The sequence below is a fragment of the Cryptomeria japonica genome, chromosome 4 (assembly GCF_030272615.1).
Source record: "Cryptomeria japonica chromosome 4, Sugi_1.0, whole genome shotgun sequence".
NCBI classification, from domain to species: Eukaryota; Viridiplantae; Streptophyta; class Pinopsida; order Cupressales; family Cupressaceae; genus Cryptomeria; species Cryptomeria japonica.
In genome coordinates, this window is record NC_081408.1 from 678,619,541 (window position 1) to 678,763,719 (window position 144,179).

General features: G+C 39.7%; 1 protein-coding gene across 2 annotated transcripts; it reads left to right on the forward strand.

The window, feature by feature from the left end:
• The first annotated feature begins 1,656 nt into the window (after positions 1–1,656).
• Positions 1,657–120,192, forward strand: LOC131046862 (uncharacterized). Of its 2 annotated transcripts, XM_057980655.2 has the most exons (5): positions 1,657–1,990; positions 5,531–5,601; positions 89,744–90,364; positions 110,462–110,637; positions 119,365–120,192. In XM_057980655.2, the coding sequence occupies exons 1-5, from the start codon at positions 1,841–1,843 to the stop codon at positions 119,979–119,981; spliced, it is 1,635 nt and encodes a 544-aa protein (XP_057836638.2). In that variant the 5' UTR covers positions 1,657–1,840; the 3' UTR covers positions 119,982–120,192. The 2 variants fall into 2 exon arrangements, with proteins under 2 accessions (XP_057836638.2, XP_057836639.2); XM_057980656.2 differs by lacking the exon at positions 5,531–5,601 and having other exon boundaries at positions 1,854–1,990.
• The last annotated feature ends 23,987 nt before the right edge of the window (positions 120,193–144,179 follow it).

Sequence of the window (144,179 nt, forward strand, 5' to 3'; positions counted from 1 at the left end):
ATTCATCTTTAGAAGGAAGAGAATCACAAAAGGTGCTAATGATATCATCCTCCTGTTCCAAGGTATCCTCATGAGTAGGACAAACTTTGGGAGAGAGATTAGCAATATCCACCAATGGTTCATCTCTAGAAGAGATGTCATGTATGGAAGGTAAAATTACATTAAAGAAGGTGTTTATGATTTCACCCTACTGCACTAAAACATCATCATAGGGGAGGTACGTTTTAGGATAAGAATCAAAATCATTCCTCAAAGCTTCATCCCTAGGAGGGAGATTTTTGAAAGAAGTGTTAATAATATTTTCTTGCACTAAAATATCCTCATGGATAGGGGGATCTTTAAGAGAGGGATAAGGTGATACAAGGGAGGCTAGGCAACTATCACATCTATGAAATATATGCATCATGAAACTAACTAATTGAAAACACAATGAAAACAATTTGCTTTTTCAAATGATAACACATGTTAAATGCATGATATAAGTGACAAGAATGTGCAATTTTATGACTTTTTAGCCAATGCACACATATAAACAATAGATGAATTCATCTAAATATAAAATTTTCATGCCAAAATCAGATCTAAAATTGAAAATCAAAAGTTATGCAAATGTAAGAAGAGTCTAGTTCACCAAGATGTAATGTAGGAAAATGGGATCTAGCATAAGAATGCAAACTAGGAACCATTTCCAAACAGTTTTGTTGGAGAACAACCAATTAGGCCAAACTTGAGTCCCTTAAGAGAGAAGCCCTCAATGGCCTAAAAAACTGACACTTCACCATAATTGGTTAGAAAAACCCTAGCCTCACACATGGCTTAGTGCTAGGAAAGAATGCCTTTGCAATCCATTGCATCCTTGGGATGATGCAAGCTAGAAGATGTAACCTTGTAATCCATCACTGTTGTCTTGTCACATGAGACACACTCACCATTACAAGTTGCATAAAAGGGCTTGGAGAATTTTGACACTGAGAAGACCATTTCAGAGCTTTTTATTCTTTATTTCTTAAAATTTTGAACCTTGGTTGTTAGCTCTACAAACAAGAAGCCTCACTATTTCACCAAGGGTCAAGGTAAGCAACTCTCCATTGTTCACGGTAGAGAGCGACCCCATGAGGTTCTAACCTTAATTGTTGATTCTACAGATAAGAAGCCCCACCATTTCACCAAAAGGTCTCCCTTATTTTCACATAGAAAAATTGATTATAAGATTAAAAATAATATATCTCTTAGAGTTGTTCGACTTCCCTCACTTTCCTATTAAATTTTTTTTACTCCACTTTAAAACCCTTTTTACCTCTTGCAACACAAAAATACCCAAAACATACAAAAGCCAAATGACAAATATCCAAACGCTTCTTGAATCTTGACCATAAGGAAAAATATATAATTTAAGAAACATATATTCAAAGTCGCTTTACTTCTCCCTCACGTTTGAGCTAGGAAGTCCAAGTTGCAGTCTCGGTCCAAAATTTTTGGAATTCCCTTAAAATTATGATTATGATGAAACTAAAATAACTGCCAATATAATCTTGAGATTCACAAATTGAAGATTTTCCCACTAAATCCAAACTACTTTTTAAAAGAAAAACAAAGAATAAGATAAGCAAAGCCGTTTGGAAAAAAAAAAGCAAAAACCGTAGATAAGCGCACATGCTTTGAATTATTTAAAACTGCAAGCTGGGCTTAAATCAATATTTTATCTTTTGAAAAGTTCTGTACATTTGGATATTTACCTAGCAGACGGTTTTAAGAGAATATATTTCTATTTTAAAATGTAGTTGACTTGTTCAAGCAATACAAACAGCCCACAACACAACTTGCCCTGAATAAACGACCCATGGGAGGGAATTCTCGCTGTACAACTAGAGCCTCTATAGGCTATACAACTCCCAATCACCTAATTAGGAAAATTGGGAATGGTTTGAGCTGCTGCGTTCATCTTTGGTTTTTCCTCGTTTTGATTTTTGAAGTACCAAGAATTAGCCAGGTCAGTATTGATTTTCACTTGAAATTTGATGAAAACGCACTTGATTTTTGATTGATATTAGTCTATAAAGATTTTGATGAAATATTTTGATAACTTTTTTTTCCGGTCCTGAATCACATGCTGTAAATGAGTTTTATGTTGTCTTAGAGATACCAATTATAGCAGTAGGCTCATAAAGATCACAGGATTGAAGTTGGGTTATTTTTCAGGTCTTTGCCTATGTTCTTAATCAAAGTGCTGGTCTTATATGATATTGGATAGAAGCTAGATTTTAAACTTTAGAAAAGGATTTGATGTTTCTATTGGTTCAATGTTGTTGAACTTTGAACTTAAGAAATAGTAGGGTATATGATGAGAATGGATACATTTGGAATCTTTGCTCAGTGCTTTATAATGGAGTGCAGGTAGCTTTAAAAGTTTGACAGGCCAGGATTTGAACCCATGAACACCGTTTGGCTACTTGACTGCTCTACAACTGCCCTACTTGCTTCCCTTAGTTAACACAGTTCTATGTAGGACTGTATATTGGCACCTCCAACAGGCATAAAGCTCTTCTAGATATATTTTCAAGGTTTCAGTTCTTGCCGTAGAAACTTACAGGTTCCATGATTGGACCTCGGGGTAGTGCTCTGGAAGTTATTTTGCCCATTGCAGGATTTGAACTATTACATTAGGGTCATAAAATTTGAAATTCAGGATTCAAGTGACTAAATTTCAGAGTGGATTATATTCTTTGATTTGATTTTCAATCTGTTAAGTCTTTGTGTTTTAATGCTACTACATGCTTCTTAGGATGCCTGCGTTTGAGCTTGTTTGCAGAGAGATTCTCCATCATGCCGTGGGTACTTGTCACTAGAGGCAGGCAATATTGATGACCTAAGAAGTACTCCATCTATAATAATGATAAAAGTCCAGTGGTCTCACCTCTGCACACCTGGAAAGAGGGTTTTCCCTACCTGATTGAGTGTTGGATCAGACTATCACACAGGGCATAATAAAAATTTAAAATACAGATTAAGGTTCCATATGACTGAATTCCAGATTGAATTCCATCGCAATTATCTAGAAAATGAGACGAGAAAGGGTTCGGGGTAGATCTAGCAGCTGGTAATAATTAGATTTCAAGTGTCATGTGATCTCGGTGATTATTGTGTTTGTTGGATTTTTCTGGAGCCTCAACTTGCCATACTACACTTGGCTTCCTTTTGTTATGCTTAAATAGGAAGGCCATCTATCTATTCAAAACAATCTTAATAATTGCTTTTTGATTGTGTGCTAATTCTTTAATGTTGCATATTTTTCGTATGCCCATGTAACAGTGCTAGATGCAAACTTAAGCAATTGTCCGAGAGCGCCATTCCATGTTGATTTTGGCTTTATGCAAGAACCATTTAGGCAATTTTGAATACTTATCAATGCTCATCTAGCAGTGCCACGTCTACAGTATGTCTAAATTGTTTCCCTTCAAGGATTACTACTTGCTTAGACAGGGTAATGCTAGACAGAAATATTCGAGGATGTGGTTGTGTAGAAGAGCTTCTAGGAGTCCTGTGAGGATGCTTTTGTCATGGCACCTCTGTTGAACAGAAATTCATTTTTTCTTAAGGAATTTTCTTTAAAATGCTATGTATTAGGACTGAAAACATACTGTGTGGGCTTAGTCTTTTGGGGGCTTTTCAGCTTATAGTCCTTCAAAGTTCAAACAGTTTATCCAAATTAGGTTCATTATCATTATTATGATAAAATTTGGGCAGGACTGATGAAAAGATGATAGTAGGAACCTTTATCCCCAAAATTATGGACAGAAGGAAATTATGTGGAAGATACATTTTAAGGTAACAAAGCTGATGTGGTTTATTTGGAACATTTATCTGATATCCACATTTATATACCTTTAGTGGATGCTTAGTTTCATGGCTTGCTCTTCCTTGGTTCTTTCTTGTCTGCAGCAGACATCAATCTCACAGATATTGGAATATCATGTCCTTCCATACATGTGTCATAGTACACTTAACTTTTGGAAATAATCACCCCAAGAACTGGTTGGTTCCATCTCTAGGCTGGGCATCTACTTTTTAGTTTTGTGCTATCTACCTTTTACAGCTGTTCCAACTCTGTCTTCCTTTGCAGCAGTTGCAACTGTCAATTACTTTGTTTCTAGCTACCTATATAACTGCCTTACTTTTACTTCACTTCTGCCAATGCACTTGCATGTGGACTATAGTCAGCTTTTTGAATTTATGATATGTCCTTATCATTTCCTCCCTGTTTAAAGGAAACTGCACTGAATTTTGCTAGGTGAATCAGAACCACCTTAGAACCACCTTGCAGCTGCGAAAATGAGTTATGAAAAAATTGAATTGGATGGGGTGTGAAATGCATGTAAACCACAAATAGTGATAAAGGAGTTTCCAAATGTTGAATAAGAGGATTTGTAATCAAAATATCTAGGAGATCAGAATGCTTTGTTGATGCCAAGAAGGTCCTCATGTGAGGATCCAAGCTCCAGAAATTGAGGGTTTGCATGAAAGATCTTTGTATTAAGGAGGTGTTCTTGTACCAAGGATAGCATTGGATCAGGCAAATAACTTGATCATGATAGTTGCAAAAAACAAAGTCAGTGGGTGTACTCCCTGCATAAGAACAGAAGGTGTGAAGGCCAAGGCTGGTGGGTGTCCTTCCTGCTTAAGAGCATTACACACTATGTATTCAGAATGTTAACTATAATTTACATGCAGGCTGGCTGATAGAAATAAAGTTAAAATGTCGATCATATATGTACCTAAAAATTAAGTTGTTAACAGTTGGAATAGCTGTCAAGGGGAGATAGAAATAAATAAAAAAGTAGTAGATAGCTAGGAACACTAAATGGCATTGTAATTTTTTTTCCCTGTATACACAGGATTTTCTTATGTAATGAGAACATAGAGAATCAAATTCTAACAATAAAGTCATATCAATTGGTATTAGAGGCCTACCGATTAGGCCTTTCCTATGAGATTTATTACATGTTTTCAATTTTAGATTATTCAGCCTTTGGTATAGTCTTTGTTTATATCTGGCACACTGCCTAACAATTAAACCCTCCTGTATGCAAAATTTTTGGCATGTTTTCAAATTTCAGATTACTTAGCATTTGATATACTCCTTATGTATACCTGGTACACCAGCCTTTGCATATTTGAATTTTTTTGTTTGTTTCCAAACATTCAGATCTGTGCTAAGCAATGTGTGCTCTCTCACTACAGCTAAGATATATGTAGCTATTTACCAGATTTCAGATTACTAGTAGAGACATTCTTGGTTGCAGATTTGAGAGTTCAAGACTATTGTTGTTGTTTGAACTTTGAATGCACACAACATGACAACAGCAAATTTTAGTACTATATCTAGTTTGGGGTCCTTGCAAACTAAGCTTCTTATTCATGACTTTGTTTTTGTAATAGCTTATGAGCTTTTATTTGTATTGTATCATTGTGCTTTGCATCTTTTCATGTTGATTTGATTGATAAATCAAGTATTCCTTCATGCACTGTTCAGAACCTTGATTTGGTGCAGTTGCTCTCACCCAAGAGCTACACAATTGAAATCAACAACTGGAAGCATTTCAAGTAATAATAACCACCCCTATTTTTTTTTTCAACTTTTGCCAAAGAAAATTACAACATGAACATGCAAATAATGGTACTTTGCTGTCATTAAAGCTCTGATATAAATTTTTTAATGACCTTTAAACTGCTGTTACCAAAGTTTTGGAGGATAATTATTCACAAAATGTCAATACATGAAATAGACATAACAATAAGATACCCATTGATGAATACCTTGTATGTTGGGTGAAAAATAGGTTGGAACAGGTCTGCAATCACTGGAAATAGCTCCTGCAGGACTAATATAACAGAGGATTAATGTTGTAGGTCTGCTGTTTTGAACGCAAAGGTCAAGGCAGCCATGAAAGTCTTCAGAAACCACCTCTAATCACGCATAAGTCGCCTCCCAAGGGCACAGTTCAGCACCAAACTAACCCAGCAAACACCAAACAGCCTCCAATCACCAGAGAAGATTAGAAATAGACCTGTCAAGAATTTTCAGTCACACCTGGAACTGTACAAAACCCCTTTTTTGGCATCAAACCTTCCAAAAAACACCACCAAACTGTCACCAATAAGTGTTCAAGGTTAAATGGAAACCGCCCTTGAACAGCCTTGAATGAAGCTGAATTAGGCAACGCCTAGGCCAAATGAGTCTCATGGCTAGCTTCAAGCACTTGGAGAAATGGTACTGTTGTGACCTTTTTCACACATCGCCCCATTGCAAATGGGGACCCTCTCTTTTCCTGCTTTCTAGGGTTTTTGTTAGTGTCTTATGACCTTTTGCTGCAGTTTCACCAAGCCTTGTCCAGTTCAGAGCATTTCAGGCCCTGACGATTGAAAGTTAGTTTTTGCAAGTTATGTGATTCCGAAGTGTGAACACCACCAGAATGCTTAGAGAGGCCAAAGGACGAAGATCGCAATTGATTTGGACAAATTTGGACAACTTTCTATTTTTAGAAAGTTTCCTTTTTTGCTTTTTCCTATTTTTTAGGAAGTTTTGTTTTTGGCATTTTCAGCCCGATCTCCGGTATGGCTATTTTTAGAAAGTTTTTCCTATTTTTTAGGGATGTCTGCTTTTTGCTTTTTCGGGATGCAAACCTAGGGTTTACACTTGTACCATTGACCAGCGTCGACCGGAACTCGAAAATTCCAAGTTTTGACCTAAAAAGCTAAATCCCTAGATTTTAGGCTTTTTGCTTTTTCGGGATGTAAACCTAGGGTTTACACTTGTACCATTGACCAGCTTCAACCGGAACTCGAAAATTCCAAGTTTTGACTTAAAAAAGCTAAATCCCTAGATTTTAGGCTTTTTGCTTTTTCGGGATGCAAACCTAGGGTTTACACTTGTACCACTGACTAGCTTCGACTGGAACTCGAAAATTCCAAGTTTTGACCTAAAAAGCTAAATCCCTAGATTTTAGGCTTTTTGCTTTTTCGGGATGCAAACCTAGGCTTTACACTTGTACCACTGACCAGCTTCGACCGGAACTCGAAAATTCCAAGTTTTGACCTAAAAAGCTAAATCCTTAGATTTTAGGCTTTTTGCTTTTTCGGGATGCAAACGTAGGGTTTACACTTGTACCACTGACCAGCTTCAACCGGAACTCGAAAATTCCAAGTTTTGACCTAAAAAGCTAAATCCCTAGATTTTAGGCTTTTTGTTTTTTCGTGATGCAAACCTAGGGTTTACACTTGTACCACTGACCAGCTTCGACCAGAACTCGAAAATTCCAAGTTTTAACCTAAAAAAGCTAAATCCCTAGATTTTAGGCTTTTTGCTTTTTCGGGATGCAAACCTAGGGTTTACGCTTGTACCACTAACCAGCTTCGACCGGAACTCGAAAATTCCAAGTTTTGATCTAAAAAAGCTAAATCCCTAGATTTTAGGCTTTTTGCTTTTTCGGGATGCAAACCTAGGGTTTACATTTGTACCACTGACCTGCTTCGACTGCGATCCAAAATTTTCAAGTTTTGACCCAAAAAGCTAAGTTCCTATATTTTAGGGGGTCATGGCACCTTCAAAGGATAATCAGCTCGAAAAATCATCCTGATCCTCAAATGCCCTGAAATTTGGCTAAGTTTGGAATGTCATCTTGATCCTGAAATTTGACTAAGTCTGGAAAATTGGAGAATCCCCCAAAAACTAGATTTTGCATTATTAGTCCTAGAGGCCCGAAACCACTCTCAAACATCCTGACAATATATATGAAATATAACTTAAAGTATAAGTTCTCTTTCTTATACTTGAATGTTATATTTCATCTATAGTCCGCCCTCTTGAGAGCCTCCAAAAGTCCGCCTTGAAGAGCAAAGGTCTAGAAGTCCGCTCATGTTGGAGATGTCTAAAAGTCTGCCATGTTGGGAGGTAGACCAAAAGTCCGCCAAGATGGGAGAGATGCTTGAAGTCCGCCCAAGAGGAGGGATGCCTAAAGTCCGCCCTAGGAGGTGTCTCCAAAGTCTGCTCAAGGTGGGAGAGATGCCTAAAGTCCGCCTTAGGAGGTGTCTCCAAAGTCTGCTCAAGGTGGGAGTGTTGCCTAAAGTCCGCCTTGCATGGAGCAACTCCAAAGTCCGCCATAGGTTGAAGAGGCCATGGTGGCCAACACTCCAAAGTCCGCCATGTATGTGTAGGGTGCATAGGGGTGTAGCCTAAAGTCCGCCCAAGCATGCCAAGTGATGAGAAGCCAAGTCTAAACTCCGCCATAGGTTAGAGAGCCATGAGGAGGTGTCTCCAAAGTCCGCCCAAGGTGGGAGAGATGATAGAAGTCCGCCCAAGTTGGGGACACCACCAAAGTCAGCCCAAGATGAGAGACCACCAAAGTCCACCCAAGATGGGAGCCGCCACCAAAGTCCGCCCAAGATGGAGGTCATGTAGGAGCTCTCTCCCAAGTCCGCCAAGGGTAAAGAGAGCTATGAGGAGGGACCTTCAAAGTCCGCCCCATGCCTTAGCCAAAATTTCGCCTTGATGGAGAGCCATGAGGAGAGACCTTCAAAGTCCGCCCCATGCCTTAGCCAAAATTTCACCATGTAGGAGTCAACACTCAAGTCCGCCCCACCTAAGGAGGTCATGTGGGTGCTAAGGCCCAAGTCCGCCAAGGTTGAAGGGGGCCATTAAGGAGGCCATATAGGTGCCAAGCTCCAAGTCCGCCATGTTGATGGAGGTCACATGGGTGCTAAGGCCCAAGTCCGCCAAGGTTGAAGGGGGCCATTAAAGAGACCATGGTGGAGCTAAGCCTAAAGTCCGTCCCACTTTGATGGAGGTCATGTGGGAACAAGGGTCAAAGTCCGCCCCAATGCCTTAGCCAAATTTTCACCATAATGGAGGCCAAGGAGGAGCTCTAGCTAAAGTCCGCCATACCTTGGAGAAGATGGAGATAAATTTCAAAAGTCCACCTACGCATTGAAAAGTCAAACAAAATCAACAAGATGCCAGTGATGTCACAAAATCCACTGAGATTTCAAAATTAAATCCAAAATGAAGAAAATATCTAAGGATTATTAAAAATCCTCGAAATAAATCCAAAATAGAAAGTTTTCAAAAGGAGAATATTGGAAGATTGATAAGGATTTCGAACTTAAATCCAAAATGGAAAGTTTTTTTTAGAGAATATCGGAAGATTAATAAATATTTCAAACTTATAGCCAAATTGGAAACTTTGGGAGATATTTTCTTCGAATTTGGAAACATGACAACACTTTCCAAAAGAATGAAGTTAAAATTGGAAACATGATTTGGAAGATTTTAAGGGTTTCTGATTGAGGATTTAACTTTATTTACAAATACTTCGTTGTAAACTTCATTTCTACACCAAGAAGTTCGAAAATATTAAGGAGAGCATAGTAAAATACTTTCAGTTTGGAGTTCATCTGGAGAAAGTTTTGGATATTGCTGGAAGTTGGATAAACTTTTTTTGACAAAAGTTTCATAGATTTTTGGAGAAAGACAATGAATTATTGAATCTCTCCTGAATTGCTGAGGGTGAAATTAAATTCATGATGCAGATTTATGTATTTTTTGAGTTTGAGTTTTTCCAGAGTTCGAGAAATGATTTTTAGTGAATTTGTTCGAATTTCTAAGGGAGGAAAATCATTTTTTTGGCTAAGTATAAGAAATTTTCGGAGTTATAACACTTGGTGTTGATTCACGATCACAATCACCCTTGAAGACTGAAGGGTTTTGAGGATGAAATTTCAGTTTTTATGGCTAAGTATGAAAATGAAGTGAAATTTTCCAAACACTTAGCCGTTCGCAGCCTCGATTTTCTTTAATCCAAGATAGATTTCTAACTTATTTTCCTTTGGTTTTACAGGTCGCAAGAGGAAATAGAAGCGGGATCATCATAGAGATCATAGTTGGAGTTTACAGGCAAGGTTCATCCGGGCGTGAAGATAGCCAAAATTTGGCTAAGTATGGGAAATGTTGAAGGCATGTTAGGGTATCGAGAAGAAGGACATGATCACAACGAATGCCTGAACAGCTTGATCGCATCATTTCATATTTGCAAGGGGTTACCCAGAGCTTTTTTACCCTCCTCCCATGCAACATAAATTGGCAGCTGAAGGCAGGATCGTCACAGAAAACACAAATGGAGTTTCGAGCCAAATTCAGAATTGAAGACGGGACCACGAGCAAGGTTCGTCCGAGCATAGAGAGGGACAAAATTTGGCTAAGTATGAGAAATACTTCGCGAAGAGATTTCTTCTCCAAATTCGAGGCACTTGAAAGAATCTCAAGGCATCAAGAAAGAAAAGTTCTCAGACTTGGTGAAAATATGGAAAAGTTAGATAAACTTCCAACTTCTTGAAGAATTTCATCTCCTGAAGGAATTAAAAAAAGACAAGCTCCCAAGCAGAATCAAATGGCGACAAGAAGGAATCAAATTTCCATACTTAGACGATTTCTTGACACAAATTGGAGAATTCAAGAAAGACATCCAACACGTTGAGGTGGCGCCTCGTCATTTTCCAACCAATCAGATCGCTCCAAGTCAGCATGTCCAGGTTCGATGAACATGACTTATCAAGAAGCTTCTAGAAGGGCACACTTCACAATGCAACAACCTTCTATTTTCATTGATGGTTCATATTTAGCAAGAAGGACAAGTGTCCCAAATGTAATTGGTCGAGGGTAGTTAGTTTTGGGAAACCCTAATTAGGGTTTATAGCTTTCAATCTGGGCCCTTGATCACTGTTTGATCTCAGCCGTTCATTTATTCTTGAAAACTATATAAGGCTACCTCCTCTCATTTGGAGAGGGTGAGGTTTTTGATGTATTGTTGCTTAAGGTCATTTCCAGATAATATATTGCATGTGCGCTGCTTTGTAATCTCTATTATTTGAATGATTTGCATGGTTTCAATTGCCTCAACACTTAGTTAAAATTAACTTAGATTTGCTTTCATTGTTGTTAATTTGAATGAAGGATTTGATAAGTGTCAATTGATGGTGTATCTTGGCTCATACTTTTGGTGTATGGATGATTTCCATCTCACCGTGCAAAGTTAGTCTGAGCCCATCCCCTGTGCATCCCAACATCTCGATCATAAGCACAACCCATTGAAGATTGCACCGGCCTTGTGTAGTTGTCCCTAGTGTGGCGAAGCAAGGTTTGGTTTCTCGAGAGCACCCAGTTGATACCGTCTCTAGAATTCGTAGGATTAGATTAGCCTTCCTGAACCCTGTCTCTTTTTCCCTTTCTTTTGAAAGTCTAAATCCCAGAAAATCCCCAAAAAAGAAGAAGAGCCTAAACTTGCTAAATCCATCTAAGTCCAGCAGTGCAAGAATACTTGTCAAACGTAAGTCCCCCTTGAAAATTTCAGCATACACTACCCAAGAAGCTATTCCACTAAAGTTGCTTGTTCGCACATATAGACCTTGGAATCAGTAGTGATTTTTCAGGAGAGGATAGAATACCTTCGGGTATCCTATCCTAATGTTTGGTAGATGATAAAACAGACACCAACAGGTACGGCCTCCTCAATTAATTTATGTAACCTTGCAAAAAACCCAAAATCACTTCAAATAGGGTTTGCTAGGCATACGGAAATCAGTGGATGCAACTATAAAGAACTTCAAATCCTCCAACTACTTCTGCAAGCTGAATATGCATGGCATGACTAGCTAGGGCACGTGGGCAAAATTCCAAATGGTATGGCCAGCAAAACCGAATTTGAGAATGCATCAAACTCACCCAAATCTTTGAAAATCAATTTTAATCACTCCAAAAATCTGCAATCAAAACACTTCAAAAAATCCTCATTTTGAAACCCCAATCACAAAATAACAATGGTGATTCTTGTGTAGAATCACTGCAAACCAACTAGGGATTTGTTGCGAGGTATTCACATATCGCCCCATTGCAAATGGAAACCCCCTCTTTTTTCTGCTTCCTAGGTTGTGTTAGAGTCCTTAGCTATCAACCTTTGCATCAAAGAGGTATAAATGGTCAGGAGGCCGGGAGTCAGGAGGATAGCTCTTCTTTTGGGGATGAAATGAAGCCAAAATGAACATAAAGAGAAAGAGGTCTGATAGAGGGAAACATCAAGTGGGTCAAGTACGTAGGCACCAATGAGCCTAGTTTTAACAAGCTTGCATGAATGGAATGGAGGAGAGTGAGCAAGAAAACACTAAGTGTCAAGTTTCACTTCACTTCATGTGCATCCACTATGATTTGGACTTCACTTCATGTACCCCCCTTGTGAAGCAAACTTCATGTACCTCTCCCTCGAGCGAAATTTTTCCTAACACTTCAAGTTAAGCATGGCATGACGCATTAGAGTTGAGAAAGTGAGTGAAAGTGAGCAAAGGAGAGTTAGAATGTTGATTTTGAAATTCACTTCAAGTGCTCCTTCTTTGGAGCGAATTCCACTTCATGTGCTCTTTAATAGGAGTGAATTTCCCTTTTAGGCCTTCATGAGGTAAATTTGACATGTTTTTGTGAATGAAAGTTTGAGAAATCTAAGGATTGAATGGATGAAACAATGAAGTAATGGAGGGAGAGTTCATTTTGGTTTTCACTTCATGTTCAAGTCAGGAAGAGCGAACTTCATCTTCAAGCCCAGAGGAGCGAACTTCATGTTCAAGGCAAGGAGAGCAAACTTCATGTTCAAGCCAAGGGAGCGAACTTCATGTGCATGAGAGCAAGAGCGATTTCACAATATTGTTTATAAGAACATTACCTTGAGCCGGTTTGATCTTTAGAAAGAGTGATTTTGAGTTGAAAGCGAACTTCATGTTTGGGCATAGAAGAGCGAACTTCATGTTTGGGCATAGGAGAGCGAAATTCATGTGCAAAGGTAGTGCAGCGAATTTTACTTCATGAATTCCCAAGTGAGAGCGAATTTCTTTCATATGCCTAAGGAAAATGTGAAAGTATTTACCTTGAGCCGATCCGATTTTGAGCTGAAAGCAAACTTCATGTTTAAGCCCACAGGAGCGAACTTCATCTTCAAGGGGAGGGGAGCAAACTTCACCTTCAAGCACACAAGAGTGAACTTCATAAATTGAGATAGGGGAGCAAACTTCCTAAGTTGAGTTGGAGGACTGAATTTGTCTCATTTACCCAAAGTAACTTGCAATACTCCTAATAGATTATTTCCTTAAGCTGATTTGATGTCTTAATGTGCTTATAATAGAACAATTTTGGATTTGAGATGATGAAGGGTAAGTTATAGGGTTACTTCATGTGCTCACCTTGTGGAGCGAATTTCATGTGTTCCACTCCCAGAGCGAAATTCTTCTATAGGCCTTCCCTTAGGTTAGTTGACATGTTTTCATCAATGAATGGTAAAAAGCAAGTTCAAAGATCACTTCATGAGCAGCAAGGTAAGAGCGAACTTCATGTACATCAAGGTGAGAGCGAACTTCAAGTGCCCCTTCCTTAGAGCGACCTCAACTTCAAGTGCTTCTTCATGAAGGCTAATTCTCTCTAAATGCTCTTATTAAACCTGCAAACTGCATAAAATCACATAATTATATCAAATTAGGAGGTTATATAGAAGGTATATATCATGTGTGTTTGATGCTTGTTTGTTTGTTTTGCAAGAGATGAAGAAAGAAATCAAGGGGATCACTTTGGAGGAGGATTGAAACAAGTCTCTCAAGGATCAAATTTCAACATCAAGATTAAGATACAAGGAAGATATCCTCAAGGGAACTTCATAGACAAGCACAAGAAGTTGATTACACAAGAAGCATTCACTTACACAAAGGCATGATCCACAACACCAACAACATGAAAGGAGTCACAGAGAAGGAGTTCCAAAGTAGAGAAGCAATTGTGCCATCAAGAATTCGTTCCAAGGCAACATCAATACTCCAAAACTAAGAGGAAGACAAGATCTATACCTTGCACCTCCATGATTGAAGCCCTCAAGAGGATAGTTTCAGAATAGTTCATCAAAGTTAGAAGATCATCATCATCACCGCTGAAGCTGGATAATGTTGAGTATCAAGAAATATTCCTTCATGATGATCTATCAAGCCTACAAGTGCAAGTTAAAGGTGGAATCCTAGTGATCATCCCAGTCACCACTCGCCAATCAAAGAAGTTCCACATCAGCATGTCTAGATGCAATGTACCTGACTCGCCCGTGATGACACTAACTTCGAGGCACCTACCTATTGATGTGTTTTTCTTGCACATGCGAACATAGAATAAAATACCTAAGGGTACCTTATCCTCTCTTGAGTAAAGTTTCCCGACTGCTGAAGATTTCGCCGAAGGATCAATCGAGGCAACTCCAAGGTTCTTGTATGTAGGGTCTCTACGTGTGGATAAGCTTCTTGTGGTATGATGTGATTTTGCTGGAATCACAAGGGGACTTACATTCAACGACCTAAACGTCTAATTTGCTGGAATCACAAGATTTCACTAGCCTAGATTTTTGAAAAAAGGAAAAAAAGATGAGGGCGAGGGAAGGATCTAATTCTTACACTAAGAATGTAGGAGCAATGAATGACCTTTGATGAAATTCTAACTAAGTTTTGTTTTGACATCCCAGGACCATCTCCACAAGGTTAGTGCGATCTTCGGAGGAAAGCTTTATGATGTTCAGATCATCGCTACAGGCATAGACACCATCAAGCTGATGCATATCAGTGAAGAAGCGACAATTGAAGTTAGGCTTAAGCTGAATGATTCCAGTTGACTACACAAGGCAAGTCTGCAATCAACAAATTGCTAGTAGTATGGATATACAAATTTCACCATCAATCAAACACATTTCTTCCACTCATCTAATAACATGAAATCAAATCTGAGAAGTATAGAGACCATGCAAATTGTTGAATCGACCCATAGATTTCACCATTTCTTCAATGAAGTTTACAAGTCTTTTACAACAACATCTTGGCAACAATCTTTGCCTTCTCTTTCTATTCTACTCTAACTGCTATTCTATTTGCTATTAATCATTAGCTATTCTAACCTCTATGAACTAACTATTAACCTTCACAAATGAGGAGCCAGGGCTTATATAGCGCCCACAATACAATTCAATGGCTTAGATCAATTTGAGATCAATGGCAGAGATTTTACAATGAAACCCTAATTAGGGTTTGTTACAACAAACTCAATTCTAGCCAATGAAATAATTGCATTATTTGGACACATGTCTTCTCTGAAATATTCGACCAATGGATAACCGGGGTAGGTACATCGAAGTTAGTGTCATCTTTGATGAGTCAGGCACATTGAATCTGGACACGTTGAGGTGGACCAATCCAACTGGAGGAATGATGACTGGGACGCCACCTTGTCTGACACTTGGTTGATGTTCGATTTGGTGATGCTGAGAAGCTAACTTTAATTAACTCTTGCTTCAACCCCCTTAGTCTTTGATGTGCAGGATGGATGGTGTACCTTTCCTTGAAATGCTGGACTGGAAGAGGTCGTCCTTGATGATGCTAGACCGGAGAAGGTTGTCCTTGCCCTGGCTTGGTCTTCTTTCATCTGCACAACAAACCAAAAGATGATTAAGGTAATATAACATAGCATTTTCCACCTTAAATCATCAACAAGAAGATATAAAAAATAAAGCTTGTTCAAGATTCTCCCCAGGGCAGGCCCTATAAGAATTTCACCCTGGACCCTTTGGAACGGTCAAGAGCAAAATTTGCTATTTTGCCCAATTAAGACCTCTCTTCAACATTATCTCATAATTAGCTCCTCGCCTGGCCCCAACAAGGTGAAAAAATAGTAGTTTCAAAGGATTTCGCCCTAGACCCTCTGGAAGGGTTAGGAGCGAATTTTGCATTTTTGGACAAATTCCATCATGTCTCTACTCCAAAATGCCTTCCAAGGCAAGCATACGCTATCCTTCTCCTCACCAAGGCCAGGAATCCACAACTTGACCTTCCTCATGGGCAAACTAGGTGATTTTGGGAATTTCGCTATGGACTCTTTGGAAGGATCAGGAGCGAAATCCACTCTTTAGCTCAAAATCCTTACCTCTTGGACTCAAAACCTATCGAAACACATGCCTATGGCCATCTTTAGGTCCAATTTGCCTTGATCATCGTCTTGGCTTAGCTCAAACTTAAAGGAAAAAGGACATTTTGTGAATTTCGCCCTAGACCCTCTGGAAGGGTCAGGAGCGAATTTCTTCCTCTAGCCCAAAATCATCATTTTTGGAGACAACAATCAATTCAAGGGCAATCTCAAGGGCATCCCTCACCTTAGTCTAGGCATGGCTTGGCACAAATTTTGGAGAAAATGATGGGTTTTAGGATTTTCGCTCTGGACCCTTTGGAAGGGTCAGGAGCGAAAATCTTGTTTTAGGCTTATTCCTCCATCATTTCAACTTGAATCCACCTTAAAAGGCAAGAAAACACTTCTCCTCACCCATCCAAGCTACAAAAACCCAAGTTGGACTTGACTTTGCTAGGAAAATAAGGGATTTTAGGAATTTCGCTCTGGACCCTTTGGAAGGGTCAGGAGCGAATTTCCTATTTTGAGCTTGTTTTGACTACTCCATTACCTCAATCCAATATTCAAAGGCAAGAACACATCAAAGTCCTTCTAACCATGCCATAAAACTCAAGAATTTGACCATCTCCAAGAAGAAAATATGAGTTTCCAAGAATTTCGCTCTAGACCCTTTGGAAGGGTTAGGAGCGAAATTCACCCTCTTGGCTAAAATCCTTCATTTTTCAATGCTTTCAAACATTTCCAAAGGCCAACATGTCCACTCTTCCTTTCAATATACCTTGCAAGTCAAAATTTGGTCAAACAAGGAAGGGAATGAGGTCTAAGAAGATTTTCGCTCTGGACCCTTTGGAAGGGTCAAGAGTGAAAATCATGATTTGGGTTTGTTTGTTCAATTTTCAAACTTTCAATCTCATTTGGGAGCAAACATAGATCATTCTTCATCTAAGGAGCAAGGTTTCAAGCTAAAACAAGGGAGCAAATGAAGTATATAATGAATTTCGCTCTGGACACTTTGGAAGGGTCAGGAGCGAAATTCATCTTCTAGGCAAAAAATTGATTTTCTAAAGCATCCCACTCCCTCTCAGGGCAAGAACATACTAATTCCTCCTTCATCATGCCAACGCCTAGCTAAAACAAGGAAGAAAACAAGAGATATAAGGATTTTCGCTCCGGACCCTTTGGAAGGGTCAGGAGCGAAAATCATGTTTTGACCTTGATTCTTGGTTTTTCAAACTCTAATCTTCCTTGGGAGGCAAACATAGACTACTTTCCTTTCATTTCCACCTTGGTCCTGACTTTGGCTAAAGGAAAAATGAATGTTTTCAAGAATTTCGCTCTAGACCCTTTGGAAGGGTCAGGAGCGAAATTCCTAATCTTGGCCAAAATCCTTCACATTTTCACATCCCATCACCTCAAAACTAGAACATTGGTCTAAACAAGGGAGAAAATAAGGTTTTCAAGAATTTCGCTCTGGACGCTTTGGAAGGGTCAGGAGCGAAATTCCTACTTTAGGCTAATTTCCATCATTTTGTCACCTCAAATCTCCTCTCAAAGACAAATGTGCATCAAAACCTTTCCATCACGCCCCAAAAGTCAACAAACTTGGTCATGTCAAAGAGCAAAGTGGAGAAAAATGAATTTCGCTCTGGACCCTTTGGAAGGGTCAGGAGCGAATATCATCCTTGGGCTCAAATGCTGACTTCATTTTCAGATTTCCTCATTTAGACAAGCGTTTTTACCTTCATTCAAGCCTAGGAATGCGCTAGTTCTAGGTTTTGGTCAAAGTAGAATGTCTTATGGAGAATTTCGCTTTGGACCCTTTGGAAGGGTCAGGAGCGAAATCTGACATTTTGGTCTCTCCATCAGGATCATTTTATGGAATATAACATTTAAGTATAAGTTACTTTAAGTTATATTCCATATATACTGTCAGGATGTTTGAGAGTGGTTTTGGACCTCCAAGAGTTATATGGCAAAATCTAGTTTTTGGAGGATTCTTCAGTTTTCCAGACTTAGTCAAATTTCAGGATCAGGACATTCCAGACTTAGCCAAATTTCAGGGCATTTGAAGATCAGGATGACATTCCAGACTTCATCACTCACCAACTTGACCTAGCTCAGACCTTCAAGGATGATACTCACTCACCAAGCAAGACACAATTAGCAACAAGAGCAAAACCAGGCCCTAAGGAAGACTCTCAAAGAAACCCTAATTTCGGGGCCCCGCGGACTCACCTTGTCTCAAGCAGAGCTTGCCATCCTAGTGATCCCTCTGGCAACACTCAGCATGCAAAGGCTAACAGACAAACCCTAAAAACCCAAAAAGCAAACCCCAGAAAGCAAAAAAAGTAGGGGTCCCCATTTGGAATGGGGCGATGTGTGAATACATCACAACACTACCCTTATCATCTATTGGTCATGACAAAGTGTGTAATTATTTCATTGGCCCAAATTGAATTTGTTGTAACAAACCCTAATAATCTCGACCATTGATCTCGAATTGATCTGAGCCATTAAATTGTATTGAGAGCATTATAAAAGGCTCAAGCTCTTCATTTGTAAAGGTTAATAGTTAGCAAATAGAGTAGTGAATATTTAATAAAGCTAAGATGATAGCTAGATTAGAATAGAAGTTAGATTAGGAGAAGGCAAAGATTGTTGCGAAACCTAGTTGTAAAGAGCAATTGATTTCATTGAAGCTATGGTGAATTTGATTTGTTGCTTCAACAACTTGCATGATCTTTACTTCTCAATTTGCTTTCATGTTATTAGATTAAATGGAGGAATTTGTTGAATGTGTTTGTGTGGAATCCGTTTAATCCATACTGTTGTCATTGCCTTCTCCGGAGATTCAACCCCCCTTGCGCAAGGTCCCACACTTCGGGGTTGTTTCCATGTTTCACAAGGTTGTTGAGTTGATAGCTCAGCAAGGGTGCAAGATTTTGTGATAACACATACCACTAGCCTCTTGCTGATTGTAAGTGTGCCTTGCATGGTCAACTGGAATGATATGAGCTTAAGTTCGAATTGTTATACATCCATTGTTTATGCATTAACTTGAATGGTGATCAATGCTTGATGGTAATGCTTTGAACATCTTTGAATTATCCCTTAGAAGATTGCACTGAGCTTGTGTCAAATTGTTCAAGTTGATGGTGAGACCTTGCCTAGTAGGATTCCATTTGATCATTCACCTATCTTCTCACATTCTAGGTCTTAGAATAGAACTCCTCAACCCTTCATCTTTTGCCCTTTTTTTTCAATTCAAGCTAGTTTAGGACAAAAAACATCACAATATTGCAACATCAGATGATCGAGTTCTAGAGATTCAAGCATTCGACAAGTCAACGTAAGTCCCCTCGTGATTCTAGCATGATCACATCAAACCATTGAGCTTATCCGCACGTCGTGACCCGACATACTAGAACCTTGGAGTTTTCTCAAGTGATCCTTAAGCTAATCTTCAACATTTGAGAAGCTTTGTTCAAGAGAGGATAAGATACTTTTGGGTATTTTATTTTGTGTTCGCATGTGCGTAAAAAACACATCAACAGGATTGTATTCCAAATCCAAAACTAATTATATAATGAAGGTTTTCGTCCTCACAAGATCCAAGGAAGAACATGCAGGTTCAATCCGACAGTGTTTCGTTATGTGTACTCTTTTGCATAACCAAGGTGAGAGCACATCACTCCAAAACACATTACTCTTCACTATCTCCTTCACCCTACTCCCCTGCTCTGTCTTGGCGTCGACCCACCTATTCCAATCTGCTGTCATAACCATGAGTTGCAGTGCCTCTTGCAACTCAATCATTCTCTCCAAGAGAATGAAATAAGATGCATATTTGGTATCAACAGGTTTTAAGAACTCCTTCGCGAAGCTCCTAAAGAGTGCATTTTAAGTGTGGTGGTTGTAGACAAACATTTGCACATCTCTCAGTTTGCTAACCGCTCCTCTAATCCACTCAATCTTCCCCATGTCCTTGAGTGCATTATTTATGGCATGCATACAACATGGAGTCCACCAAATATGTCTGTAGGCTGCCTCAATAAATTTCCCTACAGCTTTGCACACGTGTGCATTTATCACTACTTGGACCACATTTTGTGGCCCAACCTCCTCAACAGCCTCCTCGAGGACCACAAATTGAAAATCAACATCTTTGTGATGCCTTGTACAATCAACTGCCCTTAGAAAGTATGGGGCCCATACTTTCTAAGGGCAGTTTTGTACTTGTGCAGAGGGCCCATAGTATGGGCCCTCTGCACATGTAACCATGATGTTGATGAGTGGATGATGGCTAATGTCCGTCCACCCATCCATAACTATGCTGCATCCAAACTCCACCCAACATGCCTTCATCTTCTCCATCAAAATTTTGATTTTGGAATAGTTCTTATCCAAGATCGTGGTCCTCAATTTGGTCTCACCTGGTGGCACATGTAATGGTTCTCCCCTCGCCACCATTGATATCATCTCCTTATAATAAGGAGATCGAGCTACATGAAATGGGATGCCATTGGCAAAGAAGAAATTGCTAATGGCATCATCTATCTCATCCCTTAACTGTACATTGAACAATTCAGCTCTGGGGTTATTTTGCAACTTGCGTTTCCCCTTACCTCTCGTGATTGGGCCACAAAACTGTAAGGGTATGAAGGTCTTGACATCACTCCTCTCATTTGCAATGTATGACTAGAAGCATATAGCTGGCTCCGTTGAATCTGTGCCCTACTAGACAAAGTTGTAGGCATTGCAACCGGCACTGTCATCAAGAACACCCCAAAGCTTGTTGATCTCAATTCTCCATGTAATGTTTTTGGAATCTTCCTAAAAAGGACATGGGTCCACACCTTTTCCTCGAACAAAAAGGAACTGTGCATTAACTCTAATAATGCTACCAAACCATTGTACACCACAAATCTTTTATTGCCACTTCCTTGTGCCACCACTTGTCTCCAATGTGCCTAGTATTTTTGATGCAAACTGTTTGAGAGGAGACTTAGGATCAAAAGGACCCGTAGCATAGCATGCCACTAATTCGAAAGGGCACTCTATACTAGCTACTACACTTGCCATGGAACTAGATTGGGCTCCAGGATCAGCCTCATGGTCACCCCCCTCAACCTCAGGTTCATATTCTGATTCATTTCCACTATGAGAATGAATTTCTATCTCATCTTCACTCATGTCATGAAAGTTCATTGTGACATTGCATTTCACAAAATCAAAATGAAAATAAATTCAATAAGCACCTAGTTTCAGCCTAGTTTAACAAATTTGAAAACAAAATTTAAAATTTGATTTTGAATCTTGAGGGCAAAATGAAAAATGATTCCATGTTACCCTTCTTGGCCTCATGTGGCAGGCTGCTAGCCATCCACCATGAGGTGGCATACTCAGAAGAGGATCTCATATCATTTCTCTCTCTCGCATTTTTTTCTCTTCTCTACATGATTGCTTGTTGGGTTATAAATAGATTAATAATATCGAGTATGCATTTCATATTATCACACAAACAAATATATGAGTTGAGTTATCGATTCTACTGTTTCAATTCATAACACTATACTTGTAGAATGTAAGATTACTGCAGGGCTTATGATTTCAGTCTGCTGTTGTAAATTAGGTTTCTCTGATCTGATGCGATTTTTCCTCTTGGATGCTGACTTTTGCTGTTTGGATGAGTGCTGATGCTGATTGGTTCGATTGCTTGATTATAGACAATTGTGAAGTCTTATTAATAAGACAATTTTCTGAATGTATACCTATATATATGCTTATCTGATCTCATTTGATGTCTTCCTTATATTTTTAGTTTCTTCTATTTACCCCTTATTGAGTTCAGATCATAAAAATGCTTCCATTTTCAGATTCAATACTTCTTTCCCCCTGTTCGATGCCTTTTCTCAAGTGGGAGACTTATCTATTATATCCCTCAAGGGACATGTAGGTTTATGACTCTTACCGAGGGTCTCTTGTTTCTGAAAGGAGGCATCTCTTCACTAAACAATTGTTGTTGTTAAACTAATGAAATCGCTACTCCTCCTTAATGATAACTAACACGCACGTACCTGGACTTATTAATTGCTGTGTATGCATTGGTGCTGACTTAGAAAACCTGTTGCCCTTTCCATCTTTGTTCTAATGAAGGTAATTGATGTCTGTCTTGGCTAATTAGAATTTTAATCATACGGGCTGCAATCTGATCCTTTAGTCTGAATCACAGGATATGGTGAAGACAAATCTCTGAGTATTGGCACCCTTGTATTTACTTAAGGATGGCGTCATGGCGGGAGCATAACAATCATCTTGGTGCAAGTAATAGTGAAGCCATTAGCTACCATAACCTTAAATCCATCCACCTCTTCCGTTTTGAGTCCTCTATGAGCCACTACTCTCTCATCAATAAAATTGTGTAGCTCTTGTGTCAATCAAAGCCACTACTCGCTGCCCTCCGAGGACTTCCACGAATATTGAAAGACCCATTTTTTTGAAAACTAGAAAGTTGAGCAAGAGTGCCTTCACTTTCCTTCTTTGATTCTTTTGATGAATTTTCCTCCTCTTTCTCTCCCAAATCTGATTGGTGCTCTGAATTTTCTGATGCTGACTCATCAATTGAATAGTACTGTATATGGTGAACCTTTCCTTTAATAGAGCTCTTATGACCTGGGGCCCAAGGTTCCTTGCATGTAAAACATAATTTCTTTCTTTCCAAGTCATTCTGGATGTCTTCATCCATCTTTGTTGAGGAACTTTTGGTCTGATTTGAATCTTTGTGATAATGCTTCTTATTCTTTTTTCTTTGGAAAGTCTTTGATGATAATTTATTCTTTGGTGTAGCAAGCTCCATGCTCTTGGCCTTCCTCATTACCTTCTGTAAAGATGGTGGATCAAAAGCCTTAACCCATCCTCTAATGGGCTCCATTAGTCCTTCACTGAAAAGGACTACAAGTGTCATCTCTGTGATACCTAGGACCATGACTGAAGTCTTTGAAACTTTGAAATGTAAGTATCAAGGGAACCATATTGTTTTAATTGGGCTAGCTCTCTGAAATGCAACTCTGGATGCTTCTTATCAAATCTTTTGATGGGCTTGTTCGTGAACTCATGGTAAGTGGTGATAAAATTGTGGCCTAGTGTGACCAAGCCATAGCATCACTCATGGGTTGCTCCATCAAGATGCAATGTAACAAATTTGATTGTGTCATCTTCTGACATAGATCGAAGAGACAAATAATTGTCCAATTTTTTCACCCAAGCTCTAGCAGTGCATTTGTCACTTCCATCAAAATGTGCCAATGTCACCTTACCTAGAGCATGCTGGAAATCTCTCTGCACTGTTGGACCTTTGTTCTCCACTCTACCACCCCTCTTTTCACTCTAATTCAGATGCTAATCTAAAGTCAAAAGATCCCAAATCTCAGCTGGTAATGAAGCATGCTCCACATAAGCTGCCCTCACCTCATTTGCTAAAGGTACTTGAACTTTAGGAACAATCTGTAACTCTTCTCTACAAGTAAATGTGGGCTGAAGTGGTTTAGGAACAAACCCTGATACTGGTGTAGCAGTATGTCCATCAGTATTAGGTTGGTTTGTGGAACTTGTTTCAACTCATAACCATATACGGTCTTGAAAGGTGTCATCCCAATGGGCATATGATACGTAGTGTTGTAACAATGTTCTCTCAAATAAGGCTATTTTATCCAAGCCATTGATCCCTGCCACATAATTTCTGAAATATTCGCCAATCCATTTGTTGACTATTTCTATATGTCCATCAATTTGGGAGTGATAATTGGTATTTGGAGACAATTTAGTTCCTAGTAGATGAAAGAGTTGCTAAAACAAGCCAAGGAACTTACTATCTTTATTGCTTACTATGTTTGTAGGCAACTCATGCTGTTAGAAAACCTCTTTGAAAATAAATCAGCCATTTGAGATGCTTTAAACTCTAGATATAGCAAAGAAATGACCATATTTAGTAAGTTTATCGACCACAACATATATGCAGTCTATACCTTGTGTCTTAGGGATGGGGTTAGTTCTCCAATCTCAACTAAATGTTGGGGGTGGGGGGTTATTTTTGTTTTGGTGCAAGGTAGTAGAGGCTGAAGCAATAGTGATGAGAAGGGGGTATAATAATAGACTTGGGTCATAAACAATGTTGCGAGTTTCTTTCACTTGCTTGCTAGGCTCATGGGGTAAATTTTTTTTTTCTTTAATAAAGGAACCTCATCATATTAGATTGAAATCAAAGTGTACATATTCAACTTTGCTAGGCCTGGAAACTATTAGTCCAAGCTAGGGCAAAATAGAGAGAAGGATACATATTAGAAATCATTGGGGCAAATCAATTTTTTATTTCTTATCTTCTCGAAGCTTGGTCGGTCACCAGTGAGGAGTTGAGCCATAACAATTGAGATTGTGGTTGTCAAGAGCCCAATTGGCTAGCCCAATTGCTACTTTATTGCGTTCTCTAGGAATATGGCTAGATTGAACCTCCTAGACCTGTAATGTCCCATTTTTGGCCCAAGTTTTCGAAGAAGAAATAAATTAATGAATTAAATTTGACAGTCTAAATTAATATTTCTAGGCAACTTGCATTTAATTAATTATGTTTATAAGTTGAATAAAACATAAAATAAAATATAGTATTATAAAGTCACTTTTATGAGCAGAAAAGAAATTAAAATTAAAAAAATGATTTATAATTAAATTTTCGGAAAGTTCGTCGAGGAGGGTTTTAAAAGGAGGAGTTTGCAAACTCATTTCTATTCTAAATTGTTCATTTTGAAGAAACCTTCCGTGGGAGTGTGAGCGTTGGTTCAACCGTTTAGCCTAGGGCGAAAACCCTATGACACATTGATTTTGTAGATGAAAACCCACTTTATCATGTTGGCAATATGTGTTGTCATTGATGTCAACTTGATGTTTGACAATATATGTTCTCGTTGTTGTGTTGTCATTGGTGATATGATGATTGGTTGGATAGAGAATTGTCGCAATTATTGAGGTAGTTATATGTTGTCATCGTATGAGGAGATTTTTGGCAGCTGATTATTAGTTGTTGTCATTGATATAGGCAACAAATGGATATTGGTTGTAGATACTCTATGCTATGGATATCCACCTTCTTGGTGTCTGATGTCTACAAAGTATGATGTTTTGATGCAGATAATGATGCTGATAATGAGTTTGATGGCAAAGATGGCAAGGTGAGGATTAGATGCATGGCAATCGAATGGAGTTGTTGATCCTATGGTGCTGAGTGAGAAAATCATGTTTCTAGGAAATTCTGGTCCTTGGAAGTTTGATGAAGTTGGTGCAGAAATATATATCGATGTCAGTCTGGAAGAATGATCCACATTCCTCTGCATTTGATGATATGGTCTTGTGGACTTGAATTTAATGTTATGCTCCATGGACATTGCACTCCTATCTTCTCAGGTCCTTGGTGTTGCAGCTAATGTGGTTGGTAATTGTAGTTTGTTGATAGTCTGGTGGTCTGTCAGAATTGGTCTGGAAAATGCTCTGCATTTCTTTGCGTTAATATTTTAGGTGTTGCGGCTTGGAGGACATGTACATGACGTTTGTGTTGTGTCTTAGTTCAATTTTCAAATGTTGGCATTGTCTACAAGAGGTGATAACAGTGTTCTGTGCATGATTAGTTTCTCTGGCTCTCTGAAATGAAGTATTTTATATCAATTGTGTTGTGCTAGTACGTTCTTGATGTGGCAAGGAGAAAGAAGAATTTGAGAATGTTGTTGGATGTTCAAGGAACGACCTTGCATGCTCCACATGATGTTAAAAGACTTGTTTGTTTGTGCATCGTGGTGGGCATGTGTGGTTCAAGGTAGCTGCTCTATTTCAGTCGACAAAAGTTGTTCTCTTCCTTGCGGTGTGCTATTGGGTGTTTCCGCTTGCATTGAAGGTTGTGTTACATTGTAGTTGGGTCCTACCTTGGCGTGTGAGGATCCGCATTGGGCTTGTTCATCTGGAAGATATGTTTTTGGGCCAACTAGTTATGTGCTAGTTGGGTCCTACCTTGGTGTGTGAGGATTCACATTGGGCTTGTTCATCTGGAAGATATGTTTTTGGGCCTACTAGTGATGTGCTACATGGACTATCTACACGTTATCTTGTTGCAGACTTTGGAGGATATTTGCTAGTGTGTGAATTATATGAGATAGCTTAGAGAGAAGTGATATGATGTCTTTAGGTCCTCTCTATCTCTTAGATCGGACTGCTTTCACCACAATTGTGTTTTGGTGGCGACTTGATAGGACCTATGTTTGTCCTTTGCTCTAGCCGACCTAATTGATGTTCACAATGAAGAAGATGGTATATATAGAAGATCAAATTGGTGCTAATGGTGTGGATGAGTGTGTGGATCAATATTTGTGCTGCACTTACATGATTACATCATTTGCAGACTCAGTGATGTGAAGTTGAGGCAGAAGAAGTGTGTGGTGAATGCTTTGAAGTTTGTTGCTTGAGATAGAGATTCAAGGACAACTTCAAACTTGGAGGTTGCTGGAGGTAGTGTTTCCGAAGGTCTAATCATCTCGATTCATATGTTCATGTACCTTGCTCGGAGATAGTGACTCTTCTTTGCAAGTTTTATATCTTGCCTTGAGGCAGTGCGTTTCAACCTACAAGTTCCTTGTACTTGCCCCAGGGTAGTGCACCTCAGCCTACAAGTCCTTTAGGGAGCAATGCACTTCCTTGGCAGTGAATCTAAAACATTATTGTAATCTTATTCATATATTGTGAGTTGACTCTCATTGTGGTTTCTCCCAATTTGGGTTTTCCACGTAAATCTAGTGTTCTCTTGTGCTTGGTGTTTCATTAGTTTATCTTTCATTATCACCGATAAGATTAAGGATGAGTTGAAATTGATTTGTGGAATAAAGTTAAGTGTTTGATCAAGACTGATTCACTCCCCCTCTCAGTCTTGGGGTGTGTTCAACAAATCAATCCTTGATGCATTTAAATGGGGATTGTAGGTGTACAGATTGATTCTGGTGGAGCAGATTGATTTATCTATAAAGATTTCAGAGTTTGCCAAGTTTGTGGATACTAGTTACAAATTTATAGAGTTTTGCTTTCAAATAATAAATTTGCGTGTGTGAAAAGTGGAGAAATCAAGATTTATTGTGCTGTGTGTTGTCCTCATTTTTGTTTTAAAAAATGATGGACCATTATTTAAAATTTTTGTCAAGAAATGAAAATTTTACTCTATGGCACGTTTCCCGAGGCATAATTTTGCCTTATCCTTGGATTGGACTAATCCTCAGTCCATCCTCAAACCACGTTTCAAATTTCATCGCATTCTGGGTCCGTTTGTTATGTTTTTCCTTCAATTTTAGGTTTTTTCTCTCTGTCTGCAAGTGGGAAATTTTCCTTAAGTTGCAAGTTTTAATGTTTTCCTTTGTTTTAGTCTTTGTAGGGAAATTTTAAGTTAATTACAAGTGCACTTTATGAAATTAGAACTTGTAACTTACTTTTTATTTCCCCTTGGTTGCTTTTTGGCTTTTTAAGTCATTATAGGAACTTTTTGGACATATTACAAGTTAATTTAAAATTATAAATTAAAAAGCTACTACTTAAGTGATTTTAGCTTGTAAAGGGAATTTTATTTCCGCATTACATGTTCTTTTTTGAAGTTAAGTTATTAGAACTTGTAAAGGGGATTTGATTTTTTCCTTATACAAGTTATTTTGACTTGTTGATCTCTCTCATAAACCCGATTTGCCTAAGGAATGAAAGTGAAGGCATTTTAAACTTGTTAAAGGGTTTCAAAAACCCGATTAGAAGACATTTTTAAACTTGTTTCTTGCTAAGAACCTGACCAAGCATTTTTCCTCTCCTAAATCGATTTTGCCACAATTTCTTCCCATTTTTTGTGGAGAAATTCATGGGACAAGGAGGCGATATGGTTTCATGGCAGATTTTATGAGCTTGGAAACACGTTGCAATCATTTTGGTGGCCGTTTCATGCTTCATTAACTGCGTTTGTACCTCTTCAAAACCGTTTTTCACATGCCACGTTTTGGGGTTTGGATGCCACGATTTCTCTCAATACTTGGGTGTTTTGGTTTGTGCCTCTCCTACGTGGTTTCTCCATGAAGATTTGACCTTTTCTACTTCCATTTTGAAACACATTTTTGCTCTTCATGCTTCAAAACCGAGTTTGCAAAAACGTGGCAAGAGTTTTGGTTTCATTTTCTATTTAAGAGATTGATTCTTCCTTTGAAAGATTGTTTCATCTCTTGAAGAGGCATCTTGGTTAAGCAACGTAAGAATTTCTTTTGGTTTTGCTTTCATTTTCTTGCATTGTTTATTTTCTCTTCTTGTTTGATCTTTCTAGTTGTATATATGTTTATTTTGATAGTTCTTGCCTAAAAACGGTTTTGTGAGAGATTTTCCCCTTAGCAAAGCAATTCGTGAATTGCATTGTCCTTCCCCATTTTCCCTCTTTACTTGCATTCGGGATTTTAAATCCCGATTGCAAGTAGGATGAAAATAATTGACCTTCCCTGATGGTTGGAATATTTTAATCATCTTTTGGTGAAATTCCAAGTTTCTAAGTTGGAAAATAACCATTCTTTCAAAATCGTGTTTTTAAAACTGGACTACAAGTTGAAAGTTCTTCCCGTTTTCTTGAAAATGATCTTCCCAAAATCTTTCCATTTTCGTCCAATACTCATTATCTTTATCCATACATTCTATTCCCGCCATTTCCCACATGTCATAATCTCATCTTTCACCCACTTCTTCATTTTCCTTTTTACAAGTATACTTGCATTCGGGTTTTAAAAGTCTGATTGCACATTTGTTCTTCCCCACTTGTATACTTGTAAAACATTCCCCAAGATCCGAAATTGGTCAAAAGCCAAGTTTTGAGCATCCCCATTTATTTCCCATCTTCCTCTCACAGAGTTGTGAAGTGCAAGGGTTAGAGTTTTTCCCATTTGAAGAAGGAAAGATGTTAGTTGCAGCTGATCTTGATGTTGCTTTGACACTTTTAAGTCTTCATCGCAGCGTGCCATATTGTTCTTCAATATCAGATTTACCATCATCTTCCGTTCCAAAGAAGATGAAATACAACTATGACAAATACTAGAATGAGGTCTCCCCTTCACAAGTTTCCTCTCCTTTGGATCATAGCAAGGATACGGAAATTGGGCATGTTGACATGTCATAATTCATCAAAAGGGTGGAGGATCCGCAGGATAGTAATATGCAGCGGTTGTTGGACAGCCACATTCATCATGCATCTTCCTTTCCAGTGGCTGCCCTAGAACTTGAATTTGTTCTTGCTTGCGCTCACCATTTCGACGAGGAGACAAGAACCATTAGAAATGATGATGGGGAGGCAATAATCCGCCTCGATGCGGATACTATTGAGAAAGTCTTCTAAATACCGTCAACACTTGTGTATATTGAGATTTCCAAAGATAGTGCAGCTGAATACTATGTCAAGAGAGAGAAGGATCGCAAATGCCACATTAACAGATGGATCCACGAGCCACGAGCCGCTTTCACAAGGTGGGCTAAGTTGTACCGTTGTGACTTCAAGTGGGAAATTGGAGACATCATTATTCTTCTCAGCAGGATGTTGGGTCTAGAACATTCTAATGTTTTTGAGCCCTGGATGTATCAGTTTATCATGTTCATAAGGTAGTCCCATCACATCTCATGGGGAGAAATTATCAGTGACACTTTGTGTGAACAACTTGTAGGAGTCCCTACTACCGTGACATTCTATATGAACTCATACTTGGTGTATCTAGCAACATGTTGTGCGTTGCACATGCCCCCTGTCGCCGACAGGGTCCCCCTTTCCAGTTTTGAGTTTTTTGATCGTCATCCCGAGAATCGAATCAGAGTTTCTCGTGTCTCCTCGAGCGAGTTCATGATCAGCCCGTAAGCTGATCAATGTTGGAGTAATGAACCAATGAGCCCTTTTGACTGATCTGGCTTTCGGGCGTAAATACCGAGAGTTTGTTCCAAAATTTCAAAACTTAACATAATGCATCTCCTTTTCGGACCCCAGGTCCGAACTTGGCGAAAGTCAAGTTGAGGTAAAAAAACGTTATGCGCTCCTCTTTTTGGATTTAAGTGTCCGAAAGTGAAAATTCAAAATTTAAAAGCGTAAGGTGAAATACCATTTTCGGACCCCAGGTCCGAAATGTCCAAAATCAAGTTAAAACGTAATGCTGCGCGACCATTTCGGACCTTAGGTCCGAACTTCAACAAAGTGTAAGTTTTAAAACATTGTGCAAACATCCACTTCGGACCTCAGGTCCGAACTCCAACAAAGTGAAGTTTTAAAACACTGTTCAAAAAACCGCGTTTTCGGACCCCCGCGTCCGAACGAAAAAGGCGAAGTGTAAGTTTTAAAACACATCGAAATGCATACTTCGGACCCCCGCGTCCGAATGAAAAGGGCGAAGTTAAAGTTTTTAAAAGCAACATCAAAAACAACACGAAATGCATACTTCGGACCCCCGCGTCCGAATAAAAAGGGCGAAGTTAAAGTTTTTAAAAGCAACATCAAAAACAACACGAAATGCATACTTCGGACCCCCGCGTCCGAATAAAAAGGGCGAAGTTAAAGTTTTTAAAAGCAACATCAAAAACAACGTTTCGGACCCCCGCGTCCGAATGACCAAGGGCGAAAGGTAAGTTTTAAAAAAAAAACGCATATCAAACATTCTTCGGACCCTAAGCTCCGAAAGGGAAAGTGTGGTGTTTCAAAAACAACACGAAATGCATACTTCGGACCCCCGCGTCCGAATGAAAAGGGCGAAGTTAAAGTTTTTAAAAGCAACATCGAGACGCACTTCGGACCCCGCGTCCGAATGACCAAGGGCGGAGTAAGTTTTAAAGGCATTTCTCCAGCATCGAAATGCATACTTCAGGCCCTAAGCTCCGAATGAAAAGGGCGAACTGAGGTTTTAAAAATGCAGCGCATGGCACACTTCGGACCCCCGCGTCCGAACGAAAAAAGGCGAAGTGTAAGTTTTAAAACATATCAAATAACATTCTTCGGACCCTAAGCTCCGAAAGGGAAAGTGTGGTGTTTCTAAAACAACATCGAAATGCATGCTTCGGACCCCCGCGTCCGAATGAAAAGGGAGTGTTAAGGCTTTAAAAGCACCCATATCAAACACGCATACTTCGGGCCCCTGCGTTCGAGCTTCAACAAGGTCGGGCAATCACCCATCATTCGCTCCGATCAGGTAAGTACGCCTTATCGCGTACGGTCATTTAAAACGTGTGAATCAAATACGCAAATACGCAAAATTTGAAATGCTTAGAGTCTGCATCTCCATCATTCGAGCATCCAAAATTTAGGACTTATTCCCGGAGTTTGGCCGAAAACTGCATCTCTTTTCAAAATTCTCATGTTCTGCCTTTGTTAAAATTAATCCAAAAAATTCGAGAGTAAGAATGCTTAGTCATAAATCTTCAGGAATATGATGCTGTAGAAGTTAATCAGATTGTTAGCCCAGAGTGACATTTAAGCTAATCTCGGTCTGTTGAAACACTTCTGTTATTATCTAACCCGCATCGTCATTCTCGTGTCACCTTGTAATCCATGTCTGGCTGTGCAGGATAAATGCCTAAATCAGCGGCAGAATCATCAAAAACACCCGCTGCAGCAGAAACCTCACGAGCATCCAAATCAGACATCCCACGGAAAGTTGAAAGAATGAAGTATCAGTATCAGAGGGGAGGGTTAAGAGAGTCAAAGGTCCAGAGTATTTGGGACAACATTGGTGACACCGACCTTGGCCACATTGATATTCAGGATTTCAGGGATCGGGTCTTCTCACCCAATGCATATGGCAGGCCTAGGCAAATGCTGGAAAGTGGCATCGCCCAAGCAGCAGGTTTTCCTCCAGCAATCCAGAACTATGAGTTAGTAGTGGAAGCTGCTCGGCATTACGAGCCAAAGTCCAGATTAGTGCTTCTGGAAGATATCACTATTGCCGACTTCTCCCCTGAGGCTATCGGCGATGCATTTGATATCCCCTTTCCAAATAATCCCATAGCTACAACAATGGACGAGGCACAGGGGGCGTATGATATGAACCCAGCTCGATGCAGGGCACTAATTAACGAAGAATGGTTCAAAGAAAAAAGGCCTTCAAGCACCAGGATTGTGAAAAAGACCCCCAGAAGTGACTTTCATAATGAACATGGTGATATGGTCACCTTACTTAGCCGAGTCATGGGACTCCCTAGGTCCAACTACTTCGAAGAATGGATGTTCTATTTTACAGAACAGGTCTTTGCCGGAAAGTCTAAGTTTGACTAGGCTCAGATCATAAGTGATAACATCCACGCTCAGCTGATTGATCTTGAGACAAAGAAGTATTTCACCATGACCTCCTATTTGGTCTATATGTTCGCAAAGAACCAGCCACTGCCAGGATTAATAATGAAAGGTGAGATCGGGAATGGGCCTGGTCAGGTAAAGGTTTATGATTGCTACCCGCAGCTGCACTACCAGGATATAGCTCAAAGGGAAAAGAGCAGCCCGGCTTACGCGGTTGGACAGTACGAACGTGTCAACGACGCCTTCACAATGCGCCTAGTCAGGCTAATGCAGGGAGGGTTACACATAAGGCTCTCGGAGCAAGCTACCATTTTAGTGCAGAGGTATGGGGCCTGGTTTATTCAGTTCCCAAGATTCTCCTACATCCGAATTGCTGGCTTCGAAGGTGCCCCCCTTCGACTTCCGCGGTACCCAACCGATAAAGTAGTCCTCATGGAAGTGGCAAGGCAATCACGCCCTGCCGGCATATTATTACGAGAAAGCAAGCAGGCTGGATTCGCATTTCCAATGATCATAGGCAACCATGATGTCCAATTGAGAACTCCCACCCTAGCAGAAGAGTCCCTTGCAGAGCTAGCCTCTTATGGCCTATAGGAACATTTCCCAAGAAAATGTTTCGATCATGACAATTTGGCAAAGAGAGCTTACGGTAGGCGCTACAGAGCAAAGGAGTCAATTGAAGATTACTGGAAAAATTGCTCCGATGACTACGAAGTCAGGCGACGGGAATATTCTAGGTTGAGTGTGCAGCAAATGCGACTCCTTGAGTACCGTCGGGTCCCGGATCAGCTCACAGACTCGGGGAATTGTCTCCAAGTCCGGGAATTCGAAGCAGTGAGGCATCTCTTGCCAGGCGTTGATTGGTCTCAAGACCCAATCACGGATTTCGAAGCAGTCATGGCAGCCCCGGCAAGATACACAGATCAATGGTTACAACTCCAGATCGAGAGGCTAGTCCATGAAGGGGTCCAGTTTACTTACCATCTGATGGGCAATTTCGACTCTCAGTCTTCCGAAGATGAAAGGACATCAGCTGAAAAACCAGAGAAAAGGAAGAAAACTAAGGCTTGCAGAGGGACTCGGACGTCCAAGAGAAGAAAAAGGGAGAAGATTCCCATAAGAAGGCCAGAGACCACTTCATCTTCAGACCCCAGTTCGCCCGATGGTGCCATAGATTTGGATTGCATACCTGCTCCGCCTTCCCAGAGCGACATAGAGGCATTCCAAGCCAATGATCCTCCTGCTCCAGATATGCCGGACACCGAGCAAAAGGGCCCCAATCCGACTAAGCCGGGTGACCAGATAGAGGAAGGAGAAATCCCATCCACCCAGGGGATCGAAGTGCACGAACCTACCCAGCAGAGCCGCCATGAATTACTACTCCTCCATGCAGCCAAGGACGACTCAACTGTCGAAGGGGAACAAAGAACAGACGAGATCCATGAGCTCGAGGGAACCAAGGAGCCACCATCACAGGAAGATATCAGACAATTATTCAGTGAGATAGGGGAGAACTCAGATGCAAACAAAGAGCTTCCTCCTTCTTCCACCCCTCCGATGACGGGACAGCTGTTAATTTGTGATCAGCCAGTTGAAAGTATGGGAGCACAAGGTGCTAACTTAACCCTATCCTCAACCCAGACGGTGCCTCAAGAGTGGCTGATCGCCAGAGCTCAGCGTAGGGCCGCCACCAAGGCGCCCATCGACCTTGAAGACATCTTCTCACGAATGGATCAAACAAAAGCAAAAGGGAAGAAGAAACCGAGAACATACTCTAAGATAACCAAGGATGGGCAAAGGAACCGCACTCTTAATATTGCTACCCCGCCCGTAAACAAGCTAGCAGATCAAATAACCCTGGCAGATTATAGCATTACGACTGTCCCCATCGGACGAGCTACAAAAGAGCAAGAAAAGGAGGAATTTAAGGATTCGGTGCAAAACATACTCAGACAGCTCGAGGAAATCACGGCTGAAAAGGACATGTATCGAGCCCGTGCTGAACAAGCCGAGGGATACATCGATAGGCTCCTACGGCCACTACACAACCCCTCTGAATCCCATATTCCCCCAATGGCATTGGCGCAGAGGACCACAACTGAATTTGAAGGAATCCGGGATACCGCAAAGGCCGTTAAGGAATGGGTGCAAGACATCAAGAAAAAGGGAGAACAGATCCTCAAAGAAGTAAAGGAAATGGCTCTCCATCGAGAGCTCACTCTCGTCAGGTTGTTAGAAGTAAAGAGAGAATCCCTCCACATGCATGAAGTAGCGGCCTCTACCCTTCCCCTCCTAAGAGCTCTTTTCTGGACACATACACAAATTCCCACACTGCCTGCCATCTTGAGTCCCCATAGCATCAGTGTTCTCAAGGAATGGTATTGGACCGTCACCATGAAGAACGATGCCCAGGAAATTATTGACAAAGAAAATGACGCGTGTGAGGCGATTCTGGGGAACATGCAAGAACTAGGCAAGACCATCCTCCGATCAATGGTTTCGGGGTGGATAAATGACCTGTCCGACAGTGTAATCCGGCCGGATTGGGAGGGAAGATTGGGAGCAGATAAGGCTTCTTATTCCATTGAAGACTTAAGTTTTGCTGGTCAGTTCCATTCAGACATATTATGCTTCGAGCGTAATCGCTCCAGCTGGAAGGACGGTTTAAGGCACGTGGACCAGTATCTCGAAGGCATGCAATACAAAATTCGCCACCCTCCCATGCCACCTTTTAATCCCCTCTTCCAATTATGCATCAAGTTTCAGGAATATGTCCGCGAGGAACGAGCAGCAGGTCGTGATTTATGGCGAGAATACCTGCATGGCGAAGACCAGTTTCTGCAAAAGGAATGTGAAACCAGAATAGAGAAAGCAGTTTCTCAAAAATGCTTTTTTCCCTCCAAGTCTTAAAAAGTGCACTTTTGTCCCAAAAGGGTGACAGTTGACTTTTGGTCAACATATTGTAAAGTTTTTTTGTGCACCTCCCCTTTTTGGATTATTTCAAAGTTGTAATTATCCTTTGGTAGTTATTGCTCCTTTTGAGTAGTTGTAGATATTTATCCCCCTATTTATGAGTGTGGGTCCCTCTTTTTGTAAGGATGAATCTGGGCCACTTGTTTAGATTAGATCTTGGCCATTCATCCATTTTTGGAAACCTATTTAAGGGGACTGGTTTTCCCTCATTTAGGAAGAAGTTCTGGAATTGTTGCGAAAGCTCTGAAGAAATTTTGCAGGAATTAATACAATGGATTGAAATTACCTTCAAATTTCCTTGTGAGTGCATGGTCTCCTTCTTCATTTAAATTAGAAAGCTTTTAATTATGTCTGTTCATTTTACACAGCAGTTCTTACCAAGCATCTGACAGAATCTCCACAGTCCATACCATTGGAGGATAGCTGATTGCTTTTTTCCTTTCTGCATGGTTAATCTGGGCTATTTTATGATTCAGTTCGATTATCAAAAGTACACATATCATGAATATAGAAGTTCTAATATTGTATTTGGTAATATGAAAATCTGGTTTCTCCTTTGAAGATTGCACTAAGTTTATGCAAACATTGTGTCTGAATGACTGATGATGCTTAACCTGGTTTCCTGGAGGTGTCTGTCTGCTTGGGTAAATCTGTTGTCCTAGTTAATATTTACTGTTCCCTCTCGCTACCCTTCCTTTCTTTCCTCCCAATTTTATCCTTTTTTTAGAAATCCAGTCTTGCTAAATCAGCTTCAAATAAATCAACATCACCTGAAAGAAAACCAAAAGAGGTCCCTGGGAATTCGCATATGAAATTACTAATCAAACGTAAGCCCCCTTGTGTTTCCAGCATAAACACATAAAGCCACTGAGAGATCCCGCAGTCAAGAACTGACAAAAGAAACCTTGAGGTAGTCTCCTTTGATCAAACTTAGAAAACAGCATTAGAGACTTCCTTATCTCAAGAGAGAGTAGGATAATCAGTCGGCTATTCTATTCTGCGTTGGCCGTATGGAGTTTGCAGCAATGCGATTTCAGACACGTCAACAGAATTGGCGCTAGAAGGAGGGCCCCGAGCAGTCTAGCTCAAAGATCATATTAGACAACTCACGCTGGAACGAATTGGGTCTTTTTCTCCTAAAAGGTTCGAAAGAGTCCAAAAATCAAGCCCAGAACGGGAGAGATTTACTGGTTTTCAGTGCTATAGACGCAAGGGTTATCGCCAACCTTCAGACCCCAGTGAGTCCAGCTCGGCGAATCAGCAGTCTGCCGTTCCAGGGAGTTCAGTTTTTACGGTTCCAGTGGTTACAAATCTAGTTCCCACTACAACACAGATAACTCAGCCACGGATGGCGCACAATCCACCTGCTCCAAATGGTGCCACATGGTTGGTAGACAACCCGTCACCGCTGATTTTCCCGGCTTATCATGATATGCCCAAGAGCCCAGACAGATTCTGTTCCGTTTTTCATCCAAATGACCCAAACAGGACAGCGGAAGAGCATATCAAAATATTCGAGGATGCGTTGCGCAATAGGCGAATTGAATACGCGGATGTTGCATGCAGGCTTTTTCCTTATTCATTGGGGGAAGACGCATTTTACTGGTTCATACATTTACCGGTATCCTCCATCGACTCTTGGGAAAAGTTGAAGGCAGCCTTTAGAGGAAAATATGGCATCCCTATAACCCCCACGGAGCTGTACAGGCAATTTGTGGAAGTCAAGAGACAGGAACACGAGCCTATAAGTTCTTTCAACAATAGGTTCCATAAGGCCTTCACCCGATTACAGGATCCATATGTGGTGAGTGACGCTTCGGCAAGGGAAATCTACTATTCAGCGCTGGATTATTTAACAACCATGTTCGTCCGACAATCACACCCTGCGCCAACTACACTGACTGAGGCCTATGCTAAGGCCATGGAAATTAGTAAGGGGCTAGGCCAAAATATCGCCGGGCCCTTGATGCAATTAGGCCCCCCTGCTGCATCCAGCCAACTCCAGGGAATTACTCAAGCTTTGACCCACCAAACGCCCATTTTAAACCCAATCCCACAACCGGCATATCAGCCTCAGCAGCCCACCAGCCAACTGGTACTTCATCCAGGACCACCTATAGCCCAAATCCTCCCTAAGCAGCCTATCTATCTGCAAAATACCACTGTGTCATCAAGAACCCAAGAGGAGAAGGATGAGATGCGGGAACTGACTGACCAAATGAAAAGGTTGTCCTCTGAAGTTACTCATCTACGAAATCAGAATAATCAGTTGCAAAGTAATCAGAGGAACCAACACCAGGGCCAATATCAGAATCAAGGATATCAAAGACCCGCAAGGACATGGAACACCCGTCCCAACAACGGAGGAGTGCCTACTCCGCTCGACAATCCGCCAGCATCGGAAAACAGGCCAACGGACATGGTATTTTTGGCAGAGGCAGCGCTTTCTAACTGGTGCAGGTTACACAACACTAATCAGCACTCAGAGTTACAATGCGACGAATTTCAGGTTGCTGCCAGCATATTCCAACGAGAGGTGGAAAACACAATGCCTCAACCAGTGCTCCCTCCCTCTGGATTTGAAATAGTGCCGTCACCAAGGTACGACACTGCACTTGTTCTAGAAACCTACATTCCCCCATTTTTCTTCCCCAATCAGGATGAAAACGAGGTGGCTGACCCGAATCAGCCCGTCGATGTAAATGCATTTCAGCAGTACCAGCGCGCAAATCGGGGGTATTATAACAATAACAACCAGAACAGCAACAGCAGCCCCTACACCACTTCCACACCTCCCAAAGACATCCAGGTCCCTCCAGATCAGAATGCTAGTAATAACCCAAGTTATCCAAAGGCATCGCAACAGTACGCGAGCCAAGGGCAGCCCCAGAAAACCCTACCCCAGCCAAGGATGCTCATTCCGCAGAACCAGCCAATTACTGTCACAAATCCAGGCTCTAGTGATAGGTCATCCAGCAACATAGAAATTGCTAAGCTTGGCCAGTTGGTGGCAGATGAGTTCAAAAAAATGAAAGTCAACTTACCCTTTTTTGAACTAATGAAAGTCTCCGAAGTCAGGGACATGGTCTTGAATAGTCTTAAGGAACCCACACCTACTCAGTCCAAAGGGATGGACGATCACCCTGGACAAAGGATAGTACAAGGACAACCCCAGAAGATCAGTGGTGAGGTAAGAGGACCAACAACTCCCAGGGATGCGACAGTGAATTATTCTGCACCACCTGAGTTCCAAAATGATCCACCTATGGAGGCTGGCTTTGGAGCACGTGCACGGGGAAGGACTCAGGATATCTCAATCATGAACAATGATACCATACCATCAGAGCCTACAATAAGCTTGTTCACCGAAAAGCTAGAACCCCCCCCTTTTTTAGTAACTCTCCGAATCTTTGGTAAGAACTTGCACAATTGCCTCATTGACTCGAGAGCTTCAGCAAATGTTATGCCCTTGTCAGTATGCAGTGCTTTAGGCTTGACCCCCACCAAGACTAACCGAAAGGTTACCCAGTTGGACAAATCTGAAGTAGCTGTAGTGGGCGAGCTAAACAACATACACATGCAACTAACAGCTGATCCACGTATTCAGATGTACATCGACATTCAAGTGGTGGACATCCCAGGGGCCTATGGCATGTTACTCAGCCGAGATTGGACCCGCGTCCTCAACGGCTGGCTGCATTCTAGTTTCACTCACATGTGGCTACCATGGAGAGGGGTAGCAAATCAGATCCGGATCGAGTCCGAACCTCGGCTCAAGCTGATGATTATGGAATATAATCAGGCTAATGAAACCCTATTCTTAGAATCAGACCTGGGCACATATAGGGCAGACGTCGGGTCGATGAACGAAGTCCTGTTGGTACAATGCTCAAACCCAGTCCAAAATTTCGGACAGATTGCGGAGAGTTATGATAAGGAGGCCCCATCGCCAGAAGAAGGGGAGTTATTTAGCAGCCTCAGGGAATTCTTCTGTAAATGTGAAAGACCAGCGTCCCAGCTTAACTATCAGGATTCTATTGCAAATCTGCTCCTAACCGGTTGGTGCAGAGTTCACAATGCTGCCCATTCAGAAACAACTTGTTCACTATGCAGGGCAGCGCTGAGTCAGGCATGCAAGAGGCATTCAGAGGTGCTACAAACTCATACTCTCAGACCGGAGGCCACCACACCCCCTGAGCGGCAAAAGTATGGAATTACGGGTTCGGCAACCGCGACCAGCAAGGTTACCAGCCCAAATCAGACTTGGACCTTAAGGTTCGATGGCTCTAAATCCAAGAGAGGGGCTGGAGCAGGGGTAGAACTGATAAGCCCCACTGGTGAAACCTATTTAGCTTCCTACAGACTACAGTTTCACTGCACCAACAATATAGCAGAATATGAGTCTTTAATTCACGGTTTGCTATTAGCCACTAAAAAGGGAGCCCAGATCCTGCATTGTTTCGGAGATTCCGAAGTAGTAGTCAGGCAAGTTCGAAGGCAATACACTTGCCACGACAAGAGACTCAGCCTTTACCGTAATCGTGTGTGGGACATAATGGAAAGCTTCGATGCTTTTAACATCAAGACCATATTCAGGTCACAAAACCAGGTCGCTGATTCGTTGGCCCAGGCCGCAAGCACGCTTGAGCCACTATCAATGCAAAGTTTGAAGAAATTTACAGTAGAGTTAGCCTCAGTTCCATCAGTCCCAGACAACATTACCAATTTTCAGGTGTTTAATGATGACAAACACATCATCGACTTCATTACAAGCTCAGATGTATTTGCAACTCAGATCATAGATGAGGAAGAACCCCAAGAAGCCGAGATTGACATAGAGGGGGTCTTAAATCTCAGAACAAATACGATTCCCAAAGGTATGGTGCAGTTAGAACGAATTTTCGACTGGGACCAGCTCAAGTCTCGCAAAGAGGGCACTGCAGAAGGAGGCGCCTGTGATAAAATCAATATCGGCACGCAAGAAAATCAAAAGAATGTGCTGATTGGCAAAGTGTGTACGCCCCAAGAAAGAGACGGAATCCTCAAAAATATGAGGGAATTCCCAGATATCATCGCTTGGGGGTATGAGGATCTCAAAATCTATGATACATCTGTAATAACTCATACCATACCCCTCAAGCCAGACTCAAAACCTTTCAGGCAGAAACAGCGTCCAGTGAATGCCCTCCTCGAACCATTAATATATCAAGAGGTAAAGAAGTTGCTGGCTGCTCGCATCGTCTTTCCAGTACGACATTCTACCTGGGTCGCTAATCTAGTCCCAGTAAGAAAGAAGAGCGGGGAAATCAGACTGTGTGTCGATTTCCGTAATCTAAACAGAGCATCAGAAAAGGATAACTACCCGCTGCCCTCCCTTGATGAAGTCCTGCAAACAGTCAACGGATCCCAGATGATGTCCTTCTTGGACGGTTACTCTGGGTACAACCAAGTAATGGTCGAATACGAGGACCGACTTAAGACTGCGTTTACCACTAAGTGGGGGATATTTGCTTATCGGAGAATGCCCTTTGGTTTGATCAACGCAGGGGCTACATTTCAACGCGCCATGGACATTGCATTCAAAGACCTTGTAGGTCGCTGCGTCATTGTCTATATGGACGACTTGACCGTTTTCTCCAAACAAAGGGCAGATCATGTGAATGATTTGCGAAAGGTTTTCCAACGCTGTCGTCGATTCGGGATATCCTTAAACCCAAGGAAATGTATGTTCGGAGTGACCGAAGGTAAGCTCCTCGGCCATGTTATCTCAGAAAAGGGCATAGCAATTGACCCTGATAGGATCAAGGCCATACTGCAAATCAACCTCCCTGCAAGTAAAAAGGAACTTAAGTCATATTTCGGAAAGATAAATTTTGTTCGGAAATTCATAACTGGGTTTGCTGAAATAGTTCGCCCTCTCAACGATATGTTGAAAAAGGACGCCAAGATAGAATGGACCCCAATAACCAAAAGGGCGTTCGAAGAGATCAAGCAAGCAATCGTCCAAGCGCCGGTTCTGGTAAGCCCTGACTACCTAAGGCCCTTTTACATTTATTCCTTCGCCTCCGAGCACACCTGTGCAGCAATCTTAACTCAGCGAAGGGAAGAAAAGGGTGAGCACCCGATAGCATTCATGAGTACTCCGTTGAAGGAGGCTGAACTAAGATACCCAAACATTGAAAAGCAGGCCTATGCGCTAGTCAAAGCCATCAGGAAGTTCCGGCATTATATACTTAGGAGTAAGATATATGCCATAGTACCAGATGTCGCAGTGAAGACATTATTGATGCAAAATGAGCTAGGCGAAAGGAGAGGCAAATGGGTGACCATCATCCAGGAATATGACGTTGAAATCCAGCCTATGAAGCTAGTGCGAGGTCAGGCCTTGACACAAACCCTCGCGTCTGAATGCTCAGGAATTGTACATCAACAGTATTTGATTGAACAGGTCTCCCCAGACAGGTGGTACGATGACATAATTTTCTACCTTCTTAATCAGAAATGCCCAGCACACCTCAACCCAGTGCAGAAAAGGGCACTAAGGATGAAGAGTAGCCGTTTCATGCTGCAAGGTGCCGTCTTATACCGTAGGAATCATGAGGGCATTTACCTGAGGTGCGTAAATGAGGATGAAGCACGCCAGATTATAGAGCAGTTCCATACCAAGTTCGGAACCGGCCACGGATCAGGCCTAGCAACGGCTCACCAAATCCTCAGGGCAGGCTATTATTGGCCTTCCTTATTTCGTGACACCCACGAACATGTAAAGAAATGTCATGTGTGCCAAGTATCCGCAGCAAGGGAGCGCACCCCAGCTATGCCACTCCAACCAGTCATAGAGGTAAGACCATTTGGCCAATGGGCGCTCGACTTCATAGGTACAATCAACCCACCCTCCTCTGCGCAACACAGGTACATTCTAACCGCTTCTGATTATTGTACAAGGTGGTCTGAAGCTCAATCGTTGAAACAATGCAATGCTGATGCTGTTATTAAATTTTTAGAGGAGAATATTATTACACGTTTTAGCTGTCCTCATGCTCTAGTCTGTGATAATGGTTCTGCTTTCACGTCATTAAAATTTTCAAATTGGGCCTTCAATTACGGGATCACTTTAAAATTTTCATCTAATTACTATCCCCAAGGTAATGGTTTGGCGGAATCCACAAACAAAAACCTCCTGAGTGTGATTAAGAGACTCTTAGACAAGAACCCGAGAGATTGGCATACCCAACTCCGATTTGCCCTTTGGGCAGACCGTACCCGATGCAAGGCTGCCATTGGAACTTCTCCATACCACTTAGTATATGGTCTTGACCCCATCTTCCCGATACAATTGAGAATACCAACTTTGCAGTTCATGAGCAAATACCTAGGAATCGATAACGCTGCGGAAGCCAGGTTATCCCAGCTGTTATACTTAGATGAAAAAAGAGACGACGCTATAAATAATTTTGCCAAACACCAAGAAGTAGTCAAGCGTTGGTTCGACAGACGGGCAAAAGTAAAGGCCTTTCGCATTTCCGATCTTGTTCTTTGTTGGGACAAAGCTCATGAAAGAAAGGGAGAGCACGACAAATTTGATAATCTGTGGCTCGGTCCTTTTCAAATTTCAGAAATTTTGGGAGAGAATGCATTCCGACTCAGGACCCTAACAGGCGAGAACGTTCCCTTGCCCGTGAATGGTCAATTCCTCAAGCATTATTTCCAGCCATAGGCTTCCCCAAGCCTTTTTCATTGTGAATAGCGGCTCCGTTTTCCTTCCTTGTCTTAGCTTAGTTTCCTGTTTTCCTGCTCCGTTTTAGGACCCCTGTCATTTTCTCGAAGGAGGCCTTCGCCATGTACAAACGCTGGTGCGACGCCAGATTACTGTTACCATCTGTTTTTGGAATCCGAGCTCGGGGAGACTTTTGATTAATGGAGCACCCCATGATCCGTCCGGTTAGATCTAGACGACCTTTCTCTACAAAATCTTGTCCTAGTCAAAACCTATCCACAATATCGCGATTACTGCACAGATACACATAAAAAACTGCATACAATCAGTTGCTAATCAAAGGGACGCTATATCGATGAAAGGTCCGTGGCTACACTTCAGCGACCACTGTTATGCTCAATCCCGCGTAGGCTTCATTGCCTACTATTCCAAAAAAAGAAAAAAGAGAAAAGAAAAAAAAAAAAAACTGATCAAGCGCTCTGAAATCAAGCGTTAAGCGTAAAATTGGCAAAAGGGAATGCAGGCATCTCTGCCGGTATAAAAAGAAAAAGGGGTAAAACCTTCTTGCCGGAAACAGAGCAATCTCTGTGAGCTAACAGGCGATAACTCCGCCGGGGCTATGGACGCTTGCTGGCAGCGGGGCTCTATCCAGGTTGCTTTTGGAGTATTAGCCCGTTGGACATCTCGACGCAGTGAAACATTGATGCCACAACTTTTTCTAGGCTGGAATGAACCCCATTTGCACACACTAGTTGATCCGACCTGCGTGTGATTTGATTTGACTATTCACATTATCTTATTTTGAAAGATTCTTCTCCTTCTCTCCTCTCAGTCGTGGTGGTTAACCAGAGGTTCTAGGTTCGATCCGAACTTGCGTTCCCGAAATGACTGGGAGCATTTCTCCAGCAGAGTCGCCATTTGTTGTGCGTTGCACACGCCCCCTGTCGCCGACAGGGTCCCCCTTTCCAGTTTTGAGTTTTTTGATCGTCATCCCGAGAATCGAATCAGAGTTTCTCGTGTCTCCTCGAGCGAGTTCATGATCAGCCCGTAAGCTGATCAACGTTGGAGTAATGAACCAATGAGCCCTTTTGACTGATCTGGCTTTCGGGCGTAAATACCGAGAGTTTGTTCCAAAATTTCAAAACTTAACATAATGCATCTCCTTTTCGGACCCCAGGTCCGAACTTGGCGAAAGTCAAGTTGAGGTAAAAAAACGTTATGCGCTCCTCTTTTTGGATTTAAGTGTCCGAAAGTGAAAATTCAAAATTTAAAAGCGTAAGGTGAAATACCATTTTCGGACCCCAGGTCCGAAATGTCCAAAATCAAGTTAAAACGTAATGCTGCGCGACCATTTCGGACCTTAGGTCCGAACTTCAACAAAGTGTAAGTTTTAAAACATTGTGCAAACATCCACTTCGGACCTCAGGTCCGAACTCCAACAAAGTGAAGTTTTAAAACACTGTTCAAAAAACCGCGTTTTCGGACCCCCGCGTCCGAACGAAAAAGGCGAAGTGTAAGTTTTAAAACACATCGAAATGCATACTTCGGACCCCCGCGTCCGAATGAAAAGGGCGAAGTTAAAGTTTTTAAAAGCAACATCAAAAACAACACGAAATGCATACTTCGGACCCCCGCGTCCGAATAAAAAGGGCGAAGTTAAAGTTTTTAAAAGCAACATCAAAAACAACACGAAATGCATACTTCGGACCCCCGCGTCCGAATAAAAAGGGCGAAGTTAAAGTTTTTAAAAGCAACATCAAAAACAACGTTTCGGACCCCCGCGTCCGAATGACCAAGGGCGAAAGGTAAGTTTTAAAAAAAAAACGCATATCAAACATTCTTCGGACCCTAAGCTCCGAAAGGGAAAGTGTGGTGTTTCAAAAACAACACGAAATGCATACTTCGGACCCCCGCGTCCGAATGAAAAGGGCGAAGTTAAAGTTTTTAAAAGCAACATCGAGACGCACTTCGGACCCCGCGTCCGAATGACCAAGGGCGGAGTAAGTTTTAAAGGCATTTCTCCAGCATCGAAATGCATACTTCAGGCCCTAAGCTCCGAATGAAAAGGGCGAACTGAGGTTTTAAAAATGCAGCGCATGGCACACTTCGGACCCCCGCGTCCGAACGAAAAAAGGCGAAGTGTAAGTTTTAAAACATATCAAATAACATTCTTCGGACCCTAAGCTCCGAAAGGGAAAGTGTGGTGTTTCTAAAACAACATCGAAATGCATGCTTCGGACCCCCGCGTCCGAATGAAAAGGGAGTGTTAAGGCTTTAAAAGCACCCATATCAAACACGCATACTTCGGGCCCCTGCGTTCGAGCTTCAACAAGGTCGGGCAATCACCCATCATTCGCTCCGATCAGGTAAGTACGCCTTATCGCGTACGGTCATTTAAAACGTGTGAATCAAATACGCAAATACGCAAAATTTGAAATGCTTAGAGTCTGCATCTCCATCATTCGAGCATCCAAAATTTAGGACTTATTCCCGGAGTTTGGCCGAAAACTGCATCTCTTTTCAAAATTCTCATGTTCTGCCTTTGTTAAAATTAATCCAAAAAATTCGAGAGTAAGAATGCTTAGTCATAAATCTTCAGGAATATGATGCTGTAGAAGTTAATCAGATTGTTAGCCCAGAGTGACATTTAAGCTAATCTCGGTCTGTTGAAACACTTCTGTTATTATCTAACCCGCATCGTCATTCTCGTGTCACCTTGTAATCCATGTCTGGCTGTGCAGGATAAATGCCTAAATCAGCGGCAGAATCATCAAAAACACCCGCTGCAGCAGAAACCTCACGAGCATCCAAATCAGACATCCCACGGAAAGTTGAAAGAATGAAGTATCAGTATCAGAGGGGAGGGTTAAGAGAGTCAAAGGTCCAGAGTATTTGGGACAACATTGGTGACACCGACCTTGGCCACATTGATATTCAGGATTTCAGGGATCGGGTCTTCTCACCCAATGCATATGGCAGGCCTAGGCAAATGCTGGAAAGTGGCATCGCCCAAGCAGCAGGTTTTCCTCCAGCAATCCAGAACTATGAGTTAGTAGTGGAAGCTGCTCGGCATTACGAGCCAAAGTCCAGATTAGTGCTTCTGGAAGATATCACTATTGCCGACTTCTCCCCTGAGGCTATCGGCGATGCATTTGATATCCCCTTTCCAAATAATCCCATAGCTACAACAATGGACGAGGCACAGGGGGCGTATGATATGAACCCAGCTCGATGCAGGGCACTAATTAACGAAGAATGGTTCAAAGAAAAAAGGCCTTCAAGCACCAGGATTGTGAAAAAGACCCCCAGAAGTGACTTTCATAATGAACATGGTGATATGGTCACCTTACTTAGCCGAGTCATGGGACTCCCTAGGTCCAACTACTTCGAAGAATGGATGTTCTATTTTACAGAACAGGTCTTTGCCGGAAAGTCTAAGTTTGACTAGGCTCAGATCATAAGTGATAACATCCACGCTCAGCTGATTGATCTTGAGACAAAGAAGTATTTCACCATGACCTCCTATTTGGTCTATATGTTCGCAAAGAACCAGCCACTGCCAGGATTAATAATGAAAGGTGAGATCGGGAATGGGCCTGGTCAGGTAAAGGTTTATGATTGCTACCCGCAGCTGCACTACCAGGATATAGCTCAAAGGGAAAAGAGCAGCCCGGCTTACGCGGTTGGACAGTACGAACGTGTCAACGACGCCTTCACAATGCGCCTAGTCAGGCTAATGCAGGGAGGGTTACACATAAGGCTCTCGGAGCAAGCTACCATTTTAGTGCAGAGGTATGGGGCCTGGTTTATTCAGTTCCCAAGATTCTCCTACATCCGAATTGCTGGCTTCGAAGGTGCCCCCCTTCGACTTCCGCGGTACCCAACCGATAAAGTAGTCCTCATGGAAGTGGCAAGGCAATCACGCCCTGCCGGCATATTATTACGAGAAAGCAAGCAGGCTGGATTCGCATTTCCAATGATCATAGGCAACCATGATGTCCAATTGAGAACTCCCACCCTAGCAGAAGAGTCCCTTGCAGAGCTAGCCTCTTATGGCCTATAGGAACATTTCCCAAGAAAATGTTTCGATCATGACAATTTGGCAAAGAGAGCTTACGGTAGGCGCTACAGAGCAAAGGAGTCAATTGAAGATTACTGGAAAAATTGCTCCGATGACTACGAAGTCAGGCGACGGGAATATTCTAGGTTGAGTGTGCAGCAAATGCGACTCCTTGAGTACCGTCGGGTCCCGGATCAGCTCACAGACTCGGGGAATTGTCTCCAAGTCCGGGAATTCGAAGCAGTGAGGCATCTCTTGCCAGGCGTTGATTGGTCTCAAGACCCAATCACGGATTTCGAAGCAGTCATGGCAGCCCCGGCAAGATACACAGATCAATGGTTACAACTCCAGATCGAGAGGCTAGTCCATGAAGGGGTCCAGTTTACTTACCATCTGATGGGCAATTTCGACTCTCAGTCTTCCGAAGATGAAAGGACATCAGCTGAAAAACCAGAGAAAAGGAAGAAAACTAAGGCTTGCAGAGGGACTCGGACGTCCAAGAGAAGAAAAAGGGAGAAGATTCCCATAAGAAGGCCAGAGACCACTTCATCTTCAGACCCCAGTTCGCCCGATGGTGCCATAGATTTGGATTGCATACCTGCTCCGCCTTCCCAGAGCGACATAGAGGCATTCCAAGCCAATGATCCTCCTGCTCCAGATATGCCGGACACCGAGCAAAAGGGCCCCAATCCGACTAAGCCGGGTGACCAGATAGAGGAAGGAGAAATCCCATCCACCCAGGGGATCGAAGTGCACGAACCTACCCAGCAGAGCCGCCATGAATTACTACTCCTCCATGCAGCCAAGGACGACTCAACTGTCGAAGGGGAACAAAGAACAGACGAGATCCATGAGCTCGAGGGAACCAAGGAGCCACCATCACAGGAAGATATCAGACAATTATTCAGTGAGATAGGGGAGAACTCAGATGCAAACAAAGAGCTTCCTCCTTCTTCCACCCCTCCGATGACGGGACAGCTGTTAATTTGTGATCAGCCAGTTGAAAGTATGGGAGCACAAGGTGCTAACTTAACCCTATCCTCAACCCAGACGGTGCCTCAAGAGTGGCTGATCGCCAGAGCTCAGCGTAGGGCCGCCACCAAGGCGCCCATCGACCTTGAAGACATCTTCTCACGAATGGATCAAACAAAAGCAAAAGGGAAGAAGAAACCGAGAACATACTCTAAGATAACCAAGGATGGGCAAAGGAACCGCACTCTTAATATTGCTACCCCGCCCGTAAACAAGCTAGCAGATCAAATAACCCTGGCAGATTATAGCATTACGACTGTCCCCATCGGACGAGCTACAAAAGAGCAAGAAAAGGAGGAATTTAAGGATTCGGTGCAAAACATACTCAGACAGCTCGAGGAAATCACGGCTGAAAAGGACATGTATCGAGCCCGTGCTGAACAAGCCGAGGGATACATCGATAGGCTCCTACGGCCACTACACAACCCCTCTGAATCCCATATTCCCCCAATGGCATTGGCGCAGAGGACCACAACTGAATTTGAAGGAATCCGGGATACCGCAAAGGCCGTTAAGGAATGGGTGCAAGACATCAAGAAAAAGGGAGAACAGATCCTCAAAGAAGTAAAGGAAATGGCTCTCCATCGAGAGCTCACTCTCGTCAGGTTGTTAGAAGTAAAGAGAGAATCCCTCCACATGCATGAAGTAGCGGCCTCTACCCTTCCCCTCCTAAGAGCTCTTTTCTGGACACATACACAAATTCCCACACTGCCTGCCATCTTGAGTCCCCATAGCATCAGTGTTCTCAAGGAATGGTATTGGACCGTCACCATGAAGAACGATGCCCAGGAAATTATTGACAAAGAAAATGACGCGTGTGAGGCGATTCTGGGGAACATGCAAGAACTAGGCAAGACCATCCTCCGATCAATGGTTTCGGGGTGGATAAATGACCTGTCCGACAGTGTAATCCGGCCGGATTGGGAGGGAAGATTGGGAGCAGATAAGGCTTCTTATTCCATTGAAGACTTAAGTTTTGCTGGTCAGTTCCATTCAGACATATTATGCTTCGAGCGTAATCGCTCCAGCTGGAAGGACGGTTTAAGGCACGTGGACCAGTATCTCGAAGGCATGCAATACAAAATTCGCCACCCTCCCATGCCACCTTTTAATCCCCTCTTCCAATTATGCATCAAGTTTCAGGAATATGTCCGCGAGGAACGAGCAGCAGGTCGTGATTTATGGCGAGAATACCTGCATGGCGAAGACCAGTTTCTGCAAAAGGAATGTGAAACCAGAATAGAGAAAGCAGTTTCTCAAAAATGCTTTTTTCCCTCCAAGTCTTAAAAAGTGCACTTTTGTCCCAAAAGGGTGACAGTTGACTTTTGGTCAACATATTGTAAAGTTTTTTTGTGCACCTCCCCTTTTTGGATTATTTCAAAGTTGTAATTATCCTTTGGTAGTTATTGCTCCTTTTGAGTAGTTGTAGATATTTATCCCCCTATTTATGAGTGTGGGTCCCTCTTTTTGTAAGGATGAATCTGGGCCACTTGTTTAGATTAGATCTTGGCCATTCATCCATTTTTGGAAACCTATTTAAGGGGACTGGTTTTCCCTCATTTAGGAAGAAGTTCTGGAATTGTTGCGAAAGCTCTGAAGAAATTTTGCAGGAATTAATACAATGGATTGAAATTACCTTCAAATTTCCTTGTGAGTGCATGGTCTCCTTCTTCATTTAAATTAGAAAGCTTTTAATTATGTCTGTTCATTTTACACAGCAGTTCTTACCAAGCATCTGACAGAATCTCCACAGTCCATACCATTGGAGGATAGCTGATTGCTTTTTTCCTTTCTGCATGGTTAATCTGGGCTATTTTATGATTCAGTTCGATTATCAAAAGTACACATATCATGAATATAGAAGTTCTAATATTGTATTTGGTAATATGAAAATCTGGTTTCTCCTTTGAAGATTGCACTAAGTTTATGCAAACATTGTGTCTGAATGACTGATGATGCTTAACCTGGTTTCCTGGAGGTGTCTGTCTGCTTGGGTAAATCTGTTGTCCTAGTTAATATTTACTGTTCCCTCTCGCTACCCTTCCTTTCTTTCCTCCCAATTTTATCCTTTTTTTAGAAATCCAGTCTTGCTAAATCAGCTTCAAATAAATCAACATCACCTGAAAGAAAACCAAAAGAGGTCCCTGGGAATTCGCATATGAAATTACTAATCAAACGTAAGCCCCCTTGTGTTTCCAGCATAAACACATAAAGCCACTGAGAGATCCCGCAGTCAAGAACTGACAAAAGAAACCTTGAGGTAGTCTCCTTTGATCAAACTTAGAAAACAGCATTAGAGACTTCCTTATCTCAAGAGAGAGTAGGATAATCAGTCGGCTATTCTATTCTGCGTTGGCCGTATGGAGTTTGCAGCAATGCGATTTCAGACACGTCAACAGAATTGGCGCTAGAAGGAGGGCCCCGAGCAGTCTAGCTCAAAGATCATATTAGACAACTCACGCTGGAACGAATTGGGTCTTTTTCTCCTAAAAGGTTCGAAAGAGTCCAAAAATCAAGCCCAGAACGGGAGAGATTTACTGGTTTTCAGTGCTATAGACGCAAGGGTTATCGCCAACCTTCAGACCCCAGTGAGTCCAGCTCGGCGAATCAGCAGTCTGCCGTTCCAGGGAGTTCAGTTTTTACGGTTCCAGTGGTTACAAATCTAGTTCCCACTACAACACAGATAACTCAGCCACGGATGGCGCACAATCCACCTGCTCCAAATGGTGCCACATGGTTGGTAGACAACCCGTCACCGCTGATTTTCCCGGCTTATCATGATATGCCCAAGAGCCCAGACAGATTCTGTTCCGTTTTTCATCCAAATGACCCAAACAGGACAGCGGAAGAGCATATCAAAATATTCGAGGATGCGTTGCGCAATAGGCGAATTGAATACGCGGATGTTGCATGCAGGCTTTTTCCTTATTCATTGGGGGAAGACGCATTTTACTGGTTCATACATTTACCGGTATCCTCCATCGACTCTTGGGAAAAGTTGAAGGCAGCCTTTAGAGGAAAATATGGCATCCCTATAACCCCCACGGAGCTGTACAGGCAATTTGTGGAAGTCAAGAGACAGGAACACGAGCCTATAAGTTCTTTCAACAATAGGTTCCATAAGGCCTTCACCCGATTACAGGATCCGTATGTGGTGAGTGACGCTTCGGCAAGGGAAATCTACTATTCAGCGCTGGATTATTTAACAACCATGTTCGTCCGACAATCACACCCTGCGCCAACTACACTGACTGAGGCCTATGCTAAGGCCATGGAAATTAGTAAGGGGCTAGGCCAAAATATCGCCGGGCCCTTGATGCAATTAGGCCCCCCTGCTGCATCCAGCCAACTCCAGGGAATTACTCAAGCTTTGACCCACCAAACGCCCATTTTAAACCCAATCCCACAACCGGCATATCAGCCTCAGCAGCCCACCAGCCAACTGGTACTTCATCCAGGACCACCTATAGCCCAAATCCTCCCTAAGCAGCCTATCTATCTGCAAAATACCACTGTGTCATCAAGAACCCAAGAGGAGAAGGATGAGATGCGGGAACTGACTGACCAAATGAAAAGGTTGTCCTCTGAAGTTACTCATCTACGAAATCAGAATAATCAGTTGCAAAGTAATCAGAGGAACCAACACCAGGGCCAATATCAGAATCAAGGATATCAAAGACCCGCAAGGACATGGAACACCCGTCCCAACAACGGAGGAGTGCCTACTCCGCTCGACAATCCGCCAGCATCGGAAAACAGGCCAACGGACATGGTATTTTTGGCAGAGGCAGCGCTTTCTAACTGGTGCAGGTTACACAACACTAATCAGCACTCAGAGTTACAATGCGACGAATTTCAGGTTGCTGCCAGCATATTCCAACGAGAGGTGGAAAACACAATGCCTCAACCAGTGCTCCCTCCCTCTGGATTTGAAATAGTGCCGTCACCAAGGTACGACACTGCACTTGTTCTAGAAACCTACATTCCCCCATTTTTCTTCCCCAATCAGGATGAAAACGAGGTGGCTGACCCGAATCAGCCCGTCGATGTAAATGCATTTCAGCAGTACCAGCGCGCAAATCGGGGGTATTATAACAATAACAACCAGAACAGCAACAGCAGCCCCTACACCACTTCCACACCTCCCAAAGACATCCAGGTCCCTCCAGATCAGAATGCTAGTAATAACCCAAGTTATCCAAAGGCATCGCAACAGTACGCGAGCCAAGGGCAGCCCCAGAAAACCCTACCCCAGCCAAGGATGCTCATTCCGCAGAACCAGCCAATTACTGTCACAAATCCAGGCTCTAGTGATAGGTCATCCAGCAACATAGAAATTGCTAAGCTTGGCCAGTTGGTGGCAGATGAGTTCAAAAAAATGAAAGTCAACTTACCCTTTTTTGAACTAATGAAAGTCTCCGAAGTCAGGGACATGGTCTTGAATAGTCTTAAGGAACCCACACCTACTCAGTCCAAAGGGATGGACGATCACCCTGGACAAAGGATAGTACAAGGACAACCCCAGAAGATCAGTGGTGAGGTAAGAGGACCAACAACTCCCAGGGATGCGACAGTGAATTATTCTGCACCACCTGAGTTCCAAAATGATCCACCTATGGAGGCTGGCTTTGGAGCACGTGCACGGGGAAGGACTCAGGATATCTCAATCATGAACAATGATACCATACCATCAGAGCCTACAATAAGCTTGTTCACCGAAAAGCTAGAACCCCCCCCTTTTTTAGTAACTCTCCGAATCTTTGGTAAGAACTTGCACAATTGCCTCATTGACTCGAGAGCTTCAGCAAATGTTATGCCCTTGTCAGTATGCAGTGCTTTAGGCTTGACCCCCACCAAGACTAACCGAAAGGTTACCCAGTTGGACAAATCTGAAGTAGCTGTAGTGGGCGAGCTAAACAACATACACATGCAACTAACAGCTGATCCACGTATTCAGATGTACATCGACATTCAAGTGGTGGACATCCCAGGGGCCTATGGCATGTTACTCAGCCGAGATTGGACCCGCGTCCTCAACGGCTGGCTGCATTCTAGTTTCACTCACATGTGGCTACCATGGAGAGGGGTAGCAAATCAGATCCGGATCGAGTCCGAACCTCGGCTCAAGCTGATGATTATGGAATATAATCAGGCTAATGAAACCCTATTCTTAGAATCAGACCTGGGCACATATAGGGCAGACGTCGGGTCGATGAACGAAGTCCTGTTGGTACAATGCTCAAACCCAGTCCAAAATTTCGGACAGATTGCGGAGAGTTATGATAAGGAGGCCCCATCGCCAGAAGAAGGGGAGTTATTTAGCAGCCTCAGGGAATTCTTCTGTAAATGTGAAAGACCAGCGTCCCAGCTTAACTATCAGGATTCTATTGCAAATCTGCTCCTAACCGGTTGGTGCAGAGTTCACAATGCTGCCCATTCAGAAACAACTTGTTCACTATGCAGGGCAGCGCTGAGTCAGGCATGCAAGAGGCATTCAGAGGTGCTACAAACTCATACTCTCAGACCGGAGGCCACCACACCCCCTGAGCGGCAAAAGTATGGAATTACGGGTTCGGCAACCGCGACCAGCAAGGTTACCAGCCCAAATCAGACTTGGACCTTAAGGTTCGATGGCTCTAAATCCAAGAGAGGGGCTGGAGCAGGGGTAGAACTGATAAGCCCCACTGGTGAAACCTATTTAGCTTCCTACAGACTACAGTTTCACTGCACCAACAATATAGCAGAATATGAGTCTTTAATTCACGGTTTGCTATTAGCCACTAAAAAGGGAGCCCAGATCCTGCATTGTTTCGGAGATTCCGAAGTAGTAGTCAGGCAAGTTCGAAGGCAATACACTTGCCACGACAAGAGACTCAGCCTTTACCGTAATCGTGTGTGGGACATAATGGAAAGCTTCGATGCTTTTAACATCAAGACCATATTCAGGTCACAAAACCAGGTCGCTGATTCGTTGGCCCAGGCCGCAAGCACGCTTGAGCCACTATCAATGCAAAGTTTGAAGAAATTTACAGTAGAGTTAGCCTCAGTTCCATCAGTCCCAGACAACATTACCAATTTTCAGGTGTTTAATGATGACAAACACATCATCGACTTCATTACAAGCTCAGATGTATTTGCAACTCAGATCATAGATGAGGAAGAACCCCAAGAAGCCGAGATTGACATAGAGGGGGTCTTAAATCTCAGAACAAATACGATTCCCAAAGGTATGGTGCAGTTAGAACGAATTTTCGACTGGGACCAGCTCAAGTCTCGCAAAGAGGGCACTGCAGAAGGAGGCGCCTGTGATAAAATCAATATCGGCACGCAAGAAAATCAAAAGAATGTGCTGATTGGCAAAGTGTGTACGCCCCAAGAAAGAGACGGAATCCTCAAAAATATGAGGGAATTCCCAGATATCATCGCTTGGGGGTATGAGGATCTCAAAATCTATGATACATCTGTAATAACTCATACCATACCCCTCAAGCCAGACTCAAAACCTTTCAGGCAGAAACAGCGTCCAGTGAATGCCCTCCTCGAACCATTAATATATCAAGAGGTAAAGAAGTTGCTGGCTGCTCGCATCGTCTTTCCAGTACGACATTCTACCTGGGTCGCTAATCTAGTCCCAGTAAGAAAGAAGAGCGGGGAAATCAGACTGTGTGTCGATTTCCGTAATCTAAACAGAGCATCAGAAAAGGATAACTACCCGCTGCCCTCCCTTGATGAAGTCCTGCAAACAGTCAACGGATCCCAGATGATGTCCTTCTTGGACGGTTACTCTGGGTACAACCAAGTAATGGTCGAATACGAGGACCGACTTAAGACTGCGTTTACCACTAAGTGGGGGATATTTGCTTATCGGAGAATGCCCTTTGGTTTGATCAACGCAGGGGCTACATTTCAACGTGCCATGGACATTGCATTCAAAGACCTTGTAGGTCGCTGCGTCATTGTCTATATGGACGACTTGACCGTTTTCTCCAAACAAAGGGCAGATCATGTGAATGATTTGCGAAAGGTTTTCCAACGCTGTCGTCGATTCGGGATATCCTTAAACCCAAGGAAATGTATGTTCGGAGTGACCGAAGGTAAGCTCCTCGGCCATGTTATCTCAGAAAAGGGCATAGCAATTGACCCTGATAGGATCAAGGCCATACTGCAAATCAACCTCCCTGCAAGTAAAAAGGAACTTAAGTCATATTTCGGAAAGATAAATTTTGTTCGGAAATTCATAACTGGGTTTGCTGAAATAGTTCGCCCTCTCAACGATATGTTGAAAAAGGACGCCAAGATAGAATGGACCCCAATAACCAAAAGGGCGTTCGAAGAGATCAAGCAAGCAATCGTCCAAGCGCCGGTTCTGGTAAGCCCTGACTACCTAAGGCCCTTTTACATTTATTCCTTCGCCTCCGAGCACACCTGTGCAGCAATCTTAACTCAGCGAAGGGAAGAAAAGGGTGAGCACCCGATAGCATTCATGAGTACTCCGTTGAAGGAGGCTGAACTAAGATACCCAAACATTGAAAAGCAGGCCTATGCGCTAGTCAAAGCCATCAGGAAGTTCCGGCATTATATACTTAGGAGTAAGATATATGCCATAGTACCAGATGTCGCAGTGAAGACATTATTGATGCAAAATGAGCTAGGCGAAAGGAGAGGCAAATGGGTGACCATCATCCAGGAATATGACGTTGAAATCCAGCCTATGAAGCTAGTGCGAGGTCAGGCCTTGACACAAACCCTCGCGTCTGAATGCTCAGGAATTGTACATCAACAGTATTTGATTGAACAGGTCTCCCCAGACAGGTGGTACGATGACATAATTTTCTACCTTCTTAATCAGAAATGCCCAGCACACCTCAACCCAGTGCAGAAAAGGGCACTAAGGATGAAGAGTAGCCGTTTCATGCTGCAAGGTGCCGTCTTATACCGTAGGAATCATGAGGGCATTTACCTGAGGTGCGTAAATGAGGATGAAGCACGCCAGATTATAGAGCAGTTCCATACCAAGTTCGGAACCGGCCACGGATCAGGCCTAGCAACGGCTCACCAAATCCTCAGGGCAGGCTATTATTGGCCTTCCTTATTTCGTGACACCCACGAACATGTAAAGAAATGTCATGTGTGCCAAGTATCCGCAGCAAGGGAGCGCACCCCAGCTATGCCACTCCAACCAGTCATAGAGGTAAGACCATTTGGCCAATGGGCGCTCGACTTCATAGGTACAATCAACCCACCCTCCTCTGCGCAACACAGGTACATTCTAACCGCTTCTGATTATTGTACAAGGTGGTCTGAAGCTCAATCGTTGAAACAATGCAATGCTGATGCTGTTATTAAATTTTTAGAGGAGAATATTATTACACGTTTTAGCTGTCCTCATGCTCTAGTCTGTGATAATGGTTCTGCTTTCACGTCATTAAAATTTTCAAATTGGGCCTTCAATTACGGGATCACTTTAAAATTTTCATCTAATTACTATCCCCAAGGTAATGGTTTGGCGGAATCCACAAACAAAAACCTCCTGAGTGTGATTAAGAGACTCTTAGACAAGAACCCGAGAGATTGGCATACCCAACTCCGATTTGCCCTTTGGGCAGACCGTACCCGATGCAAGGCTGCCATTGGAACTTCTCCATACCACTTAGTATATGGTCTTGACCCCATCTTCCCGATACAATTGAGAATACCAACTTTGCAGTTCATGAGCAAATACCTAGGAATCGATAACGCTGCGGAAGCCAGGTTATCCCAGCTGTTATACTTAGATGAAAAAAGAGACGACGCTATAAATAATTTTGCCAAACACCAAGAAGTAGTCAAGCGTTGGTTCGACAGACGGGCAAAAGTAAAGGCCTTTCGCATTTCCGATCTTGTTCTTTGTTGGGACAAAGCTCATGAAAGAAAGGGAGAGCACGACAAATTTGATAATCTGTGGCTCGGTCCTTTTCAAATTTCAGAAATTTTGGGAGAGAATGCATTCCGACTCAGGACCCTAACAGGCGAGAACGTTCCCTTGCCCGTGAATGGTCAATTCCTCAAGCATTATTTCCAGCCATAGGCTTCCCCAAGCCTTTTTCATTGTGAATAGCGGCTCCGTTTTCCTTCCTTGTCTTAGCTTAGTTTCCTGTTTTCCTGCTCCGTTTTAGGACCCCTGTCATTTTCTCGAAGGAGGCCTTCGCCATGTACAAACGCTGGTGCGACGCCAGATTACTGTTACCATCTGTTTTTGGAATCCGAGCTCGGGGAGACTTTTGATTAATGGAGCACCCCATGATCCGTCCGGTTAGATCTAGACGACCTTTCTCTACAAAATCTTGTCCTAGTCAAAACCTATCCACAATATCGCGATTACTGCACAGATACACATAAAAAACTGCATACAATCAGTTGCTAATCAAAGGGACGCTATATCGATGAAAGGTCCGTGGCTACACTTCAGCGACCACTGTTATGCTCAATCCCGCGTAGGCTTCATTGCCTACTATTCCAAAAAAAGAAAAAAGAGAAAAGAAAAAAAAAAAAAACTGATCAAGCGCTCTGAAATCAAGCGTTAAGCGTAAAATTGGCAAAAGGGAATGCAGGCATCTCTGCCGGTATAAAAAGAAAAAGGGGTAAAACCTTCTTGCCGGAAACAGAGCAATCTCTGTGAGCTAACAGGCGATAACTCCGCCGGGGCTATGGACGCTTGCTGGCAGCGGGGCTCTATCCAGGTTGCTTTTGGAGTATTAGCCCGTTGGACATCTCGACGCAGTGAAACATTGATGCCACAACTTTTTCTAGGCTGGAATGAACCCCATTTGCACACACTAGTTGATCCGACCTGCGTGTGATTTGATTTGACTATTCACATTATCTTATTTTGAAAGATTCTTCTCCTTCTCTCCTCTCAGTCGTGGTGGTTAACCAGAGGTTCTAGGTTCGATCCGAACTTGCGTTCCCGAAATGACTGGGAGCATTTCTCCAGCAGAGTCGCCATTTGTTGTGCGTTGCACACGCCCCCTGTCGCCGACAGGGTCCCCCTTTCCAGTTTTGAGTTTTTTGATCGTCATCCCGAGAATCGAATCAGAGTTTCTCGTGTCTCCTCGAGCGAGTTCATGATCAGCCCGTAAGCTGATCAACGTTGGAGTAATGAACCAATGAGCCCTTTTGACTGATCTGGCTTTCGGGCGTAAATACCGAGAGTTTGTTCCAAAATTTCAAAACTTAACATAATGCATCTCCTTTTCGGACCCCAGGTCCGAACTTGGCGAAAGTCAAGTTGAGGTAAAAAAACGTTATGCGCTCCTCTTTTTGGATTTAAGTGTCCGAAAGTGAAAATTCAAAATTTAAAAGCGTAAGGTGAAATACCATTTTCGGACCCCAGGTCCGAAATGTCCAAAATCAAGTTAAAACGTAATGCTGCGCGACCATTTCGGACCTTAGGTCCGAACTTCAACAAAGTGTAAGTTTTAAAACATTGTGCAAACATCCACTTCGGACCTCAGGTCCGAACTCCAACAAAGTGAAGTTTTAAAACACTGTTCAAAAAACCGCGTTTTCGGACCCCCGCGTCCGAACGAAAAAGGCGAAGTGTAAGTTTTAAAACACATCGAAATGCATACTTCGGACCCCCGCGTCCGAATGAAAAGGGCGAAGTTAAAGTTTTTAAAAGCAACATCAAAAACAACACGAAATGCATACTTCGGACCCCCGCGTCCGAATAAAAAGGGCGAAGTTAAAGTTTTTAAAAGCAACATCAAAAACAACACGAAATGCATACTTCGGACCCCCGCGTCCGAATAAAAAGGGCGAAGTTAAAGTTTTTAAAAGCAACATCAAAAACAACGTTTCGGACCCCCGCGTCCGAATGACCAAGGGCGAAAGGTAAGTTTTAAAAAAAAAACGCATATCAAACATTCTTCGGACCCTAAGCTCCGAAAGGGAAAGTGTGGTGTTTCAAAAACAACACGAAATGCATACTTCGGACCCCCGCGTCCGAATGAAAAGGGCGAAGTTAAAGTTTTTAAAAGCAACATCGAGACGCACTTCGGACCCCGCGTCCGAATGACCAAGGGCGGAGTAAGTTTTAAAGGCATTTCTCCAGCATCGAAATGCATACTTCAGGCCCTAAGCTCCGAATGAAAAGGGCGAACTGAGGTTTTAAAAATGCAGCGCATGGCACACTTCGGACCCCCGCGTCCGAACGAAAAAAGGCGAAGTGTAAGTTTTAAAACATATCAAATAACATTCTTCGGACCCTAAGCTCCAAAAGGGAAAGTGTGGTGTTTCTAAAACAACATCGAAATGCATGCTTCGGACCCCCGCGTCCGAATGAAAAGGGAGTGTTAAGGCTTTAAAAGCACCCATATCAAACACGCATACTTCGGGCCCCTGCGTTCGAGCTTCAACAAGGTCGGGCAATCACCCATCATTCGCTCCGATCAGGTAAGTACGCCTTATCGCGTACGGTCATTTAAAACGTGTGAATCAAATACGCAAATACGCAAAATTTGAAATGCTTAGAGTCTGCATCTCCATCATTCGAGCATCCAAAATTTAGGACTTATTCCCGGAGTTTGGCCGAAAACTGCATCTCTTTTCAAAATTCTCATGTTCTGCCTTTGTTAAAATTAATCCAAAAAATTCGAGAGTAAGAATGCTTAGTCATAAATCTTCAGGAATATGATGCTGTAGAAGTTAATCAGATTGTTAGCCCAGAGTGACATTTAAGCTAATCTCGGTCTGTTGAAACACTTCTGTTATTATCTAACCCGCATCGTCATTCTCGTGTCACCTTGTAATCCATGTCTGGCTGTGCAGGATAAATGCCTAAATCAGCGGCAGAATCATCAAAAACACCCGCTGCAGCAGAAACCTCACGAGCATCCAAATCAGACATCCCACGGAAAGTTGAAAGAATGAAGTATCAGTATCAGAGGGGAGGGTTAAGAGAGTCAAAGGTCCAGAGTATTTGGGACAACATTGGTGACACCGACCTTGGCCACATTGATATTCAGGATTTCAGGGATCGGGTCTTCTCACCCAATGCATATGGCAGGCCTAGGCAAATGCTGGAAAGTGGCATCGCCCAAGCAGCAGGTTTTCCTCCAGCAATCCAGAACTATGAGTTAGTAGTGGAAGCTGCTCGGCATTACGAGCCAAAGTCCAGATTAGTGCTTCTGGAAGATATCACTATTGCCGACTTCTCCCCTGAGGCTATCGGCGATGCATTTGATATCCCCTTTCCAAATAATCCCATAGCTACAACAATGGACGAGGCACAGGGGGCGTATGATATGAACCCAGCTCGATGCAGGGCACTAATTAACGAAGAATGGTTCAAAGAAAAAAGGCCTTCAAGCACCAGGATTGTGAAAAAGACCCCCAGAAGTGACTTTCATAATGAACATGGTGATATGGTCACCTTACTTAGCCGAGTCATGGGACTCCCTAGGTCCAACTACTTCGAAGAATGGATGTTCTATTTTACAGAACAGGTCTTTGCCGGAAAGTCTAAGTTTGACTAGGCTCAGATCATAAGTGATAACATCCACGCTCAGCTGATTGATCTTGAGACAAAGAAGTATTTCACCATGACCTCCTATTTGGTCTATATGTTCGCAAAGAACCAGCCACTGCCAGGATTAATAATGAAAGGTGAGATCGGGAATGGGCCTGGTCAGGTAAAGGTTTATGATTGCTACCCGCAGCTGCACTACCAGGATATAGCTCAAAGGGAAAAGAGCAGCCCGGCTTACGCGGTTGGACAGTACGAACGTGTCAACGACGCCTTCACAATGCGCCTAGTCAGGCTAATGCAGGGAGGGTTACACATAAGGCTCTCGGAGCAAGCTACCATTTTAGTGCAGAGGTATGGGGCCTGGTTTATTCAGTTCCCAAGATTCTCCTACATCCGAATTGCTGGCTTCGAAGGTGCCCCCCTTCGACTTCCGCGGTACCCAACCGATAAAGTAGTCCTCATGGAAGTGGCAAGGCAATCACGCCCTGCCGGCATATTATTACGAGAAAGCAAGCAGGCTGGATTCGCATTTCCAATGATCATAGGCAACCATGATGTCCAATTGAGAACTCCCACCCTAGCAGAAGAGTCCCTTGCAGAGCTAGCCTCTTATGGCCTATAGGAACATTTCCCAAGAAAATGTTTCGATCATGACAATTTGGCAAAGAGAGCTTACGGTAGGCGCTACAGAGCAAAGGAGTCAATTGAAGATTACTGGAAAAATTGCTCCGATGACTACGAAGTCAGGCGACGGGAATATTCTAGGTTGAGTGTGCAGCAAATGCGACTCCTTGAGTACCGTCGGGTCCCGGATCAGCTCACAGACTCGGGGAATTGTCTCCAAGTCCGGGAATTCGAAGCAGTGAGGCATCTCTTGCCAGGCGTTGATTGGTCTCAAGACCCAATCACGGATTTCGAAGCAGTCATGGCAGCCCCGGCAAGATACACAGATCAATGGTTACAACTCCAGATCGAGAGGCTAGTCCATGAAGGGGTCCAGTTTACTTACCATCTGATGGGCAATTTCGACTCTCAGTCTTCCGAAGATGAAAGGACATCAGCTGAAAAACCAGAGAAAAGGAAGAAAACTAAGGCTTGCAGAGGGACTCGGACGTCCAAGAGAAGAAAAAGGGAGAAGATTCCCATAAGAAGGCCAGAGACCACTTCATCTTCAGACCCCAGTTCGCCCGATGGTGCCATAGATTTGGATTGCATACCTGCTCCGCCTTCCCAGAGCGACATAGAGGCATTCCAAGCCAATGATCCTCCTGCTCCAGATATGCCGGACACCGAGCAAAAGGGCCCCAATCCGACTAAGCCGGGTGACCAGATAGAGGAAGGAGAAATCCCATCCACCCAGGGGATCGAAGTGCACGAACCTACCCAGCAGAGCCGCCATGAATTACTACTCCTCCATGCAGCCAAGGACGACTCAACTGTCGAAGGGGAACAAAGAACAGACGAGATCCATGAGCTCGAGGGAACCAAGGAGCCACCATCACAGGAAGATATCAGACAATTATTCAGTGAGATAGGGGAGAACTCAGATGCAAACAAAGAGCTTCCTCCTTCTTCCACCCCTCCGATGACGGGACAGCTGTTAATTTGTGATCAGCCAGTTGAAAGTATGGGAGCACAAGGTGCTAACTTAACCCTATCCTCAACCCAGACGGTGCCTCAAGAGTGGCTGATCGCCAGAGCTCAGCGTAGGGCCGCCACCAAGGCGCCCATCGACCTTGAAGACATCTTCTCACGAATGGATCAAACAAAAGCAAAAGGGAAGAAGAAACCGAGAACATACTCTAAGATAACCAAGGATGGGCAAAGGAACCGCACTCTTAATATTGCTACCCCGCCCGTAAACAAGCTAGCAGATCAAATAACCCTGGCAGATTATAGCATTACGACTGTCCCCATCGGACGAGCTACAAAAGAGCAAGAAAAGGAGGAATTTAAGGATTCGGTGCAAAACATACTCAGACAGCTCGAGGAAATCACGGCTGAAAAGGACATGTATCGAGCCCGTGCTGAACAAGCCGAGGGATACATCGATAGGCTCCTACGGCCACTACACAACCCCTCTGAATCCCATATTCCCCCAATGGCATTGGCGCAGAGGACCACAACTGAATTTGAAGGAATCCGGGATACCGCAAAGGCCGTTAAGGAATGGGTGCAAGACATCAAGAAAAAGGGAGAACAGATCCTCAAAGAAGTAAAGGAAATGGCTCTCCATCGAGAGCTCACTCTCGTCAGGTTGTTAGAAGTAAAGAGAGAATCCCTCCACATGCATGAAGTAGCGGCCTCTACCCTTCCCCTCCTAAGAGCTCTTTTCTGGACACATACACAAATTCCCACACTGCCTGCCATCTTGAGTCCCCATAGCATCAGTGTTCTCAAGGAATGGTATTGGACCGTCACCATGAAGAACGATGCCCAGGAAATTATTGACAAAGAAAATGACGCGTGTGAGGCGATTCTGGGGAACATGCAAGAACTAGGCAAGACCATCCTCCGATCAATGGTTTCGGGGTGGATAAATGACCTGTCCGACAGTGTAATCCGGCCGGATTGGGAGGGAAGATTGGGAGCAGATAAGGCTTCTTATTCCATTGAAGACTTAAGTTTTGCTGGTCAGTTCCATTCAGACATATTATGCTTCGAGCGTAATCGCTCCAGCTGGAAGGACGGTTTAAGGCACGTGGACCAGTATCTCGAAGGCATGCAATACAAAATTCGCCACCCTCCCATGCCACCTTTTAATCCCCTCTTCCAATTATGCATCAAGTTTCAGGAATATGTCCGCGAGGAACGAGCAGCAGGTCGTGATTTATGGCGAGAATACCTGCATGGCGAAGACCAGTTTCTGCAAAAGGAATGTGAAACCAGAATAGAGAAAGCAGTTTCTCAAAAATGCTTTTTTCCCTCCAAGTCTTAAAAAGTGCACTTTTGTCCCAAAAGGGTGACAGTTGACTTTTGGTCAACATATTGTAAAGTTTTTTTGTGCACCTCCCCTTTTTGGATTATTTCAAAGTTGTAATTATCCTTTGGTAGTTATTGCTCCTTTTGAGTAGTTGTAGATATTTATCCCCCTATTTATGAGTGTGGGTCCCTCTTTTTGTAAGGATGAATCTGGGCCACTTGTTTAGATTAGATCTTGGCCATTCATCCATTTTTGGAAACCTATTTAAGGGGACTGGTTTTCCCTCATTTAGGAAGAAGTTCTGGAATTGTTGCGAAAGCTCTGAAGAAATTTTGCAGGAATTAATACAATGGATTGAAATTACCTTCAAATTTCCTTGTGAGTGCATGGTCTCCTTCTTCATTTAAATTAGAAAGCTTTTAATTATGTCTGTTCATTTTACACAGCAGTTCTTACCAAGCATCTGACAGAATCTCCACAGTCCATACCATTGGAGGATAGCTGATTGCTTTTTTCCTTTCTGCATGGTTAATCTGGGCTATTTTATGATTCAGTTCGATTATCAAAAGTACACATATCATGAATATAGAAGTTCTAATATTGTATTTGGTAATATGAAAATCTGGTTTCTCCTTTGAAGATTGCACTAAGTTTATGCAAACATTGTGTCTGAATGACTGATGATGCTTAACCTGGTTTCCTGGAGGTGTCTGTCTGCTTGGGTAAATCTGTTGTCCTAGTTAATATTTACTGTTCCCTCTCGCTACCCTTCCTTTCTTTCCTCCCAATTTTATCCTTTTTTTAGAAATCCAGTCTTGCTAAATCAGCTTCAAATAAATCAACATCACCTGAAAGAAAACCAAAAGAGGTCCCTGGGAATTCGCATATGAAATTACTAATCAAACGTAAGCCCCCTTGTGTTTCCAGCATAAACACATAAAGCCACTGAGAGATCCCGCAGTCAAGAACTGACAAAAGAAACCTTGAGGTAGTCTCCTTTGATCAAACTTAGAAAACAGCATTAGAGACTTCCTTATCTCAAGAGAGAGTAGGATAATCAGTCGGCTATTCTATTCTGCGTTGGCCGTATGGAGTTTGCAGCAATGCGATTTCAGACACGTCAACACAACATCACTTAGACACTTCCCTGGTCTTTCTACCAAGGGTGATCACTCACTTATACCTGTGTGGGAGTACTATGATCAGTTGCCCTTGAGACCCAACAGATTACATTTCAGGAGGGTTCAGGATGCTTTCTTTGGTTATTTCATGTGTCAGTTTGACAAGACTCTAAAGAATAGAAGAATATCAGATGAGGCATGGGAAATAGTGAATGAGTATGGTTGCTTGTTCCTTCAATTCCCGACTTTCACTTATATGAGAGTTGGATGCTATAGTGGGCAGCCATACATGCTCCCTAAATATTCAACTGATAAGATTATTCTTATGGAGTTGGGAAGACAGATTATGGCTGTTCATGCACATCAATCTGTCAAGCATAAGGTTGGTTTGATTCCAACCCATTGAAGATTGGCTGGTACAACCATAATCTGTCAAGGATAAGGTTGGAATGGGGATTTCTACAACCAACTCATTGAAAATTGGCCGGTACTCCCTCATCACATCCACCAAAGCCAAAGCTATGGAGACCGAGATGCAGGAGATAAAACTCAAAAGGTTTAAGTCAAGGGCAGATTTTGACTACCAAGGTATGAAGGAGAGAATCAAAAAGTCCTTCATACATGTGCATCGCATAGAAGATATCTAGGTGGATCTCCATACAGAAAAGGAGGTTCTTAAGATGGATTACTGCAGGCTCACCCTTGAGCAGGTTATTGATTTGAACCTGGTAGACATTTCGCAAGGGATGATTGATGATGGGAATGTGCTTGATTAGGAGTACGTCTCACGAAGAGTTGATGAAGCCCCACTTCCTTTAATCCAGTGGTCACACAAAGAATGCACTTCCATTCTTGAGAGATTTGAGCCCATCTTAGCTAACACCAACACTTGGCTCTAAGGTAATGGTGTTAGGCTCATCAAGATCAAGGATGGAAAAGAAGATGATTCTACAGGACCCCTCAGGCGTAAGTCTGAGATTTAGATAGATAACAAGGAAGGTGCATCATCTTCGGGCACAAGGATCAAGTTGCGGTAGTCGGGCAATGGTGCTTCCTCTTGAGGAGGCGATAGTTCGTGGGTAGGAAAAATCCCAACTTCACATTCATGTGATTGATCCTGACGATCCAGAAGAAGGACACCAATCAGATGATGCTCCTAAGTCACTAGCTTCGAAGTCATCTCATGAGATTCCTCCTTAGTTCCCATGGAGCTACCTCTATCTCCTACTGACACAGTAGCAGATGACTCCCCTCAGAATGTCGTTCCCATTTTAGCAGTTGAGCCACCTCTTGATCATCAACAAGAGAGTTTACTGGAAATCTTCGAGGATACTCCTGCATACATTCATTTGTCAAAGATTGATACCTCTACTTCCATCTTTGAGGAGTTTATGAAACAATCTTCATGCCCTTTGGTTACCGAACAAGCCATGGTTGCCATCCAGACAGATACTTCCCCCAGGATGACCACGACTGTTCAAACAGAAACTGCTTCTCCTTTGCTTTCAGTTGCTACTGAAGGAGAACTAATGGCTTTACCTCCATGGCTTAGTTCTTTCACTCCCAAGAGAAAGAAGCAGGAAATTTCTCTTGATGTCTTTGATTATCAGCAGCTTAGGCAATCAAGACCCAAGGCTGCTAAAAGAGTTAAGACAATCTCAAGGGTGACAATTGACAGTAACAAGATGATGGTGGCTGAAATTGTTGAACCTCTTGTAGACAAGCCACATGAGGAGATGCAAGCTGTTGATTACAAGGTCACAAGGATAGAGTTGGGTAAGCAAACACATGAAGTGGTCAAGCATGATGCCCAACATTTTGTAGCTTCACTAGTACAACGGTATGATGAGCTCCTAGCGAAGAAAGACAAGTTAGAAGAAGAGAATAGGCAACTTGTTGCAGCTATTCAAAGGATTACAAAATCCGCTAGTGAAGGGAGCAATCCTTCAAGTTCTTCTGGTCCACAAGAATCAATTCAAGGAGTTGAGAGAGCTGCTCAAAAGGTACAATCATTGGAATCTTGGGTGGATCAGCTTTATGATTTATGTGCACAGGTCTTGAAGGAGGTTTTTCAAATGATGCTCAAATTGAAGACCATTGAAGAACAATTGAACCAAGTTTCTGATACTTTCAAACAGAACTTGGAAAAGGTGGAAGATAGCTTAACTACTTGGCTCAAGATTCCTCAACAAAAGTTGAGTGTTCTTCTAGAACATTGTGTTATTCCTTCGAGAGTTGTGCATCTAGAATATCAGGAGCTCTTGGAGAACAAAGCCCTTGTTCTCAAGTCACTTGTTGAAGACATTGATGATACCATGAGACTGCCATTGGAAGTATTTCAAGATAATATTTCTCGTTGTGAGAAAGCTTCTTGCAATATCATGGATCACAATGGGGAATTATTATCAGAAGAAAGGGTTCTCTCAGATCTACAGTTGAAGATTCATCATGAGTGAAGGAGTGAACCATTTTCAGCCGCATCTATTCAAGCTTTGGTTACCTATCAAGTCTTCTTGTAGGAAATTCAGTCTTCCTTTGAGAAGAATAATGCTACAATCCTTCGCTGTAGCGATGTTATTGTGAAAACCATGATTGTGGCAAAGAATACCCATGAACCGAATCCCGATGAGCTGCAAATGATCATCTAGAAGTTCAAAGGATTCATGTCTTCACATGCTGCAACCTAAGTGTTTTTCAACACTTAGTTGCATTTTTCAGAATTGTAATCTCTTAGATGTAGTTTCTCTTTTGACATGTTTACTTGTAAAAACATTTTGTAAATTGCAAGTTAAGTGATTACTTGCACTTTTTGTAATTACAAGTATACGAGTGACAAGTAAATTTAGAATAGGACTTGTGACTTTGAATAAGTCTTGGTGGTTGAGAGAATTTCTCAAGTTAGTTAGGATCTTCCCACCTTTTTCTCAAGACTCGTCTCCTATAAGTACTTGAGGAGGTCTATTGTAATTTTTTTTTTTTAGGAAGCATGCAAAAACTTTGCCAAATTTGCAGCAAAGAAGTCTTTGAGCTTTTATGTGTAAATTGAAGAATTGAAAGGAATAGAAGAAGATTGCTCAAGTTTTGAGTCTTTGTGCTACATTCTTGAGTTTGTGTTCCATATTATCTTTCTTGCAAGTGTTTCTTAGAGAGCTTAATCGAATTTGATTTGCAGTCTTTGTGCTGCAAGTATTGGAGGTTAATATCAATTAGAGTAAATATTCTTTTAGAAAGAGCTGTAAGACTTTGTGCTTACAATTGTTCTTGAAAGAAATTAGAAATAGATTTTGTGATAAGAAAAAGTTGTGAGTCTTTGAGCTCATGCTAGTTCTTACTGTTTTGTGTAAAAGAGAATAAGATATTTCAGACTTTGTGCTGCTATAATTTGTTCTTGATATTATTATCATAGAAAAGGGTAGATAGGACATCGTATATTCAAGTCTTTGAGCTTGATATTGCTGTCCCGTCCTGAAGGAAGTGACGGAAGTCTTTGAGCTTTCAGGAAACTTCATTTGCTTTCTCTCATTTTATTTCAAAAGGTTGTTATTGCTGTTCTAAGTTAACTTGCTATCACTTTTCTATGAAGACAAGGATATTTGCTTTCTTGAAGAAAGAAGAAAGACTGCTGTCTCATCTTGTTTAGTTTTAGATTAGATATAGATAGGGGGAGCCTTCCCTTAATTAGGAGAGTTTTACTCACACACTGTAGTTGAAGCCACAATTTTGTATATTTCCCTAAGTGTACAAAATTTTCAACTAACAGTGTGCGTAAAGTGAAGACAAAAAAAAATATAGTGAAGTGTTTGCAATGGTGGATTGACAGAAGAATCAAATATCATATTTTTAATTTGTGGCTGAGTGATACCCGGCTGTATCACTTATTTTACACCAAAGGAGGCTGTTCTATCATCTAAGAAAGGGGCAATGGATATTCCAAAGGCTTTATAGCCTTATCTTTCCCAGTGCCACCTATTTGAAGTTTAATGCAGCTCATGATAGGTCAATAAAGATTGGTGTAACATATAAAGGAGGTTGCTGCATTATCTTGGGTACCAGCAAGGAGGCATGGCATCTTAGAGCGCTAAAGGACAAGACACATTCCAATGCGACCTTTATTTGGTCATCCAAAGTCATAGGCACCACCTATCTTGGAGTAATTGCAGCCTTTTAAGGGGAATATTTATTTTATCAAGGCTGCCGTACAAGTAAGGAGGGAGCTGTACCATCCTAGGAAAAAGGTCAAGGAAGAGTTTGACTGGAATTTGACTTCTTTTATCTACAGGTCAGCATTGTTCACATGTAAATATTGAGTATTTAATGAGAGGAGTTTGCTGTATAGGATAAACTATTCTGAAAACAACATATAGGAATATATAAATTTTTTGTTTATACAATATTTTGGTTTTAATCAAGCTGATATAATGTGTGGTTAGAGATTAATGTTATGCTGATTATCTGCAATATCAATGCAAAATAAGTTGAAAACAAATATAGACCAGCAGAATGCCAACTGTTTGACAAAATTCCCACATGAAACTTTTGGTCAATGGCTTGATTTTATGGTAAAATTGAGATGTAGACTAATTGTTGCAGCAGTTCTAAGTGTTTGTATTTCAGAACACTTCATATTTGGCTTCTTGCAATCTGTTTGATGACATGCCTGTGTAATAAAAATTGTGAAATTTAGAGTTTGGTAAGGAATATCCTGGTAGGGATTTTTACAAAATTGATCATGTAAGTTGTGATCCTTCTCCAACTCTCTTGTTATTTGTCAAGTTTTGCTATGGAATCATTGAGGATCAGATAGCAAGTTGATGATTACCTTTGAATCAGATTTAATTTGAAGTTTTTTGCTATCCAAGTTTGAGAGCCTCTTGCATCCCTTTATAAACAACTTTGATCTCTGCTAAATTGTAATTTGTTTGTACCAATGCCTCTCATACTAGTTTGACTTGGATTGCCCCTCGAAGCAAAATCTGTAATCAACGTACCGTACCTAAAGGTAGGAGCTGTCCAAGGTCTATCCAACTTATATTTCTTTTTAGGTTGAAAGGTAGGCATTGTTGAGGTCCTGGGTTGCAATGAGAGTTGTTTACTTAAATGCTCCCATTTTGGAGTAAGAGGATGATGCAAACAAATCTTAATAGATTCAGCTATATTCATTTTGGTCCTCTCCCAAATGTAATTACGATTTCTCTCCCTCCAAATGTTCTACAGCATAGGGTGATAACAAACCTCAGTGCAAGAATGAAATTCTGAACCTTAGGCAAAATATCTTTGCCATGTTTGAATCAATTTTTCAAACTATTGGATGTAGATCCATGGAATATTAAACACTTTAGATAAAGACTTCAATAAGGAAACTACACAGGGGCAATGGAAGAGCAAATGCATGATGTTTTCCTCATTGTACAAGCATAAAACATAGTGAAAGGGCCACAAAATCTTTGTTTCATGAGCCTATCCTCAGTTAAGACTCTTCCCTTTAGCAACAATCACACAAAGAAACTCACCTCAGGCCAAATAACAGGCTGCCATATAAGTGCGAAGAAGTCCTTCAATGGGTGACAAATATTCTTGCTCACACCAGCATAGCTTGAAGATATTGAATATTCCCTTGTAGGACTATTTCCCCAAGCAAGGGAGTGGAAAGAGGACGACCCAAGAGAATTGTGTCAATTTGAGATTGTTGCGCTTGGTCAATGTGGATTGTCCAATCCGAAGAGGGAATCTAACAATGCCCAATCTCCCAAGGATGAGTAGTGGGTTGACAATAGTGAGCAACTTTGATCCATCCTATTTCGGACAAAGCAACCATAGTAGGCTTCAATATTGGGAATTGAGTAATGATAGCTAGATGTCCATCCCAAGAATCGGTCCAAAGAATGGCAGAGTGACCATTATGGACAATTCAAAGCAATTGCTTTTTTATAAGAGCTTCCCCCATTCCTAGAACAAGAAGAATGGGTGATCCCTTAGAGGGAAGAGATAACCTAATGATACTCACCAAGGTGTTATTCTTCGCATACTTGGCTTGAATATTAATTGTCTATATCGTCGTAAATTGCACCCTGTACAATTCCACTTCACATGGTGCCTTTGCTTTAAGTTAAATCGGAGATGATGATTAATCTTCCACCTCATTCATTTGCTAAGCTTGCTTTGTCATCCTTTTTACTTGATTTCCCGACCGTGTGTACAATTTTATTTTGGGACATATGTGCATCCCAAAGACGTCCGTGCGTTGCGTGTTTGTCCTGTGAATATTTAGACCAAAGGTGGCTGTTGAGACGTTACACTTGCTGATTTCGACAGTGTAACACCTACGTCCTCCGAAGTTAGGGCGTCTTTTAGTCTCCTTTATGTTGCCTTTTTGCCTTCAGTTTTCTCTCTCAGCCCTAATCAATCTCTGGAAACTATTTCGCGCTCTCTAACATTCTCATAGCTTGTTTTTCCTACATCTTGTCCACCATCTTTCGCCTGTTTGTTGCACTTCCGCCATTGTTGAAGCTTCATTTTCTTGAGGGTTTCATTCTTGTCTTCACTCTAGCAAGCTCTAGCTTCTTGGTGTTGAAGGGCAATGCTTTCCTCTCTTGCTTGTTCTTTTTGTCTAATCATCTCTTTGATAGCATAGCATTTGTGTTACTTCTTTAATTGTATTTTTGTGTTATCTTTTAATCAATCAATCTTGGCTGTTTGTGGAGGTGGAAACACATAAGTGGGGGTCAGAACTTGGCAAGCCTCTAAATCACAACCCCAACATTTTTGTCTCCATTCGTTTGCATGCAGGATTGAAGCATTGTATTGGCTAGAGGCTACACTTGTTGGACCTTTTGTGAGCATTTTTTTAATCCTTTGTCTTCTTGTTGATACATTTCATTCTGTTTATTACCGTTCTGTGTTTTTATAGCATTTAATACATAAACCCAAAATTCTGGCCATTCTGTACTTTCTGTACGAGTCTTTGTATTTCATTTGTAAGGGACGCTTGTGTGCTGTGCTGTCGTCCTTGACTTGCATGTACGTCTTGGGCAGAGAGTGTAAAGAGTTCATCAGATGCTCTTTGTGACTAGTGCTATTAGATTCTGTGGTCAAAATACATTTATTTGTTAGTATTAGGCAATTTTGTGATTTCCTTGTATTCTAGTGAGTAAACTTAGAGGTCAGAGGACCTTGAAGGTGTACTTGGAGTAGAGAAGAGGTTATTGAGTCCTCAAGGGGTTTGACCACCTCTAATTGCGGTTCAATTTTCCTACTCTACATTTTGGTTAACCTGACGTGAAATCGCCTCTTGTTTGGAATTTGTTCGAAATTCTTTTAAAACTTTTTCATAAACTTAAATGATCAATGCTTTTGTCTATTTCCTTTATTACTCGTCCTTGAGGTTGTTGGAGTGTTGTTGAGCTCATTTATGAACTTTACGATTCAAACTGCTTTTGGGGTTGCAATGAGGAGAACTTCTAGACCTAGCATCTCTCCAAATCACTATAGCCCTATGTGACCCAGTCCGATGTTCACTGGGACTATAGACCCTGATGATCCTTTTGCTTCCTAGACTTTTCCTTCAGGTGCTATTTTGGGAGGCTCTACCACATTTGGTTCTCTAATCCTAACTCCCAAAACAACACCCTGACAAATTCTCCTCTAGGTTCTTCTATTGCTATGGACCATGAGTTTGCTTTGACGATTTTATTCGATTAGATTCAGTCCCTTGAGGAGAACCTGAGGGATTTCAAAGGATTCTTGAATCGGGAGAATGTCCTTTCTTAGGCTCCCTTTGTCATTAATAGTCTGAGGGAAATGCTCATTTCAAATTGCAGGGGCCTGGATGTGTTAAGGGCGTGGTCTATGATTGCGAGATCTCATGTTCCTCTTGTTGAAGCTAACCCCTAGGATGATCAGTTTGATACCATTGGTCCTCAGGTTGGTGTTTCTATTCCTCGAGTGTCAGTTCACATGGTGGATACGGGTCCTACGATTGACCCTTTGACTGGTAGTACTATTCCAAGCATCAATGTCCTTCAGATTCCCTTGGGTTACACTAGCATGGCTGCTAGCTCTTCTATTGTCATTTCCATTGCTCATGCTGCTTCTGTTAGCATCGGTGTGTGTGTGCTGGTACTAGCCTTGGTGTTGGCACTGGTTCTGGTGTTGGTGTTGGTTTTGGTCCTCATTTCTCCGCTCCTATGCATACTCCACCTGTCAATCCTGACCTCAATACCATCCTGCAGAACATGGGACAACTTCAACAACTTACTAACCTTACGACTGTTGCTAACCAATCTTGTCTCCCACCATATTATCGTTGCAGTTTGCTTGTGTTGCACATCCTTAACACCAATCTTCCACAAGGGGTTCAGACTTTGAAGTTTGATCGGTACAATGGTGATGGAGATCCACATTTGCACACTGATTCTTTCCTTACCTTATGCAATTATTATCACAATCTAGATTATGTTCTATTGAAAATATTCTTTCAGTCTCTTAAGGGGACTGCATTAGAATGGTACAACTCTCTATTAGATTATTCCATTCAAACATTTGATCAATTGATGGATGCATTTCGTAAATGGTTCCAAGCTAACATTGGCAACAAGGTTACCATTGTTAACCTTGGTCATTGCAAACAAAGGCCGAATGAGAAGATAATCGATTTTATCTCAAGATATCAATTTGTATCTACAAAACCCCTTTATGCCCTACTAGATGGTGATCTACACAAAGAATGTTTATTGGGAATTTGCAACCGACATTGAGGGAAAATGTCTCCTTAAACAAATATCCAAACTTCATCAATTTTTGTAGGGCTCTCATTGATTATTAGCATACATTGACTCAGTTCGAAGATTCTGCTTCGAACTCTCATGCTGATGCCTTTGGAGGTGCATCTTCTTTGGGTGGGTCTTGAAAGAATAATGTTGTGGCCAATGTAATCACAATTCCTCAAGCAACTGAGAAAAATATGCAGGAGCCTCAGTGAAATCGGGTATTTCCTAAGTTATCCTATTCTTGCTTGAGCATATTGCAGAATCTATTAAAAGATAATTTGGTGAACCTCCCAGAGTTTAGATCACTTCCTAACAACAGACAATACCCTTGTTGGTATGATTGTTTGAAGTTCTAGTAATATCATCGTGTGCCTAGCCATGGCATTGAGCACTGTATGCGTTTGCGACATATCATCCAAGACCATATAGATAGTGGTGCCATCCGAGTCAGAGATAAAAATCAGAAATCTAGTAAGTCTATTGATAAGGCAAATAGTGAGCTTCAAATCTATACCAATCCATTTTTGCTGCATTCATCGAATTTTTTTCTACATCATCTGCTCTTGCATCGAGTGATGGCCCTTATGTAAATATGGTCACTATCACTTTGATTTTGCCCTCGAGCCAAAGTACGAAATGTTCTGATATATATTTCACACCTTTGGATGCTCCATATTGTTGGGAGTCTACTCCTCTCTACATCCCTACAAAAATCAACGGTCACACTGTTATAGGTGTTATGGTTGACCCATCGTGTAGAGTTGATGCAATTACAGAAGAAGCCCTGTTCATTAGTGGCCTTCATTGGGTGAGATATGACGAGTGTCATGCTACCATCCAAATGCATGATGGGTTGTCTGTTCCACCTATGCACCACCCTGATGGTCCTAGTGGGACCCGTTGATGTGTTTTTTAGACACCTCTAACAAAGAATAAAATACCAAGGTACCTTATCCTCTCTTGAACAAAATCTTCGCAAATGCTAAACTACGTGATCAATTGGAAGACTCCAAGGTTTCTACTGTTAGGTCTTGATTCGTGGATAAGCTCAATGGTTTGATGTGATATTGCTGGAATCACAAGGGGACTTACGTTGTACATGAATGCTTGAATGTTGCTAGAACTTGATCATTTGATACTGCAATCTTGTGATGCTTTCTCTCCTAAACTAACTTGGACTAAAAAAAGGACAAAAGGGGAAGGGTTTAGGAAGATTGATCTACCCCTAGGAATGTAAGTAGTGGATGACTTGCTGAGACTCTACTAGACTTTGCTTTGACATCAATGAACAACTCCACAAAGCTAGTATAGTCTTCTAAGGTAAATATATGACGCCCAAATTACCACCAACAACATAGACACCATCAAGACAATGCATATCAATGTGTGAATAGCAATTGAAGTTAAGCTTGAATAAGGATTCTAGTTCACCATGCAAGGCAAGTTTACAATCAGCAAACTGCTGGTAGTATGGATATGCGAATTCCACCATTAAGCACCCACTAAATCTTCCATTCATCTAATCAACATTAAAGCAAATGAGAAGTAGAAACCATGGAACTTGTTGAAACAACACATTTCACCATATCTTCAATGAAAAGAGTATATTCATTTACAAGTCTTAGCAACAATTTCTTCTTCTCCTACTCTACTCTACTCTAACTTCTAATTCCTAATTGCCTTAGCAACTATTTTTCTACTCTTCTAACATTCTTCTATTAACCTTTACAAATGAGAACCCTGAGCCTTATATAGAGGTGTCATTACAATGGATGGCTCAGATCGATTCACAATCAATGGCCAAGATCGAAAGATAGAAACCCTAATTAGGGTTTGCTACAACCACCATTACATTGACCAATGAGAGATGAGGGTAGGTAAGATAAATAATATTTTATGTAGCCCCATGTGTCACTTATCCCATCCTTGAATGAATGTTGACTTGGAACCCTTTGATTGAACAAATGATTATTGGAATGCCACCTCAACTTGCCTTGTAGACTTAATCAATTTGCCTTGAACATGATGTTTGGAATTCCTTGTGATCTTGTCTTGGATTTGTCTTTCTTTCATTTGTTTACCATCATGGTGAAGTTTTCTTCATGTTTGAGCTAGTCCTTATCTTTACTTTTGGAAATCCTTGTCTTGAAATCCTCTTCCAATCTGAAATGTTGATCGTCCTCATTCGCATTTGTGACGTTGTCCGTGCAATATGCTTGTAGAGTCCCTTCTCCAAATTGCATCCTTATCTTTTCTTGAATTTGAACCTTGATTTCTCCTCATAGCATTGTTTGAGTTTCCTCATCCTTTCATCATCTTGGAGCTGATCCTTCATCATTTGTTACTTCGAAGTGTTGAGCCATTGGTATCCCTGCAAGCTGCATCCTCTTTCACCTCAAGCCTTGATCATCGTGCTTCCCTTCCTTGTAGTAGACCTGCAAAACAAACAAATATTGAATCAAACACCTATGGGATAAACCTTGTTTCAGCTTTGGTGGGAAATTGATCCTTGTAGGGACTAATTCATTCCTTGAAATTTATCACTATCTTCATGATCATTTTCTCACGATGGAAATTCAAAGGTCATAGGGACTCCTTGCTCTTAGCAAATTTTGCTTCATTTTGATGCCTAACTCTTGGAGTGGAGATTCAATCTTCATAGGGACTCCTCATTCCTCATAGCTTATGCTCTTCCTTTGTAATTCTGCCCTCAAGTGGAAATCCGACCCTCATCGGGTTTGATTGTCCTTGAAAATTTTATGTTGATTTGATCACCATTTGATGAAGTGGAAATCCGAACCCCATCAGGATACTTCAATGTTCCTTACTTTGTCATCATCTTGTGATAGGTAATTTGAACAATTAATTTTCCAAAATCGACTTAGGTTCTGATTTCAATCAGAAAATTGGAACTCTGTAACATAATTCTGGAAAATACAAAGGATTTGATCAAAATCAGGAAAGTTTGCCCTCAGAAAACCTGATTTTCAAACTTAGGATAAGTCTGATTTTAATTTGTAAGTCTGAAAATGCCCTCTCAACTGAGAAAATTGAATAATGTTGCAATCCAACTCATTGTCCAAGTCTGATTTCTGAGTATAAAAAGTATGAAAATATGTTTGAATATGTCTCAGATATCAGTTGAATGTCATCCTTCCACTTGTGCGATAAATGTTGCTGATGTAATCTGTGTTCGCTTGGCTGGAAATGGTGCGATTTCCCCCTTGAAATAATGGCTAGTAATGTTGTTCTCAGGGCTGATTTTCTGAGTTTGATGTCTGAATACACCTCTGCAACCTGTATTTCAATGGCTGGAAATGATCACATTCATGGCGCCATCCTCATGGTTGAAGTGATCTGCCCATACTCAGCTGAAAGTCACCACGTTTTGCCTAAATCAATTGCTGGAAGCAATTTGTTGTGAGAAAAGTGGCTGGTAAAACGTCTCAGATCTGATAATGGTGTCTTTGATCAGCAATGGTACCCTCTATGCTGTAGCAAACTCCTCCAATAATAGTGCACTTGATGCCTTAGGCACAAAATCACACTCTCCCAGCAATGGTGAATTTCAAACCTGCTCTTCTAGCTCTTCAACTATCAAATCAGTCACATAATAATAATAAACAAGTCGCTGGATTGTGTGTTTTATTCATATTTTTGCCTTGAAAAGTCACCACACAGTGAATGTGGGACAAAAGGAATGTGCCTCCAGCCAAGTGGAAAATCGATATGCATTGGAATGTTAACACTTGGCATAATTTTACCTTGTTTGATCATTAAATGTATGTGGCAAGGGAAAATCGATGCCAATTGGGACGCATTCACCTTAAAATTTTCACTTAAATTTAAACTCCAGTCCCTTGGGAAATTCGAACCTCATTGGGACACATTATTTCCAATTTAATTGACCCCACTTTGCCCATTATAACCTTGAGGGGAAAATCTACCCTCATCGGGACATTATAAATATATCACTTAACTCATTTTACCTCACAAATCCACTCCAGGGGAAAATCGATAGTCATCTGGACACATAAATTTGATCATTTTCATGCAAAATACCCTTTGGTGGAAATTCGCCCTTCATCGCGACTCAATTTCCATCTTAAACTTATCAATTCCATCAAAATGTCTTCTAGGGGAAAATCAAACCCCATTAGGACACATAAATCTTGTCATTTTTCTTCATTTTGTTCCCAGTGGAGAATTGAACTCCATCGGGACACTAAAATTTGTCCTTCTCTTCATTTCAATCATTTTCCCTCCAGTGGAAAATCGAACTTCATCAGGACACACAATTTTGCTCAAACTTGGTCATTTTACCCCTTGGTGGCAAAATGTGGGTCATTGGGACAACTCACACTTCATACATTTTACTCTTGTAGGCCTGGTGGGAAAACGACCTCCATCGGGACAACCTCAGTGGAGATTCCTGATGCATCGAGACTTTCCCCAAAACACTTGCAAATTCAGTCCATTAGGGGAAAAACACACCTTATCGAGATTGAGACCATTTTCATCATTAAAATAACTCTTTTTGTTAAAAATGGAGTGGAAAATCATGCTCCATCGGGACAAAGTCCATTTTCACCTTTGTTGCTCAATGGAGAAATGCCTCCCATCGGGACAACTCACTTTTATGCCTTAATTTCATGGGGGAAAAATGTCCTCCATTACTACTGTGATGATTTTTACACTATAAAAGCCCAAACTTACCCAATTTCATCATTTTATGTAGTGGAAATTCTATTTCCATCGGGACTTTTAACATTTCATCAAGATTTAAGGGGTGGAAAACAAGAGTCCATTGGGACTTTGTGCAATTTTGACTTATTTTACCTCCTAGGAGTGGAAAAACGACTCCTATAGGAACTTTTGATGCTCTAGCGCAAAATTTACATCAATTTGCAACATTCTCATTGTTTCTTGCTCACATTTTAAGGCAAAATTGAAACTCAACACTTAGAAAAAAAACCAAAAAACTAACAAGCTAAGGCAACTTGACACCTAGGATCATTTCCTTGCAATTTTAACATCCTTTTGCATTTTGACATGACACTCTCTCATAAGCAAAGGCTAAAACTAGGTAACTAGTCAAAACATCTACCCTAAGAAGCGAAAAAGTGTGGTCCCCATTTGCAATGGGGCGATGTGTGAAAAGGTCACAACAGGACCCAAGGTGGTATCTAACACGTATGTTGATATCCCTAAGTTGGATATATTCTGGGTAAAGCTAGGTATTTACTGGTTGGTTGCTATAGATGTAGTCCCTTCAGTGGCACACAAATGTTTGAAATTTCCTCACGAGGGTACCGTGCATTTTGTCTAGGATACTGGTTACCAGCCATTGGTGGCGCGTGGGGTCTTTTCACTTGATCATTTTTGGCCCGCTTTGGTTGCCTATGCTTCCCTGTGGTGATCTATTGTATAAGGCGTATTATAAATATAAGATGGGGGAGCTAGCGCCTAAGTCGGTCCAACTTGCCGTATCTTTGACTCCTGCATCTGTCTTTGCTCATCTATCATTGTTTGCTCCTGTATTGCAGCGTGTTGTGTCCTCCACTCCCTCTTCATCAGGGGTTAAGGACAAACCTGTTCCTCAAGGCAGACCTCCCCGTCTGTTGAGGACTACACATAGCCTCCGGTGGTGTCTTCTGTTCCTGCGAATGTGCCTTGCACAAACAAGGGAAAGGCACCCATGTTGCTGAAATCTAAGGCTCGTCCGTTGTTTGAGTTGCTGATCCTAACAGACATCCCTCACCTTGCTCAGTATGGCAAGGGTAAGCGCTCACCTCATGCTCGTCCTTCACCTTTGGCTCTTGTATGTCAATCTTCGAGGGTACCTCCTGCTCCTCCAATTGCTCCTAGAGAAAAATGAGGAAAGGTGTCCACGGATAAGCTTGCAATGCTTGCTACAAGATGTGATAGCCCCATCCCAATGCTAGATCTCTAGAACCAAACAACTGGAAGAAAGCTCCTTGTATTATCTTTAAGGATAGCTTACAATTCATTAAGCAATAATGGAGAATTGTAGACATGAAGATAACTGTCGATATAAGAATGAATTTGAAGGATACCTAATAGTGGATGGAGTATCTATAGGAGTTAATTATGTAGTGCTGAAGTTTAGAGGAAGTCTGTATTATTGAAGAGATCTATTCTGATATTTTATAAGATATCAATATTTCGTAAGCTCGATTGGCTATAGGTGAAAGCCATATTTCTGGAGACAAGTATGTTCTGCTACAGATTATAGTAAGCCCAAAGTATTATTCGATGCCAATATAACTATTGGAAATAGGTATTGAGGAACCGATGTTAAGTATTTGAGGAACCGAATATATCAAGTGTTTGATATAGTTATTTAGATAATGAGATATGTGTCTCTATGGTGGGACCATTCACATAGTAAGAATGTGAAAATAGTCTCTTCATGCCTCCGTAATATCAAATGGCCAACGAATATTAGGATCAGTTCTGCTAATGAACAACCCCTTCAAAAGAAGATATGTGTGGCGACAGTGCCAGAATCGCGGGTATTGCAGTTATTAATATAGTCACCATAATATCAACGAAGGATGAGGTTTATGCCACTCTAATAGAACTCTGGAAAGGGCATTACATGATGTTTAGTATATTCAGAAGATCTTACATACAGTATCCATGTAACCAATTTGTTATAATCAACCAAATTGGTCAACATAACTAAATGATATTAATGAAAAGATGCAACCCTACGAACTCTAATTCGTAAGAAACACAACCAAAGAAGGTGCGATTAGTAATAACGAAGGGTCCAAGGCAACTCCTCATTCAAGAATGATGATATAAAAACGCGTTCATCGATTATAAAAAGGGGAATTCATCTCTTATGATAATCCATTTTGGGATCACTCCTAGAAAACTGGTTGCATAAGGAATCAAGTCAACATTCCGAGAAGGCACCAATTTACATAATTACACTGACAGATCAGAGAGCATTATCATCTATTATTGCAAGCATAAACCTATACGTCATGAAACAGAATTTGATTTGTATTAAAAGGAAATAATCAATATGATTAAGACAATGATTAAGATCATTCATCGTAGACAATAAAATGTAAAGCAGACCAACTTAATTTATTTTTAAGCATCAATAAACTATAGACAGTGATTAGCATGGCAGAGGGTGCGATCTGATTTAAAGACAACTCAGAAATTAGAAGATACGATCAGTCTATAAAGTCCAAAAAGATGCGATTGATAAAAAGGTGCATACCTTATGAAATGCTATGCCTCACTATTCAGGAAGATGTAAAGATATATAAAAAGACTTTAGGACTGTACATTAAAAAATGAAGGGTATGAAAGTGCTTGTGGGCCCCACACAATAACTATTCAGAAAAGGATCCTCAAACAGTGATTGCAGCAATTAGAAAAGGTTTTGGATATTTCCAATTATGGTTGTGTTTTTTGTAGCAGCTCCACTAAAGGGAATAGGACCCACTTGGAAGACTCTGGAATATTGGTTGTGGTTTTTATTTCAACCTCACCTAAGCCTTGCAGATTATTGATTGTGATTTGAACAATCAGCATTATCAAAAGGTCAATGATGGTCTAAGAGGAGTCAACAACATGTTGAAGATTGAAGATTTTTGTTTGGGAAAATAATTTGTGTTTTTTACCCATTCTCCACTAATTGTGAGATATCAATCAGATAAAAGCTGCAGTAAAACATGATCAACAACAAGAGCCTACACATGGTTTAGAGGGGATGTCGGGAAACTTATCAAGATAAGTTCTTTCTTCCAAAAACTATTTTTAGCATTATGAGTTAAATATTATAGTAAAAATGTCTTCTGAATTAATGAAATTATATCTATAAATGTATTACAATTCTCACTTTAAGCTAGAAATGTTGTTTCAGGTCTAAATCAAGGTGAATCCTGAATGGGGACATTACACAAGAGCACCTCCTCCTTCATCAGTTGGGCCTTCTTTGCTGGCAACAACAGCGATGACCTCTCCTATGGAGCAGGATGTTACTAAGTCTTCTCAAGCTTCTCTTCCTAGTCCCCATCTACATCAGGACTAGCTTGCATAAGGATGCATAAGCATTCTCTAGTAAAGTTTAGCTGCCAAATCTTTATTGTGGCTCATGTGGTAGAATTGCTACGATAGCATCAGTCGCCATTTTTGTTCTAGGAGCCTTGCTTTTGGAGTCTTGTAATCTAATCCATTGAGCTACTTTACCATTTTTAATTCAAAATTGGTAAAGGCTGCAATAACTTTGTAGGAAAAACATGTCTTGTTTTGCTCAGTTGGCAGATAAAGTATTCTTGGATGTACATAAAAACGTTTTCCTTGAGACCCTTCCATGCAAATCTCTCTCTAATATGTTGTTATGTCATAAAGCTGTTGTCCTCATTTTTGGATTCTCAAAATTGTGACAACCCCGACAAGTTTTTGCCTAAAAAGTGTCATTTTTGTCTCCAAGGCACGTTTTACGAGGTACAAAACTCACATTTGATAGTGTCAAATCATTGGGGGGTGTCTTTGCCATCATTGTCCAAGTTTTGGTGAGTTTTGGTCTTCCTTTTCCTAGCTTTCTGTGCAATTTCGGGTTTTAGAATAGTCACTGCACGTTGAAGATTTTACTCTATGGCACGCTTCCCAAGGTATAATTTCGCCTAATCCCTGGACTGAACTAATCCTTAGTCCATCCTTAAACCACGTTTCAAATTTCATCGCATTTTGGGTCTGTTTGCTATGTCTTTCCTTCAATTTCGGGTTTTTTCTCCCCTACTGCAGGTGGAAAATTTTCCTTAAGTTGCAAGTTTTAATGTTTTCCTTTGTTTTAGTCTTTGTAGAGAAATTTTTAGTTAATTACAAGTACACTTTATGAAAATATAACTTGTAACTTACTTTTTATTTCCCCCTTGTTGTTTTTTGTCTTTTAAGTCATTGTAGGAACTTTTTGGGCATATTACAAGTGAACTTTAAATTATAAAGTTGAAACAAAAAATTTAAAGTTAAAACAAAACTTGTAATTCTTTTAAAGAGTTCCACTTAAGTGATTTTAAGTTATGGTAGGGGTTTTTCTCCTCCATTACAAGTTTAATAAAGTGACTTTAAGTTGTATTAGGGATTTTATTTCCCTATTACATGTTTTATTTTTAAGTTGTTTTTGTGACTTGTAAAATGAATTTTATTTTCCCTTTACTAGTCTTTTGTTGAGTTGTTTAAAACTCGTAATGGGAGTTTTATTTCCCTAGTATTTTAAACTTGTTGTTTGCTCTCAAAAACCCGATTTTGCCTTGTGAGGGGAAAAGTGAACATTTTAAACATGTAAAAAGGTTTAAGAAACCCGATTTTCCTTATTGCATGCATTTTAAACTACTTGTCCTTTCCCAAAAACCCGACCAGCAATATTGGAGGATTTTGTTGACAATTTCCATTGATTTTTGTGGAAAAATCTTAGGAGGAGGAAGGCGTTTTGGATTCCTTGCTATTTTCATGTATTTTCCAACTCTCTTCATGTCATTTGGAAGACATTATTGCTGGTTTTATGGTGTTATAACAGCAAAAACGTGTTTGTGAAATGCCACGATTTGCCTCATTCAAGTGCCACGAATCTTGTCTTTCCTAAATCGTTTTGGCTTGTTTTGCCTAGGCGTGGAGATTGGGTGCTTTATTTGACTGATTCTTCATGCTTTTAATGGGCGTTTTGATATATATGTCATTTTTTCAAAAACGTGGCTAGGGTTTGGAGTGTGGTTTGTTGTCTATTTAAGAGATTTTCTCTCTTCTTTCAAGAATTGTTTCTTATTCTTGGGAGGTTGTTTTGATTGATCAAGGTATGTTCTCTTCTCTTTTTCTTGTTTTCTTTTCTTGTTTTAGTTTGTTTTGGTTTCCTTGATCAATTTGTATATGTTTTGTTTTGTTCTTGCCTAAAATCGGTTTTGTGAGAGATTTTCCCCTTTGTTCCAAGTTTGCAAAGCAATTTGTGAATTGCATTGATCTTCCCCATTTTCCCTCTTTACTTGTATTCGGGATTTTAAATCCCGATTACAAGTAGGATAAAAATAATTGATCTTTCCTTATGGTTGTAATATTTTAACCATCTTTTGTTGAAATTCCAAGTTTCAAAGATGAAAAATATTCATCCATTCAAAATCGGGTTTTTAGAACCAGATTACATGTTGAAAGTTCTTCCCATTTTCATAAAGATGATCTTCCCAAAATCTTTGCATTTTCACTCATATTCATTTCCATCATCGGTACATACCATTCCCACCATTTCATCCACTCATTTCACACCTTCATTCATTTTTCCCATTCAAAGTCTACCCGCAGTCAACCATCTAGAACCCGAAATTGGTCCAAAATGCACTCAAAAAACACTTGAAAATGAGTTTTAAAGGTCCAATTACAAGTGCAAACTTGTGTTTACCCATTACACATATGAAGTTGCATGTTTGTTCTCCACAATTGCAAGTTAATGCTCTTGTTTTTCCCACACATGTAATGCAGCTTCCAGAACCCGAAATTCACTTGTGAGCCCATTTTTGCATTAGTTTATCCCTTCCCTTGTTAGTTCGGTTTGCACACACGATCTACCAAATCAATGGATTAAGGCATGGGCCTTATTTTGCAAGCAGATTTCAAGATTGGAGGATGATACAAAGAAGAGATACAACAACAATTCATGGTTGAGAGCATAGAATGCTTTCAAGACAAAGATGGTCATGACATGGAAAGAGGAAGGCAGCCCTTTCCCTCTTGAAAAGCTAGTACTACCCCAAGCAAGAAGATAAGGATGCAAATTCTCATTCCGGTTCAAGATGCCTTCACTGATCCAGAATACTTCAAGTTCTAGTATCCTGAAGCGACATGAAGATCATCACAGACAAAGGATGATGCAGTTAGAGTCGTGACTTTAGATACATGGAATAGTTTTAGTCATGCATTTGTAATTTTGTTTTGACAAGTTACATGTAAAAATAACTTTGTAATTGCAAGTTAACTCATCACTTGCACTTTTGTAATTACTTGTAAAGCAACTACAAGTTGTGTTCAATTAGGACTGTAGTTGGAATAAGTCATAGTTAGTTATTGAATAAGTCTTGGTGGTTGAGAGAATCTCTCAAGTTAGTTAGGATCCTCCCACCTTTTTCTCAAGACTCTTCTTCTATAAATACTTGAGGGGTCTATTGTAATCTTTATCTTTTGGCAATGCAACAAAATTTTGCCAATTTGTATGTGCACTCTAAGACTTTGAGCTCAGATGTAAATCAGATTGCTTTCAATAAAAGAGGCAAGTTGTGTTGAGACTTTGTGCCATTTCAAGTTGTTATGTGACGACATTTTCTAGAGTTGATTGTGAATTTTGTTCTATTGTGAAAGAGGGATTTGAATTCAATCTTGCAGACTTTGAGCTGCTAATTTTATCTAGAGTTATATGTTTGGTTTTCAGATTTGGTCATGCAGACTTTGAGCTGCTTATCATATCTAAAACTAGTGTGGAAAGCTAAAGTGGGAAGATAGCTTGTAGACTTTGTGCTGCTTCTATTTTTAAGACTTGTGCATGTGAGTTGAAGTGCATCATGTAGTTAGACTTTGAGCTGCTACATATTGTGCTTAGCTAGTAGAAAATCATCTAAAAAGGCTGATAGGAGAATAGATAGTTGAAGACTTTGAGCTTTCTTTTTGTTTTCCTGTCTCGGGGAAGTGATGGAGGTCTTTGTGCCTTCATGGAAACTTTGCTTCCCTTTATGTTCCAAAAATCCTACAAAAAAAGTCTCATTTCTGTATTTGCTGTTATTTATTTCCAATTGCTATTACTTTTTTGTGAAGAGAAAAGAGTATAGTTTTTCTTGAAAGAAGAAGAAAGACTGATGTCCCACTCATATTAGATTAGTTTAGTTTGTAGATAGGGGGAGCCTTCCCTTAATTAGGAGAGTTTTACTCACACACTGTGGTTGAAACCACAATTTTGTATATTTCCCCAAGTGTACAAAATTTTCAACCAACAAAAGTAACCTTGATGCTTGCTAGTGGTGTGTCATGTGTGGCCTTTAAAACTTTATCCTTTACCTTTGATCTTGGAGTAAGATAGATTTTGTCATTGTATAGAATAAAATTATCTACCACTTTATACCAATCATCTTGGATTTTTCCTTGAATCATATCAGTAGCAAATGCATCCTTCCCATATTCTACTATTATGTTAGTCTTCCAATCAAGGGAAATCTTTGATAATGAACATAAGGCTTCTTTGATAGAGCATTGGCTACTATATTATTCTTTCCTTTGGCATATTTGATGTCAATTTCTCCGGTTTGAAGTGTACTTACCCATTTTTGTCGTTTGTCATTTAGATCTCTTTCGCTATGAATACACTTCAAATTATTTTGGTTTGTCTTGATTACAAACTTTCCACAAACTAGATATTGCCTAAATTTGTCAAGAGCATGGATTATGGCTAGTATCGCTTTATCATACATTGAATAGCTCTTTTTAGTGTCTTTTAGATTTCAAAAGCTATTGAATGTCCTTTTTTGCGTTAACATAACTCCAATTTGTTCACTTGAGGCATCATATTCTAGAACAAAAGGAAGCGAGAAATGTGGAAAAACTAGTACAAGACATGAACTTATTACTTTCGTGAGTTTATCAAAAGCCTGTTGAGCTATCTATTCAAACAAATGCTCCTTTCTTGGACAAATCTATCAGTGGAATGGATAATTGAGAAATTCCTTTGACAAATCTATTAGTGGAATGGATAATTGAGAGAATCCTTTGACAAATATTCTCTAGTAGCTACGCAACCCAAAGAACCCTCTCAACTACATTAAGTTGGTTTGTGGATGCCAATCTAAAATAGCTTTTTTTTGTGATTTACTTGCACTCCTTGAGCACTAATACCATATTCTAAATATAAAATCTTTGTCAATCCAAACTCAGATTTAGGTTCCTTGGGATAAAGGATCTATTATTCCAAAATTTCTTAAACTTCATCCAAATGCTATAGATGTTCCTTCCATGTTTTGTTATAGATCCAAATATCATCAAAGAATTCTAAAACAAGATCCACAATTGATTTTTGAACACATCTAATCATACATGATTGGAAGGTAGCGGGAGTATTAGTTAAACCAAAGGACATAACTAAAAACTCAAAATGTCCAAAATGACATTGGAAAGCAATTTACATGTCCTCTTCTCTCACCTGTATTTGATGATACCTAGATCTTAAGTCAATTTTTAATAAGTACATTTCTCCATGTAATTCATTGATTAACTCATCAATTCTAAGAATTGGATATTTTTTTTTATAGTTTAATTGTTTAAAGATTTGAAATCTATGCACATTCACTTAGTTCTATCTTTCTTTTTCATTAGGAAAATCGAAGATACAAAAGGACTTGAACTTGGCTTGATATGACCCATCTCTAGAAGCTCCTTAAGTGTTTTTTAATTTCCTCAAAACTTCTTAGATGGTTATAAGAAGTAGTAATTGCTGATTTTGCTTTGGTTTTAGCATGATTACATGTTGAAATACTCTATCAGTTGGCAATCTTAGAGGAATGTCATTGAAGACCATGTTATGCTTGTCCAAGCGTGTTTGTATGTTCAATTGATAAGCCCTCTTACTTGCAGTAGTTGTAGAGTTTACTAAACTTTGTGTTGTCCATACTACTTGTCCACTCCTAAAACACCTCTCAATTCTTTGTGCTGATACAACTCTAGGAGCTCCATTAGTCATGCCTTGTATCACTTTTTCTTTGCCTTCTCATTTGAATCTTAGCTCAATTGTTTGATAATTTTGAGCAAACTCTCCTTGTAAGTGTAGCCATTGCACTCCTAAACCCACATTGGTTTCTCCTATGCCCACCACATGGAAGTCACCTTGCATCTTGTGTCTACCAAGAGCAATCTCCATTTGTTGAATTCTCTTGGCACATGGAATGATAAAATCATTAGCTACTATGAAATTGAATCCATTGAAATTTTCCTCTTCATAAATGAAGTATGTTGCTTCACTATTGTTAGAACTGTAACTTTGTGTCCTTGCAAAACTCCTCTTACTTTCAAAGGATGATATGTAGGAGTAACCAACGATGTTTCAAGCGCACCTCTTGGATGTTTACCTTCCTTTTGTATCTCTGATTTAGGTTAACATTCTTCAATTTTTGGCTATAGTTCTTGCTCCTTTGAGTCCTAATTCATTAGGATTTACCTCTATTTAATGTAGTTGACCTTTTCCCAAGCACTGGTATCCAGGTTCCCTTGTTTTTCGGTAAGAAAAATATAATTTGTTTAAGAGGAGCTCATTCTTGGTCACCTTATCAAAGCCTCTTTTTGGTGGTGGTTGTTGAGGAAACCCTTTCTGAAAAGGTTTCTCATTGTGTGACTTTTTTGTTTCTTATGGTGATTGTCATTGACTTCAAAAGGACTTTCCTCACTATTTTTCATTATTGGAATCTACTGCATTATTTTGTGTTTTTTGGTTGTTACACATCATATGTAACATTTGCCCCATCATATCTAATGTAAGGTCAAAATATTGATTTTTTATATATTCCATTAGATGATACCTACTTGTTGTGTCACTTGATTGCATAGGATGAAAATCTCACAGGCTGGCAGCTTCCAGCTCTAATATCATTGTAATATCTTGATTTTTTTTGGAAATATAAAAAACCCTATTTCACGATAATAATAGTTTGCACAATTGACATAAATATGAAATTGACCCATAAATTGTAGTCCAATATTCTCCAATTAAATATAATGTTTAGAATATAGCTCAGAAAGACCAAATTAATCCCTTGTAGTGGTTGCTATTTTGCAGTGATCTATTAATTGGTGCAAAAGCCTTTTTCTGCCCTTGGACTGCCTCAAAATATTTCTGTAATTAGCTCTTGAAATGCTACGACCAGCTGGTGGTTAAAAGGAGATTTTAATTCAAATTGAAATTTATCAAATTGACACAATGGTGATTTCCATGAGAAATTACTCTAAGGAATTGTGGGTTTTGTCCTCCAATTCCAGAACTAGAGGGGTTTCATCCTCTGGTTAATTGAACTGTGGTTCCATGCTCCACAAGGAGTAGAATCAAATGATAAAATGTCTTCTCAATCTTCTCCTTCTTCCTTGCTTGGTCTCTTTTAATACCTTTTTCCTTCCAATGGTCACAACTCTTTATGTTCCCTTGAAATTAGTAAAAGTAATCTTTAATTATAACTAGTAATATTATTAATCCTTGCTGAAATTGCATTCTCTGTGTAGAGGATGCGCCAAGTATATTGCTGAGTGCTTTCTGTCATTGTTACTTGAATCATTATCTTCAAAGTGCTGGGTGTACTCCTGTGATTAATCTCAATTGTCTTTTCTAAATGCCGGATGTTGTATTGTCCTGCAGAATTCATCCGCTGTGTAAGGTTTAAAGTATTTCATACATTTGATCATGTTCACAGGTTGTGGATATAGTTTAAATTTCAAGAGGGGACATTACATAAATTCTATATTTATGGCAATACGAAAAGAAAGCAAGCTGCTTGGGTTTCCTTCTCTTATCTCAATTGTCTTTCATAATTGATAATTCCTTAGAAATGCTCAAAACTCTAATATATGGATTCTATTCATTATGTATACGTGGCTGCAGAAATGACTTGTGAATATGGCTGATCAAATTCTTTTTACAGCCCATAAAAAAGTCACAGCTAGTTATTTCTCTTATTAGATTTTTTCCAAGGTTAGCCTTCTAGAGAAATAAAATTGCCTCTTATTTATACCATCGGAAAGTGATTATGCTTTAGCTTGAGATTATTACTTCTGGCTTTTGGAAGACTGGGGTTGTAACAAATGCAGTGTTGATTGTTAAAGATTCACGATTGAAAACTTTCATGGAGATTGTGTAAGTTGCATGATTCTGGAGGTGCCTCTATAGATTGGAGACTTGATGGAAAAATAATACTCTTCATATTCTTTCCGAATTATTTAATTTTACTGTATTTAATAAAATAAGCACTTGCTTTTGTTTAAGAAAACTGCAATCTAGTAATGGTCATTATGTGATTTCTGATTATTCTTCTCCAATCACCAATAATTTTACATAACATGTACTCAAGCTTGTATTGTTTCTAATATTCTATTTCCTAATATTAAATTGGAAAAAGGAACTCATTTGGTAGTTTAAGGGTAAGTTATCTTATTTCCTGGCAACTATTTATATACGAATCAAAGATGATCTCTATTGCTTGAGCTACTGTTTTATTTCCATGTCTACAGAATGAAGAAGATTTGGGGAGTCTCTATATCCCTTATTCTTATAAATTTGACTGCTATTATGGAAAGAGCTGATGAGAATCTTCTACCATCTGTGTATAAAGAAGTTAGTGAAACTTTCAGTGCTAGCCCTACTCAGCTTGGATACCTTACATTTATCCGGAACTTTGTGCAAGCTATCTCATCTCCATTAGCTGGCATATTGGTTCTTCATTATAATCGACCCACAGTTCTAAGTATAGGTACAATGTGCTGGGCATTGTCAACGGCAGCAGTGGGCATGTGCCAATATTTTGAACAAATTGCATTTTGGAGAGCAATCAATGGAGTAGGGCTGGCAATTGTCATTCCAGCATTGCAGTCATTTATTGCTGATTCGTATGTAGAAGGTGTCCGAGGAGTTGGCTTTGGATGTCTTAATCTTATAGGGTCTGCAGGTGGCATAGGAGGCAGTATTCTGGCAACAATACTAGCTGGATACACTATTTTGGGAATACCGGGTTGGCGTTGTGCGTTCATTTTAATGGCACTATTGAGTTCCCTAATTGGATTTCTTGTGTATACATTTGTTGTTGATCCAAAGAAAATACTGCCAGGTTCTTCCAAGAAGAAATATTCTGGTGGGTAAGTTTTTCTCTCTCTTTCAATTGTCTACATTTTTGTCCATCATTGTGTCATATTTTTACATTAACTGAAAGTTGAGACAATTGAGAGAGAATTAAATTGAGGTGCACATATGTAGGAAGGTGACATCTTTGCAGGATCTTTTTAACTTTAGTAAAGGGATAAGTCTTTAGATTTTCATGGACCGAGACAAATGACTGTATAATTAAGCTTTTTTTCTCTTCCCTGTTAGCTTCAAAAGTCAAATCTGAACAAATTACATTAGGTCATTAATATAGTGCATGTATACGTGCATTACTGTTTCGAAAGTTTATGTTATAGTAACCAAATGTGTTTATCAGAAAAGATTTTTTCTGCAAGATCCTAAGATAGAAACTCACATCCTTCTATTGCAGAAAATCATCCATTTTTTGTTTTATTAGGATCTAAAGCAGGCAAACTCAAGAGAATGCAAATATAATTCCTTTTTATCAGCGGGGAGGCTCTTGAGCATTTGTCTATAAAATCTTTCTCAAGGTTAGAGTGCTTCATGTTCGATTTTTATTATTTTCATTAAGTTGCTGATATTGTTCTAAGTTTTCTTGGGGTTTAGTTGACCTATTTCGAGGAGAGATTCTGAGGACAACACATTAATCTGCAAGAGTTAAAGAATGGATGCAGTTCATAACAGCATTTATGAAAAGCAATTAGAGTGCATACACAAAGAGAATAGAACCATAATTCTTATTCATATGCATATATAACATTACTGATTCTTGGTAAAATAAAGAATTTATGACCTGTAACTCTGAATATTTGAAGTTCCGAATAGCATTCTATGAGGATAGATGCAAAAATTGGAGTGAATGTATAATACGACTCTAAAATCTGAATCCCTCAGGTCATATGTTGCATATTGATACAATGGCAAGTGCGGAAGAATGTGAAAAGATGAACAGTTCACCTTCCACTATTACATATTTTTGGCAATACTCTAGTCTTAGTAATGGCATCTCTTTTGACTGCATCAATTGGAAATTGGTGTCTAGTGGTGGTGTTGTGTTGTGTTCCTAAAGACAATACATTTTTCTATGTAATGTAAATGAGCTATTTGGTTATTGTCACAACCCTTAGTTGCAAACTAGAATTTTACTAAGCTTTCCAATATATATATATTTAATACATCTACCAATTAATCACTGAAGATAATTTGTAAATTAAGCTGGAATACTTTACCTATTTTTTTCTATTTCCAATATCATTAATAAACCAAGGTTCCTTATCTTTACTTGAGTTATATTCTAGGGTTCAAGAAGTTTCTATGAAGGAAAATAAATTCAAAAATTCAAAGTTTGGAAGAGGAACAAATTAAATGAATTACATAGTGTTAATCCTTGGATGTTTACATACACAACTTCAAACATGTGAGCAACCTCTAGAGAAGGCCTGATTCAACTGGCTTCCACTTGGGGGCCATAATCAGACAACCAAAGTAAACACACGTGAAATCAAAACCAAGGGGCACTCCCCAAGATGGGATATGAAGAACAAAGCTAGAAGTATCACTTCCGTTCATCAAGAGTCAAAAGATGTTTACAAATGAGGAAAACCCAATATTTATATATTGTCAAAAAAGGAGAAAGCAATCTTAACCATTGATTAAATTGGGTAATCCAAAGGACCAAAATAACTTGCACACTAAACAAAAAAAGTAGACATTGCTTTAGATAACTTGGTCCACATTCCTAATATGGGGGATGGGGGAAGTTTTTAAATTAAATACACAACAAATGATAAATTAATAATATGCTCATGCTCCTTGGTATTTTAAGAAAATGATTAAAACCCAAAGGTAATGAAGAATTCGCTACAAGCTGCTGCTATGGTTGTAGTTCATAGATTGTCTTATTAGATGCTACATTGTTTCCTTACAGATACATGAATAATTGTTTTGGCCACATAACAGCCACCAATCAACCCAAGTTTTAGATCCTTTAAGCTAAACTAGAGGGGGCCATTATTTTATATAGGTCAACAATTACACAGTGTGGATGTCCAAATCTTTTTTCTGTCAAGATCTACCTGTTGACGGGTATTTTGTGGCCACACCAACATAGAATAAAGTTTCCAATGGACACTCTATCCTCTCTTGAGAAAATCTTGTGTATGCTAAGTTTGCGGAAGATCATACAAGTGATTCCAAGGTTCCTACTGCGAACATGCAACTTTGTGATGGATATGAGTTCGTTTGGCTTGATGTATGCTGGTCATCCAAGGGGGACTTTGAGTAATGTGGAACAATCCTTTAAGAAGACTTGAACAAATTTGGATTTCAAGGGAGTATGGCGAATGATTTAGCAATGATAAGTATTTTTTGGAACGTTTTCTCAATGAAATATGCGGAAAGTAAATGAGTGTAGGGATTGAGATGTTCTAATCTAAATCTAAAGAACTTGAAAGACAACAACTTCTTAGGTGAAATCGACCACACTTTGTTTCGCCAAATTAGACAACTACGCAAAGGAGTTGCAATCTTCAAGGGTTTGTGCTAGGGATTTTCATACCATCAATGAACACCATCAAAGAACAATGCTCATTCAATAATTGCAGTTAAACATACACATTAAACGGCTTAGTCCAACCTTACATTGCAAAAAGAAATCATCTATCTGCAAAAGGTATGAGCAAATGATTTCACCATGAAACAATATTATCTATCTCATTCATCTAATTGCTTGAAAATTAATCTAACGACTTAAGGAAGAGAAACCATGCAAACTTTCAAAATAACGCAAGTAATCACCAAAACCAATGAGTTATTTATTATCCCGATAGCTTATAGCAACAATCTCATACAAATTCTCCCTCTTTAACAAATGAAGGGGCGAACCCCTTTTATAGGCCCCAAAAATGAAAATGGACAACCAAGATTACATTGAATCCAAGGGATAAGATCTCTCCATGCAAAACCCTAATTAGGGTTTGACCAAAAATAACCTAGGTGGTGCCAAGTGGTGGGCATGGTAATAAATAAGGCATCACACCCACTATGCATTAAATAACCCATCGGTCCAAATAAGGTGCCTATGCATTAAATAACCCTCCACCTCATCATGCATTTAATAAATCATCTCCCAAAATAGGGCGTCCACTGTCTCAAACTCTGATGACAAATGCTATGAATCTGGTCATGACAGCCTCGAGCTCACCTACAGAGACACTTGGCGTAGTTTCATACTTATACTCCAAAATGGCTGTCCTTTTCACACTTGCGGAAAGTCTTTTCCCATCCTGACATTGCCTCCCGAGTCCTGTGCATGATGCTTGAGAACAGGGAAACATTCTCCAAATGATCCCTTGAGAAGGATTCCACGAAGAAGAATTCATGCAGCTTGCTTTTCAAATTATCCATTGTTAGCTCCTCGTCAGTTGGCCTCTTTGCAAACAATGTCTCGACAGTATTGAGGATTCCTTCTTGAATTCTCTTGACTGCTGTCCTCAATCGAGCTGACTCCTCATTTGATCTTTTGAAGAATTCCTTCTCAACATTTACTGCACAGTTCTACTGAAGGAAGTCATATGCTTCATTTTCTTTGATGACTTCACCATCTATCGATGCCTGCTTGGGGACTTCCATCAATACTTCCAAACGTGGGATGATCATGTCCTGATAGATGTGCATGTCCTCCCATGCTCGGTCCACATTCTCCAGTCTGCCAAGGACAACCAGGACTCTCTAGTATATTTGAGCCAAGTCCTCAACGAACTCACCTGCTACAGTGAAAATGTCCTCACCCATTTCTTAGTGCCTTGGGCCTTTTTTCTTATCTCTTCAAGTTAATCAAACAATTCCTTCGGAAGTGTAGTATCCCCCTTAATTTTTTTTTTCAATTGTTTTAGTTTACAATCAGCACAAACACCCATTAGGGTTAGAAAATGAAATCCAAGTACTGTTGAAAGTAACCCTTTCCACGTTTTAATCACCGAGAGCCCAATCTGGGAGGGTGAGAGCATACAGTGTTGAGGGGATCGTTAGATGCTAGAACTGAAATTGATTACAAACTTGGGCGGCAAGCCAGCCCCTTCAGCTTATACAGCGGGAGATGGAAATTCTGAAACTTTCTGGTGGTAAACCAGCCAGGAACAAACCAAACAACGGAAACAACAATCACTCTACCGCTTATGCAGCGGGAGGACTAGAATAGGAAATTACTATCAACTCCATCATATTCAGCAGGAGGACAACATTACAATCAACTCAACCGCTTATTCAGTGGGAGGACAGTGTTACAATAGAAAAGAAGGTGGCAAGCCAACTTCTTCCACTTATGCAGTCGGAAAAATGATAAATCTAAGATGATAGCTATTAGTACTACTAACCAGCTTTACAATTCATTACAGAGATATCAAAATTTATGAAATATTGCTAATCTAAGATAGGCGGCCAAGCCAGCCTCTTCCACTCAGATAGTGGGATAGCAGAAAGCCAAAATGTTGTTGTTAGTACTACTAACCAGCATTACAATGAATATAGAATTGGACAACCAAGTGCTGATTAGGAACTGACAGCTGCAACAAGAACTCCAAACATCCTCTAACAACCCAAAAAATTCACACTCTCAAGAACTCACTCAAAATCCAACTTTCGAAAAATCTGATATAAAGACAGCAGGCTGGAAATGCATAACCAGCAACACCAGTCCACACCAAAATGCTTCTAACTCACTCAAAACTCACTCAAATCTCCCCTCAACACACCCAAATTGACAATATGCATTAAGCGTCCAAGTACAAATTGGAATACAGCAGCAACATGACCCTAGACAAACAGCACGCATCCCAATGCACCCCCTAAAAAGTATGACTATGTGAAAAGGTACGATTTACATTTAAAAATTGAAGACTTAAAACTAGGGGCTGAAAACTTACAAATTCCATTGCCTAGTGCATAGAAATAATCAGAGCTAATACCCAGAATCAACAGGAGCCTGCACGGAGACTTAGGAGTGAAAATGTGCTTCAGCCATGATGCCATCCAGTAACTAGGAAACACACCAACTCACACAGAAATCAGAAAACCAACTGATGCAATCCATTCTCAATATGATCTATCTATTCCTCTGAATGAGAAATAGTCTCTCCACAACTAGGTGCTATATCTCAAGCACAACTGACACAGGCTAGGAAGCTCGCAACTTCGAAGCACAAGTCTGGCATGATTCCGCCAGCACTTCGTTATACAAATTTCATGGATGCTCAAAATGAGAGCCCAAGGCTCCAATTTATAACTTTTGCCAAGCCAAATTCAAATTCAAATCCCTTAACAAGGCGCCCAAATACAATTCATTTCATTTCACCTCCTAGGCAAAGTTCGCTCAATGCAAATTTCACCACAAAATCGCCGCTTTGGATAAATAATAATTTATAACATAAAGTGTAAAGTGGGTGCTCAAAGATGACTTTAGAGGAATAATATAACTTAGGCACAAAATTGCCCCATTCACTTTAAGTTATATTTTTTTTGATTAAAATACCATGTCGAACCCCTTAAGTCAGAATACCAATTACGCCTAGGCCAAAGATAATTAAAGTATTTTATTAAAAATAATACTTTTTCCCTTCCAAATACTGATTACTGCCAAAAAGAGTTGAGACTAAGTCAACTGACTTGAACAACTGAACTTGCTCAAAATAGAACTGTCAGATATAGTACTTACTAAAAATAGTAAGTCTAGGAAACTTCACCAAAAAGACTGTTCCTTGAATCATGTGGCTCAGCTCGAGAAACCCAGAAAAACCCAGTAATCATGACAACTGACATCAACTTACTAAAAATAGTAAGTTCTGCAAACTCCCCTGAACTGATTGCATGTCATACCTTTGCGAAGCTTACAAAAAACCCAGAAGGAAATCTCGATTCATTCTGCCAAACTCCAACCAGAACATCCCTTAAAACTCCTAGAAAATAGGAAACCCTAATTCTCCACTTCCAGTTAGCCTACGGGTCTCCAAGATAGGCTAATGGCCACTGACTTGCTTATTGCTGAGAAGGGGACATTACAGGAAGAGTTGTGGGAGGAACAAAGGTCCGGTCTTCCTACTTGAATGGATGCATTAAGCGTTGCACATACCCACAGAGAGCTTTGGTCTCACTTTTCAATTTCTTATATTTTTCTTCCATCTCCTTAATCCGTTCCTTCAATGCTTGAGAGGAATCATCAAAATCCTCTATCCATTGTGCCTTAGTGGCACATCCCAAATCAACTGTTGCTACATCATAATCTTCTTGGTTGATTTCACCTCTGGCCTTGTCAACCCTTGGCACTGCCATATGTAGAGTCCTGGATGCTGATTCATTTCTGGTTACCTTAGAGAATTTCTTTGCCACCTTATTTTCCATTGGCTTGTTTATCCGGTTTAGAAATTCTTCAATTTTAAGTGTAGGATCAATTTCCTCTTCTAGCTCGTTTCTCATTCTTTCTTTTAGCCAATCTGGAGTGCTTGACTGCTGATCATGTGCTTCTAACTGCTCTTGTTCCTGAGTTACTTCCATCAAGGAGTCCTAAGTCTTCAATTGTTGTTACTCAGAAGCAATCCTAGATATGTTGTTCTGTATGCGGAGGAAGTTCTTGTTCCTCATTTCTTTGCTGAGTAGGCCCTCGAGAAGCATTGCCACTAAGTATATCCCGTGCCTGTGAAGTGTCCTGGCCCTCATCCTGTGACTGGTTTCTTGTGTTGTCCTGCTACTTCCTTTGTGAAGATGCCAATTTCTTGCACACTTGATGAGTTACCAAGCGACTGCACCTCTTCTAATCTTTGTTTCTTCTGTTGTGGCTCTTCTGTTTGGACTTCCTACCTTTTCTTTGGCCGTGAATCTTGGGCAATGCTTTTCTCTTTTCCACGTTCTGCCCTTCCTCGTGGAATTACCTCTTCTTTGGCTTGAGCTCATGATGACCCCTCAGTGGCTTCATCTTGTGATTCCAAGTTTCCCATCAAATTATAAGTCAGGTGGGCATTCTTTGTAATGTCCCCTTCTTGGACCTGATTTTCTCTGCGACCGTTGGTCTTTTGTTTGGAAACTCGGAGGCCAGTCGGAAGGTATAATTAGGGTTTCCTATTTTTGAGGAGGACTTTGTTCATGTTGGGTGTTTTCCTTGGCGGCTTCTTTCTGGTTGCTCAGAGAGCTTCGCAACAGTATATTCATTTCTGCTTTCGAGGCAATTCTTAGAATTTACTATTTTTAGTAAGTTCTATTTTTGGCAGTATCAGGTGACATCAGACAATCTCCTTTTCTTGTTCAGTCGACTCAAAAGGGCGTAGACAGATTCGAGCTCCAGAATGCAAGGTGGAGAAGTCAAGTAATTGCAATTTTAAATAACATTATAATTATAATGTTATTTTACCCCTTGGCCTAGTCAAATGACTTAATGACAACTTAAAAGGGGGTTTCTAAGGGTGGCGCTCCCATGGAGTAGATTTAATATTTTTTTGTCCTAAGCCAAAGTCAAAACCAAGGCGTGACTTACCAAGGTGAAGACTTTATTAAATACCTTGACTTTTGCGCTAGGAAAGATGGGACGCCATGTTGAAGGTGAGATTAGGGTTTGAGGAAGTTGCATTTAGGGTTTCGTGGAGTTCAAGGAATCTATATATTGGAGTCTTGTGCATCATGGAGGTATCTTTTTGCAGAATTTTGTCTGGCTGCCGTCTGGCTCTGGGATTTGCTTCAAGGAATGAAGGCCTTCTAGCACAGGCATCGCTTCTTGTTTGAAAGACAACAACTAGTGGTGATTTAATCTCTATGTATTGCATTTGATAGTAGTTTATCTTCAGAATATTGCATTATTAATCATTTAAGCATTGTAGTGTATTCAGTCTTCTGCATCCAGGAATCCGCGACTGCATGTTTTCATTCATAAAACAGAAAACACCAAAAATATCATTCTGGGTATCAGCCCATTGCATTTGTTTGTCCTAGGCGTTGCATTTCCTAAGTTTGTAGCATTTTAGAAGCTTGCATTAATTTTTGAGAGCAAATCGTACCTTTCTGCTATACCGTACCATTTGGGAGTGCATTGGAATTAGTGCAGGTTGTATGCATGGTTTTTGGGTTGGTTTCTTTGTCTTGTCTTAAGCATCTTCATTAATAAGGGTTATTGCATCTGATTTCTGGTCATTTGGAGGTTATATGAGAAGAATATGAGCATGTGAAGTAGTCCTATAGACTGCTGTTTATGAATTTAATGTGCAGATTTGTAACAGGAATCGGAAGATCCAGTATATTGATCTTTGAAGCTATTGGATTTTGTATTGCCACTTAAGTTCATAATGGCTCTCCATAATGTAATGTGATCCCTTATAAATTCTACAAGATTTGAACAAGAAGAATCCACTCTTTGTAAAGGCTGACAGTAGTACTGGCAGTCTTGGTATCATGCTTCATTTCTAGTTGTAGTTCTCAAACTCATTTAAGTTGTTGTAATAAGTTAATCCTCCACCCTATGGTAGCTACTCTCCCTTCTTGGGTCGGAAAGCACATTCCGGGTGTTGAGTGTTTTCAGTTTCTGCATTACTAATCAATCAAGCATTTTAGTTTTCACTCCGTCATATGGTCGCCCCTGTCCGTTTGGAGTGGGTAGCACATACTTGGCGTAGAGTTCCCATTCCAGTTTTAGAATAGGGGATCCTCTGACCAATGCTCGCCATCTCGGCGCCATGCTGGTTAGAGTTTTCTGCATAAGCATCTGTTTTAAGATCCTCTGACCAATGCTCGCCATACCGGCGCCATACTGGTTAGAGTTCTTTTCATAAGCAACTAAGATCCTCTGACCAATGCTCATCCACACGGTGCCATTCTGGTTAGAGTTGTTTCAGCAAATCAAATACTCTTTTCTCAGAACTAATTGATCACTCATATAGTTGTTGTAATTAAGTTGATCAAAAATTTCAAAAAAAAATTGGCTAGGGATATTTCAGTGGTATCAGAGCCAAGATCCTGCCATCCTGTGAGCAAGTCTGTATATGAGTGACAGAGAAAAAAGATACTGGGCAAGAGAAGATAAGAAGGTTGGGAAACAATTCCAGTTTCATCAACCTCCTGAGGGTCAGACAGCCTCAGAAGTCTTAAGGGCTCACTGGGAATCTTCCGGGGAATCTAACATGGCTGAAGGAGAAAGGTCAATCGGGGGAAATGAGGGGTTCACCCGCAACAGAGATGATAGTGGGAAGGAAAGAGAAAGATCTCTGAGTCCTGGGAAGAGATTTGAAAGGAAGATGGATGCTTTAATGGACATGGTATCCCTCATGATGGGAAGAGTGGGTCAGAACACCACTCCTCAGAATAACTCAGGCCATAGAGGAGAATATAGTGCCTCCAAACCCCAAGATGAACATGCAGGCCGGGTAGTACCTAATAATACCAACATATCTTCCAGGCCCTTTAAACCCACTTTCCTGGCACCTACAATCAACCAGCCAGATCCCGAGGAGAATGCTTCATTTGTGGAGCAGTTGAGACTCGGTAGAGCAGAGTATGATTCTCTGCCTGATGACATCAAAATGGATATGTCCTATAATGATTTTATGGATCATAAAAGGAAAAACAAAGGACAAGGGAGGTATTATGACCAAAGGAGATCATTCAATCAAGGGGATTTGTACCAAGCTGTCAACAAAGTTATCCTTCCACACTTTGACGGAAGTGAGACTAATTCAGCCCGAGCTTGGATTCAGAAGCTGGATAACTATCTAGCTCTTAGGCCAATGGCAGAGGAAGAAGCGATTAAGTTCGCTACGCTGCACCTGGACGGAGTAGCGCACGAGTGGTGGTACCATGGCCTCATTACTCTTGGTCATCGATCTATCACAACGTATGATGAGTTCACCACTAGGCTCATCGAGAGGTTTGAGAAGAAGGATCCTGAAATCCATTTCAGAGAGCTTGCTCAACTGAGACAATATAGTACGGTAGAGGCTTACATTGCAGAGTTTCAAAGGCTCTCAGTCATGGTGACTGGAATCACGGAAAGGAGACTGGTGATTTTGTTTAGTGAAGGGTTGACAGAACCTCTCAAAGGTTGGATCAAAGCCTTTGACCCTCCATCACTGCAAGAAGCCATGAAAAAGGCAAGGAACATGGAGTGGGCTGCTCCTAAGGCCAAGTTTCAGTCAAATTCTCCCTTTCAGAAAAGGGATAAGGGAAAAAGGCCTCAGCATAGACCACCCTTGAGACCTCAACACCAAGAGTTCAAGAACCGCAATCCAAATGTTACCAGGTTGGATCCAGAAACCCTGAATGAACTTAGAAGGAAAGGGTTATGTTTCCGATGTAGGGAAAAATGGTCACAAGATCATGTTTGCCAAAAGGGGGTTAAGTTCAATCAGATTGAATATTATTCTGCTGGTGAGAGTGATTCTGAATTGTCCGATCAGCAATCTGATTTTGAAGAAAGTGAAGGAGATAGAGCCCCAGAAGAATCTGGAGATGAAAAGGAGTGTGGGGGAGTCTTGGCCCAACTCTCTAGTTTTCAAAGAAACGAATCATTCAAGGTTCGTGGGATGATCAAAGGGCAGCGAATTGTAGCCTTGATCGACACTGGAGCAACACATAACTTCATTGATGAAGTTGTGGTAGCCAAGAAGGGGCTGCAAACTGAAGAGTTTGAAGGGTTTAAGGTCATGGTTGCCGATGGATTCCATATCTCTTGCACCAAGAAGATTTCAAACATGACCATGCAGTTGGGAAACTACGAAGTTAAGGATGACTTCTACGTAGTACACATTGGGGATACTGATGCTGTCCTTGGTATTCAATGGCTGCGTTCTCTTGGGGAGATTGCCTTGAATCTGCAGACTATGGAGTTGAAGTTTCAATCAGATGGGAAGAAGATAGTTCTAAGAGGAATGTCTAATGGAGGTCCGCGAGTGGTGTCATTCAAAAGAATGGCAAGACTGATCCGTCATGATCAAGTTGAATGGGTTGCCGAATGTATGATCCTCCCTGCAAGTCCCATTGAGGCTAAGCGTGATCAACCTCCTGACATCCAGTCTCTTCTCACAAAGAAAAGTGCGGTTTTTGCCGACTTGCCTCCTGGACCTCCACCTGAACGGGGTTCAGAACACATTATAGAGCTTAAGGAAGGAGCTAAACCGGTGATCACAACTCCATATCGGTATCCGAAGAGGCAGAAAGATGAAATAGAGAGGAATATTCAAGAACTCTTGGAGATGGGTTTCATTCGCCCAAGCAAGAGTCCCTTCGCTTCTGCAGTGGTTTTGGTGAAGAAGAAGGATGGGACCATGCGCATGTGCGTGGACTATCGTGCTTTGAATCAAAGCACCATCAAAAATAGATACCCCATTCCCAGAATTGATGAACTTATTGATGAGTTACATGGGGCCAAGTTCTTCTCGAAGATCGATCTGAGGTCGGGCTACCATCAGATTCGGATGAGGGGGTCTGACGTTGAAAAGACAGCTTTCAGATGCCACTATGGTCATTTTGAATTCCTAGTCATGCCCTTTGGGTTGACTAATGCTCCAGCCACCTTTCAGTCTTGCATGAACCGTGTTTTTCAGAATCAGCTAAGGAAATTTGTATTGATATTTTTTGATGATATTCTGATTTACAGCAAGACTTGGGATGATCATCTCAAGCACTTGGAAGGAGTGCTTAATATCTTGGAGTCTGAGAGTTTGTTCGCTAAAGCTTCCAAATGTGAATTTGGAATGGAGGAGTTATTGTACCTGGGTCACATAATCAGTGCTGGAGGAGTGAAGGTGGACCCGGAAAAGATAAAAGCAGTCATGGATTGGCCACCCCCTGAGAATTTAACTCAATTGAAAGGGTTTTTAGGTCTGTGTGGGTTTTACCGGAGGTTTGTTAAGGGGTATTCACAAAATGCAGCTCCCCTTACTGATCTCACCAAAAAGGGGGCCTTTGTTTGGTCCGAAAGAGCTCAAGAGGTGTTTGATAAATTTAAGAAAATCATGAGCTCGTGTCCAGTTCTAGCCATTCCAGACTTTTCCAAACCATTTGAGTTGCAGTGTGACGCATCAGGTGAGGGAGTTGGCGCTGTCCTGATGCAAGACAAACACCCTATCGTGTTTGAGAGCAGAAAATTGAGGGGTGTGGAGAGATCCTATTCAATTTATGACAAAGAAATGCTTGCCATTATGCATGCATTAGCCAAGTTCAGGCAGTACTTGGTGGGAAACAAGTTCGTGGTAAAAACAGACCACAATAGCCTCAAGCATTTTATGCACCAGAAGGATTTAAATGAGAGGCAACAGAAATGGGTGAGTAAGCTGCAAGCTTACGACTTTGACATTGAATATGTCAAAGGGAAAAATAATGTCGTGGCCGATGCTCTCTCCCGACGGCCTCATCTTAGCTCATTGTGTGAGCTTACTGCAGATTGGAGAGACATGTTGCTTGCTGATTATGCCAAAAATCAGTTTGCAACCAGCATTTTAGAAGGTACCTTCCATGATGAGAAGTATCGGGTGGTTGAGGGATTGATCCATTACAAGGGAAGGATCTTTTTGGTGTCTGATTCTAAATTGAAGAAGAAGATTCTTCTGACTTTTCATGATATTCCGGTTGCTGGTCACCAAGGGTTTTTCAAGACATATAGGCAGATCCGAGAAAGGTTTTCTTGGAAAGGGTTGAAGGGCGAAGTACAACGCTACATCCAGGAATGTCCTGTTTGTCAAGTAAATAAGAATGAGAATACTTTACCTGCCGGGTTGCTGCAACCCCTCCCCATTCCTAATCAAAAATGGGAAAGTATCTCGATGGATTTCATCACCGGGTTGCCCAAATCCCAAGGGAAGGACTGTATTTATGTAGTGGTGGATAGGCTTACCAAATTTGCTCATTTCTTCGCCATTACCAGTACTTTTTCTGCAGCACAAGTTGCAGACCTGTTCTTTCGGGAAGTGTTTAGGCTGCATGGGGTACCCAAAAACATTGTAAGTGATAGGGACAGCAAGTTCTTAAGTACTTTTTGGCAAGAAGTTTTCAGAATGAGTGGTACTGTGCTCACTCCAAGCACTAGTTATCACCCCCAAACAGATGGTCAGACTGAAGTAGTGAACAAGTGGTTGGAAGGCTACTTAAGAAATTATGTGTCAGAACAGCAAAGAGCATGGGTCAAGTGGCTGCACCTAGGGGAGTACTGCTACAATTCCTCGTTCCATATGTCGATAAAGATGTCTCCTTTCTTGGCACTTTATGGGTATGAAGCTCCTAGTTTTGCTGATTTGGTTTTTGGTGATAGCAAAGCACCCTTAGCCAAGGATATGTTGCAGAAAAATCAAGACATAATGAAATCTTTGAAAGAAAATTTGCAGATTGCCCAAAATCAGCAGAAGTTGTATGCTGATCAGAGGCGTAGTGAGCGCTCATTCGAAGTTGGGGATATGGTCTATCTGCGATTGCAGCCTTATAGACAGTCTTCTCTCAAAAAAAATGGAGCTGAGAAGCTCAAACCTCGCTTCTATGGGCCATTCAAGGTCATCAGAAAGATTGGGGCAGTAGCTTATGAATTGGAGCTACCTTCTAATAGTAGAGTCCATAATGTCTTCCATGTATCTCGTCTCAAGAAGGCTCTTGGACATAATGTGGTACCTTCGTCACAATTACCCCCCCTGGATGAAGAGGGACAATTGGTTCTAATTCCCGAGGAAATACTTGATTTCAGAGAACGGTCTTTGAGGAAAAGAACCATCAGAGAATATTTAGTGAAGTGGAAGAACCTGCCTTTGGAGGATGCAACTTGGGAAAGTGATGAGATATTGCAGCATCCTGGGTTGCGATTGCTTGGGGACAAGCAATCTTGGGGAGGGCGGACTGTAATGTCCCCTTCTTGGACCTGATTTTCTCTGCGACCGTTGGTCTTTTGTTTGGAAACTCGGAGGCCAGTCGGAAGGTATAATTAGGGTTTCCTATTTTTGAGGAGGACTTTGTTCATGTTGGGTGTTTTCCTTGGCGGCTTCTTTCTGGTTGCTCAGAGAGCTTCGCAACAGTATATTCATTTCTGCTTTCGAGGCAATTCTTAGAATTTACTATTTTTAGTAAGTTCTATTTTTGGCAGTATCAGGTGACATCAGACAATCTCCTTTTCTTGTTCAGTCGACTCAAAAGGGCGTAGACAGATTCGAGCTCCAGAATGCAAGGTGGAGAAGTCAAGTAATTGCAATTTTAAATAACATTATAATTATAATGTTATTTTACCCCTTGGCCTAGTCAAATGACTTAATGACAACTTAAAAGGGGGTTTCTAAGGGTGGCGCTCCCATGGAGTAGATTTAATATTTTTTTGTCCTAAGCCAAAGTCAAAACCAAGGCGTGACTTACCAAGGTGAAGACTTTATTAAATACCTTGACTTTTGCGCTAGGAAAGATGGGACGCCATGTTGAAGGTGAGATTAGGGTTTGAGGAAGTTGCATTTAGGGTTTCGTGGAGTTCAAGGAATCTATATATTGGAGTCTTGTGCATCATGGAGGTATCTTTTTGCAGAATTTTGTCTGGCTGCCGTCTGGCTCTGGGATTTGCTTCAAGGAATGAAGGCCTTCTAGCACAGGCATCGCTTCTTGTTTGAAAGACAACAACTAGTGGTGATTTAATCTCTATGTATTGCATTTGATAGTAGTTTATCTTCAGAATATTGCATTATTAATCATTTAAGCATTGTAGTGTATTCAGTCTTCTGCATCCAGGAATCCGCGACTGCATGTTTTCATTCATAAAACAGAAAACACCAAAAATATCATTCTGGGTATCAGCCCATTGCATTTGTTTGTCCTAGGCGTTGCATTTCCTAAGTTTGTAGCATTTTAGAAGCTTGCATTAATTTTTGAGAGCAAATCGTACCTTTCTGCTATACCGTACCATTTGGGAGTGCATTGGAATTAGTGCAGGTTGTATGCATGGTTTTTGGGTTGGTTTCTTTGTCTTGTCTTAAGCATCTTCATTAATAAGGGTTATTGCATCTGATTTCTGGTCATTTGGAGGTTATATGAGAAGAATATGAGCATGTGAAGTAGTCCTATAGACTGCTGTTTATGAATTTAATGTGCAGATTTGTAACAGGAATCGGAAGATCCAGTATATTGATCTTTGAAGCTATTGGATTTTGTATTGCCACTTAAGTTCATAATGGCTCTCCATAATGTAATGTGATCCCTTATAAATTCTACAAGATTTGAACAAGAAGAATCCACTCTTTGTAAAGGCTGACAGTAGTACTGGCAGTCTTGGTATCATGCTTCATTTCTAGTTGTAGTTCTCAAACTCATTTAAGTTGTTGTAATAAGTTAATCCTCCACCCTATGGTAGCTACTCTCCCTTCTTGGGTCGGAAAGCACATTCCGGGTGTTGAGTGTTTTCAGTTTCTGCATTACTAATCAATCAAGCATTTTAGTTTTCACTCCGTCATATGGTCGCCCCTGTCCGTTTGGAGTGGGTAGCACATACTTGGCGTAGAGTTCCCATTCCAGTTTTAGAATAGGGGATCCTCTGACCAATGCTCGCCATCTCGGCGCCATGCTGGTTAGAGTTTTCTGCATAAGCATCTGTTTTAAGATCCTCTGACCAATGCTCGCCATACCGGCGCCATACTGGTTAGAGTTCTTTTCATAAGCAACTAAGATCCTCTGACCAATGCTCATCCACACGGTGCCATTCTGGTTAGAGTTGTTTCAGCAAATCAAATACTCTTTTCTCAGAACTAATTGATCACTCATATAGTTGTTGTAATTAAGTTGATCAAAAATTTCAAAAAAAAATTGGCTAGGGATATTTCATTCTTTGCTTTCAACTTGTTGATGTGACGCTCAATCCACAATCTTGTAAATTTTGTAATTGGCCGGTTTAGGATATGCAGATCAACAATCTTTGGCTCTGACCAATTAGGTGCTTGGATTGGCTTATCCTTTTCCTTCTTATAATCAGGGTCAACATTATTGTTCACATCCTCTTCTACTTGATTTGGCACTTGGATGATTTCTCATATCTTTATCATCCTAAGAGGCAACCTGGAAAACATTCTTTTCCTAACCTCATAATCATCCTTGGTGTTAGCCCAATTATCTTCTAGCTATATCTTATGCTTGTGCCTTATCTTGTTGTACGGATCAAAATCTGATCTTGCAATGTGGGCTGTGAGGTGGTAGAATTGTAGTTCCTTTGTTGACTTCTCTGTTGCTACTAATGATGGGCACAATTCATTATAATCTCCGATGACAATCGAGAACTCAAGTCCACCTTTCTTCTTTTTCTGAATCTTGTCGTAGGTAGTCAGTTGCCTTGTTGCCTCAAGCAGTACCATTTTATCCTTTGGGTATCTCGGGAGCCTATAGGGATAGGAAGAGCATCCTTGGACCTAGTTGTAGGTGAATTTTGGAAACTGAATGAATCATGCTCCAAACTTTTTAATCAATTTCCTTGCTTCTTGTGACAGCCTTAAGTGAATGCCTCCATATAGAGACCGGACAATGTGCATGGTGAAGGCGTCATTTTCTTTCTTGAAATAAGTAGTGCTGTATAGGTGCAACTAAGGATAGCACTTGTGGACTTTGAGCTATCTTGGACCGCATCCCATGGGTCCTTTACTGAACAATCCGTTGAATTTGGCCATTCTTGCTAGCATATAAACAATGTATGAGCTCATGTAGAAGGATCGGGAATGCATCAGATTCTTCAGTTGTTCGTCCAGGTTGTTGCTAACTATCCTTGCCCAATCTGCCATCTTGATTGCATCCATACTTCCTCAATGAAGTAAAACATCCATGGCTTGAAGATGAAGGCTTGTGGACATCCCATGATCCAACTCATCATCAGGATGACGTCACTGTACTCTTGCTTGAAGTCCATGCTAGTGAGCTGCTTGGACATTTTGGAATGGTGAGGCTTTGGCTTTTGCATCCACTTTTTGTTGATGATTCCTGTGCATCCATCCACTCCGAAGTCATAGAGCATGGTCGCCCTTTCCTTTGTCTTGTATACCATGGCTTGACACGTGGGGATTCCAAAAGCCTCAACAATTGCCTCAACTGCGAGATTTGCTAGGAGTCTGTCATCAGGAGCCACAATTGCTCCTCTCGGAGTTGTAGTGTTTTGCACATTTGATGATCAGCTTCGGGCATTGGATGGTAGGAGGGAAACCGGCTGCCGCCACAATGCCACTTCTAGCTATCTTCTTGGTTATAATTGACTGAGGATGTCCATTGTGACCAAATATTCTTTTCTTGAATTCTTCCAACTCGAACATTCCCAAGTTGGTGTCACTAACTTCCCTCCATTTTGAAATGATCTTTTACTCGGGAGGAATCCTTTCTGTTCATTTTTTATTTGCCTTTGCCTGGAAGTGCTTGCCACCTTGCTTGACTCTGCCATTTAATTTCTTGCAAAACAAAATAACTAACATTAAATTCTTGCTAAGCAAATCTTAAAATGTACCAAGGGAAGAATTCCATGCTGCGTGTTCCAAACAGAATAAATAAAACCTCCTAAGATTAGAACTCCCAGATGAAGAAAAAACTCTCTAGCTACTTTTCATGCCTTGCTTTTGACTTAAATTCTCCAAAATGCATTGTGAATAATGAACTCTCATGTCTTGTTTAAATAGGAAATTCACCCATCAAGTTGCTGAGTTTGTACTAGGATAAATTTAGCAATTGCATTAATTCTTTCCCAAACACATTTCGTGTTTCCATTGTGAGGGGGAGACGACTTATCCTTCCAGTGGATCCTGCTTGTCATACTTGGCTTCAAAAATAAGAACTTCCATTATGTCTTGAGTTACGCCCCATTAGTGAAGAATATTCCATTCCAAACCTACTCTTTCATGTTTCTATCTTGGGCGCATACTAGATAGGAAGGAGGTTTTTTTAGTGTTAGTGCCAATTCTACTTTGGTGGAAGATTCCTCTTGCTAGGGCGCATATGAGATAACCAGAAGGATTTTCAAACATTTAGTAACATTTGCTCGTTTTGTAGACTCTTGAAGTTGGGCACATATTGGAGGTGGAGGAATTTTGAATGCCTTAGTAAAATTCTTGAGCTTCCATATCTGAGAAATGCTTGGGTGCACATTAAGCTTGGAGGAAGATTTTCTCTATACTAGCCATTTTTTTGCCATTTCCATCACTTGGTCTCATTTGAGAGCTGGAGGAGGATTTTTTGATAGAAGGAACATTCCTCCTCTCCTTGGAATTTGTGCCCATGTAGAGGTTCTTGGCACATTTGAGGAGCAGAGAAGGATTTTTGAACTCAAGGACAATTCCTACCTGCCTTGGGATTTGCGCCCAAGGAGAGATCTTTGGCGTATTTGAGGAGCAGAGAAGGATTTTTGAACAAGAGGAAAATTCCTCCTCTCCTTGGGATTTGCATCCAAGGAGTTAGTTTGGGCGCATCTGGAGCTTGGAGAAGGATTCTTGCACAAAAGGATAATTCCTCCTTGTCTTGGGATTTGCACCCAAGAATAGATTTCGTTGTGCTTGTGCTTCAAAGGAGGATTTCCAAACTTAGCTAAAATTTGATCACCTGCTTGCTCATTTGCTTTTCCGGATTTAGAACTGGATGCTCATGATCTTTCTACAGTCAGTGCTTCGCCTATTGCCAAGGATAGATCTTCTAAAAATAGACTTACTAAAAATAGCAAGTTCTTCCAAACACAAAATTAGGGCAAACGTGGACACAGTGAAACTTACTAAAAATAGACACTGCTAAAAATAGTAAGTTTGTCTAGACTCCAAACTCAAAATTAGGCCAATCGGGGCCACAATGAAACTTACTAATAATAGTAAGTTCTTAGAAAACGCTCAAATTACACTGGGAGGCCCTTTGAAGGATTCTCTTTTCTACACTTAGCCAAAATTTCACTATGCCCATGGTTATTGACTTCTTTTCTAAGTCCGTAGGAGAGAAACCCTAAAATAGACAATGATTGCTTCCAGACTTGGCCAAACTTTACCAAAACGTTTGGGGACTTGAGGGAATTGAGGAAATTGCTGCCAGACTACCAAAAATCTCACAACCAAAAGAGCAAGTGGACAAAAATGCAAGGGGTCCCCATTTGGAATGGGGTGATGTGTGAATAGGTCACAATACTACCTATCAAAAGGGATCCATTTCAGATCCTTTATAAATCTTTGCCAAGAGGATTAGTATTTAAAGTCAAGGGGTGTGAGCAGCCTTCTAGGAGTTTGTAGTGGGGGAGATTACTAGTTCTAGGGATTTATAGAGGATTAATGCAAATATGGGTTAACCTGACCAAATTTATTGCTGCACCATGGAGCAAGTGACAGAACTTCTAAACTTTGTCTTCTTCAGCTTCTAAAGATAGTCTTTTACAGTGTGCCAATCTTTTCTATTATTCTACGGCAATTTCTTCTCATGGGAAAGCATGTGACTCTTATATGTTTATATTGTGCAGATTTGTTATTGTGCATGGCTTATTCTTTGTCTTGATATCGCACTTATCAAAAGGATGACTTTCCCAACATTCTGTCTGTTTAGGTAGCCTGCAACTGTTATATTCACCAATTGAGTCACTTTCTTCCCCATTTTATGTTCCTTGCATCTCTAGGAGAGTAATTTAGTCCAATAAATCACTGTAAATTCTAACTTGGAATTGCACTATGGTTGGTTTGTCCAACTTTCAATCTATTTGAGAAGCTTGTAGCTGTTGTATTCTCTGTTATTTGATTATTCTCACAATTATGAGTCACTTTCTTCCACTTTTATATTTTATATTGCAACACTACTCTACATTATGAAGCTTTTTGACTCCAAGATTTTCCGTGGGTGTTTTGTTTCTCTATGGAAGACATGTAAAGAAAACACTTAGATTACTAGAAAGTGGATATTAGAGTTAAACATAATTACAATTCATGTACTTGTAGCTTTCCAATCCTACACTTCTAAGGGCTCAGGAGTGAGTGACAATTTTGAAGCTGGAGTTAGAAGTTCTGAGTCAATAGCAGAAACAAGTGACTTGGAAGCTCTTTACCATGCGCTTTAATTTGCAAATTTGTTTTATAGGTATTGTGCCTTTGTTAGACCAGCAACTGGAAGTAGATGCTTAACAAGGGGTTTTGAATTGTTTTTGGCAGGGATTTATTTGATCAAAAGGATGGTGTTGTTTCACCTAGCATTTGGAAAGATTCTTGGATGGCTATGAGGGCTGTAGTCAAAGTAAAAACTTTTCAGATCATAGTGTTGCAAGGAATTGTAGGTTCATTTCCATGGACGGCAATGGTATTTTTTACCATGTGGTTCGAATTGATAGGTGAGTTAAAGAGAAACAAGATTCATGTGTTTCTATTATTTGGAATAGTTAAAAAGTTGAAAATCTTGCATGTTGCTTCCTTGTATCTGAGCATTATACATTTCATTTGTCGATATTGCACTCCAATCTCAAGCTTGTAATTTAGAGTTATCTTAGTGAAGGTAATCATAGAGATAATTTATCTTTTTTTATCTCAGTTAAGAATTCAATGTGCAAGATCCAATCTATGATTCATGAACATTACATACATGTTATGAGGTCCACAGAAAAAGTAAGAAAGAAAAAAGATGCCTTATATGATTTGGGCTTTGTTGATTCCTGGGAAGCAAGACCGTGGAATTTTTATTTTCTTATTCCATAAAGGAACCCGAGAAAAACTTAAATTGTTCTACTGCCTGCATTTTGCAACTCTCACAGAAATATATTAATTGATGTATTATTTTATTATTAATATTATTTTTTTCGTAAAGGTAAGCTTCTACCATAGGGGGTAGATCCCTTCATATTGATCATAGCAGAATAGATTACATCCAGTTTGCAAAATACAACAGCCCTTCGCTATGCACATTCACCCTCTCAACCTGAGAGGCAGAGAACAAGTTCCCATGGTTACCAACAAAGTTAGCAAAGGACACAGTCATGTTTTGCTCCAAACCTACCCTATACAAACCTAGAGCCTCAGCCACCTTTTGTTTCCTGCCAACCGCTTCTGCATCAAAGATATCCGCAATAAAGCCTTCCTTAGGCTGGGGTTGAATCGATTGAATCTCAGCCCTCATCCCTTCCTTATATCTTTCTTGCAAGAAAGTGTCTGCCAGTTGCACAGCCTTATAGATCTTCCCGGTTGCCTGAACCACCATTATGAAAAACCTCTCCAGAACTGCGCCATCATGAACATGCCCTGCTGTAATAAAGTCCTCCCTCAGAACATTCTTAATCGCCTGCAACATTGAGTCATTTTCCACTGAAAACACCCTCCTCAGCTGAGCATTAGCCTCCTCCAACCCACACAGACAAACAACCCCAAAACTAATTCTACTAGCCATCCTCCGAATGCAAGTTCCAGTCCAATCAAAAAAGACCAAACAATGGTTCCTTAAAATAGACACAAAAGGATCTGGAAACCAGCCTAATCCCAAAAAATGTTAGGGATAATCCAAATTTTGAATCCAATCTCCTGACCAACTGCGAAAAAGGAATCAAATCTCACTAGATAGATTTTCTTTGATAGCAAAGACCACGGGTTACTCAAGAGACCCTATACTATTCGTCCTCTCCTTGATTCAATCAATGTCAACATCCTGTTTTGCTATCTCCTTAAGATCCGTCAGCATGTCCTCCTCTGACCAAATAATTCCTTCCTTGTCCAATTCAATCCCCAAGTTTGCCACCCTATCCGCCGACTGATTTGCCTCTCTGTACACGTGAAAAAAGGATACACTCTCCAATTGTCTAGCTAGATCTAAGATAACATTCAACCATTTCTTTAGTTTCCAGTTCAACGTATCTTCTTTACTAACAACATTAATACAAATCAAGGAATCTCCTTCTACGTCAATTTGTTTGATGCCTTTTTTATTGCAAAACTCTAGACCTTTGGCCAATGCCTCGAATTCCACTTCATTATTCATAGCAATGCCTGCCTTCCTTGCCAACACCCAAACACACTTCCCTTTGTCATTTCAAAATACACATCCTACCCCAGCTCACCCCTGGGTTGCCTTTTGCCGCCCCATCGAAGTTCATTTTCAATCTCCCAACCTCAAGTGCTTTCCACCTTACTTTTTCTTTGTTCTTTCCCCCATTTGGAGCCAATTGGGAAGGGACTTTCAAGCGGCTCCATCTCTTTTGTATATCAGCATCCCATTGGGAAAAATAACTACTTTTTTTATTTCTCTGATTTGAATTAGCAATTTCATAGATCGCCTCCTCAATCTTTATAGTTAACTCCTCAACCGAGAGAGACTTGTCGTAAAAGATTCTCCTGTTTCTTTCTTTCCAGATGTGCCACGAAATCATTGATGGGGCCAAAATCCAAATGTTACTCCAAACATTTTTAGCTCCCTTAACTGGCCACCCTGGGAGGAATTGAAAAAACTTACACTGTCTAACCCCACGCCAACCAAGAGAAGCAAACAACCGATCCCATACTTCCCTGGCATATTGACAATCAAGGAGAATATGATCAACCCACTCATAGTTGTTAAAAACTTAAAACACAACCTACAAATACTAGGGCCCTGGAAGCCCAACTTCTTCAAGCGATCTCCTGTCAGTATGCGACTATGAAGAGCTGTCTATAGGAAAGCTCCTGCCTTAGGGAGAATGCTAGCATGCCAGCATAACTTCCTAGGTCAATCTGAAGGACCAATGATGGATTGGACATGATACTCCAGCCTCACCGAATAATCTCCCGATTTAGATCCACTCCAGACAACCACATCTTCCTACTTAGATAAGATAATCTTTCTGCCATCCAATACGTTCTGTAGCAATGTCCTATCCTGACCAAGAATGGAAAAACCATTCAAGTTAATCCATGAAAAGAAAGCCCCTTGTGCACACATAATCTGCCACTGTTTCCCCAATAACGCCAATGATGTCCTGGATCCATTCTGAACTAACCAACTTCACCAATTCCACTTCCCCATTCTAGGAATCAGTCTAGAATTTTGCTCTCCTCCCGTTATCAATTCTCCAGGTAACATGATTAGAAATTACAAATCTACTGCTCCACATAAAACTCTAGATAGAAGATCCACCTATAGCATTAGCTTGCATCAAAACTCTCACTGAGTCCTCATCCAAATACTTTGATCTAATTATCTTCACCCATAGCTTTTGGGGCTCCTTAAAAATTTTCCAAATCAGTTTTGCGCCTAGAGCAGAGTTATGTTTATGAATGCTTCTCAAGCTAGCACCTCCCACTTCCTTTGGGGTACAAGTAACATCCCAGCCAATGAGAGGGATTTTCCTAACTTCCTTCGAGCTTTCCCACAAGAAGCGTTTCATGATACCTTCCAGCAATCGAGATGCTTTAACAGGAATTTTAAAACATGACATGATGTATATTGGAATAGCTGCCAAAATAGCCTTCATAAGAACTAATCTGCTAGCAAGTGTAAGCCATCTATGCTTCCAAAGATAGATTTTGTTCTTACAATTGCCTATCGTATCCTCCCAGTTAGAAGTATTGCATTTACTAGAAATAAGGGGGCCCCCCAAATATTTGACCGGGAGATGTGCCAACAGGAAGTCTAGAATGGAAGCAATGTTTTTGTGAACGATTGGGCTGACATTAAAAATGAATATCTCTGATTTATCCATATTGCAACATTGTCCCAATGTTGCCGAATAGACATCAAGAGCAAACTTGATGACTTTCACCTCCCGAGAAGATGCTTCACCATATAATATTGTATCATCGACAAACTGAGAATGAGTCACTTTGATATCGTTTGCCACTTGTATACCCTTCCAACTTCCCGAATCTCTAAGGTTGTTGATATATATGCTCAGTGAATCTGACATGACCACAAAAAGAAAAGGGGAAATCGGATCTCCTTGGCGGAAACCGTTAGAAGCTTAAAAAAACTACATAAAGAGCCATTGACCAAAAATGAAAAATGAGGAGAGGAGATACAATGTTTAATCATACAAACCTAGTCTTCATCGAATCCAAATTTCCTCAAGACATTCAACAAGAAGCCCCAGTTGACCTTATCAAAAGCTTTACTGATATCAAGCTTAACCAACATACCTTTCAATTTTTCCTTGTTAATGGAGTGGACTATTTCATTAGCAATATTAATACTTTCAATAATCTCTCGGCTCGGAACAAATCCATTTTGTGCTTCCGAAAGAACTCTAGCAAGGACCTTCTTGAGTGTGTTGGCCAGAGCCTTAGTGATAATTTTATAAATCGAATTGCAGAGAGAAATAGGTCTGTAGTCCCCAAAATTTTTACAATCCTTATTCTTTGGAATGGGCGCAATAATGGTATTGTTTAAATCTCTAACAAATCTCTTCTTTTTTCTAAAGTCCTTTGCCACCTTCCAAACATCCTCCCCAATGAAGTTCCAATATTTTTGATAAAACTTAGTTGTAAAATCATCGAGCCCTGGGGTCTTATCTGGATGGAGTTGAAAAGTAGCCATCCTCAATTCTTCTAAAGAGAAGGGTTCTTTAAGCATTTTGTTATCCTCATCGGAGACACATCTAGGAATGCAGTCCCAATATTTTTGACAAAACTTAGCCGTAAAATCATCGAGCCTTGGGGTCTTATCTGGATGGAGTTGAAAAGTAGCCACCCTCAATTCTTCTAAAGAGAAGGGTTCTTTAAGCATTTTGTTATCCTCATCGGAGACACATCTAGGAATGCAGTCCAAATATTGGATACCACTATAGCATCATTAGCAAACTTTCCATCAAGAATCTGCCTGAAGTGATCAACCGCCTCCCCTTCAATCAGTAGTGGATCATTAATAATAGAACCATCTTAACCCTGAATCTCACTAATCCTATTCCTTTCCCTTCTGCTCTTAACTGAGTCATGAAAGAACTTGGTATTGAGATCAACATCAACCAACCAATTCTCCCTGGCCTTCTCCCTCCAATATACTTCTTTGGCAAGGAGTTCAGAGTGAATTTCTTTCAACTCTTTCTCTTTTTGAAAATCCTCCACAAACATACCCATTTGAATGACTCTTGCGTTCAATGCCTCTAATTCAGATTCAATCATTACCTTTTCTACAAAGATGTTTTTGAAATGAGTAGTGTTCCATTCAATCAGTTTTTGTTTTATGAATTGGAGTCTTTTCATAAAACAATATGAAATCGTTCCTGCATAGATATTGCTCTCAGACCACCATGAGCACAACAAATTCTCTTAGTGTGGATCTCTCCACCACATGTTGGAAAATTTAAAATATCCTTTCCTAGGTGGCTCTCAAAAATTAATCTCTAAGGAAACAGGGAAGTGGTCAAAACCCGACACAAGAATAATTTTTGGATTCACATACATTTTGATCAACAACTCAACCGTTCCCCACCAAAAATCGATCAAGTCTCTCAGCTATGTTGGTGAAACCGACCCTACAATTGTTCCATGTAAATTCACCATTGGTAGGACAGCAATCCATGACTTCCATCGCATTGACATTCCTGAAAGTCCACCATCACCTTATCAACTTTAAGCCTGCCTCCTCTTTTCTCTGTCGGGTCCAACAGAGCATTATAATCGCCCCCGAGAATGATATGTTCATCTACCACCCCACATTGAATGATTTCCTGCCAAGTATTGAATTTTTCCTCCGTTTTAATAGGGCTGTAAACATTAAAGAGATGACAGACAATGTTTTCCTTTTTAAAAAGAGCTTTACACAGCATCCAACTTTTTGAGCATTTGAGAAAAGAAATGTCAACCAAATCTGGATTCCATATAACTGCCAGCCCGCTAGCCGAACCTATGGCATCACAAAAGGAACCTCTCCAAGGTCGGCAAAATTTAATAAAATCTTCCCCAAAGTTCGCCGAAATCTTAGTCCCTTGAAACAAGAAAATATCGGCCCTTAATTTCTCCATTTGATGTTTGATAAGACGCCTCTTGTTAGGGTTGGAGAGACCCCCGACATTCCAACTAAGACCCCTCACATTCCAACTAACCAACTTCATTGTTGTCCAAGGGAGTCCTTCGCTCCCTTGGATTTGGCAAGAATTGTTTAATGGTGGGTAGACCTTTCTTAAATCTTCTTCCTCCTTTTTCTGTTTATTTGTTTTCCTCCCTCTCCCTTTACCAGATTTGTTATGATAAAAAGCCATGGATTGACAAATACTTCTCGGATCAATGGTGACTAGGCCATCCTAATCCTCCAGAGCATCGTCCTCAAGCCATTCTCCTTCTTCACAAGAAGACATTTCCTTATCGCTACCGTCAGAAGGCTTAATCGTTGCAGTGCCACCCTTCGCATTCAAGGGTGAGGCCACCTCCATAACCTTCGGAGAACACTTCAAGTTCCCTATTTGTGGGATCTCCAAATTTTCTATGGTATTAGAGACCCCAACCTCCTGAGCAACAATTTGCTTGCTTGGAGAAATACGGTTATAGGGGTTGAAATGTGTAGAAGTCTCTCCTATCTCCCCAGAAACAATTTGTTGCATTTTGGGATCATCACAAGCCATTTTCTTTGGAGGATCTTCCTTATCCTTAATCCTTTTTGGAATCGAATGTCTTTTAGTCTCATGACCCTGCAAATAGTCCTCCTTCATATGTTTCCTACTACGGCATCTTATACAAACAAAATTCTCCTCTTCAACTTCCACCCGTTGAAGCCAATGCTTCCTATCAACACATAGGCGAATGATTCTAGGAATTCTCCTAACTGCAGCAATTTTAATTCTTGCATATAGGTATGATTCTCCATTGATGCGATCACCATCGATGTCAATAATTGTGCCCAAAGATCTCTCGATCTTTTCCAAACAGTCTTCCACCCAGTATTCAGAGGGCAAATTATACAGTCTGATCCAAATGGCCGAATCATACGGATCATAGACTAAAGGATCAAAATTGGCAACCGATTTTTGCATATATAGAGGAGAGTTCTGCATTTCCCACAGACCACCCTGCAAAATAGCTTCCCTGTCTCCTTCGGAAGCAAAAATCACAACAAAAAATCCTTTAGGCAAAAATTTCACCATATGTTGGAATTTCCAGGAAACCTTGATCCAATTTTTAATGGAAACCCTATCCCTCTTCGGACCAACGAATTTGCAAATAGTGGCCAGGTCTTCTAAGAGGGTTTTATCAATGATGGACTCCTCTGAGACATCCACAGTGAATATCCCTTCGTGATCCTTGTCATCGCAAACATCCTTCTGGGAGAGATGATCTCCATTCCCACCATTTCCCTCCTCGCTCTGCAACTCCATTTCTTAGTGTTGCCTACTTCCTATTCAATGTATTTTTATTATTCATACGTATTGTTTCTTTTTCTTTTTCTTTTAAAATTTATTTATTTTTTGTTAATTGACGTATTATATAGTATATGTAGACACCTAATATTGCCCTAGCCTAATTAAATAAATATTTAATCCTAAGGATTCTATTAATTAAATAGATTTTTATTTATTTAATTAATTCACTTATCCTCTTCTAACCTTAACCTTATTTATTTAAATTATCCTTTCCCTAAATTAAATAAATATTTATTTATTTAATTGATCCTACTTCCTCTATTAATTAAATGAATTTTTATTTATTTAATTAATTCATTAGCTTTTTCCCTCCATGACACTTGTCATTTATCTCTTAATTTGCCCCTAACTACCAAGTTCATATTTTATTATTTCCTCTACCCACCCTTTAATCCTAGCCGACCATTTATCCTTTCACCTCTTAATCTTATCCCTCCATTTTCTAAGGTGTTCTCTATATAAGAGGATTCCTTCATCCTTTCACAACCCTAACTAATGCGTCTATCAATCTTCAAGCAATCAATCAACTTCAAGCAATCAAACGTCTACACAACCACAATCCGCTCTTTGTTGAGCTCTTGTGCACAATACAAAATCTGAGAGCAAATATATCAAACAAGATCAAGGGAGATAGGAAACAATGGAGATTAAACCCTACCAAGCATGTGAATGGTATAATCTTTCTATTTTGTTGTGAATTGCATGTTTTAGGTTCTTCATTGGTGTATGGTGGATTCTTAATTGTAGAACTAGGGTTTTATGTGGTTGGACCTTTGTTGTTTTTACAATAATTTAATCTTCCAAATTTCACCGTATACAGTATATACAGTGGCAAAAAACAAAGAAGAGAATCTAAGATTATTTTTGAGCAATCACTAGTCATGAAAATGAAAAATCTTCTAAAACATAATTTTGAATCACATAAAATGTAATTAGATTCAATAGTGAAAAAGGGTAACATCTGGTATTCACTTGAATTGATTATCCAAACAAGCTTTCATATCAATCAATAGTTGTGGTTCAGCAAACTATATTGTTTCATGGCATTTCCATCCTCTTTCAGCTAGCCGATTTCTGCCAAAAGTGAAAAGTTCCTAATTGCCCATTTTATGATCATAGTTACAATTTTTGGAGAGTTTGGCAGGTTTAAGAAGTGGAAAGGTTTACCAAAGTTCAGAATTTATCTGTTTGGAAAAGTGTTCAAAACCATGTAACAGGGCTGATAAACATACATACTTTACTATTGATCTGTCTACAATACGGTGCACTTCAAATGTAATATAACCAAAAAGTTAAAACTTTTAACATAGGAATTGAGTTTCGTAGTACCCTCAGTTCTTTCTAGTGTTTCTTGTTCACATCTCTGTTATCATATGGCCTTGCATACTGAAGATTTGCAACATGCCAAACACTATGCAGGCTCTATGCATATTCACATGCAAATAGGCCAAGGATGATAATATACACAACTCTTTTGTTCTAGTATCAACGATTGTTGCTGTTAAATTCTGATGTATTCCCTAGATAGATGAAAAATCTTTTTCAAATAGAATTATAAATGCAAATTAATACCATAATTTTTTCTTCTCTGTTGTTTGTTCTGATATGATATACAATTGACTCTCTTGGTTTTTTCTGATTCCTCAGATGCTATTTCTACTGTATTAAGACTAGAGGATTGTAAATAGAGCTGTTTCTAGTAAGATTTTCAGAACGCAGATGTATGTTTCTTGTTCCACCCTTGTGGTGCAGGTTTTAGCAACAAAGGTGCAGCAATGCTGATGGCTATTTTTGCTGGAGGATGTGCATTTGGTTCACTCTTTGGGGGCTGGGCAGCAGATCAGGTGGCAAGTATTTTTCCACATTCAGGCCGTATCTTGTGTGCACAATTCAGTGCCTTCATGGGTATACCTTTCTCCTGTATTCTACTTCTAGTCATACCCCCGGCTACAGAGAGCTGGTTCTTGTTTGGAGCTACACTTCTGTTTATGGGTCTGACAATTAGCTGGTGTCAAGTATGTGCTAATAGTCCACTTTTTGCAGAAGTAGTTCCTACGAAACATAGGACTATGATATATGCTTTTGATCGTGCCTTTGAGGGCTCTTTTTCAGCATTTGCTGCACCCATAGTTGGGATTGTAGCAGAAAATATTTATGGGTATAATACGAAGTCTGTTATTGCAGAAACAGGCTCAACCAGAGAAGCATATGCTTTATCTAGGGGACTGTTTTCAATGATGGTTATCCCATTTGGACTATGTTGTCTATTTTATACTCCTCTGCATTTTGTGTATAAGCACGATCGTGATGAAGTTCGTGCAATGTCCTCGATGGATGAAGAGTTGCATCTTATGGCGAGCTCAGATTGATCTTGAGTTGTAGGAACAAAAGGATTTGACCATGCCAAGTTGGTCTGAGCCCATGTTGGGAAAAATCCTCATCCCGTGCCAATGAACACTGGTTTCTTGAAAAATAATTGTGATGATGAGTAGCATATTGTTTCTATATTTGTGATGCAGATTTATTCCTCTCAAATTAAATTGGATTCTTAATGCAGCATAGCATTTCCACAGCTGGCAACAGGTTGAAGGGAATACATTATAGAAGTCTGTTTTTGTTTACAAGAATAGGTCAATCACTTATGCTTCTGCCAGTTTGATTGTCAACTGATTTCACTCTCTGAGTAATGCTTAAATGCAGATAATGGAGCTGGTAACCAAATTGCAGTAACCTTACATCAATAGCTAGGTCTAACTATATCGCATCAAATAAATTGTTTTTTACATCTCACATGCAATTTAACAGTACAGTGAGTGCAGTGATTCATCACTTTCCTATGAATTGCAGTCCGGGACAGGTGGTCAACATTAGACGTTAAAAGCATGCCTCAATTACTATATAACCAATCTTATCTAAATTTAATCAAGAGTTTGGGGAGATGTACTACTTGAATCTGTCGTCAAAAAAAGCATGTTTTGGCTTATTTCTATAAAAATAAGACCTCTCTAAACTCCACAATATTGAGTTCCCTGTAAATTGAGCTGGCATTTATATCATTAGTCAAAATCGTAGGTGTTGGAAGCATAAACATTCATTCTAATTTGCTCTATTTGTAAAAACTATCTTTGTCTCAACTTGAATCTTCCTCAGATAGTGTTGTCTGGACTTGACTTAAGCCATTTCTACTGTTTGAAAAGGATTGCCTTCCTTTTCTTGTTTGAAAAGTGCTTCCGCTATCCTGTTCCAAATCCATATGTAGTAGTAGATCAAGTAATTGGAGCAGCAAGAAAGGCATCAGTAGCATAGGTAACTAGAGCAGTAGACCGAGCCACCGTAGCGAAGGTAGCAGACCCAGCCTCTCACTCGTTCTCACTATTACTCCCACCTAGCCAATTCTCGACAGTTAGAAAGCTTTCTCGTTGCTTCTGTTGATCCAGTTGGTTCAGCAGTTGGTTCTATATAGGTCGATCCAGCATCAGCATAGGCAAAGGCCATAGAAGCATAGGTAGCTGGAACAACGAGAAAGCCAGGAGCATCTAAGCCCGTGGCATCCCGTCCATTTCTATACCCCGGAGCATCCCTTCCAGTTACTGTTCGTTCTCGAAGCATTACACGACCCAGACCCAGTTCATGCTGTTCGTGATCGATATTCCAATGTTCGAAATCGAGATATAAAGAATAGCCCAGCCTTTCGGGGTTAGAACACGGACTGGACAACATAGGCAGGGACAGCACCTTTCTTTGGGCGGGCATGTTATGTATAGAATCTGCCGTACCGGCAACTATAATTCTAGTCCCATCCCCAACCCAACTAGCCATACAATAGTAGGGCCCGCAGGTCACTTAACCAGTCATATGAGCCAAACAATGATCGACGTGCCGGTAGGGTTCGTTTGGCCCGCCCAATTCTATGGCGAGTTGTGTTTTGAATAGTTATCTACCAACTACCTTAGAATGAGAGGGGCCCGATGAACCATCCCACCAGTCATATGAACCAGACGAATGCCCTTATAATAGTAGGGCGGTATCCTGTTACAGCGTGCCAGACAATTTCAATATCTTCTTTAATTTGGTTACAATAAGTACAAACTTTAAAAGGTTATTCTAGCAAGACTCGTAATAGCTAACACAATAGTTCACTTTTCAGTTACATTTACATAAAACAAGTGAACTCATTTATCCTACAAGCCACTGAGTGTTGAACCAAACAGGCCAAATTGCTTAGCGTAGCCAAAATGAATAGCAATTTAGTAAACTACTAACTATTTTTAAAATCGATCTTTGTAAACACGATCTTGCAAAACATCCTCCTCATTCAATTCCTTCCTAATTTGCAATACCATCATCTGATCTAGGTGAAATTTATTCATGGGTGTTTTTTTTTGCATGCCTATAATCTTCAAACAAATAACCTCCTAAGCTTACTCCGAGGATTGCAGGGTTGAAGCTCTATGGCCATGTGGCGTGTTGGGCAGTGCCCTGCTGATTTTTAATTTTGTGCGTATTTTTTCCATGTCTATAGTTTTCAACTAAATAACCACCTAAGCTTTACCTTGAGGATTGTAGGGTTGAGGCTCAATGGCCATGTGGCGTGTTGGGTAGTGCCCCGCTGATGTACAACCAATTGAACATCAAGACACATGTGCATTCCATAGTTTTTCTCTAGTTGCTACCTCATGGCAGTTATCAAAGCACTGAGGCCAAACAGTTTATGGGACTCGCAGATAGCCAACAAAACAGGTAAGCATGAAAAACTCACAAAAAAAGCCTTGTGACACCCTGCATAATTTCTTTTTCCTTCTGTATCTTGGATCTTCTAATGTGTATCTTGATAAAAAAATCAGCAACTTTTGTTATCTTTTCTTCTTCAAACAAGCTACTCAAGTTGCTTCCATTTAGCATCTCAATTTAATTGATCCGAATATCTTTGTAAGCTGAACACTACATGATGTAATGCCACTTTGTCTCCACCACTTCTTGAATTCAATAGCAACATCTCCTATCTACCCACTCTTCTTTAGGTATCATCCATCTTCTGGTTTCACATTTAAGTTGATGCAAACTAGTTCTTAGCTGAGTTATTAACATTTTTGTATTCCATTTATTTCCATTCTTATGTAGTTCTTTTGTGTATGGTCATATGTGGGATTGAAATGTTTGACATAGTGTACTCTTTTCTTCCCAAGTTGTCCTGTCCACATGCTTTCTTTGAATTTTCCTTGCACATACATTTTAATTTTCCCTTTGTTATTTGGGCATTGTTTTATGCCAATTCTCCACTTGTTGTTTTGTTTCATCCATGTGCTATTCCTTCTGTCTAATTTATCTTCTATTGCATTTTGGGCCAACGATGCATCTCCATGTTCTCTAATCTTCTTAAATAACTTAGCAACCGAATCATAGCTGATGCCTCAACTGGAAAGGCCCCAACCTTAGCCAAGACGATCTTATATGAAACAAATGATTTTATCTTGAGGCTATGTGATTAAATGTTTATGTAATCTCTCTACCCGTCTCCACTTTCTTGTTGATGTGTTGCTACCCAGACTTCACACCCATATAGTACCATCGAAATCACTAGCAGCTCAAAAAGAGTTTTCTTAGTTTTCCAGCACCGTGATTCAACTCTTCTGCATCTATTTTGTAATGAGTATAAGGCTTTCTATCCCACTTGTATCCTTTTTGCTCTACATGTTTCTTAGTTGAGTTTATTCTGGGAATCAAAGCCAAGGTAATTATGATCATTGACGACTTGCAAGGGGCTGCCATAAAAAATAAATTCCTTATTAACCTTCTTTTTCTTCAAGGTAAAGATCACAACCTTAGTTTTGCTTGTGTTCACTTGCTTCCATGCTTCTTGGCAAAATAATTCAAGAGCTTTCAAGTGTTCCATCAAATCATGAGCTGTTTTTGCCATTAAAATAAGATCATCTGCATATAGAAGCAACTTTATTACATAACTGGTGAAGTGAACCCCCCCACAACCAAACTTGTCTATTCATTCCTCTAATTTGTCAATGTACATCCCAAATAATGTAGGAGATAAAGGGCAACCCTTCTTGACCCCAATGTCACTTTCAAAGCACTATGATAATCCTTGCATGGTTTGAATTTTTGGCCCAAACTTTGGTTATACAACGTATGGACAACAACTCTATTGTTTTGGAATTTCTGACAACTCCACTCTTCTCCATAATTCGCTTCTAGGTACTACTTCAAAAGCTTTCTTGAGGTCAACAAAGCAATAAAAGACCTCATCTCCTTGTTTATCCCAAACCTTCTAAATCAAGTGTCTGAGTGTAACACAATGGTCAATGGTTGAATGTTTTGGCCCAAAGATGACTTGACCTTTCACCCTCTTTCTCTCCTTTTCAGTCTAGATATTAATTAGTCTTTCTATCATGCTCCCAAAAACTTTACCATAAAAAGGATTGATCATAATAGTGCAAAAACATGTTTGAATGTTTTTAAGATTCTTTAGGGTTTACTCCACATTCTATTTTTAGTCTCTTCCTTACATGGTATGCAAATCTATAGAAGGAATATCAATGAATGTAAAAGATTGTGTATTTATTTGGTCCATTTTCTTTTCTTTAGTTTTTATTTTCATAATACATTTAAGTTTTGTCAATTTAGTTTATTGTCTATAGGGTTGCCCATAAAATATGGCGTAGTAATATCAAAGGGGTTCTCACATTTGTCTGTTCTATTGAATAGTGTCTATCCATTGAAATTAATGTCCTCAAACATGCGACCCTTCAACTTACCTTCTTGCTAATTTAAACTGTATTAAATGGAAAACGAAGGGGCAACGCTTGATCCTAATAAAACTCTTGTGTAGAAGGAGATGATGGAACAATTTACAATTGTTTTTTCGAAACTTTTCCACAAACATCTACCTCTATCAATTAGACACCTTTTAAGGTATAATTGAATTTTTAAATCCCTTTCTATGATGGAAAAAATGTAGATGGCAATCCATTGAAATCATATTTCTATTGATAGTTTTTCCAAGAATGAAAAGTAAACATTTTCACTTACAAAAATTTCTTCCCATGTCGAAATTGGTGGGAATTGTATCATCTTCTAAAGATTGAAGAAGAGGATAAAGAAAAGTATGCCCTTATCAAAACTTAAAACATTTTTGGTAAAGGCCATGAATGGGGATCAGTGGGGAGTACTAAGCTAGGAAGAATTTTATGATGGGTGATAAAGAAGTTGCAAAAACTGTGCAAATCTATGAACATAGGTGCAATGTCATATCAATAATTTTTTTGCTTCATTGGAAGGAACATGACATATGTGATATATCGTGATACAAAGCCCTTAATAGTATTGTGGCTTGCGGTTCTACAACTAAGAAGAAATGGGATTCTTAGAGGTAAGGATATTGGGAAAAATCAAAGCATATGAAATGAAGCAAGAATAGATATTGAAAATGTGAAGATAAAAAATAATAGCTTTTGACCTCATGTTATAACTTGAGAAAGATGATGTGCTCATAAAATTAAACAATAAAAACATAACAAGGTTTTACAATGCAAATATAAACCAAGGACATCAAAGAAGTTTTTTTGAGAGGCAAAAATATACTAACACAGTGTGAGATCCATGTGCGTAAATGATACTTAATTGAAGAGTATCATACATGAAAATCATTGTTGGTGGACATAAGTTCCAATTCTTGCACTAGGTTCACCAACAATGATTGCACCATTGTCGATATTGAAGAAAATAACGATTAATAAGGTTGTGCATAATGACTATGAGAATACATGATTGTCATGACATACACTTTGTTTACCATGACAAATGTGTACATGAAGTGACAAATGGTAAGATACCACGATGAATTGGTTGTGTAGAAGAAACAATTTCATTTAATGACTACGATAGAATTTGAAATGTCTAATTTGGTCTTTTTGTATTAATAGATGTTTAATATTCCTTTTATTAGTGTTGGAAGATCATATCATGTGTGGAGGCCGAGGAAAAAGAAGGGATGCATGTTCAAAATAGGTGGTAGTGTTGGAACCTTCATGTTTGTGGTCTTGGAGTATAAGTTGTGACAACTTAGAGGTTTTGGGGCTATTTTGCAAGTGTGCAATCTTGTGTACACATTTCAAAACTTTGTATTAACTCTTATGGTGTAGTGGACTTGTAAAAGACTAAACATAGTGACATGAGGGGCTCTTAAAACCCACTCTTTTGGGGTTTTTGCGAAGTTTGGGTTTCACCATGGTACATGTGGTATGTTCAAAGTCATTTTCCTATGATAGCACTTATTTTATCTATTATTGCTTTTTACTATGCTAAATGGATACAAGAAACATGTGTGTGTGTGGGCATGCAAATCCATGACTAGTGTAGAGGAGAGTATTGTGGAATGTGTCTGAAGCCACTTAATATTGCATACTTTTAAGTTGGTGACTACTTGGCATATAATTCTAGCCATTTACATGCTGGGTGGTATCAAAGCAGGTTTGTGTAACTTGTGTTGGTCATATTTGGGTTATGCCCAATACTAGGTCTATTAGGATTTGAAGCCTTGCCCCCTTTTGAGCCTAAAATTGAATCAAGAGAGCGGTTAAGGAATGGGAAGAGAGGATGACAAAAAATAATAATTTAGAGAGTTGGAATAAGATGTGTTGGTGTGGAAGAAAAGCTTGATGGGTTAGAAAGTGTGACGCTTGCCATAATAGCAAGGGTGGACACTCCAAAAGAGCACCAAGAAGAGGGTGAATTTGAGAAGGTAGATATGACACAAAGAGAGTCCTACTTTAGAGAGATTCTTCAAAGCTTAGGTCAATATTTCATTGAGTGGCATACTTCTTAGGCTTATAGTAGTTAGGCTATGTTCTCATCACTTTTGTCACAACTTCACTTTCTTCCATTTTTCCACCAATACTTCTAATTGCATTAACTATCTCATTCACTTGGTGCAGATAACCTTCAATGTTCTCATCTTCAGACATCCTCAATTCTCAAATTTGTACTTTAGATCTTGCATTTTGACTTGCTTGGTCTTGTCATCTCCTTCATATATGCTACTCAACTTATCCCAAACTTGCTTTGCACTTGTGCATCCATTTACCTTCAGTTTTTTTGAGTCACTCAAACTATTAACAAGTATATTTCTTTCCTTGGCATTATTTTCATGATTCTTGTTCTCATTCGGAGTAGTAGGATCACCATTTGGAGTAGCATAACTAGTTTTGATAATGTCCCATATTCTAAGCGCTAGAGAATTCAAATGATATTCCATCTGTGACTTCAAGAAGAGTAATTTGTGCCATCAAACCTTGATGCCTTGAAATAGATGTCTTGCACCATCTTGTACCTTCCTCAAGCAGCTAAGCTTATCTTAGAGGAACCTCGCTGTGATACCAATTGTTGAACACACCATAGAACTGAGAGAGGTGGGGGGGGGGTGAATCAATTTGAACCTTAAAAATAACTTACTTATAATCCTTTAAACTTCAAATCACAATTAACCTACTTTTGCAATTATGAAACATGAAACCATAAAACACAACACACAAGAACACCAAATTTACGTGGAAAACCACTATGAGAATCACACTCACAATATGAATAATTGCTTACACTGTTTTAGGCTCAAGGCCAAGGAAGCTCACCGCTCTTGATTGGACTTGCAAAACTAAGGCACACAACCTTAGGGCAAGATACATGGAAACAATGAATTGAAATGAACAAGATCTCTTGATCATGAAACTGTCATTGAACCACTATGTCAAGCGAACAATATCATGGCAAACATATCTCACTAAATTTATTGTCTCAAAACACCGTCACACTACAGGTATGATTATCAAAGCTCAACACAAACTGCAATTCACACTTCCACTTCTTCACAAATGCTTGCATATCATTCACATACAATTCACAATAATCCACATCACAACTCATATATCATCACTTCCATTTATACTAGGTTATTCATTGAAACCCTCAACTAGGTTAGCCACATAAATAATATACATGAATTACATAAAGTCGGCCACCTGGACCAAAATCACACAACGTGGTCCACTCCAGGAGATAAAGGGGACCTAAATATGTTACAAAACACCTCCCTAAGTCAATTCCAACCAACCATACACACTGACATGTAATCCAAAGTCAACATCAAACATAACATGTAGAAAAACAATGAAGCACGTTAACCAATCAACCCAAAAGTACCACCCAATGCAAATTACTCAATGCGGATCTACACATGCCATGGTGAAACCCATACACACTAGCACGTCCTCCAAAGTCGACATCAAACATAACATGTAGAAAAACAATGAAGCGTGTTAACCAATCGACCCAAAAGCACCACCCAATGCAAATTACTCAATGCGGATCTACACATGCCATGGTGAGACCCATATCAACATTCTAACCCAACTTCCAAAGCATATCTGGACCAAAAGAGTATGATTCATATGAGATAAACCAATTGAGTAAGTCAAAGAGTAACATAGCTGATAGTGCCAAACACAAAGCAACATAACTTCACTTGGCAATCAAACTAATACTAGAAATCTGAATTGGAACACTGCACAAACCAAATGAACATGTACACCAAGCCACAACTCTTGAATCAACATATATATCCCACGCGATGGAGAGTTTGAAACGACCCACGCCTGGTTCTCCCGCCTGTTCCCCTGCATGCCCCCTGCTGGTGATCACACCACTGGATCGGTCAGGGATGTTGGTCCCTCTTGGGCGTCAGTGACTGCTGTGGGCCCTCGCCATGATGCCGAACGCTGTTATGCTAGGGTTCCTTCTTCATGCAGAGGGGTCGGGAGAGGGTTTATCCCTGTCTCCTGTGCCGCTTCTGTTAACGTGAATAAGGAGTTTGAAAAAGAAATTGTGAACAACGTAAAGGTCTTCACGGAGCATAGTGCTATCTGTAGATTCAAGGGGATCTGGCCAAGCCTCCCGGAGCTGCACAAATGGATTTCCCAGCACTGAGATCCCCTCATTTCTGGTACAGTTCACATTTTCCCTATGGCTAAAGGTTTCTTTGTGGCTAAATTTGAGAATACTAATGATAGAAGAAAAATCCTGTGTGAAAGTTTTTTCTATGAGAAAGATAATATTCCGGTGTTGGCCAAACCTTGGTACTCTGATTTTAACCCCCTTTAAGAGACATTCAACAAAATTCCGATCTGGGTTAGGCTTCCTTACCTTCCTCTACACTTGTGGGTTGATTCACTCTTTGAGGATATTGGTGATGCTATCGGGAGATTCATTATGGTGGATAATGACTCCTATGGGCTTTATCATACTATGTTTGCTCACATTCTGGTTGAGCTAGATGTTTCTAAGGGTCTGCCAACAGAAATTGTCATTAACTCCTCTTTTGGCAATTGGGTCCAGACCTTGGATTATGAGGGTATTCCTTTTTGGTGTCGTAGATGTTTCAAAACTGGTTATGCGGTAGAGAATTGTGGGATTGAGAAGAAAAATTCTTTGGCTTCATGGTAGTTGGGGGCCTCTCACCAACATTACACAGTTAGTTTCTACTTTGGCTAGATCAGACTCTTTAGTGACAATGAAAGATTCTTCGATTGCCACTAAGGATGCTTCTATGATTTATGATGTTGTGATACCGAATGTTGCTGTCCCCTCTATTGAAAACGGATTGCTGCCTCTTACCTCGCCGGTTTCTTCGTGTGTTGATACAAATTTTGTCCCTCCTGTTAGTGGTGATCCTGTGTACGCGACGGTGGTACCTCTTACCTCGCCGATTGCTTCACAGGGAGTTGGCACAACTTCTGCTAGTTGTGGCTCTATGCCTGCGATGATTGTTGCTCCCTCTTATGGCACCCTTTTTTCCACTTCGAAAAGATCGGTGCTGGGCCCTTCAGATTGGTCTGTTGCAACAGTTAAAGTTGAAGATGGTTGGATTACTATTAAGGGAAAGCATTCAAAGACGTCCAAGCCCTCTTTTGATATGACTTCGTTCCCACAAGGCCAAATGAGGGCCTTTGTAGTTGGTTGTTTGGGCTGGTTTTACTTGCCCTACCGTCTTTAGGTGCAGTCCTTGTCTTTGTTTTCGGTTGTTCTATCTAGCCGAACTTTCAATGCTTTATCTTTCTTTTAATCTATTGTAAAGGGTTTCGGGCCCCCTTTAAAACCTGTTTTCACTTAATCAAAAACTCTTGAATCAACACAATGGAGCAATGCAAAGCATTCTTCGGACTAGTCTTGACAAATAGTCTCATTGTCAGCAAACTGCCAGAACCAACTTCATCATCTGAGCAACCGGGGCCTTGAAAACATGATAGTGTAACATCTACAGAACATAGATATTATATCTAAAACCGCAAGTCATCATCGTCAAGAATTGGAGGAATGCAAAGCATACCTCCATAAAGATATTAAATACTCTTTCGTAGATATTGTAACTTCCATTACCATAGCATTGCAGAAACACTTCATACTCACTCAGCATCACTAGATGGAATTGGTGGCATTTGAGTTTGCAAAGTAGAAGAAGAAATTGCAGAAGTTTGATCACCTCTAATCCTATGTGGGAAAGTACATGATACAAGTACTTCATCTTCATTGTAACCCCATAATTTTAATATTTCAGCCCTATACTTCAAGTTCTTTTTTGACCTTTTTGCATAATTCTACACCTTTTCCTCAAACAAGAAGGTAGTGAGCATTAGTTCTAGTAATGTTGCCAAACCATTCAAGATTACACATGTGGAACTTCCACTTTCTAGTGCCCCCTCTTGTCCCAAACTTTTCTATTACCTTATATGCAAATAGTTTTAAGGGTGATTTTAGATTGAAGGGGCCTTTGGCCTATTTTTTGAGGATTTGAAAAGGGTAGCTGAAATTTCCACTCCCAACAGAACTTGTTTTAGTTTGACTAGCCTGACCCCCCACTCCTTCTATACCAAGTTCACAAGATGGTTCATTTTCACTATGAAGTTCTACTCCAATCTCCTCATCCTCACTCATGCTATGAGAGCTCATTATGACAATGATAATGATGCTACAACAAACAATGTTAAAAAAAAAACCTCAAATTTTTTTCAAGCAAACAAAGTTTTATTCTAAGTTTCTAAGTTTCAGTAATAGTGATAATGATGCTAATTATTCAAGCAAGCAACCATTTTTCTAAGTTTTCTAAGTTTCTAATAGTTGCAATTTGATTCTTGACAATGATTCTTGAATGATCTTTGATCGATGAACAATTTTGTTTGAAAGAATTTAGAAATTAGAATGGCAAACACTTACCTTTAATCTTGCAAGAATGAAGAAGCTTCCTCTTCCAAGCTTGCTAATTCAATCTCTTGACTCTCCACTTCTAGTTGCAATCTACCAGTTGCTTCCTAAGATTCAATTTTCAAGCTGAGTAATTCAAGTCTTTGTTGTTGCAAATTGGACTAACTATCTCTTTTATGAGTTTTAGGTGAGTTAGGGTTAGGATGGATTAGGTAGAAGTACTTAAATTTTTTTTTAAAAAAATATGTTTTTTCTCTATCGCCGTGGGAAACTTCTCTGTGTTCCCTTCCTTGTCGAGGGACATCTGGGTGTCGCGGGGACATCCCAACATCCCCCCATGGTGTCCCCTCAGAAATGTCTCACATGCTAGAAAAAATGTAGGAAACATTTCAGAAATGTTTGAGAGATGTGTTAGAGGTGGAGGTGTGGTAGAGAGATATCCTACAGGTGTCCCTTTGTCTCGGGGACATCCTCGTCCCAGAAATGTCTTGTTTTTCGGGGGGAATGCATCCTCGTGGAACACTAGTTATGAGCTCTTCTTGATATCTAAGATCGACAAAAGTTAAAATGCTTTCAAAGGATTATCATTATCTCACAAGGAGACATGCTCACCTAGGTGGACGACCTTACAAATGTGTGTAAAAAAATGAAGACAAGAAAGATCCCTTAAATGAGGAAGAAAATTAATTACTCCTTTTGTGCACTAAGCTAAAGTGTTTAACTGTTGATTGTAACGAGGATGGAAAAATATGCGAGGATGTGAAATAGAGTAAATTAATTTCTTTAAATACAAGTACACAACATAAAATTGTGTAGAATGTGTAGTTGACTTACAAGGATTAGTGGAATAGGAAAGAGTTGACAAATCCTAAATTTACACTTTAAAAATGTAAGGGTTGAATTCATGCCTATAGGGTCAATTTCATCATCACAAAAATAATTTTGGGGAGGAAAATATTTGATATGTGTGAAGTCATAAATCTCATGATAAAAAAATGAAAGATGCATTGTGATATATGTGCACATGTGGTTAAATATATTGAAACACGTGTGTTGGGATAGGTGAAGGTTAGGGGAATGAGCCCAACTTTACATAAGATTGCACCATTTTTCAATAAATATTGTAGTAATGAAATTTCTTTTATCCCTTAAATTAAATTTACTTAGGATGAAAGAATAAATACGGACATTTGATTTCCAATATTTTTAGTCCAAAGCACAATAAGCTTACATAAAATAGAACTTAATTTATAATAACTTGATTATGTTGAGAGGCATAATTAATCGAGAGGTGGGGTGTAATAACATGAATGTTCTAACAAAAACTAAAACACAACCATCATATATTTAAAAAAAAAAATTAACTACAAAATAAATATTACGCAAATAACTTAAAATAATAATTATAAATAAAATAGATCTTCTATTAATAAAGTAAACATTATAAATAAACAAAAAATAGTTCTAAAATAATATAAAACTTCTCGTATGAAGAAGCTGCACAGGTTCAGACTTGGTACCGTGGCCCTTCGAGAGATCCGCAAGTACAAAAAGAGCACCGAGCTGCTCATCAGGAAGTTGTTCTTCTGTATGGGAAATGTGCCTGGGCTTTGTCTTGATTCTGCTCTGTTGTTGCTTGGTTTGTATAATGCTTATTTGTTTGTAAGCATTGGAATGTTAAAAATTTAGATTTGTGAAATATAAGCACTGATTAGATGTAAGAAAGATGCACAATTATTTAAAAATGTTGTGCTATACATCATGATGCTCTGCAAAATGGAAGGATTAGAAAAACCTTTAGTTGGGCAATATACACACGAAAACAAAATAAACAAAGAGAGTTAGTGTTAATCAACCAAAGACTATTCTAAGCAGGCATACCAAGAGAGACACTAAAAACATAATAGAGCATTTGACAATAAAAACAAATACAACAAGGCATCTCCAAATGCCTTCCACCATGCTTGTAGCTCCTCCTCCCTTGTTCCTCTCCTCTCCAAGTTCCAAATATGTGTAGCTCTCAGCAACTTTTTGCACTATGGATGCCTTATGGAGGTTCAAGATTGAATATGATTAATCTATGCTATGCAAATGTTAATTTTAGACCAAAAGAGTGATTGTAAATAGTTATATTAAAATGCTCTCTCTAAAAATGACTATAATTTGAATGCATACAAGTTTTCAGGATCTAAATTATGAAGAAATGAGCTCTATTTATAGGTAAAATGGAGCAATGGATGGTTGAGATTGAGTAATCTCAACAAGGGTCAGGATTGAATGGTTTAAGATCCATGTGAGGACTTTCAACCCAATCCCAAGATGACAAGTGTCAACATGAGAGGGGTTGAGGTGAGAGGGAAGAAGCATTAAATGCTTGACATGACTTGAGGGTTAACTTGGGAGGCTAAGGTTAAGGTGGAGTTGAGTGAATAAATTCATTATTCAAAGAATAATTCTTTTATCCAATGGACAAACTCTTGTGCTAAAGTTAGTGAGGATAACCATGGTCAAAGCAATAAATGCTTGAGGAGACACATGGGTTACATGAGGGTTGAATTAGGGGTCAAAGTCCCTACACATGGGTGCAAGTGGATTTGGTGGGAGGGAAAATAGGATTTTTATTAAAATAAAATTCATTTATTTCAACAAATAGGCGCAACTTGCATTTTTAGGACAATGCAAGTTGTGGGGGGGATTTAATGATTTATATAAATGTTTTATTTAATTTATTAAAAAGAGGAAAGGGGATTAAATGAAATAAATAGAATTTATTCATTTAATTGATTGTGAATTTAGTTTAAATGAATTAATTAAAATACATTGAATAATTTATCTAATTAATAGGAGAATGTTTGAAGATGAATTAATTAAATGTTAATTTAATTAATTGATGGCTAGTGGGCTTTTAATCAAATAAATAGCAAATATTCATTTAATAAAAATTGACAGATTTATGTGACTACACATCGATTATTGTTATTTCAAGTCCGAAATTCAAAGTGCTAACTTCAAAGCAAGGGTTTAGTCTTTGAGCTCTCTGGTAGACTAGAGAAAGAACTGGAGTAAACATACCCAAACAAATTAAGTTAAACTTTAGCATGAGGGTATTGCAGCTGTTTAGAATACATATTTAATTGAAGTATTTAAAGTATGTTGAAGATGACGGGGAGAGACATCCAATTGAGCATCAAAGTTTTTTGGATTAAGAAAAGATATAACAATTAAAACTAAGGTGTTGCACAGATCAACAAACCATAAAATATTAGAATATCGAGAATGTAGAAACATAACAGGTTCCTAATATTTTACACAATCATATGTGGAGCCTATGAAAACATGCATAGTGAAGGTTGATTTACAAAATGTAGTAACAAGTTTGGGATAAAGTCATATTGTTTTTTATTATAAAAGCAACGTTAACTAGGGTGCTGACCCTTTACATAGCCAAAGACTATCAACAATACCAAAAATAGCAGACAAGGGTGCTGACCCTTAAAAACACAGCCCAAAGGCAGTAAAAGAAACAACAAAACAGGGTACGAACCCCAAAGGAACCAAGGTCAGACTGGTGAGAAGTTCACCTATCAAACCTGCAGCAACTGAAAACCCAACTCAAAGATTGGGAGAACCATCCGAGCCAAGGCAAATTTGGGGGAGGGGGGAAGATTTTCCTTCTGCCTGCGACGAACCACGGTCCAGACAATACTATCATTAAGGCCATCAAAAGAAGGATTGGGCGGGGATAAACTCATATTGTTACAACACAAAACAACTATGCTTAAATGTAGAATATGAAATCTAGGGGTTTTTGTGATTATCTTTCTTCTACTTGCTTTGCAATTTCTCTCTCGTATAGAAAAAATGTTATGCTTCTTGAAAAAATAAAACTTTTTGGTAATATACTCCTAATAGGAAGGTGTTTAAGCTTTAGAGAGTTGTTGGGCAAAACTAAACCTTAACAACAACCTCATCCAAACATCAAATGACAAGTGTATACTTAAAACTTGATTGGACCATGAAGAGGCAAAGCAAACATTCTCTTGACCCATGCCATGCCTCTACAATAATGATTGATATGTTTGAAGTCTAAAAGCAATATGACATTTTCCATAAAATTCAATAAAATTGCACCTAAGAATGGTGCTTGTAAGAAAAGGGGCTTGTAAAACACTAAATGGCATGTGGGTGTTGTAAGTCTTCCTTCAAATCCTTTCACAAATCTTCATGAATCAAAGTTGGGTGGTTGTAGTAGTTTTTTGAGGATTAATGGAACATTTGAGAGGGTAAGCGGACAAAAATATGCTATCATTGGTTTCCCCCAGCTTATTGACACCTTCTATGCTCTTTTGACACCCCTTACTACTTTTTACAATGGTCATCAAAGCTTAAGGGGGAATAAGAACTAACTTGATAGTTCCTATGGTCCTTGGAACCATTTGAACTATCAAAGCCTTGCCCCTTGCTTTGACTCCTTCACCATATTTTATCATTTTCGATTTTACCTTTGAAAACTTGTTGTCAAAACTTAGAGAGATAGTGAGAACCAATCAACACTTGGAACATGAACTAAATTGATTATCAGCACCAAGTGTTCTTGGAATATTCCATCTCTTCATCTTCTAACTTTGTTCTTGGCTTGACTTTATTCATATGCCCACCCATTTGCCTTTACTTGCATGTTTTACCTTTCACCTTTGACACTTGCAACCTTTGCCACATGGGTCTTCTCTTTGTCATCACTTGGTCACTCATGTGCCCTACGACGTTGGCTAGTAGTCAAATGCACTTCTGAGACTTAATTGGGCACTTGAGGCTAATAGGGAACAAATTGAGCCCTAGAGCCTAAAACCAATTGGTGGTTTCAAATGTTCCTAGAGCACTCAACCTTTGATGCATCATATTTAGCTTTAACTCTTTACCTCTTTTCTTTCCTAGTCAGTAGTTGGCGGCAAGCAAGGAATTGGGAATCTATTGACGATTTTAATGAACAATTGTGAATGTCGATGGAGGTTCCTACAACTAGGAAAACCTTTGGTCAAACATAACTTTACTTTGAACTTCATCAAATTGAAAATACAAACACACATTTAGCTCTTCTTCAAGATGAATCATAGAAAAATACATGTGCTTTGTATCTTTTTTCCTTGTTGACATTTTTTTGCCCTATTATGAATAAACTTGCCTCACTTTTACTTATGACTTTTGCTGGCCCTTCATCGTTGTTTCATCAATTTTAATGTACAATGAACCTTTCCTTTCGTTTAGGCCACAAGGTTTAGGCTCAACACAACATTTGTTGGAGTAACACACAAGTAAATAAGATATCAGAAGGACAATAGACATTTCTCGTTGGGCTACAAGGTTTGGGATTGACACATACCTCTTGTAGAAGTGTCAAAATTATCAAAGAGACCACCAAAAGATTGATGAAAACCACACTTAGGAAAAAATAGAAATATGAGCATCGTTAGGGGTTGGTGACAAATGATGACTCATGATAAAGTGTTAGTGTGGTAGGTGTGATAGCCCAAAATATAAACAAGCTACATTTAGAAGAATTTTCAAGGAAAGATTAAGAATTTGTGGATTAGGGGTTGGAGGTCCTTTAATATGCCATTCAAATTTTAATTGTTCCTTATTTCTTTAAAAATATCTACAATTTTTTCTTCTTTTTTTTTTTTTCATATATAAAATTAAAAAAATAATAAATCAAACCTGAACTCAGAATATTTTTAAATAGATGTATTTAATATACATATATTATTAATTTTTATTAATACATATTAAGATATCTATATTAATAATTTTCAATAATAAATATTTATATTGTTATATATTTAAAAAAAATAAAATGTAAACTTATTCATGCAACTTTAACCTCATATCTCATAGTGAATCTAACTAATACAAAATAGTTGGAATGATTATAAAGATGTCACTCTTTTTTGAAAATAGAATGAAAAAACATAAACAAATTTACATTATAAATTTTAAATAAGAAAATTAAAATAATAATTTTTAATAATAAAAATATTTACAAAATATTATATTTTTTATCTTTTGAAACAATGGTGTGCTTATAGTGTTGCTGTCTGGCAGTGACTCTGCAGCTTCCTCACTTCATTCTTCTTTGAAAGTTCCTAATGATAGTGTTGCTTGGACGGTCGTTTGTCGTAGGAGGAAAGGAAAATCTAACCCCCTTTCCCAAGCCCTCCCTGGTCAAGTTCCGGGTTTTTCTCCCCCCTCTTGATTTGGGTTGGGTTGTTGATGGTTTGACAGGGCAGTTTGGCCTGTCTGACTTTGTTATTTTGGGATTCGCTCCCCTGCTTGGTCTTTTTAATTTGATAGCCTTTGGCTTTGTAAAAGGTCAGCACCCTCTTTAACACTACTTTTTTTAATCAAAAACAATGATATGCTTATTTTATATAAATTATTAGGAAAACATTTCTATTCTCACACCTAAAAGTCAAGTCACTATTTTGATGATCTAAATTTATAAGCAATAAAATCAAACAAAACAGGTAAGGCTATCTATGCTGTGGACCAAAAAAAAATAAAATCACATCACTTATTCTTCAATTCGATCAAATAAATGCACGACAATACAAAATCTGATAAAATATCTAATAGAATATATTAAAAGCAAATACTTAAAATTATCATACCAACATTTTTCAGACAGATAATAAGCAGTTATTCAGATGGGACTATCATACAAGGAGATGTGGACTGTATACCTAAGTTTGCTCTGCAACTGCTTTCAAAAAGAAAATCAACACAATACCTTTCTATCTAAATCACAAGGGGATTGTGATCAGAATGTTTTTGAAAGCTACTCTCAACTGTAAGAAAGTTGATAAAGCAATGAGATTGTATATATTTCTGAACTGTAAAAATATCATACTTTCGCATGATAACAAAATGTTTGGCCCACGGAAAGCAATGAGTGGAACAAACTTCATATCTAATTTTAGAAAGTATTTGACAGTAACTCTGACCTAAAAAGAACAAAATCTATATCTTGTGGGTGGCCTCTCAAACATGAGGTGACAGCAGTTTTTAATTTTCTCCATCAATACACAATCAATATGTTTTCTACTTGTTTGAAAGGTGACACCCAATTACCTAGATTGCTATTATTTGTATCATCTATTTGTAGAGCATCTTTTAAGATTTATGATGGCATTCTATTATATAAATATGTTCACAGTCAATGGCAGAAGCCATTGGCTTTTGACAGAATTTGACATCTGTATTGGGTTAAATATTTTTGATATGGAGTTATAGATCCGTGAGTTCATAATTGGGGGCCTTCTCTGACAAAACAACGACAATAACATTTCAGTAGAGTTTGAATCTTGTTGACAAGAATCATAATAGCATAATATAACCATCATATCATACTCATAGGGACAAAGTTGGGCTATGGTTAATGTGCATTTGATTAAACATACTATACCAACATGAGAAATATTATATCAATACGAACAAAGTTGGGCTATTGTTAATGTTCATTTGATTGAACATGCTATACATATAGGAGAAATATTATACCAATACCAACAAAGTTGGGCTATTGTTAATGTGCATTTGATTGAACATGCTATACCAATAGGAGAAATATTATACTAATACCAACAAAGTTGGGCTATTGTTAATGTGCATTTGATTGAACATTCTTTACCAAAAGGAAAAATATTATACCAAAGCTACAAAATTGGGCTATTGTTAATATGCATTTGATTAAACATGCTATACCCATTTGAGAAATATTATACCAATATCTACAAAGTTGAGCTATTGTTAATTTGCATTTGAGTAAACATACTATACCGATAGGAGATTGATTTATTATTTTAAAGGAAAATAAAGTGAAGAAAATTGATAAAATTATTTTTGAATGTAGATAGTAGAGATTTTAATGTTCATCTTATCAATTTAAAAAAAAAAGAATATTGTACGACAAAACTACAGTAAAATATTTGCATGAAAAGATTAGATATTATAATAAATGTTTTAAAGTATACAATGAGATTTTCAAAGAAGTACCTGTGGTATGGAAAAATGTTTTAAAGGTAAATAAGGTTGGAAGAAAAGTAAACATATTGAAAAAGCTATTATGTACACCTAAATTTAATCACATCCAAACCTCATTCATTCATCTTGCACATATCCCCTTCTATGTTAATTAGATAAAATTAATTATTCAATTAATCTTTAATATCAATTGATTAGTTAATTAATAAATTCATTTGCACAATTTTAAGCATCATTAAGACAAGTTAAATTTGCATATGTCATGTATATACATGGCTCCATGCTTCATAACTCCCCATAAATTACTCTCATCAAATTTTGCCCATCCATTCAAATCTAAAAAATCCTAACTTTTCAATAGCTCCAAAAAAAATGATTTTTTTTTTCTAAATTTTTTTCAAAAGAGACATTTTTAGTCCTCACCCTCTATTTTTATCCATCCATTCCAAAAAAAATGATTTTTTTTTTCTAAATTTTTTTCAAAAGAGACATTTTTAGTCCTCACCCTCTATTTTTATCCATCCATTCCAAAAAAAATGATTTTTTTTTTCTAAATTTTTTTCAAAAGAGACATTTTTAGTCCTCACCCTCTATTTTTATCCATCCATCCAAATCCCTTGGATCATGGAACTCCTCTTGTGCACCAATTATAAAGTGCCACTTAGAGACTTCACATGGCTCTAGTCCTTTCATGAATCTTCTCCATTGATCTTTGAAATCAATCCTAGCCTTGATGGTATATTCTTAGCATATAAACACCTCATTAGATGAGATATTTTCACATATAAGAAAGTTTGGAATGCATTATTATGAAGTTATTTTGAGCACCTTGTATACTTAATTGGAGGCTTAAACATATAATAAAATTTTAATTGATCATTTGTGTTTTATTTTTTATTTTTCATATTTTGGCACATCCAATGGAATCTATGTCTCTTGTAACATTTTTTTCTAGCTCTTATTTATAGCTTTGTGTTGTAGCTTGGTGGTTTAGTACATTCATCTTTACTTTCAATAGTTTTATTCCATGTTTTGACATATTCGTTTATAAATAAGTGAACCTGTTGACATTTAGGAATTGAGCAACTTGATATCTCTAACACTTTTTTTTATCCTTTTTAACATGTTTTTCACTCCTTTTTGATTTGTTTGTGTAGCGTTTTTATTTCACAATAGGTCTCTATGCTTACATTATCATTTATATGTAGATTTAACCCATTGATTTGTATATTTGCTTCTGGATATTATCCTCTATCATGATTCAACATATACATGCCCATGTTGGTGTGTCCATAACCTTGTTGATGATACCTTCATCCCCAACTCCAAATCTCTAAGTTACTATCATTTTTTTTTGGGATTTTAATGTCTTTCATTTTTCGTTTCATTCCTCTCTCTAGGATTTCTAACTTATTTTCATACAAATTTAATTATTTAAGTGCAAGTTAATCTTTGTTTTTGTAGGTTCATTATCATTCTACCAACACATGTTGTTCATTGACACATTTGTTCTTGTCTTGGTATTTCCTTAATTATGCCATTTTCATTTCTTGACCATTAATTTTTCTTAATTTTTAAAATCATTTTATGCATTGTTCTTTTTATTTTTCTACTTTTTTGTGGGTTGCCTAAGTCACTAACTTATTGTTTGTCATTATTACCAATTTTTTGTCTATAAGTTTTTGCTTATTTTGAGAAAATTATATTACCTTTTCAGTCTATTATGTAGGTTCACATTTTAGCACCTTTTAGTGTCCATGTCTACAAATAAGAATTTTTACCTTCAACAATTAGCTTGCAAGTAAACATAGAATCCACCATTTAATTTTATGTACATAGTTTAATATTTATTCTCTAGGATTGGTGATTTTGCTTTTTTTTGTTAGTGTATGCATTGTATTTTAGATTTTTTTGAATTTTTCTAGGGTTTTGTGCTATCACCTAATCATTAGACCTATAATTTGCAAGTTTTAATACTCTATCTTTGTAACATATTGTTTGTCCAAGAAACATTGAAACTATTGACTTATTTATTGTAGGTTCACTTGTCAAAATACCCTTTTTTACCACTAGCTTAGTTTCACATTCTTATGCTAAGATAAATCAACATTTGTGTGCTTTAATTGTGAGGATATTTTGGTGTGTATGCCCTCTTCTCACACTAAAAGGTGATCTTAGTGATGATAAACACTCTCTTGTTCTATTTTGTTTAGTTAAATCCCAATGGGATCTAGTTGTGTAGATGAGCTTCCTTTTCACTATAAGGTGATCATAGGGATCAAAAGCACTTGTTCATATTTTCTCTAATATTTTAACCATTTGATTTCATCATTGATGGGGATGACCCAAACCCACATATTCTAGTGGGATATATAAATCATTGTAAGAATTAAAAGACTTAGTTGAAAGAAGGGATATCGTGTTTGGAAAAGCCTTATTTTTTGACTTGAGGGGACAAGGTGAAGTGCAAGGGGTTGAATCTAACCACATGCTTGTAGATAGATGTTAGAACATAATGTTATTATGGATCACATCCTTATAACATTTATATATAATGTTCTAATATAAGGTTATAAATCCTTATATATTATATGCTTTATAAGCATATCCCATTTGAAATAATTATAATCTTATACCTATTAGATTATTAATTATTTATGAGTGGGGGTTATTGAAAAGGTGTGACTAGTGAAGCCACCCTTCCTCCTATATTTAAGGAGGTTTTCTCTCATTTGTGAGTGTGTGAATTTGGAGCTTTATGGCGAGTTGTATCACTATGCACACAAGGTATTATTGGCCATGTGGAAGTATTGGAGGAGTATCCCCCGGTTCATGTCTATTTTATGATAGACAATATTTGTAAGTGTTTTAATTAAATGATGCTTTATGGAGTTTTTTACTCGAAAGGGTTTTCCCCATGTATATCTTTGTGTAATGTGTACATTTATGCATGTATGTTTCTCATTTCATTTACTTTATGATCTTGTTTATAATGATTAGTATCCTAAGATCCTAATTTCTAACAATAGACATACTAACTACATGCTTGTTGATATACCTACCATTTTTGAAATTTGGCCTTGTGCACCCTTATATATATGGAGAACATCACGCAATATTTTTTTTCATCTGAGAAAGGACCTTTCAATTGTGTGTGGTTGTGATGTATCGATAAGCAATCAACCCTAGGAAGTTACTCAACTCCTGCCCCTAAAAAATGTTTGTAGGCAATTTATGCTCTCCTCCTATTCCTTTGAGTGGTCTTGAGTGATCAAAAGTCGTTAGTGTCTCCTCATGGGCCCACATTTAATTAATAAAAAAGATAAATTGGTGGGATGATAATTGTATATACACCTGCTTAAATAAAATATATTGTATTTTCTTGCTCATCATATTTTGACATCTAGTGTGACATGACACGATGAGTTGTATTCATATTGGGAGGTGACAAGAATATATTTTGTCCTTATATGGGAAAGTAGGCATCCCACTTTAATAGAGATATTTTTCCATTTGTCGACATCTTAGAAAGATATGTAAGTCATTATTATACAAAGTATTCTTATGATAGGTTTGGCAAGTGTTAGAAGGTATGTTGCATGGAAAAAATGGGGGCATGTATGAGGGGTTAGAAAATGATGTACATGTGTCATTTGCATTTGTAGAGGTGCTTGAAAAATGTGCCACATGGATTTGGATGACCCTCTTTTTTGGCTTTGTCTATAAGCTACTTCAAACTTGTATTTCTCTATATTGTATGTCTTTGATGTGGGTTGATGAGAGGAGTGAGGAAAATATTTCTTTGCAAGGTTATATTGTTGTATGTTCTCTAGAAAAGAAAGATGTAAACTCCATGCAAATGCTTAAAGCCTGCAAGTGTATTGTAATAGTTTTTTGTAGATTAATACATTGGTTTGATGCTTTGGAGTGTGGGTTTTTTTACCTAAAAGGGTTTTCCCCCATGTATATCATTATTTCTTCTCTTTTGTCTATGTTTATTCTATTCTTCTTCTTTCACGTTCTTGAAGTATTGATTTACATGTCATTATGTTGTTGAAATTTGCATATATTTGCAAAGTACATTATCTTTCCTCTAAGGATTAATGGATGAGAAATTCAACTATGCTTATTTATGCTTTAATAGATTATTAGAATGTGACTATATCAAGTTTTTGAAATATGATTTAAAAGAGAAATGTAGCATACTGAAGGTGCATATTGGATCTCAGATGTCTATTTGGGTTCATATTTTCTTTTCAACATAGGCAAGGTCATCACGAATGAACCTTCAAGGATTAGGTATGGTTCTAGGGATGTCCCTAACTATGAGAGCTTAACACTTTTGAGTGTAAGTACATAAGTAGTCTCATGAATGAAAAAGTTGTGAAGTGGACCCTTCTATGCTAGATGGAAAATGTTTGGTTGCTTAAGTTGGTAATTGATGAGCTAAGTGTACTAGAATATTTAATGTGGATTAGTGTGGATTTTTCATTGTCTCTTAGGTTTTTCACTGAATTATTTAACTTTTCATTTTCAAGAAAAATATAATGACATCTATTTAGAGGTTTTTGATTGAGAGGGACATTATTTGTACACATGGTTATTATTATTTTTTTGGTGATCTAGTTCTTCAAAATTTTCTCCCTATTTTATGTTGCCTTTGATTGGGGAGATATCCAATTTTTCTTTTTGAACTCTCATTTCTAAAATTTTATCTTTTTTTGCAAGGTACAATTTCTTCTTTAGTTTTGTTCCTAGTTCTTTGAGTGGTGATGCACATCCAATTCATTGTGCTACCAATTCTTGTCCTTTTCTCTCTAGTGTTGTGGTCATGAGCTCCTATTGTGTTTTTCCATTACATATCTTCATTGTGTGAGAAGTTTTCGTTTTTCTTTTTTTTGATTGTGATACATTTGTTCAATCCCATTATTATGTAGAGTAAACTTAATGAAATAAATGCTGAATTTACTTAATTAAAGGTGGACTATACAAGAATAGCGATATATGATTGATGAATTAAATAAATGATTTGAATTTATTTTGTTGATGTTAGGATATGATTGGGAAGATTAATCAAATAATTGATTTTATTTAGTTAACATTAAAAAATGATAAAAATAGGTTTCAACACAAACAACCACCCAATTGACTTGTATTATCATAAAAATATGAAGTCATTGTTCTCTTGCTCTTTCCTGCTTTTCTTGGAGTCTTCTTTCTTTCACTTTTATCCATTGGTTTTTACTTTTCTCTTTAAGTATCACCACTTT

Bases quoted from the DNA above. Each gene is read 5' to 3' on its own strand.
- LOC131046862 (XM_057980655.2), top strand. From the start codon at position 1,841: ATGGGAGGGAATTCTCGCTGTACAACTAGAGCCTCTATAGGCTATACA. The intron at 1,991-5,530 runs GTCAGTATTGAT...TGCACTGTTCAG, and splicing joins AAGTACCAAGAATTAGCCAG to AACCTTGATTTGGTGCAGTT. The intron at 90,365-110,461 runs GTAAGTTTTTCT...TGTTTTTGGCAG, and splicing joins AAGAAGAAATATTCTGGTGG to GGATTTATTTGATCAAAAGG.